Here is a 110,000-nt window from a genome sequence, read left to right on the forward strand (position 1 = left end):
GGGGAGTTAGTCCCAGTGAGGGGACCAGGGAGGGAGGGGGGAGTTAGTCCCAGTGAGGGGACCAGGGAGGGAGGGGGGAGTTAGTCCCAGTGAGGGGACCAGGGAGGGAGGGGGGAGTTAGTCCCGTGTGAGGGGACCAGGGAGGGAGGGGGGAGTTAGTCCGTGTGAGGGGACCAGGGAGGGAGGGGGGAGTTAGTCCGTGTGAGGGGACCAGGGAGAGGGGGGGGGAGTTAGTCCGTGTGAGGGGACCAGGGAGAGGGGGGGGGAGTTAGTCCGTGTGAGGGGACCAGGGAGGGGGGGGGGAGTTAGTCCGTGTGAGGGGACCAGGGAGGGGGGGGGGAGTTAGTCCGTGTGAGGGGACCAGGGAGGGGGGGGGAGTTAGTCCGTGTGAGGGGACCAGGGAGGGGGGGGGGAGTTAGTCCGTGTGAGGGGACCAGGGAGGGGGGGGGGAGTTAGTCCGTGTGAGGGGACCAGGGAGGGGGGGGGGAGTTAGTCCGTGTGAGGGGACCAGGGAGGGGGGGGGGGGAGTTAGTCCGTGTGAGGGGACCAGGGAGGGGGGGGGGGGAGTTAGTCCGTGTGAGGGGACCAGGGAGGGGGGGGGGGAGTTAGTCCGTGTGAGGGGACCAGGGAGGGGGGGGGGGGAGTTAGTCCGTGTGAGGGGACCAGGGAGGGGGGGGGGGAGTTAGTCCGTGTGAGGGGACCAGGGAGGGGGGGGGGAAGTTAGTCCGTGTGAGGGGACCAGGGAGGGGGGGGAAGTTAGTCCGTGTGAGGGGACCAGGGAGGGGGGAGGAGTTAGTCCGTGTGAGGGGACCAGGGAGGGGGGAGGAGTTAGTCCGTGTGAGGGGACCAGGGAGGGGGAGGAGTTAGTCCGTGTGAGGGGACCAGGGAGGGGGGGAGTTAGTCCGTGTGAGGGGACCAGGGAGGGGGGGGAGTTAGTCCGTGTGAGGGGACCAGGGAGGGGGGGGAGTTAGTCCGTGTGAGGGGACCAGGGAGGGGGGGAGTTAGTCCGTGTGAGGGGACCAGGGAGGGGGAGGAGTTAGTCCGTGTGAGGGGACCAGGGAGGGGGGGGAGTTAGTCCGTGTGAGGGGACCAGGGAGGGGGGGGGAGTTAGTCCGTGTGAGGGGACCAGGGAGGGGGGGGGAGTTAGTCCGTGTGAGGGGACCAGGGAGGGGGGGGGAGTTAGTCCGTGTGAGGGGACCAGGGAGGGGGGGGGAGTTAGTCCGTGTGAGGGGACCAGGGAGGGGGGGGGGAGTTAGTCCGTGTGAGGGGACCAGGGAGGGGGGGGGGGGAGTTAGTCCGTGTGAGGGGACCAGGGAGGGGGGGGGGGGAGTTAGTCCGTGTGAGGGGACCAGGGAGGGGGGGGGGGGGGGAGTTAGTCCGTGTGAGGGGACCAGGGAGGGGGGGGGGGGAGTTAGTCCGTGTGAGGGGACCAGGGAGGGGGGGGGGGGAGTTAGTCCGTGTGAGGGGACCAGGGAGGGGGGGGGGGGAGTTAGTCCGTGTGAGGGGACCAGGGAGGGGGGGGGGGGAGTTAGTCCGTGTGAGGGGACCAGGGAGGGGGGGGGGGGAGTTAGTCCGTGTGAGGGGACCAGGGAGGGGGGGGGGGAGTTAGTCCGTGTGAGGGGACCAGGGAGGGGGGGGGGGGAGTTAGTCCGTGTGAGGGGACCAGGGAGGGGGGGGGGGGGAGTTAGTCCGTGTGAGGGGACCAGGGAGGGGGGGGGGGGGAGTTAGTCCGTGTGAGGGGACCAGGGAGGGGGGGGGGGGGAGTTAGTCCGTGTGAGGGGACCAGGGAGGGGGGGGGGGAGTTAGTCCGTGTGAGGGGACCAGGGAGGGGGGGGGGGAGTTAGTCCGTGTGAGGGGACCAGGGAGGGGGGGGGGGAGTTAGTCCGTGTGAGGGGACCAGGGAGGGGGGGGGAGTTAGTCCGTGTGAGGGGACCAGGGAGGGGGGGGAGTTAGTCCGTGTGAGGGGACACTGGGGGGGGGGGTAACATACACAGTCCGGGTTAGTCCGTGTGAGGGGACCAGAGAGGGGGGGAGTCTGTATGAAGGATGATGCGGTGATCAGGTGGGATCTGTGTATGGGGGATCACAGGATGATGATGTGATCAGGTGGGATCTGTGTATGGGGGATCACAGGATGATGCGGTGATCAGGTGGGATCTGTGTATGGGGGATCACAGGATGATGCGGTGATCAGGTGGGATCTGTGTATGGGGGATTACAGGATGATGCGGTGATCAGGTGGGATCTGTGTATGGGGGATCACAGGATGATGCGGTGATCAGGTGGGATCTGTGTATGGGGGATCACAGGATGATGCGGTGATCAGGTGGGATCTGTGTATGGGGGATCACAGGATGATGATGTGATCAGGTGGGATCTGTGTATGGGGGATCACAGGATGATGCGGTGATCAGGTGGGATCTGTGTATGGGGGATTACAGGATGATGCGGTGATCAGGTGGGATCTGTGTATGGGGGATCACAGGATGATGCGGTGATCAGGTGGGATCTGTGTATGGGGGATCACAGGATGATGCGGTGATCAGGTGGGATCTGTGTATGGGGGATTACAGGATGATGTGGTGATCAGGTGGGATCTGTGTATGGGGGATCACAGGATGATGTGGTGATCAGGTGGGATCTGTGTATGGGGGATCACAGGATGATGCGGTGATCAGGTGGGATCTGTGTATGGGGGATCACAGGATGATGCGGTGATCAGGTGGGATCTGTGTATGGGGGATCACAGGATGATGCGGTGATCAGGTGGGATCTGTGTATGGGGGATCACAGGATGATGCGGTGATCAGGTGGGATCTGTGTATGGGGGATTACAGGATGATGCGTGATCAGGTGGGATCTGTGTATGGGGGATCACAGGATGATGCGGTGATCAGGTGGGATCTGTGTATGTTGGGGATCACAGGATGATGCGGTGATCAGGTGGGATCTGTGTATGGGGGATCACAGGATGATGCGGTGATCAGGTGGGATCTGTGTATGGGGGATCACAGGATGATGCGGTGATCAGGTGGGATCTGTGTATGGGGGATCACAGGATGATGCGGTGATCAGGTGGGATCTGTGTATGGGGGATCACAGGATGATGATGTGATCAGGTGGGATCTGTGTATGGGGGATCACAGGATGATGCGGTGATCAGGTGGGATCTGTGTATGGGGGATCACAGGATGATGCGGTGATCAGGTGGGATCTGTGTATGGGGGATCACAGGATGATGCGGTGATCAGGTGGGATCTGTGTATGGGGGATCACAGGATGATGCGGTGATCAGGTGGGATCTGTATGGGGGATCACAGGATGATGATGTGATCAGGTGGGATCTGTGTATGGGGGATCACAGGATGATGCGGTGATCAGGTGGGATCTGTGTATGGGGGATCACAGGATGATGCGGTGATCAGGTGGGATCTGTGTATGGGGGATCACAGGATGATGCGGTGATCAGGTGGGATCTGTGTATGGGGGATCACAGGATGATGATGTGATCAGGTGGGATCTGTGTATGGGGGATCACAGGATGATGCGGTGATCAGGTGGGATCTGTGTATGGGGGATCACAGGATGATGCGGTGATCAGGTGGGATCTGTGTATGGGGATCACAGGATGATGCGGTGATCAGGTGGGATCTGTGTATGGGGGATCACAGGATGATGCGGTGATCAGGTGGGATCTGTGTATGGGGGATCACAGGATGATGCGTGATCAGGTGGGATCTGTGTATGGGGGATCACAGGATGATGCGTTGATCAGGTGGGATCTGTGTATGGGGGATCACAGGATGATGCGGTGATCAGGTGGGATCTGTGTATGGGGGATCACAGGATGATGCGGTGATCAGGTGGGATCTGTGTATGGGGGATCACAGGATGATGATGTGATCAGGTGGGATCTGTGTATGGGGGATCACAGGATGATGATGTGATCAGGTGGGATCTGTGTATGGGGGATCACAGGATGATGCGGTGATCAGGTGGGATCTGTGTATGGGGGATCACAGGATGATGCGGTGATCAGGTGGGATCTGTGTATGGGGGATCACAGGATGATGCGGTGATCAGGTGGGATCTGTGTATGGGGGATTACAGGATGATGCGGTGATCAGGTGGGATCTGTGTATGGGGGATCACAGGATGAGGCGGTGATCAGGTGGGATCTGTGTATGGGGGATCACAGGATGATGCGGTGATCAGGTGGGATCTGTGTATGGGGGATTACAGGATGATGCGGTGATCAGGTGGGATCTGTGTATGGGGGATCACAGGATGATGCGGTGATCAGGTGGGATCTGTGTATGGGGGATCACAGGATGAGGCGTTGTTCCTGCCTAGTGACATTTGTTTTGTCTGGTGGGTGTGAGACCCCCGCCCCCCGCAGTGACTTCCCCATTACTTTGGGTTCCTCCATTGTCTTTGATCAGTCATCTGTAGAGGAGGTTTGTCAGACCCGCTCATTCGTCGGCCGAACCCCCTTTTTTAACCCCTTAAGGACTCGGGGTTTTTTCCATTTTTTGCACTTTAATTTTTTCCTTCTTACTTTTTAAAAATCAGAACCTTTTCAATTTTGCACCTAAAATTCCATATTATGGCTTATTTTTTGCGCCACCAATTCTACTTTGCGGTGACAGTTTTTTTTTTACAAAACAATCCACGGCAAAACAGAAAAAAAAATTCATTGTGCGACAAAATTGAAGAAATATTGCCATTTTGTAAATTTTGGGGGCTTCCGTTGCTATGCAGTAAATTTTTTGGTAAAAATGACCCCTTCTCTTTATTCTGTAGGTCCATTATAATGATCCCCTACTTATATAGGTTGGATTTTTTTGGACTTCTGGGAACAGTCATAACTTCATGCAGGAAAATTAATGTTTAAATTAATACAATTAAAATTGTCCTCTTTTGACCCCTATAACGTTTTTATTTTTTCGCTTACGGTGCAGTATGAAGACTCATTTTTTGTGCCGTGATCTGACGTTTTATTGATCGAACAGACTTTTTGATCGCTTTTTATTCATTTTTTTCATGATATAAAAAGTGACCAAAAATACGCTATTTTGGACTTTGGAATCGACATGGCAATGATCAGTGTTATTGGCGGTCGATTGCTTGGAGAAATCAATCACTGATCAGACATGCCAGAGGCAGGTAACAGACCCTCCGCTCACGTTCTAGCTGATCAGGACATTGCTATTTCATAGCGATGGTCCCGATCAGCCAGACTGAGCTGCCGTGAGTGTATTTTTGTTACTTTTGATGCGGCAATCAACTTTGAATGCGATGTCTAAAGGGTTAATAGCATGTGGCACAACCATTGGCCAGGGTCCCAGCTTTCATTAGCTGCTGGTACCGACCCGCTATAGACCGGGCGCAGGGCGTACAGGTACGCCCTGCGTCCTTAAGAGGTTAATAGTGTCTAATGGGAAAAATCTGCCTCTTTTGTTTGTTTGTTTTTTGGACCATTTTACAGACCAATAAACATGGTGAGAACTGAGTCTTATATACAGAGGGAATAAAGAAGAGCGTGCGAGATGATACCCTCTGAGAGAACACATCTGTTACCGTGACCTTCTATACTGCTGTGTCTATATCTCCCTAAGGCAGGAGTTGGCAACTGGTGAGTACCATTACTCACTTGCTTAAAGGGTACCTCTCATCAAAAAAACTTTTCATATATTTTATAGATTAATGTATGCAGAATAACTTTACAATTGCATGTTATTAAAAAAATATGCTTCTTTCTATTTAATTTTCCAATTTGAAGAAATGACCACTAGGGGTCTCCCTACTAGTCCTGGCAGCAAGCATTTCAGACTCATACTGGAGTCCTAAACGCTACGAGCTGCCAGTCTGCTTTGTTCACAAAGGAGAACACTCAGAGCTGCTGGCCTGCTTTGTTCACAGCATGTTTGGCTGTGAACAAAGCAGGCTGGCAGCTCTGAGTGTTTAGGACTCCAGCATGAGTCAGAAATGCTGACAGGACTGATCGGGAAAAATACAATAGAAAGGAGCATATTTTTCATTAACATGTTATTGGAAAGTTATTCAACATTCATTAATCTAAAATATATCAAAAGTTTATTTGATGAGAGGTCCCCTTTAACCCCTCACCCCGCGGCAGCATTAACACCCCTCTCCCCAGCCCACCCCAGGCCTGGGCCTAAAAAAAAGCCCACCCCAGGCCTGGGCCTAACTAAAAAAGCCCACCCCAGGCCTGGGTCTAACTTAACCCGTCACCAGGCTCACCCCATGGCAGCGTTAACGGTTGGTTAACCCCTCACCCCGCGGCAGCATTAACACCCCTCTCCCCAGCCCACCCCAGGCCTGGGCCTAAAAAAAAGCCCACCCAGGCCTAAAAAAAAAAGCCCACCCCAGGCCTGGGCCTAACTAAAAAAGCCCACCCCAGGCCTGGGCCTAACTAAAAAATCCCACCCTAGGCCTAACTAAAAAAGCCCACCCCAGGCCTGGGCCTAACTAAAAAAGCCCACCCCAGGCCTGGGCCTAACTAAAAAAGCCCACCCCAGGCCTGGGCCTAACTAAAAAAGCCCACCCCAGGCCTGGGCCTAACTAAAAAAGCCCACCCCAGGCCTGGGCCTAGCTAAAAAAGCCCACCCCAGGCCTGGGCCTAACTAAAAAAGCCCACCCCAGGCCTGGGCCTAACTAAAAAAGCCCACCCCAGGCCTGGGCCTAAAGAAAAAAAAGCCCACCCCAGGCCTGGGCCTAAAAAAAAAAGCCCGCCCCAGGCCTGGGCCTAACTAAAAAAGCCCACCCCAGGCCTGGGCCTAACTAAAAAAGCCCACCCCCAGGCCTGGGTCTAACTTAACCCGTCACCAGGCTCACCCCATGGCAGCGTTAACGGTTGGTTAACCCCTCACCCCGCGGCAGCATTAACACCCCTCTCCCCAGCCCACCCCAGGCCTGGGCCTAAAAAAAAGCCCACCCAGGCCTGGGCCTAAAAAAAAAAAAAGCCCACCCCAGGCCTGGGCCTAACTAAAAAAGCCCACCCCAGGCCTGGGCCTAACTAAAAAAGCCCACCCTAGGCCTAACTAAAAAAGCCCACCCCAGGCCTGGGCCTAATTAAAAAAGCCCACCCCAGGCCTGGGCCTAACTAAAAAAGCCCACCCCAGGCCTGGGCCTAACTAAAAAAGCCCACCCCAGGCCTGGGCCTAACTAAAAAAGCCCACCCCAGGCCTGGGCCTAACTAAAAAAGCCCACCCCAGGCCTGGGCCTAACTAAAAAAGCCCACCCCAGGCCTGGGCCTAACTAAAAAAGCCCACCCCAGGCCTGGGCCTAACTAAAAAAGCCCACCCCAGGCCTGGGCCTAACTAAAAAAGCCCACCCTAGGCCTGGGCCTAACTAAAAAAGCCCACCCCAGGCCTGGGCCTAACTAAAAAAGCCCACCCCAGGCCTAGGCCTAACTAAAAAAAGCCCACCCCAGGCCTGGGCCTAACTAAAAAAGCCCACCCCAGGCCTGGGCCTAACTAAAAAAGACCCCCCCCCCCCGGCCTGGGCCTAACTAAAAAAGCCCACCCCAGGCCTGGGCCTAAAAAAAAAAAAAGCCCACCCCAGGCCTGGGCCTAAAAAAAAAATCCCACCCCAGGCCTGGGCCTAAAGAAAAAAAAGCCCACTCCAGGCCTGGGCCTAAAAAAAAAAAAAGCCCACTCCAGGCCTGGGCCTAAAGAAAAAAAAGCCCACTCCAGGCCTGGGCCTAAAAAAAAAAAAGCCCACCCCAGGCCTGGACCTAAAAAAAAAAAAAGCCCACCCCAGGCCTGGGCCTAACTAAAAAAGCCCACCCCAGGCCTGGGCCTAACTAAAAAAGCCCACCCCAGGCCTAGGCCTAACTAAAAAAAGCCCACCCCAGGCCTGGGCCTAACTAAAAAAGCCCACCCCAGGCCTGGGCCTAACTAAAAAAGACCCCCCCCCCCCGGCCTGGGCCTAACTAAAAAAGCCCACCCCAGGCCTGGGCCTAACTAAAAAAGCCCACCCCAGGCCTGGGCCTAATTAAAAAAGCCCACCCCAGGCCTGGGCCTAACTAAAAAAGCCCACCCCAGGCCTGGGCCTAACTAAAAAAGCCCACCCCAGGCCTGGGCCTAACTAAAAAAGCCCACCCCAGGCCTGGGCCTAACTAAAAAAGCCCATCCCAGGCCTGGGCCTAACTAAAAAAGCCCACCCCAGGCCTGGGCCTAACTAAAAAAGCCCACCCCAGGCCTGGGCCTAAAGAAAAAAAAGCCACCCCAGGCCTGGGCCTAAAAAAAAAAAAAAAAGCCCACCCCAGGCCTGGGCCTAAAAAAAAAATCCCACCCCAGGCCTGGGCCTAAAAGAAAAAAAAGCCCACTCCAGGCCTGGGCCTAAAAAAAAAAAAAGCCCACTCCAGGCCTGGGCCTAAAGAAAAAAAAGCCCACTCCAGGCCTGGGCCTAAAAAAAAAAAAAGCCCACCCCAGGCCTGGACCTAAAAAAAAAAAAAGCCCACCCCAGGCCTGGGCCTAAAAAAAAAATAGAAAAAAAAGCCCACCCCAGGCCTTGGCCTAACTAAAAAAGCCCACCCCAGGCCTGGGCCTAAAGAAAAAAAAGCCACCCCAGGCCTGGGCCTAAAAAAAAAAATCCCACCCCAGGCCTGGACCTAAAAAAAAAAAAAAAAGCCCACCCCAGGCCTCGGCCTAAAAAAAAAATAAAAAAAAAAAATCCCACCCCAGGCCTGGACCTAAAAAAAAAAAAAAAAAGCCCACCCCAGGCCTGGGCCTAAAAAAAAAATAAAAAAAAAAAAGCCCACCCCAGGCCTGGGCCTAACTAAAAAAAAGCCCACTCCAGGCCTGGGCCTAACTAAAAAAAAGCCCCAGCCTGGGCCTAACTAAAAAAAAGCCCACCCCAGGCCTGGGCCTACACATTAAATGAATGTCCTTTTTTCCTTCAGATTGACAGCTGACTGCCCGATCCTGTATATATAGCATTAAGGTAAGAAACAATATGTGCAGGGTTAGATTTGTTTTAAATGTCCCAATGGTTTTGCGGCTCCCAGTTTTTTTTTTTCTTCGGAAACGGGTCCAAGTGGCTCTTTTTGTCTTAAAGGTTGCAGACCCCTGCCCTAAGGCATCTGCCCTATGTGGACACCAGGAGGGACATATCTCATCTAGGAAAAGTTGGGTGTGATATGGGAAATCCTGGGAATAGTTATAGTTGTCTATATTAATAATTAGTACTAGTCGTCTTATTGGGCCTGGATTTTAATGGGATTCCATCTCATGGAGAAGACGTAATGTGTCCGGATGTTTTCGTAATATACGTTATACCCTGGCCTGTGGCCCCTGTAGGTCCGTACTGTTCTTCCCCGTCCTTTATGATCCCGCTGTAATCTCCTTACACCGCCTTTAGAAGTCTCTTTGTCTGGATCCCCCGGGCATTCAAGCTGCTGTCATCCTTCCTCCATCTTAATCTGCTGGGCAATAGACTTCCCTGGTGGTCTAGTGGTTAGGATTCGGCGCTCTCACCGCCGCGGCCCGGGTTCGATTCCCGGTCAGGGAAATATGTTTTTTTTTCCCCTTTGTAACATTATTTGTACAATATACACACCACAAGAGAGACCAAACAACTACGGTATTAGTAACAAAGGTTTGAACAAACTTTATTTAACACTGATTACATAAAAAATATATATATATATATATAAAAAGCATGTATTCTGACAGGTACCACAAAGACTCAGGAAGAAGAGATGAGGTAGAGGCTGTATATTCTATAATAAAGCACAAGGTGCATATAGAGATATCAACACTGATATATATCATCTGTTCACTTCGTCAGGGGGGGTGATGAAGCAAACAGATGTGACAACGCGTCCGGTGGTTTGAGGTGGGAGGAGCTCTATAGGTGCCCTGGTCATATGCTGCCACTTTGAATTGTCCTTTGTTTATATTGCATTGTACTTTACTGCAGTTATACTCTATCCCTTGCGGTGCAGGTGCATGTTGGGAGACAATACCCCCATCTCCCACATACACCACACATCAGTCTTTGTATGACCTATCTCCTTCTGCCCTTATACAGTGCTCCCTCAACATACCATGGTAATCCGTTCCAAATGGACCATCGTTTGTTGAAACCATCGTATGTTGAGGGATCCGTGCAATGTAAAGTATAGGACAGTGGTCTACAACTTGCGGACCTCCAGATATTGCAAAACTACAACACCCAGCATGACCGGACAGCCGTTGGCTGTCCGGGCATGCTGGGTGTTGTAGTTTTGCAACATCTGGAGGTCCGCAGGTTGAAGACAACTGATAGAGAAAGTTGTACTCACCTGTCCCCGCCGCTCCGGACCGTCACCGCTGCCCGGGATGTCGCCGTCCATCGCTGTTGCCGCGTCCCCGAGGTGTCCCTGACGCTCCGGCAAGGCCTCTTCTTCCCCGGCATCCATGCTCTCCGTCGCCGCCATCACGTCACTACGCACGCCGCTCCTATTGGATGACGTGACGGCGTGCGCAGCGACATGATGATGACGATGGAGAGCGCAGACGATGCAGGGATCCCGAAGAGGACGCGCCGGAGCCCCGACGACAGGTAAGTGACCATCACCGGAGCGCACTGGGCATCGTAAACTGCTATCCGGTGGTGGCTGAAGCAGTCTGCGCTGCAGGATAGCCATTTATGCGATGGCCCCGACATACAAAAGCATCGTATGTTGATGCTGCCTCTGAGAGGGATCGTATGCTGAAATGATCGTATGTCGGGGCCATCGTAGGTCGGGGGTCACTGTGTGTGTGTGTATATATATATATATATATATATATATATATATATATATATATATATATACATATACATACATATATACATACATATATAGACAAAGAATAAGTCAGCCAGCACTTTAGTTGATACCAAACTATTATATGGACCTGGCCTACAGGTGCACGCTACTAGGCTAGATATACAGCAACAGAAGAATACAGCAGCACACTGCCAGCACAAGGATATAGGTGAAACATGAACATGCAGATAAAACATGAGACTATACAGCTATGGTGGAATAGATGCAAATGTGAAACTATGAGATAGTGAGGCACTTAGCTCGCAAATTTGTCTCCGCCGGTGGTCAAATAGCTTGGACCGTCCCACCGCGATAAGGTGGCCTCCTGGACGGACCCTACACTGTGAATATGCCTCTGTGTGAACAGTTCAGTAAGCATGGCAGGATCTAGAACATCCAAGACACCTTATATACACCTGATAGAGGTGGGTGGGGTGCAAGGCCAACATGGAGGTAGCCACTCCCCCGTATGTGCAATACAGACAAAGAATAAGTCAGCCAGCACTTTAGTTGATACCAAACTATTATATGGACCTGGCCTACCTTATCGCGGTGGGACGGTCCAAGCTATTTGACCGCCGGCGGAGACAAATTTGCGAGCTAAGTGCCTCACTATTTCATAGTTTCACATTTGCATCTATTACACCATAGCTGTATAGTCTCCATGTTTTATCTGCATGTTCATGTTTCGCCTATATCCTTGTGCTGGCAGTGTGCTGCTGTATTCTTCTGTTGCTGTATATCTAGCCTAGTAGCGTGCACCTGTAGGCCAGGTCCATATAATAGTTTGGTATCAACTAAAGTGCTGGCTGACTTATTCTTTGTCTGTATTGCACATACGGGGGAGGGGCTACCTCCATGTTGGCCTTGCACCCCACCCCCCTCTATCAGGTGTGTATATAAGGTGTCTTGGATGTTCCAGATCCTGCCATGCTTACTGAACTGTTCACACAGAGGCATATACACAGTATAGGGTCCGTCCCAGGAGGCTACCTTATCGCGGTGGGACGGTCCAAGCTATTTGACCGCCGGCGGAGACAAATTTGCGAGCTAAGTGCCTCACTATTTCATAGTTTCACATTTGCATCTATTACACCATAGCTGTATAGTCTCCATGTTTTATCTGCATGTTCATGTTTCACCTATATCCTTGTGCTGGCAGTGTGCTCTGTTGCTGTGTGTATATATATATATATATATATATATATATATATATATATATATATGGTATGTCCGGGATATCGTAGGTTGAGGGGTCACTATATATATATATATATATAATATATATATATATATATATATATATATATATATATAAATATGGTATGTCTGGGCCATCGAAGGTCGGGGGGTCACTGTATATATATGGTATGTTGGGGCCATCGTAGGTCAGGGGGTCACTGTATATATATGGTATGTCTGGGCCATCGAAGGTCGGGGGGTCACTGTATATATATGGTATGTGGGGGCCATCGTAGGTCGGGGGGTCACTGTATATATATGGTATGTCGGGGCCATCGTAGGTCGGGGGGGTCACTGTATATATATATGGTATGTCGAGGCCATCGTAGGTCGGGGGGGGGTCACTGTATATATATATGGTATGTCGGGGCCATCGTAGGTCGGGGGGTCACTGTATATATATGGTATGTCGGGGCCATCGTAGGTCAGGGGGTCACTGTATATATATGGTATGTCAGGGCCATCGTAGGTCGGGGGGTCACTGTATATATATATGGTATGTCGGGGCCATCGTAGGTCGGGGGGTCACTGTATATATATGGTATGTCGGGGCCATCGTAGGTCGGGGGGGTCACTGTATATATATGGTATGTCGGGGCCATCGTAGGTCGGGGGGGGGGGTCACTGTATATATATGGTATGTCGAGGCCATCTTAGGTCGGGGGGGGGTCACTGTATATATATATGGTATGTCGGGGCCATCGTAGGTCGGGGGGTCACTGTATATATATGGTATGTCGGGGCCATCGTAGGTCGGGGGGTCACTGTATATATATGGTATGTCGGGGCCATCGTAGGTCGGGGGGGTCACTGTATATATATATGGTATGTCGGGGCCATTGTAGGTCGGGGGGTCACTGTATATATATATGGTATGTCGGGGCCATCGTAGGTCGGGGAGGTCACTGTATATATATGGTAGGTCGGGGGGGTTACTGTATATATATGGTATGTCGGGGCCATCGTAGGTCGGGGGGGTTACTGTATATATATATGGTATGTCGGGGCCATCGTAGGTCGGGGGGTCACTGTATATATATGGTATGTCGGGGCCATCGTAGGTCGGGGAGGTCACTGTATATATATATGGTATGTCGGGGCCATCGTTGGTCGGGGGGTCACTGTATATATATGGTATGTCGGGGCCATCGTAGGTCGGGAGGTCACTGTATATATATGGTATGTCGGGGCCATCGTTGGTCGGGGGGGTCACTGTATATATATATATATATATATATATGGTATGTCGGGGCCATCGTAGGTCAGGGGGTCACTGTATATATATGATATGTCGGGGCCATCGTAGGTCGGGGGGGTCACTGTATATAGATGGTATGTCGGGGCCATCGTAGGTCGGGGGGGGGTCACTGTGTATATATATATATATATATATATATATATATATATATATATATATATATATATAATTATGTCGGGGCCATCGTAGGTCGGGGAGGTCACTGTATATATATGGTATGTCGGGGCCATCGTAGGTCGGGAGGTCACTGTATATATATGGTATGTCGGGGCCATCGTTGATCGGGGGGTCACTGTATATATATGGTATGTCGGGGCCATCGTAGGTCGGGGGGGTCACTGTATATATATGTGTATATATATATATATGGTATGTCCGGGCCATCGTAGGTTGGGGGGGTCACTGTATATATATGGTATGTCGGGGCCATCGTATGTCGGGGGGGTCACTGTATATATATGGTATGTCGGGGCCATCGTAGGTCGGGGGGGGGTCACTGTATATATATGGTATGTCGGGGCCATCGTATGTCGGGGGGTCACTGTATATATATATGGTATGTCGGAGCCATTGTAGGTCGGGGGGGGGGCACTGTATATATATATATATATATATATATATATATATATATATATATATATATATATATAAATATGGTATGTCGGGGCCATCGTAGGTCGGGGGGGTCACTGTATATATATGGTATGTCGGGGCCATCGTATGTCGGGGGTCACTGTATATATATGGTATGTCGGAGCCATCGTAGGTCGGGGGGGGGGGCACTGTATATATATATATATATATATGGTATGTCGGGGCCATCGTTGGTCGAGGGGGGGTCACTGTATATATATATATGGTATGTCGGGGCCATCGTAGGTCGGGGTGGGTCACTGTATAAATATGGTATGTCGGGGCCATCGTAGGTCGGGGGGGGGGGGTCACTGTATATATATATATGGTATGTCGGGGCCATCGTTGGTCGAGGGGGGGTCACTGTATATATATATATGGTATGTCGGGGCCATCGTAGGTCGGGGTGGGTCACTGTATAAATATGGTATGTCGGGGCCATCGTAGGTCGGGGGGGGGGTCACTGTATATATATATATGGTATGTCGGGGCCATCGTAGGTCGAGGGGTCACTGTATATATATATATATATATCCATGATTTAATCAAGAAAAGGAAAAATGAATATAGTGTGCAAGAGAAAAAACAGGAAAATTGGCTTACAAAATTTTTCCCATATGGTAATAAGAAATGTGGCTCATGTACCTTCTGCAAGTATAATGCTAATTCTACTGGAGGTACATTAGGAGGTACTAATTTCTTTGTTAAAGAATTAATTACCTGTCGCAGCTCCTTTGTTGTGTACTTCATGATAAGTGAATGTAGAATGTTTTACATTGGTAAGACGGAACGCCAATTGAGAGTGCGGTTCCGCGAACATCTTTATTCGGTGAGGAAAGGAGGAGGATCCCCTCGTTTTGTTAAACACATACAAGAAGTACACAAGGGAGACTGTGAAAATCTGAAGTTTGGTGGCCTGATGCGCATCAATAGTAGGCAGGGCAATGTAGATAGGAGACGGGCTTTACTGCGAGCTGAGGCTCATTGGATTCTTACTTTGGATGCACAGGGCCCAATGGGGCTGAATGATAGACTTGATCTATCTCCATTTTTATAATTTTAAGGTAGTTCATTAAAAGTAGTGTTCTAATAGTATACATGGTAATAGGATTAGGTTAGTTTTTTCATTATTTCCTTACCTGTTGGTTTGTGGCATACGTCATCTTGATCACATGATCCCAGCAGGTGCACTATTTTAGGTTGCACAGCGCCATGACGTGAATGAGGCCGGATGAAGCGCATAGTGATTGCGTGAAACCGCCGGCAGTCGCCTTCTCTGAGCGCTCCACTTCTGATATGCCCGATCGTGGATTGTAGGCACCGTTTGAGTGAGGCCGGAATTGCGGTACCCTTGCGGTGAGTGCAGGTGTGGTTTTTTTCTATGTTTGCTCTTTTACTGATATCGTTCTGTTTCACCTAGCACCGCCGATGGGACCCCATGTGCAAGTACCTATCTGTTGTATACCTCCAAAGTGTATCCTTTGTTTTTAGACCCTGTGGTTACTAGCAGTGCCACTTGTTCTTCTTCTACATTGGTTTTCATTTCTTTGTATTTCTGAGTTGAGCACGCTAGTTGAAGGGGCATTATATGGACATGGAGGTTGCAGTACAGGATGGGGACTTAGTACCTGATGCGGGCAGGCAAGATGCGGGAGCGTTTTTTTCGTCTTGTAATTTATAAGACGAGCTGCAAATTTTAAGCACTAAAACACTGGAGCACCGGGTGTATTCACTTGCAGATAAAGAAGCACGTCATTTTTGGTCTATCAATTCATTGCAAGCCTATGTAGAAGCAGGCCGAGCCCCAAGAGGGTTGAGAAGTTTTAAGGTTTCTTCTCAGTTCCAGGACAGTGAAATGTTTGTAGATGCATGGAAAAAAGCACATATGCAACATGCTCTTAATTTAGTGGGGATTGTGTTGGAACAGCAGAAACAGGAGCATATTAAAATCACTGAGGAATTGAATAAAGCTAAACTGGAAATTAAAACTAGGATGTCAGATAATCAAGGAAATATATTTTTTAAGAATTTGGAGAAAAAGATGAATCTCTTGCAAATAGAAATTAAAGAAATCAAGAGGGACAAATTTGTTCGCGATAAACGTGACTACGACACGAATAATGTTTTTTCATGGAACAGTCAGAATAAAGGAAGAAAATCAGGGAGATATTATAATTACAATAACAAGAAAAAATTCTATCGTAAACGACGAAGCCAGGATTATTGGACGACGGAGTCTCCAATAAGGAGGTGAACAGGGTTCAGGAGTAAAAAACCCACAGGGTCTCCCTTTAGAAAGAAGGTTAGGAGAGGAGGTAGAAAGAGTAAAACCCAGAGGCAGGTTTTATCAAAAACGCAAGGGTGTATCTTGGAGGGATTAGACTCATTTGAGAATATAGTTGAAAATCTTACTGACGCTATTATTCCAGAGGAAGTATTACAGGTCCTTTCTAAGGGTCTGAATTTTGGGGTCACGGAGGAGTTCAACTATCCAGGTTTTGAAATTGATCTTTACAAAGCAGTGAGGAAAATTAATTTGGATAAATTTTTTGCACAGAAACCTAATAAAATATGTCAGCAGAAATATGAAAGTGATTTACTATGCAGTGTAGGACCGTTAGGTTTTTCCCCTTTTTTTGGCTTTAGTACTGAGGAATTAGAATGCACTAAAGTGTTAGCGGAATTAGCTGCAGATGTAGGTGATTTTGGTAGTAGTATCCCTGAGGCCACTAGTGAGAGTAGTCGGTTTTGTGGAGGGAATCCTTCATTGTTCAATCCACGTTTAACCCCAGGAGGACCGATTGATTTATTTTTCAAGGCTGTTAAAAAGGACATTAAAGCACTCATATATCCCAAAGCACAATGCAATTTGACAGAGAATGAGCAGAAGGGTTTACATTGGTTATCTGAACACCAAGAATTATGTGTGTCTAAGGCTGATAAAGGAGGGAGTGTGGTGATATGGACCTCAGCACAATACGATCTGGAGGCGATGCGTCAGCTGAATGGACATGATACTTATGAGAAACTATCTTGTAATCCTACCAATAGGATCAAAGAGAAACTACGTTCATTTTTGAGAGGTTATGTAGAGAAGGGAGTTCTAGACCAGAAGTTAGCGGAACGCTTAGTGCCAGTAAATCCAGAAATCCCTAGCTGGTACTTGCTCCCCAAGGTTCATAAGTCCCGCACCCACCCCCCTGGGCGACCCATTGTTGCGGGGGTGGGTTTGGTGACTGAGTACCTTTCGAAATTTGTGGACTGGGTACTTAGACCACTGCTGAGTGAGATACCCTCGTATTTGAAAGACATGAGTGATGTCCTGAAATTTGTGGACGAATTCCATTGGACTGATGGTTTCTCTCTGGCTTCTATTGATGTAGAGGCGCTGTATACCCGGATACCTCATAGTGTGGGTATACAGGCCATCCATGATGTATTACTATACACTGATAAATCAGAAGATTTTGTGAAATTTATTTGCGAGGCCCTCAAATTTATCTTGGAGAATAACACCTTCCAATATGATAATCAGTTTTACAGGCAGTGTAAAGGCACGGCCATGGGGAGTCCTACCTCATGTTCATACGCAAATTTATTTCTGTCGATTTTTGAGAAATTGTATATTTATAATTCTAGTAACCCTTATGTAAAACACATTAAAGCCTATTGGAGATATATGGATGATGTCCTAATTGTGTGGGATGATACCAGAGAAAAGTTTGAGGACTTTGGTCAACATCTTAATTCAGTTAACACGATGAATATGATGTTCACAAGTGTCTTTGGAGGTGACAGCCTGGAGTTTTTGGACTTAAAATTACTAGTCAGAGATGGGGTATTGGTCACACAAGGCTTTAGGAAAGAGGTGGCGAAGAATGCGATTTTACACTATGATAGTTTGCACCCATCTCAAGTGAAAGACGGGATTCCATATAGTCAATTCCTGAGGCTTAGAAGAAACAATAGTGACCTTCAGGACTTTGAAAAACAAGCAAGTGAATTAGCCTCGAGGTTGTCAAGGAGGGGTTACCCTGATAAGGTGATCCGAAAAGGGTATGAGAGAGCTTACCCCCTGGATAGGAGGAAACTATTGTATAGGAACAGACAGCAGAAGGATGCTCCTCAGAAGGAGAATAAACGTTATGTGTTTTCCTTCAAAAATGGCCCTATGAATGAAATAATAAGATCTACATTATATAAGAACTGGTATCTCCTGGCCTCGGACCCTGATATTACAGAATGTTCTGAAAATAAACCTATAGTGACCTTTAAAAAGAATCGGACTATCCATGATTTAATCAAGAAAAGGAAAAATGAATATAGTGTGCAAGCGAAAAAACAGGAAAATTGGCTTACAAAATTTTTTCCATATGGTAATAAGAAATGTGGCTCATGTACCTTCTGCAAGTATAATGCTAATTCTACTGGAGGTACATTAGGAGGTACTAATTTCTTTGTTAAAGAATTAATTACCTGTCGCAGCTCCTTTGTTGTGTACTTCATGATAAGTGAATGTAGAATGTTTTACATTGGTAAGACGGAACGCCAATTGAGAGTGCGGTTCCGCGAACATCTTTATTCGGTGAGGAAAGGAGGAGGATCCCCTCGTTTTGTTAAACACATGCAAGAAGTACACAAGGGAGACTGTGAAAATCTGAAGTTTGGTGGCCTGATGCGCATCAATAGTAGGCAGGGCAATGTAGATAGGAGACGGGCTTTACTGCGAGCTGAGGCTCATTGGATTCTTACTTTGGATGCACAGGGCCCAATGGGGCTGAATGATAGACTTGATCTATCTCCATTTTTATAATTTTAAGGTAGTTCATTAAAAGTAGTGTTCTAATAGTATACATGGTAATAGGATTAGGTTAGTTTTTTCATTATTTCCTTACCTGTTGGTTTGTGGCATACGTCATCTTGATCACATGATCCCAGCAGGTGCACTATTTTAGGTTGCACAGCGCCATGACGTGAATGAGGCCGGATGAAGCGCATAGTGATTGCGTGAAACCGCCGGCAGTCGCCTTCTCTGAGCGCTCCACTTCTGATATGCCCGATCGTGGATTGTAGGCACCGTTTGAGTGAGGCCGGAATTGCGGTACCCTTGCGGTGAGTGCAGGAGTGGTTTTTTTCTATGTTAGCTCTTTTATACATATATGGTATGTCGGGGGCCATCGTAGGTCGAGGGGTCACTGTATATATCAGTGTTTATCTCTATATGCACCTTCACCTTTGCATATTTGTGCTTTATTATAGAATATACAGCCTCTACCTCATCTCTTCTCCCTGAGTCTTTGTGGTACCTGTCAGAATACATGCTTTTTATGTTTTTTACGTGTTTTTATGTAATCATTGTTTAATAAAGTTTGTTCAAACCTTTGTTACTAATACCGTAGTTGTTTGGTCTCTCTTTTCGTTTGTATATCTCATGTTAACCATCCAACATTGATTTAGAGATTATTCTTTCGGTAATATAAATATTATTTGTACAATGATATACATATTCTAGACCGTTATTACATAATATATCCATTGCTCTCATTCCTGTTATTTTATATTTATTTTAGTATAATAACATTACCGTCTATGTAATTCGTACCCCCTATGATAACATGAACGTCTATGTAAATTGCCCCCGTATAATAACATTATCGTCTATGTAAATCATCCCCCGTATAATATTACCCTCTATGTAAATCTCCCCTGTATAATATTACCCTCTATGTAAATCATCCCCCTGTATAATAACATTATCGTCTATGTAAATCATCCCCGTATAATATTATCCTCTATGTAAATCTCCCCTGTATAATATTACCCTCTATGTAAATCATCCCCCTGTATAATAACATTATCGTCTATGTAAATCATCCCCCGTATAATAACATTATCGTCTATGTAAATCACCCCCGTATAATATTATCCTCTATGTAAATCTCCCCTGTATAATAATATTACCCTCTATGTAAATCTCCCCTGTATAATAACATTACTCTCTATGTAAATCTCCCCTGTATAATAATATTACCCTCTATGTAAATCTCCCCTGTATAATATTACCCTCTATGTAAATCTCCCCTGTATAATAATATTACCCTCTATGTAAATCTCCCCTGTATAATAACATTACCCTCTATGTAAATCTCCCCTGTATAATAATATTACCCTCTATGTAAATCTCCCCTGTATAATAATATTACCCTCTATGTAAATCGTCCCCTGTATAATAATATTACCCTCTATGTAAATCTCCCCTGTATAATAATATTACCCTCTAGGTAAATCTCCCCTGTATAATAATATTACCCTCTATGTAAATCTCCCCTGTATAATAATATTACCCTCTATGTAAATCTCCCCTGTATAATAACATTACCCTCTATGTAAATCTCCCCAGTATAATAATATTACCCTCTATGTAAATCTCCCCTGTATAATAACATTACCCTCTATGTAAATCTCCCCTGTATAATAATATTACCCTCTATGTAAATCTCCCCTGTATAATAATATTACCCTCTATGTAAATCGTCCCCTGTATAATAATATTACCCTCTATGTAAATCTCCCCTGTATAATAATATTACCCTCTAGGTAAATCTCCCCTGTATAATAATATTACCCTCTATGTAAATCTCCCCAGTATAATAATATTACCCTCTATGTAAATCTCCCCTGTATAATAACATTACCCTCTATGTAAATCTCCCTGTATAATAACATTACCCTCTATGTAAATCTCCCCCTGTATAATAATATTACCCTCTATGTAAATCTCCCCTGTATAATATTACCCTCTATGTAAATCATCCCCCTGTATAATAGTATTACCCTCTATGTAAATCTCCCCTGTATAATAATATTACCCTCTATGTAAATCTCCCCTGTATAATAATATTACCCTTTATGTAAATCTCCCCTGTATAATAACATTACCCTCTATGTAAATCTCCCCTGTATAATAACATTACCCTCTATGTAAATCTCCCCTGTATAATAATATTACCCTCTATGTAAATCATCCCCTGTATAATAACATTACCCTCTATGTAAATCTCCCCTGTATAATAATATTACCCTCTATGTAAATCTCCCCTGTATAATAATATTACCCTCTATGTAAATCTCCCCTGTATAATAATATTACCCTCTAGGTAAATCTCCCCCTGTATAATAATATTACCCTCTATGTAAATCTCCCCTGTATAATAATATTACCCTCTATGTAAATCATCCCCTGTATAATAACATTACCCTCTATGTAAATCTCCCCTGTATAATAATATTACCCTCTAGTTAAATCTCCCCTGTATAATAATATTACCCTCTATGTAAATCTCCCCTGTATAATAATATTACCCTCTATGTAAATCTCCCCTGTATAATAACATTACCCTCTATGTAAATCTCCCCTGTATAATAATATTACCCTCTATGTAAATCATCCCCCTGTATAATAATATTACCCTCTATGTAAATCATCCCCTGTATAATAACATTACCCTCTATGTAAATCATCCCTGTATAATAACATTACCCTCTATGTAAATCATCCCCCGTATAATATTATCCTCTATGTAAATCTCCCCTGTATAATAATATTACCCTCTATGTAAATCATCCCCTGTATAATAATATTACCCTCTATGTAAATCTCCCCTGTATAATAACATTACCCTCTATGTAAATCTCCCCTGTATAATATTACCCTCTATGTAAATCTCCCCCTGTATAATAACATTACCCTCTATGTAAATCTCCCCTGTATAATAACATTACCCTCTATGTAAATCTCCCCTGTATAATAATATTACCCTCTATGTAAATCTCTCCTGTATAATAATATTACCCTCTATGTAAATCATCCCCCTGTATAATATTACCCTCTATGTAAATCTCCCCTGTATAATAACATTACCCTCTATGTAAATCTCTCCTGTATAATAATATTACCCTCTATGTAAATCTCCCCTGTATAATAATATTACCCTCTATGTAAATCTCCCCTGTATAATAATATTACCCTCTATGTAAATCTCCCCTGTATAATAACATTACCCTCTATGTAAATCTCCCCTGTATAATAACATTACCCTCTATGTAAATCATCCCCTGTATAATAATATTACCCTCTATGTAAATCTCCCCTGTATAATATTACCCTCTATGTAAATCATCCCCCTGTATAATAACATTACCCTCTATGTAAATCTCCCCTGTATAATAATATTACCCTCTATGTAAATCATCCCCCGTATAATAACATTACCCTCTATGTAAATCTCCCCCTGTATAATAACATTACCCTCTATGTAAATCATCCCCCTGTATAATAATATTACTCTCTATGTAAATCTCCCCTGTATAATAACATTACCCTCTATGTAAATCTCCCCTGTATAATAACATTACCCTCTATGTAAATCTCCCCTGTATAATAATATTACCCTCTATGTAAATCTCCCCTGTATAATAACATTACCCTCTATGTAAATCTCCCCTGTATAATAACATTACCCTCTATGTAAATCTCCCCTGTATAATAACATTACCCTCTATGTAAATCGTCCCTGTATAATAATATTACCCTCTATGTAAATCTCCCCTGTATAATAACATTACCCTCTATGTAAATCTCCCCTGTATAATAATATTACCCTCTATGTAAATCTCCCCTGTATAATAACATTACCCTCTATGTAAATCATCCCCCTGTATAATAACATTACCCTCTATGTAAATCTCCCCTGTATAATAACATTACCCTCTATGTAAATCTCCCCTGTATAATAATATTACCCTCTATGTAAATCTCCCCTGTATAATATTACCCTCTATGTAAATCATCCCCCTGTATAATAGTATTACCCTCTATGTAAATCATCCCCTGTATAATAATATTACCCTCTATGTAAATCTCCCCTGTATAATAATATTACCCTCTATGTAAATCTCCCCTGTATAATAATATTACCCTCTATGTAAATCTCCCCTGTATAATAATATTACCCTCTATGTAAATCTCCCCTGTATAATAACATTACCCTCTATGTAAATCTCCCCTGTATAATAATATTACCCTCTATGTAAATCTCCCCTGTATAATAATATTACCCTCTATGTAAATCATCCCCTGTATAATAATATTACCCTCTATGTAAATCTCCCCTGTATAATAATATTACCCTCTATGTAAATCTCCCCTGTATAATAATATTACCCTCTATGTAAATCTCCCCTGTATAATAACATTACCCTCTATGTAAATCTCCCCTGTATAATAATATTACCCTCTATGTAAATCTCCCCTGTATAATAATATTACCCTCTATGTAAATCTCCCCTGTATAATAACATTACCCTCTATGTAAATCTCCCCTGTATAATAACATTACCCTCTATGTAAATCTCCCCTGTATAATAATATTACCCTCTATGTAAATCTCCCCTGTATAATAATATTACCCTCTATGTAAATCATCCCTGTATAATAACATTACCCTCTATGTAAATCTCCCCGTATAATAACATTACCCTCTATGTAAATCTCCCCTGTATAATAATATTACCCTCTATGTAAATCTCCCCTGTATAATAATATTACCCTCTATGTAAATCATCCCCCGTATAATATTATCCTCTATGTAAATCTCCCCTGTATAATAATATTACCCTCTATGTAAATCTCCCCTGTATAATAATATTACCCTCTATGTAAATCTCCCCTGTATAATAATATTACCCTCTATGTAAATCTCCCCTGTATAATAATATTACCCTCTATGTAAATCTCCCCTGTATAATAACATTACCCTCTATGTAAATCTCCCCTGTATAATAATATTACCCTCTATGTAAATCTCCCCTGTATAATAACATTACCCTCTATGTAAATCATCCCCCGTATAATATTATCCTCTATGTAAATCTCCCCTGTATAATAACATTACCCTCTATGTAAATCATCCCCCTGTATAATAACATTACCCTCTATGTAAATCTCCCCTGTATAATAACATTACCCTCTATGTAAATCGTCCCCTGTATAATAATATTACCCTCTATGTAAATCTCCCCTGTATAATAATATTACCCTCTATGTAAATCTCCCCTGTATAATAATATTACCCTCTATGTAAATCTCCCCTGTATAATAATATTACCCTCTATGTAAATCATCCCTGTATAATAACATTACCCTCTATGTAACTCTCCCCTGTATAATAATATTACCCTCTATGTAAATCATCCCCTGTATAATAACATTACCCTCTATGTAAATCTCCCCTGTATAATAATATTACCCTCTATGTAAATCTCCCCTGTATAATAATATTACCCTCTATGTAAATCTCCCCTGTATAATAACATTACCCTCTATGTAAATCATCCCCCTGTATAATAATATTACCCTCTATGTAAATCTCCCCTGTATAATAACATTACCCTCTATGTAAATCTCCCCTGTATAATAACATTACCCTCTATGTAAATCTCCCCTGTATAATAATATTACCCTCTATGTAAATCTCCCCTGTATAATAACATTACCCTCTATGTAAATCATCCCTGTATAATAACATTACCCTCTATGTAAATCTCCCCTGTATAATATTACCCTCTATGTAAATCATCCCCTGTATAATAATATTACCCTCTATGTAAATCTCCCCTGTATAATAACATTACCCTCTATGTAAATCTCCCCTGTATAATAACATTACCCTCTATGTAAATCTCCCCCTGTATAATAACATTACCCTCTATGTAAATCTCCCCTGTATAATAATATTACCCTCTATGTAAATCTCCCCTGTATAATAATATTACCCTCTATGTAAATCTCCCCTGTATAATAACATTACCCTCTATGTAAATCTCCCCTGTATAATAACATTACCCTCTATGTAAATCTCCCCCTGTATAATAATATTACCCTCTATGTAAATCTCCCCTGTATAATAATATTACCCTCTATGTAAATCTCCCCTGTATAATAATATTACCCTCTATGTAAATCTCCCCTGTATAATAACATTACCCTCTATGTAAATCTCCCCTGTATAATAATATTATCCTCTATGTAAATCTCCCCTGTATAATAATATTACCCTCTATGTAAATCTCCCCTGTATAATAACATTACCCTCTATGTAATTCGTACCCCCTATGATAACATGAACGTCTATGTAAATTGCCCCCGTATAATAACATTATCGTCTATGTAAATCATCCCCCGTATAATATTACCCTCTATGTAAATCATCCCCTGTATAATAATATTACTCTCTATGTAAATCTCCCCTGTATAATAATATTACCCTCTATGTAAATCTCCCCTGTATAATAACATTACCCTCTATGTAATTCGTACCCCCTATGATAACATGAACGTCTATGTAAATTGCCCCCGTATAATAACATTATCGTCTATGTAAATCATCCCCCGTATAATATTACCCTCTATGTAAATCTCCCCTGTATAATAACATTATCGTCTATGTAAATCATCCCCCGTATAATATTATCCTCTATGTAAATCTCCCCTGTATAATAATATTACCCTCTATGTAAATCTCCCCTGTATAATAACATTACCCTCTATGTAAATCTCCCCTGTATAATAACATTACCCTCTATGTAAATCATCCCCTGTATAATAATATTACCCTCTATGTAAATCTCCCCTGTATAATAACATTACCCTCTATGTAAATCTCCCCTGTATAATAACATTACCCTCTATGTAAATCTCCCCTGTATAATATTACCCTCTATGTAAATCTCCCCTGTATAATAATATTACCCTCTAGGTAAATCTCCCCCGTATAATAACATTATCCTCTATGTAAATCTCCCCTGTATAATAATATTACCCTCTATGTAAATCTCCCCTGTATAATAATATTACCCTCTATGTAAATCTCCCCTGTATAATATTACCCTCTATGTAAATCATCCCCCTGTATAATAGTATTACCCTCTATGTAAATCTCCCCTGTATAATAATATTACCCTCTATGTAAATCTCCCCTGTATAATAACATTACCCTCTATGTAAATCTCCCCTGTATAATAATATTACCCTCTATGTAAATCATCCCCCTGTATAATAACATTACCCTCTATGTAAATCTCCCCTGTATAATAATATTACCCTCTATGTAAATCTCCCCTGTATAATAATATTACCCTCTATGTAAATCATCCCCCGTATAATAACATTACCCTCTATGTAAATCTCCCCTGTATAATAACATTACCCTCTATGTAAATCATCCCCCGTATAATAACATTACCCTCTATGTAAATCTCCCCTGTATAATAACATTACCCTCTATGTAAATCTCCCCTGTATAATAATATTACCCTCTATGTAAATCTCCCCTGTATAATAATATTACCCTCTATGTAAATCTCCCCTGTATAATAATATTACCCTCTATGTAAATCTCCCCTGTATAATAATATTACCCTCTATGTAAATCTCCCCTGTATAATAACATTACCCTCTATGTAAATCTCCCCTGTATAATAATATTACCCTCTATGTAAATCTCCCCTGTATAATAATATTACCCTCTATGTAAATCATCCCCTGTATAATAATATTACCCTCTATGTAAATCTCCCCTGTATAATAATATTACCCTCTATGTAAATCTCCCCTGTATAATAATATTACCCTCTATGTAAATCTCCCCTGTATAATAACATTACCCTCTATGTAAATCTCCCCTGTATAATAATATTACCCTCTATGTAAATCTCCCCTGTATAATAATATTACCCTCTATGTAAATCTCCCCTGTATAATAACATTACCCTCTATGTAAATCTCCCCTGTATAATAACATTACCCTCTATGTAAATCTCCCCTGTATAATAATATTACCCTCTATGTAAATCTCCCCTGTATAATAATATTACCCTCTATGTAAATCATCCCTGTATAATAACATTACCCTCTATGTAAATCTCCCCGTATAATAACATTACCCTCTATGTAAATCTCCCCTGTATAATAATATTACCCTCTATGTAAATCTCCCCTGTATAATAATATTACCCTCTATGTAAATCATCCCCCGTATAATATTATCCTCTATGTAAATCTCCCCTGTATAATAATATTACCCTCTATGTAAATCTCCCCTGTATAATAATATTACCCTCTATGTAAATCTCCCCTGTATAATAATATTACCCTCTATGTAAATCTCCCCTGTATAATAATATTACCCTCTATGTAAATCTCCCCTGTATAATAACATTACCCTCTATGTAAATCTCCCCTGTATAATAATATTACCCTCTATGTAAATCTCCCCTGTATAATAACATTACCCTCTATGTAAATCATCCCCCGTATAATATTATCCTCTATGTAAATCTCCCCTGTATAATAACATTACCCTCTATGTAAATCATCCCCCTGTATAATAACATTACCCTCTATGTAAATCTCCCCTGTATAATAACATTACCCTCTATGTAAATCGTCCCCTGTATAATAATATTACCCTCTATGTAAATCTCCCCTGTATAATAATATTACCCTCTATGTAAATCTCCCCTGTATAATAATATTACCCTCTATGTAAATCTCCCCTGTATAATAATATTACCCTCTATGTAAATCATCCCTGTATAATAACATTACCCTCTATGTAACTCTCCCCTGTATAATAATATTACCCTCTATGTAAATCATCCCCTGTATAATAACATTACCCTCTATGTAAATCTCCCCTGTATAATAATATTACCCTCTATGTAAATCTCCCCTGTATAATAATATTACCCTCTATGTAAATCTCCCCTGTATAATAACATTACCCTCTATGTAAATCATCCCCCTGTATAATAATATTACCCTCTATGTAAATCTCCCCTGTATAATAACATTACCCTCTATGTAAATCTCCCCTGTATAATAACATTACCCTCTATGTAAATCTCCCCTGTATAATAATATTACCCTCTATGTAAATCTCCCCTGTATAATAACATTACCCTCTATGTAAATCATCCCTGTATAATAACATTACCCTCTATGTAAATCTCCCCTGTATAATATTACCCTCTATGTAAATCATCCCCTGTATAATAATATTACCCTCTATGTAAATCTCCCCTGTATAATAACATTACCCTCTATGTAAATCTCCCCTGTATAATAACATTACCCTCTATGTAAATCTCCCCCTGTATAATAACATTACCCTCTATGTAAATCTCCCCTGTATAATAATATTACCCTCTATGTAAATCTCCCCTGTATAATAATATTACCCTCTATGTAAATCTCCCCTGTATAATAACATTACCCTCTATGTAAATCTCCCCTGTATAATAACATTACCCTCTATGTAAATCTCCCCCTGTATAATAATATTACCCTCTATGTAAATCTCCCCTGTATAATAATATTACCCTCTATGTAAATCTCCCCTGTATAATAATATTACCCTCTATGTAAATCTCCCCTGTATAATAACATTACCCTCTATGTAAATCTCCCCTGTATAATAATATTATCCTCTATGTAAATCTCCCCTGTATAATAATATTACCCTCTATGTAAATCTCCCCTGTATAATAACATTACCGTCTATGTAATTCGTACCCCCTATGATAACATGAACGTCTATGTAAATTGCCCCCGTATAATAACATTATCGTCTATGTAAATCATCCCCCGTATAATATTACCCTCTATGTAAATCATCCCCTGTATAATAATATTACTCTCTATGTAAATCTCCCCTGTATAATAATATTACCCTCTATGTAAATCTCCCCTGTATAATAACATTACCCTCTATGTAATTCGTACCCCCTATGATAACATGAACGTCTATGTAAATTGCCCCCGTATAATAACATTATCGTCTATGTAAATCATCCCCCGTATAATATTACCCTCTATGTAAATCTCCCCTGTATAATAACATTATCGTCTATGTAAATCATCCCCCGTATAATATTATCCTCTATGTAAATCTCCCCTGTATAATAATATTACCCTCTATGTAAATCTCCCCTGTATAATAACATTACCCTCTATGTAAATCTCCCCTGTATAATAACATTACCCTCTATGTAAATCATCCCCTGTATAATAATATTACCCTCTATGTAAATCTCCCCTGTATAATAACATTACCCTCTATGTAAATCTCCCCTGTATAATAACATTACCCTCTATGTAAATCTCCCCTGTATAATATTACCCTCTATGTAAATCTCCCCTGTATAATAATATTACCCTCTAGGTAAATCTCCCCCGTATAATAACATTATCCTCTATGTAAATCTCCCCTGTATAATAATATTACCCTCTATGTAAATCTCCCCTGTATAATAATATTACCCTCTATGTAAATCTCCCCTGTATAATATTACCCTCTATGTAAATCATCCCCCTGTATAATAGTATTACCCTCTATGTAAATCTCCCCTGTATAATAATATTACCCTCTATGTAAATCTCCCCTGTATAATAACATTACCCTCTATGTAAATCTCCCCTGTATAATAATATTACCCTCTATGTAAATCATCCCCCTGTATAATAACATTACCCTCTATGTAAATCTCCCCTGTATAATAATATTACCCTCTATGTAAATCTCCCCTGTATAATAATATTACCCTCTATGTAAATCATCCCCCGTATAATAACATTACCCTCTATGTAAATCTCCCCTGTATAATAACATTACCCTCTATGTAAATCATCCCCCGTATAATAACATTACCCTCTATGTAAATCTCCCCTGTATAATAATATTACCCTCTATGTAAATCATCCCCCGTATAATATTATCCTCTATGTAAATCTCCCCTGTATAATAATATTACCCTCTATGTAAATCTCCCCTGTATAATAATATTACCCTCTATGTAAATCATCCCCTGTATAATAATATTACCCTCTATGTAAATCTCCCCCGTATAATAACATTATCCTCTATGTAAATCTCCCCAGTATAATAATATTACCCTCTATGTAAATCTCCCCTGTATAATAATATTACCCTCTATGTAAATCTCCCCTGTATAATAACATTACCCTCTATGTAAATCATCCCCCGTATAATATTACCCTCTATGTAAATCTCCCCTGTATAATAATATTACCCTCTATGTAAATCATCCCCCTGTATAATAACATTACCCTCTATGTAAATCTCCCCTGTATAATAATATTACCCTCTATGTAAATCTACCCTGTATAATAATATTACCCTCTATGTAAATCTCCCCTGTATAATAATATTACCCTCTATGTAACTCTCCCCTGTATAATATTACCCTCTATGTAAATCTCCCCTGTATAATAATATTACCCTCTATGTAAATCATCCCCCGTATAATAATATTACCCTCTATGTAAATCTCCCCTGTATAATAATATTACCCTCTATGTAAATCTCCCCTGTATAATAATATTACCCTCTATGTAAATCTCCCCTGTATAATAATATTACCCTCTATGTAAATCATCCCCCGTATAATAATATTACCCTCTATGTAAATCTCCCCTGTATAATAATATTACCCTCTATGTAAATCATCCCCCTGTATAATAATATTACCCTCTATGTAAATCTCCCCCGTATAATAACATTATCCTCTATGTAAATCTCCCCTGTATAATAATATTACCCTCTATGTAAATCTCCCCTGTATAATAATATTACCCTCTATGTAAATCTCCCCTGTATAATAACATTACCCTCTATGTAAATCATCCCCCGTATAATATTACCCTCTATGTAAATCTCCCCTGTATAATAATATTACCCTCTATGTAAATCATCCCCCTGTATAATAATATTACCCTCTAGGTAAATCTCCCCCGTATAATAACATTATCCTCTATGTAAATCTCCCCTGTATAATAATATTACCCTCTATGTAAATCTCCCCTGTATAATAATATTACCCTCTATGTAAATCTCCCCTGTATAATAATATTACCCTCTATGTAACTCTCCCCTGTATAATAATATTATCCTCTATGTAAATCTCCCCTGTATAATAATATTACCCTCTATGTAAATCATCCCCCGTATAATAATATTACCCTCTATGTAAATCTCCCCTGTATAATAATATTACCCTCTATGTAAATCTCCCCTGTATAATAATATTACCCTCTATGTAAATCTCCCCTGTATAATAATATTACCCTCTATGTAAATCATCCCCCTGTATAATAATATTACCCTCTATGTAAATCATCCCCCGTATAATAATATTACCCTCTATGTAAATCTCCCCTGTATAATAACATTACCCTCTATGTAAATCATCCCCCTGTATAATAATATTACCCTCTATGTAAATCTCCCCTGTATAATAATATTACCCTCTATGTAAATCATCCCCCTGTATAATAATATTACCCTCTATGTAAATCTCCCCTGTATAATAATATTACCCTCTATGTAAATCATCCCCCTGTATAATAATATTACCCTCTATGTAAATCTCCCCTGTATAATAATATTACCCTCTATGTAAATCTCCACTGTATAATAATATTACCCTCTATGTAAATCTCCCCTGTATAATAATATTACCCTCTATGTAAATCGTCCCCTGTATAATAACATTACCCTCTATGTAAATCTCCCCTGTATAATAATATTACCCTCTATGTAAATCTCCCCTGTATAATAATATTACCCTCTATGTAAATCTCCCCTGTATAATAATATTACCCTCTATGTAAATCGTCCCCTGTATAATAACATTACCCTCTATGTAAATCTCCCCTGTATAATATTACCCTCTATGTAAATCTCCCCTGTATAATAATATTACCCTCTATGTAAATCTCCCCTGTATAATAATATTATCCTCTATGTAAATCATCCCCCTGTATAATAATATTACCCTCTATGTAAATCTCCCCTGTATAATAACATTACCCTCTATGTAAATCATCCCCCGTATAATAATATTACCCTCTATGTAAATCTCCCCTGTATAATAATATTACCCTCTATGTAAATCTCCCCTGTATAATAATATTACCCTCTATGTAAATCTCCCCTGTATAATAATATTACCCTCTATGTAAATCATCCCCCGTATAATAACATTACCCTCTATGTAAATCTCCCCTGTATAATAACATTACCCTCTATGTAAATCTCCCCTGTATAATAACATTACCCTCTATGTAAATCTCCCCTGTATAATAATATTACCCTCTATGAAAATCATCCCCCGTATAATAACATTACCCTCTATGTAAATCATCCCCTGTATAATATTACCCTCTATGTAAATCTCCCCTGTATAATAACATTACCCTCTATGTAAATCATCCCCCTGTATAATAACATTACCCTCTATGTAAATCTCCCCTGTATAATAACATTACCCTCTATGTAAATCATCCCTGTATAATAACATTACCCTCTATGTAAATCTCCCCCTGTATAATAACATTACCCTCTATGTAAATCTCCCCGTATAATAATATTACCCTCTATGTAAATCTCCCCTGTATAATATTACCCTCTATGTAAATCTTCCCTGTATAATAACATTACCCTCTATGTAAATCTCCCCTGTATAATAATATTACCCTCTATGTAAATCTCCCCTGTATAATAACATTACCCTCTATGTAAATCTCCCCTGTATAATAATATTACCCTCTATGTAAATCTCCCCTGTATAATAACATTACCCTCTATGTAAATCTCCCCTGTATAATAACATTACCCTCTATGTAAACCTCCCCCTGTATAATAATATTACCCTCTATGTAAATCATCCCCCTGTATAATAATATTACCCTCTATGTAAATCTCCCCTGTATAATAACATTACCCTCTATGTAAATCATCCCCCTGTATAATAACATTACCCTCTATGTAAATCATCCCCTGTATAATAACATTACCCTCTATGTAAATCATCCCTGTATAATAACATTACCCTCTATGTAAATCTCCCCTGTATAATAATATTACCCTCTATGTAAATCTCCCCTGTATAATAATATTACCCTCTATGTAAATCTCCCCTGTATAATAATATTACCCTCTATGTAAATCTCCCCTGTATAATAACATTACCCTCTATGTAAATCTCCCCTGTATAATAATATTACCCTCTATGTAAATCTCCCCTGTATAATAACATTACCCTCTATGTAAATCTTCCCTGTATAATAACATTACCCTCTATGTAAATCTTCCCTGTATAATAATATTACCCTCTATGTAAATCTCCCCTGTATAATAATATTACCCTCTATGTAAATCTCCCCTGTATAATATTACCCTCTATGTAAATCTCCCCTGTATAATAACATTACCCTCTATGTAAATCTCCCCTGTATAATAACATTACCCTCTATGTAAATCTCCCCTGTATAATAATATTACCCTCTATGTAAATCTCCCCTGTATAATAATATTACCCTCTATGTAAATCTCCCCTGTATAATAACATTACCCTCTATGTAAATCTCCCCTGTATAATAATATTACCCTCTATGTAAATCTCCCCTGTATAATAACATTACCCTCTATGTAAATCTCCCCTGTATAATAACATTACCCTCTATGTAAATCTCCCCTGTATAATAACATTACCCTCTATGTAAATCTCCACTGTATAATAATATTACCCTCTATGTAAATCTCCCCTGTATAATAATATTACTCTCTATGTAAATCTCCCCTGTATAATAATATTACCCTCTATGTAAATCTCCCCTGTATAATAATATTACCCTCTATGTAAATCATCCCCCTGTATAATAATATTACCCTCTATGTAAATCATCCCCCTGTATAATAATATTACCCTCTATGTAAATCTCCCCTGTATAATAATATTACCCTCTATGTAAATCTCCCCTGTATAATAATATTACCCTCTATGTAAATCTCCCCTGTATAATAATATTACCCTCTATGTAAATCTCCCCTGTATAATAATATTACCCTCTATGTAAATCTCCACTGTATAATAATATTACCCTCTATGTAAATCTCCCCTGTATAATAATATTACTCTCTATGTAAATCTCCCCTGTATAATAATATTACCCTCTATGTAAATCTCCCCTGTATAATAATATTACCCTCTATGTAAATCATCCCCCTGTATAATAATATTACCCTCTATGTAAATCATCCCCCTGTATAATAATATTACCCTCTATGTAAATCTCCCCTGTATAATAATATTACCCTCTATGTAAATCTCCACTGTATAATAATATTACCCTCTATGTAAATCTCCCCTGTATAATAATATTACTCTCTATGTAAATCTCCCCTGTATAATAATATTACCCTCTATGTAAATCTCCCCTGTATAATAATATTACCCTCTATGTAAATCATCCCCCTGTATAATAATATTACCCTCTATGTAAATCATCCCCCTGTATAATAATATTACCCTCTATGTAAATCTCCCCTGTATAATAACATTACCCTCTATGTAAATCTCCCCTGTATAATAATATTATCCTCTATGTAAATCGTCCCCTGTATAATAACATTACCCTCTATGTAAATCTCCCCTGTATAATAATATTACCCTCTATGTAAATCTCCCCTGTATAATATTACCCTCTATGTAAATCTCCCCTGTATAATAACATTACCCTCTATGTAAATCTCCCCTGTATAATAACATTACCCTCTATGTAAATCTCCCCTGTATAATAACATTACCCTCTATGTAAATCTCCCCTGTATAATAATATTACCCTCTATGTAAATCTCCCCTGTATAATAATATTACCCTCTATGTAAATCTCCCCTGTATAATATTACCCTCTATGTAAATCTCCCCCTGTATAATAATATTACCCTCTATGTAAATCTCCCCTGTATAATAACATTACCCTCTATGTAAATCTCCCCTGTATAATAACATTACCCTCTATGTAAATCTCCCCTGTATAATAACATTACCCTCTATGTAAATCATCCCCGTATAATAACATTACCCTCTATGTAAATCTCCCCTGTATAATATTACCCTCTATGTAAATCTCCCCTGTATAATAATATTACCCTCTATGTAAATCTCCCCTGTATAATAACATTACCCTCTATGTAAATCATCCCTGTATAATAACATTACCCTCTATGTAACTCTCCCCTGTATAATAATATTACCCTCTATGTAAATCTCCCCTGTATAATATTACCCTCTATGTAAATCTCCCCTGTATAATAATATTACCCTCTATGTAAATCTCCCCTGTATAATAATATTACCCTCTATGTAAATCATCCCCCTGTATAATAACATTACCCTCTATGTAAATCATCCCCTGTATAATAATATTACCCTCTATGTAAATCTCCCCCTGTATAACAATATTACCCTCTATGTAAATCATCCCCCTGTATAATAATATTACCCTCTATGTAAATCCCCCCTGTATAATAACATTACCCTCTATGTAAATCTCCCCTGTATAATAATATTACCCTCTATGTAAATCATCCCCCTGTATAATAACATTACCCTCTATGTAAATCATCCCCCTGTATAATAATATTACTCTCTATGTAAATCTCCCCTGTATAATAATATTACTCTCTATGTAAATCTCCCCTGTATAATAATATTACCCTCTATGTAAATCTCCCCTGTATAATAATATTACCCTCTATGTAAATCTCTCCTGTATAATAACATTACCCTCTATGTAAATCTCCCCTGTATAATAACATTACCCTCTATGTAAATCATCCCCTGTATAATAACATTACCCTCTATGTAAATCTCCCCCTGTATAATAATATTACCCTCTATGTAAATCTCCCCTGTATAATAATATTACCCTCTATGTAAATCATCCCCCTGTATAATAACATTACCCTCTATGTAAATCATCCCCCTGTATAATAATATTACTCTCTATGTAAATCTCCCCTGTATAATAATATTACTCTCTATGTAAATCTCCCCTGTATAATAATATTACCCTCTATGTAAATCTCCCCTGTATAATAATATTACCCTCTATGTAAATCTCCCCTGTATAATAACATTACCCTCTATGTAAATCATCCCCTGTATAATAATATTACCCTCTATGTAAATCTCCCCCTGTATAATAATATTACCCTCTATGTAAATCTCCCCTGTATAATAATATTACTCTCTATGTAAATCTCCCCTGTATAATAACATTACCCTCTATGTAAATCTCCCCTGTATAATAATATTACCCTCTATGTAAATCTCCCCCTGTATAATAATATTACCCTCTATGTAAATCTCCCCTGTATAATAACATTACCCTCTATGTAAATCTCCCCTGTATAATAACATTACCCTCTATGTAAATCTCCCCCTGTATAATAATATTACCCTCTATGTAAATCTCCCCTGTATAACATTACCCTCTATGTAAATCTCCCCCTGTATAATAACATTACCCTCTATGTAAATCTCCCCTGTATAATAACATTACCCTCTATGTAAATCTCCCCTGTATAATAATATTACCCTCTATGTAAATCTCCCCTGTATAATAATATTACCCTCTATGTAAATCTCCCCTGTATAATAATATTACCCTCTATGTAAATCATCCCCTGTATAATAATATTACCCTCTATGTAAATCTCCCCTGTATAATAACATTACCCTCTATGTAAATCTCCCCTGTATAATAACATTACCCTCTATGTAAATCTCCCCTGTATAATAATATTACCCTCTATGTAAATCTCCCCTGTATAATAACATTACCCTCTATGTAAATCTCCCCTGTATAATAACATTACCCTCTATGTAAATCTCCCCTGTATAATAATATTACCCTCTATGTAAATCTCCCCTGTATAATAATATTACCCTCTATGTAAATCTCCCCTGTATAATAACATTACCCTCTATGTAAATCTCCCCTGTATAATAATATTACCCTCTATGTAAATCTCCCCTGTATAATAATATTACCCTCTATGTAAATCTCCCCTGTATAATAACATTACCCTCTATGTAAATCTCCCCTGTATAATAACATTACCCTCTATGTATAATAATAATATTTTCCGTAAAAATAAATGTGTATAGTGTAAAATAAAATTGTGTGAATTGTGCCGTGAATCGTGCCGTGGGTTGGGTAGTCACCTGACCGTGTGGCCTAATGGATAAGGCGTCTGACTTCGGATCAGAAGATTGAGGGTTCGAGTCCCTTCATGGTCGATAAATTTTTTTTTTTTTTTTTATTATGTGAAGCTTTTGTAGTTTTTCTTTGTTTTTCTGGATGTTAGACATACAATTTACCCATAAAATCTGTGGTTTGTTCATTTCTTCAGGATGGTTGAGGATTGGGTAGAGACAAACAGGATGTGGCTTTAAGTTCGAGGCCTGGGCAGATGCTGCAGCTATTGTTTCTCAACCTGTGTGACTCCAGCTGTTGCAAAACGACAACTCCCAGCATGTCTGTACAGCCAGTAAGTAAGATTTAGACAGGTTTCTAAGTGTGGTCTCTAGGGTGGTGTTTGGTTACGCAAAAAATGTTGTGACTATTTTAACCCCTTAAGGACATAGGGCGTATCCATACGCCCCCGTTTCCAAGTCCTTAAGGACCGAGGGTGTATGGATACGCCCTGAGCATTTCCGGCCCCCGTCGCTAGCCTAAGGGGAGCCAGGGCCGGATGCCTGCTGAAATCGTTCAGCAGGCATCCCGACATATCGCCCAGGGGGGTCATTATGTCCCCCCATGTCGGCGATCTGCGGCGGATTCCGGGTCAATCGGGTCTCCAGTGACCCGATGACCCGGAATAACTGGCTGACGGCCCCGAACAGCCATAGCCAGCAGGGGTGAGGTGGCACTGGTGCCACCTCACGATCGCCCTGATTCTTCGGCCGGTTTCCCGGCCGACCAATCGGGGTGCCTGCTGCGGGTGTCACTCCCGCAACCCGCTCCGCCCCTCTTCCGGAGGACGTGAGCGGGTGCTGGCAGAAGACCCCGGGTGCTGGGGACCCAGATCCCCGGCGTCCCTGTTGGGATCGGGGCCCCAAGAGCGACGGCGGCGGCGAGGGACTGACCTGTGCGGCGGCATCGTGGAGCAGCAGCAGGAGGTGAGTGACAGCCTCCTGCTGTTGCTTAGCAACAGCTCCCAGCATGCAAAAAGGGCATGCTGGGAGCTGTAGTTATGCAACAGCAGGAGGCAGACCACCACAACTCCCAGCATGCCCTTATGGAGGCACATTCTTTCTATGGAAAAGTGTACCTTCAGCTGTTGTATAACTACAACTCCCAGCTTGCACAATCAGCTAAAGTGCATGCTGGGAGTTGTAGTGGTGCATGCCCGTTGGCTGTCGGTGACTGCTGAGAGTTGTAGTTTTGAGCTGAAGGCACACTGAGTTAAGTAGCAAACCAGTGTGTCTCCAGCTGTTGCATAACTACAATCCCCAGCATCCCCAGCCAATGTAGTATGCCTCCGGCTGTTGCATAACTACAAGACCCAGCATGCCCTTCCGCTGTCCGTACATGCTGGGGGTTGTAACTTTTGCAACAGCTGAAGGCACACTGGTTGCAAAACACTGAGTTTGTTACCAAACTCGGTGTTTCACAACCTGTGTGTCTCCAGCTGTTGCAAAACTACAACTCCCAGCATGCACTGATAGACCGTACATGCTGGGAATTGTAGTTTTGCAACAGCTGGATGTCCCCCCCCCCCCCCCCCCCAATGTGAACGTACAGGGTACACTCACATGGGCGGAGGATTACAGTAAGTATCCGGCTGCAAGTTTGAGCTGCGGCAAATTTTCTGCTGCAGCTCAAGCTGCCAGCGAGAAACTACTGTGAACCCCCGCCCGTGTGACTGTACCCTAAAAACACTACACTACACTAACACACAATAAAATAAAAAGTAGAACACACTACATATACACATACCCCTACACAGCCCCCCTCCCCAATAAAAAGGAAAAACGTCTGGTACGCCACTGTTTCCAGAACAGAGCCTCCAGCTGTTGCAAAACAACTACTCCCAGTATTGCCAGATAGCCGTTGACTGTCCAGGCATGCTGGGAGTTTTACAACAGCTGGAGGCACCCTGTTTGGGAATCACTGGCGTAGAATCCCCCTATGTCCACCCCTATGCAAATCCCTAATTCAGGCCTCAAATGCGCATGGCGCTCTCACTTTGGAGCCCTGTCGTATTTCAAGGCAACAGTTTAGGGTCACATATGGGGTATCGCCGTACTCGGGAGAAATTGGGCTTCAAATTTTGGGGGGGATTTTCTGCTATTACCCTTTTTAAAAATGTAACATTTTTGGGAAATCAAGCATTTTAGGTAAAAAAAATAAACATTTTTTTTACATATACAAAAGTCATGAAACACCTGTAGGGTATTTAAGGTTCACATTACCCCTTGTTACGTTCCCCGAGGGGTCTAGTTTCCAAAATGGTATGCCATGTGTTTTTTTTTTTTTTTGCTGTTCTGGCACCATAGGGGCTTCCTAAATGCGGCATGCCCCCAGAGCAAAATTTGCTTTCAAAAAGCCAAATGTGACTACTCCTCTTCTGAGACCTGTAGTGCACCAGCAGAGCAATTTTCACCCCCATATGGGGTGTTTTCTGAATCGGGAGAAATTGGGTTTCAAATTTTGGGGGGTATTTTCTGCTATTACCCTTTTTAAAAATGTAAAATTTTTGGGGAACCAAGCATTTTAGGTAAAAAAAAAAATTTTTTTACATATGCAAAAGTCGTGAAACACCTGTGGGGTATTAAGGTTCACTTTACCCCTTGTTACGTTCCCTGAGGGGTCTAGTTTCCAAAATGGTATGCCATGTGTGTTTTTTTGCTGTCCTGGCACCATAGGGGCTTCCTAAAGGTGACATGCCCCCCAAAAACCATTTGTCGCTCCTTCCCTTCTGAGCCCTCTACTGCACCCGCCGAACACTTTACATAGACATATGAGGTATGTGCTTACTCGAGAGAAATTGGGTTTCAAATACAAGTAAAAATTTTCTCCTTTTTACCCCTTGCAAAAATTAAAAAATTGGGTCTACAAGAACATGCGAGTGTAAAAAATGGAGATTGTGAATTTTCTCCTTCACTTTGCTGCTATTCCTGTGAAACACCTAAAGGGTTAATACGCTTACTGAATGTCATTTTGAATACTTTGGGGGTGTAGTTTTTATAATGGGGTCTTTTATGGGGTATTTCTAATATGAAGACCCTTCAAATCCACTTGAACCTGAACTGGTCCATGAAAAATTGCGAGTAAAAACTCATAAATTTTATGATGCAAACATAAAGTAGACATATTGTATATGTGAACCCAAAAAAAATTATTTTGAATATCCATTTTCCTTACAAGCAGAGAGCTTCAAAGTTAGAAAAATGCAAAATTTTCATTTTTTTCATCAAATTTGGGGATTTTTCACCAAGAAAGGATGCAAGTTACCACAAAATTTTACCACTAAGTTAAAGTAGAATATGTCACGAAAAAACAATCTCGGAATCAGAATGATAACTAAAAGCATCAGAGTTATTAATGTTTAAAGGGACAGTGGTCAGAATTGAAAAAAAAACGCTCCGGTCCTTAAGGTGAAAAAAAGGGCTCGGTCCTTAAGGGGTTAAAAAGCCGTAGTTTACGTATCACCGACCACTGTGAAAAGCCAATCACGCCGCACTTTACTCAAAGTACTTTCCTAAATGAGCCAAAATGATGTGTGAAAATTGTGCATTGCGCCAAAAGAGGTAACTTTTTTTTTTAACAAGGGTAATACCAATGATAAATTCCGCGCCCTCACTATCTTTTCCATTATCTCAACCCAATAGACGTAAAATGATGGTGCGCGTGCACGAAGAACTTAACAGGAAAAATTTTACATTTTTTGAGCCAGAAAAAGGCTGTGTTTGGGGCAAGATTATGCTCTGAAAAGGACCTAAGAAAATGAAATTGCGCAGTCTCTGCGTACTTGTCGGACTACAAGATGTTGTGACATTTGCTGCATGGAGTCCACTCTCACAGACATTGCGATCAGCCAACTAATGAGTGGACACTGACCGGGCCACACTGATCTTCTGAAGAATTATCAGCACTGCACAGTAAACGAGGTCCCATGACAGTAAACGAGCAGCTTTTGCAGTAAGAGCACTGATCACTGTAAACCAGCACTGATCGCAGTAAATGAGCACCCTTTTACAGTAAACGAGACCCCTTGCAGTAAATGTGCACTGATCGCAGTAAATGAGCGCCGCTTTACAGTAAACGAGCACTGACAGCAGTAAATGAGCGCCCCTCGCTGTAAACGAGCACCGATTGCAGTAAATGAACACCATTGTCAGTAAATGAGCACCAATAGCAGTAAATGAGCACCGATCGCAGTAAACGAGCACCCCTTTACAGTAAATTAACACCAATCACAGTAAATGAGCGCTGGTCACAGTAAACGGGCATTGATCGCAGTAAACGAGCGCAGATTACAGTAAAAGAGCACGCCTTTACAGTAAACAAGCGTTGATCGTAGTTAACTAGCACTGTTCGCAGTAAATGAGCGCCCCTTTACAGTAAACGAGCACCGATCACTGTAATGAGCACTGATGGCAGTAAACGAGCACTGATCACAGTAAATTAGCGCAGCTCACAATAAACAAGCACTGATCGCAGTAAACGAGCACTGATCGCAGTAAATGAATGCCGTTCACAATAAATGAGTTTCCCTTTACAGTAAACGAGCGCCGATCACAGTAAACCCATGCCGATCACAGTAAACGAGCACTGATCACAGAAAATGAGTGCCAATCACAGTAAATGAGTGCCTCTTTACAGTAAATGAGCACTGATCACAGTAAATGAGCACTGATCACAGTAAATGAGCACTGATCACATAAACGAGCGCCGATCACAGTAAATGAGCACTGATCGCAGTAAATGAGCGCCGATCACAGTAAACCCGTGCCGATCACAGTAAACCCGTGCCGATCACAGTAAATGAGCGCCGATCACAGTAAACGAGCACTGATCGCAGAAAATGAGTGCCGATCACAGTAAATGAGTGCCTCTTTACAGTAAAAGAGCACTGATCACAGTAAATGAGCACTGATCACATAAACGAGCGCCGATCACAGTAAATGAGCACTGATCGCAGTAAATGAGCGTCGATCACAGTAAACAAGCACTGATCACAGTAAATTAGTGCCGATCACAGTAAATGAATGCCCCTTTACAGTAAACGAGAGCCGATCACAGTAAATGAACGCCGAACGTAGTAAACGCACGCCGTTCACAGTTAATGCATGCCAATCACAGTAAATGAACGCCTAACGCAGTAAACGCACGCCGATCACAGTAAACAAGCGCTGATCACAGTAAACGAGCGCCGATCACAGTAAATTGGTGCCTCTTTACAGTAAATGTGCGCTGATCACAATAAATGCGCGCCGATCACAGTAAACGAGTGCCGATCACAGTAAATTAATGCCCCTTTACAGTAAACGAGCACCGATCACAGCAAACACGCGCCGATCACAGTAAATGCACGCCGATCGCAGTAAACGCACGCCGATCACAGTAAACAAGTGCTGATCACAGTAAACGAGCGCCGATCACAGTAAATTGGTGCCACTTTACAGTAAATGTGCGCCGATCACAGTAAACGCGCGCCGATCACAGTAAACGACACTGGTCGCAGAAAATGAGCGCCGATCACAGTAAATGAGTACCCCTTTAGGGTGCGTTCACACTATGGAATTCCCACAGAATTCCATGAGCGGAACTCCGCGGTGTGAACTTAACATTTGTGTGAATGGGTCTCCGTGAGACCTGTTCACACTGCGGGATTTCAGCGGCGGACAATTCCACCGCTGAAATTGTTCCATGCATAGAAAGAACATGGAATTCAGCAAGCCGGGATTCCGCAGTGTGAACGCATCCTTACAGTAAATGAGCACCGATCACAGTAAACGAGCGCCTCCTGCAGTAAACACGTGCCCCTTTGCAGTAAACGATTTTTGTTTTTCCGTTAAATAAATTGTGATATCCTTTTTTGGCCTCCAGGTAGGTTGATCCAGTGGTGGATGCAGCAGCATGATGTTTTCCAATACTTTTTTTATTTGTTGTGAATCCTATTATTGTCAGGAACGCCTGGAAAATATTTGTGTAGGTTGACCGCGTGGCCTAATGGATAAGGCGTCTGACTTCGGATCAGAAGATTGGGGGTTCGAGTCCCTTCGTGGTCGAATTTTTTAAGGTCACTTTGAAATAACTTTATTTACCAAATCAAATAAAGATTATGGGAATAATGAATAAAAGTTGTCTAAACTGAATCTGTTGCCCATAGTGACCAATCACAGTGCAACTTACATTTTTAATGATCACTCTATGAAATAAAAGCTGAGCTCTGATTGGCCGTTGTAGAAGGTTTCAGTTTAGACTGTCCCTCCGCAATGTCCCCACATCTAATGTAGTCTGAGAAATTTACTTTTGTAAATATTGAAGGAAGAAATGTAAAATTGCGGATGTAGTTTGGATCATGTTATTGATCAGATTGTGGTATTGCTCGAAGTATGGATTGGGGTATGTGTCAGGGTATAGATTGTGGTATGGGTTGTATCAGGCTTTGAATTGGGGTGTGGTATTGATTGGTGTTTGGATTGGGGTATTTCTTGGCATATGGATCGCAGGACTCTTGTTTATTGTAGATAAATGTTCTGGAGGTTCTCAGATCGTCTTCCATTAGGTTTATGTCATTCGTGAATATTCTGTAATTTCATTTAAAGGGGTTTTCCAAGGATAGAAAAAACCCAGCTAATTTTGTTCAAAAACAGCACCACCCCTGTCCTCAGGTTGTGTACGGTATTGCAGCTCAGTTCCATTGAGGTGAATGGAGCCAAGTTGTAATACCACACAACCTGAGGACAGCTGTGGTTCTGTTTTCAGAAGTAAATAGCTCTGTGTATCTATCCCCCGATTACTCCTTTAAAAAAAAGTAATGTCAGAAGTGGGATTTGAACCCACGCCTCCATTTGGAGACCAGAACACCCACGGCTGGGTAAGAGCTTTTTCTTGAGTCTGGCGCCTTAGACCACTCGGCCATCCTGACATTTATAAAGCTGATAATTTCCCTGATGACCTCTCTGATAATAATCTCAATATAGCACTGACATATTTAGCTACACTGTACAAAGAGACATGGGAGGAGAGTCCTGGAGATGGGAGGAGAGTCCTGGAGATGGGAGAAGAGTCCTGGAGATGGGAGAAGAGTCCTGGAGATGGGAGAAGAGTCCTGGACATGGGAGAAGAGTCCTGGAGATGGGAGAAGAGTCCTGGAGGTGGGAGAAGAGTCCTGGAGGTGGGAGGAGAGAGTCCTAGAGGTGGGAGGAGAGAGTCCTGGAGGTGGGAGGAGAGAGTCCTGGAGGTGGGAGGAGAGAGTCCTGGAGATGGGAGGAGAGTCCTGGAGATGGGAGAAGAGAGTCCTGGAGATGGGAGGAGAGTCCTGGAGATGGGAGGAGAGAGTCCTGGAGATGGGAGGAGAGAGTCCTGGAGATGGGAGGAGAGAGTCCTGGAGATGGGAGGAGAGAGTCCTGGAGATGGGAGGAGAGTCTTGGAGATGGGAGGAGAGTCCTGGAGAATGGGGGAAAGTCCTGCTTGTGACATCATGGCCACGCCCCCTCAATGCAAGTTTATGAGAGGGGCCGTGACGGCAAGTCTATGAGTGGGTGTCGCATCACCAGTCATCCAGCACGGAGTGAAGACATCTTAATCCCTATACTTTGGATAGGGGATAAGATGTCTAGGTGCGGAGTACCCCTTTAATCCTTATAAAATGATATTTAGTAAATATTTTCTTACATATATGACTTTTCTCAGCCGGGTAATTCAGCGTGGAGAGGCCAACAAAATCTTCTCTACTGGGAGATATCAATATTTTCATGTTTTTGCTTTGTAGTATGTATTATGTCTTATGTGGAAAGTAACAAACATGTGGTCCCTCATGTTTGTCTCATCTCTAGGAGACGAGGATTTAACATATCATAAGTGCGAAGAGATGAGAAATACAATAAAATATTCCTGGAAGAATGGAAGGAGATTGTGTGGCCGCCTGCTCTCCCCTCCAGGCTCTCAGCATGTGACACTGGGGTTGTACTTAGAGAAGGAGAACAGAGATAAGAACTCGTAAATAGAGGAGGACAGAGGTAAGAACTCGTAAATAGAGGAGGACAGAGATAAGAACTAGTAAATAGAGGAGGACAGAGGAAGAACACAAGACCTGACCGTGACTGCTGGAATAATTATGTGAAGATCGGAGGAGAAAAAAGTGATGTCAGAAGTGGGATTTGAACCCACGCCTCCATTCGGAGACCAGAACACCCATGTGTTGGGAAGAGCTTCCTCTTGAGTCTGGCGCCTTAGACCACTCGGCCATCCTGACAAGCTATATGTGCTGGAGCTGTATGGTTTGATGAATATAGGTTGTGCAGACAGGGCTGGAACGTGCCATATTATACTTATGAATATGATATGTCAGAAAGGAAACAGCAAGAAGACGGGCCTGCATGTCACTAGGGTAATTGTCGAGAGTATCAGGTTTAGGAGCATTCATGTTCATTAGGCCATGTAGTGGCTTCTGTTTATAATTGACTCCAATATCCCATACCAAATATAGCGTATGACGGACACCACCAGCATTTGGTTGAACTTGTTGACTTATTACTTATGTGGTCGCCCTTGTTTCGGCAGGAACAGCAGCATGTAACGGGGTACTCCACCCCAAGACATCATATCCCCTATCCAAACGATAGGGGATAAGATGTCTGATCACGGGGGTCCCACCGCTGGGAACCCTCGCAATCTCTCCTGCTGCACCCCCTGTTATCTGGTGCACGGAGCGAACTTTGCTCCGTAACTGTTGACTGGCGATGCAGGGGCCAGAGGCTTGTGATGTCACGACCCCGCCCCCTCAATGCAAGTCTATGGTGACGACCACAACGCCCCCTCCCATAGATTTTCATTCAGGGGGTGGGCCGTGATGTCACAAGGGGGCGGAGCAGTGACGTCACGATACTCCAGCCCCTGTGAGTCAACAGACACGGAGCAATCTTCACACAGTGCAGCTGGTGACAAGTGAGTGTTGCAGTAGAGATTGCGGGGGTCCCCGCAATCACACATCTTATCCCCTAAGCTTTGGATAGGGGATAAGATGTCTAGGGGCGAAGTACCCCTTTAAGGCAGCTCAAATCTGCTGAAAATACTGATGGAGATTGCAAACAGAGTGTGAGCACCAGTGATCTCCTGAACAGGGCCCCCGGCAGTCTGCTGGAAATGGGCGTGGATAAGTTATTTTTCACTGCACTACTCCTTTAACATGAAAAACATTCTTGAAAGACTAGTTTTTCCTAAAACTCCTCCAACCCGGATGAAGCAACTGCTTCAGGGCTTACAAAAATGTCTACGTCGTTATGACTAAAAATGCCAAGTTTTAGTGCAGCCAACTGGAGTGCTTGATTTTGATTTATACAATAATTAGTATTTAGAGAGGGGGAAAAAAGTTACTGTCAGAAGTGGGATTTGAACCCACGCCTCCATTCGGAGACCAGAACACCCATGTGTATGGAAGAGAGTCCTCTTGAGTCTGGCGCCTTAGACCGCTCGGCCATCCTGACAAGTGGTATAGAAGTGTATAGTGAGAGGACTCGGCCTCAAACTGTGTGCACTGTGCCTAACATTTGTCTTACTAGGTTTTTCTGATTTTATTTTTCTGATTATTTTTTACATTTTAGATTTTTACTTGTTATACTTTTTTTTTACTGTTTTTGTTTAGCTTTGTGTTTGATTTCACAGTCCCCTTCTACAGAACTACAGAACTTTCTTTTAGAAAGGATTGAAATTTGGTCAGAAACTTATGGATAAAACGGGGTAGAATTTAGCCTTACCAAATAATGTTGTGCTGAGGGCACAACACCCTGAATAGCGAGTAGACTCAGTCAGCTGCAGTGGCGTCCTCTTGAGGTCAGGAGTGTGACACTCGAACCAAAGTGCGCACAAAACGGGATCTGAGAAGTCCACATGAAATCTAAACGCTGTCTGATTAAACTGCTGTAGACTCGCAATGATGCCACGTCATCCTCTCAAGGTCGGAAATGACACTCAAACCGAACTTTGCACAAAATGGTATCTGAGAAGTCCACGTGAAATATAAACACTGTCCACTGAATAGCGTGTAGACTCGCAAAGGTGGTCGGTCAGCTGCCGCAGCGTCCTGACGAGGTCGAGGGCGTGACACTAGAGCCAAAGTGTGCACAAAACGGGATCTGAGAAGTCCACGTGAAATATAAACGCTGTCCACTGAATATCGTGTAGACTCACAAAGGAAGCACAGTTCACTAATATAATATAAATGGAGAAACTACGTGGATGCAACTCAAACAAAAAATGTTTAGGATGGTATAGGTGGTGCACAGATAAAGAGGGTAAGGTAAAATCAAGGGTAGAAAATAAGATATGAAAATCCATCACTAAATCAATGAAGGTACATGGAAAGGAAGAGGGTGGAGGAGGTAGACGGGGGGGGGGGGGGGGCTCAGAGGCAACGACCGGTGGTTTCGTGCTAATTAGCACTTGTTCTGGCCTCTGCTTACGTCATTGCTCCCGACTTTTTTATGTGTCTTGCAATGTGCACGTGACCAACTGATTCATGTGAAAAAAAAGGAAAAAATAAAGTCACAAAAACTTGGAAAAATATATAGTAGCACATCCAAAAAGATAATTACAATAGATACCAAAATTTATGAATCTAAAAAAGGAGAAAAATCTATTTTGTCATTGAGTCCCATAGAGCCTTGCGCTTCCAAATGCAGTATCCATTTAGCTTCACTGCGGAGGAGCGCCAGATCACGATCCCCGCCTCCATTCGTGGTTTTAACCCTTTCCAGACCTCCAAATTTCAGGTTTCCAATATTTCCTTTATGATCATGACGAATATGCACTATAAATCTAGGAGATCCGGAGCCGGTTTTGATTAAATGTAAGTGTTCACGAATTCTAGTACATAATTGTCGCTTGGTTTTACCAATGTAAAAGCGGCCGCATTTACATTGTATATAGTAGACAACATGGGTGGACCTGCAGGTAATAAGGTCATGTACCATGTGTGTATAGTAGAGGAAGCATTATATTTACAGTAGGAGCAGGAACCACATCTCTAATTTCCAGTGGAAACGTTTTTTTTTTAACCAGGTTTCTTGTTTAGAATTCTTTATTTCCGTTTTTTTCTTTTTAATATAATCGTAAAGTTTTTCTATTTGCTATCTGAGCAATGTCTGGAAATATTAATACTGTTAACTGAATAGCGTGTAGACTCAAAAAGGTGGTCGGTCAGCTGCCATGGCGTCCGGTCGAGGGCGTGACACTCAAACCAAAGTGTGCACAAAACGGAATCTGAGAAGTCCATGTGAAATATGAACGCTATATACTGAATATCGTGTAGACTCGCAAAGGTGGATGGTCAGCTGCTGTGGTGTCCTCTCAAGGTCAGCGGTGACACTCAAACCAAAGTTTGCAAAAAACTGGAACAGTCCACATGAAATATTAACACTGTCCACTGAATAGCATGTAGACTCGTAAAGGTGGAGCTGTCCTGTCGTTGGCGTGATACTCGAACCAAAGTGTGCAAAAAACAGGTTCTGAGATGTCCACACTATATATGAATGTGGTCCGCTAAATAGAATGTAGATTCGCAAAGGTGGTCAGTCAGCTGCCGCGTCGTCCTCTCAAGGTCAGACATGACACTCAAAACAAAGTTTGCAAAAAACAAGAACAGTCCACGTGAAATATGAAACTGTCCACTGAACAGCGTGTAGACTCACAAAGATGGTCGGTCAGCTACCACAACGTCCTCTCAAGGTTGGGCATGACACTCGATTCAAATTGTGCACACAACAGGATCTGAGAAGTCCACGTGAATTATGAAACTGTCCACTGAATAGCATGTGGACTCGCAAAGCTGGTCGGTCAGCTACCACGACGTCCTCTCAAGGTTGGGCATGACACTCGATTCAAATTGTGCACACAACAGGATCTGAGAAGTCCACGTGAAATATGAAACTGTCCACTGAATAGCATGTGGACTCGCAAAGCTGGTCAGTCAGCTACCACGACGTCCTCTCAAGGTTGGGCATGACACTTGAATCATATTGTGCACACAACAGGATCTGAGAAGTCCACGTGAAATATGAAACTGTCCACTTAATAGCATGTGGACTCGCAAAGCTGGTCGGTCAGCTACCACGACGTCCTCTCAAGGTTGGGCATGACACTTGAATCATAGTGTGCACACAACTGGATCTGAGAAGTCCACGTGAAATATGAAACTGTCCACTTAATAGCATGTGGACTCGCAAAGCTGGTCGGTCAGCTACCACGACGTCCTCTCAAGGTTGGGCATGACACTTGAATCATAGTGTGCACACAACTGGATCTGAGAAGTCCACGTGAAATATGAAACTGTCCACTGAATAGTGTGTAGACTCACAAAGATGGTTGGTCAGCTACCGCGACGTCCTCTCAAGGTTGGGCATGACACTTGATTCAAATTGTGCACACAACAGGATCTGAGAAGTCCACGTGAAATATGAAACTGTCCACTGAATAGTGTGTAGACTCGCAAAGCTGGTCGTCAGCTGCCGTGGTGTCCTGTCGAGGGTGCGTCACTAGAGCCAAAGTGTGCACAAAACTGGAACAGTCCACACAAAATATTAACACTGTCCTCTGAATAGCGCTCGCTATGCGCCAGCAGACAGCGGTTATAATTCACGTGGACTTCTCAGATCGCCCCTATAAGAAATGTTTCACAAAAATATGTGGAAGGGGAATTAGCTCAAATGGTAGAGCGCTCGCTTAGCATGCGAGAGGTAGCGGGATCGATGCCCGCATTCTCCACATCTTTTTACATTGGCCGTTACAATTTAGAATTTCACACATTGGCCCTCATTTTATTTGTGTTTTTTTTCCCTGACAGGTATTTTTCCACGGTATTTACTCATTTTTCCCTATGTATTTACTTGTTTTTGCACTTTTCCCTACATTTTGCTTTTTATTTTACAACTGTTCTAAACAGTCAGGTTTTGGGGAGCTCAAATTAACCACATTTTATATGGGAACATTTGTAAATATGATTTTCTCTGAACATGTCGGGGGGCCACGCCCTTTTGTGACCACGCCCCCTTTCCAGAGTTGGACGTGTTTTTTTTTTGTTTTTTTTTTTTTTAAGATTTATTTGGTAGCAAATTCTGACAAACGAAACATGACACAATTTGTGTGCAAAACTGATAAAAAATTATGTCGGGATTCATTTAGTAAATAACCCCCAATAACTATCTATATCTATGAACAGTTTAGTCTCCAGAAATCACACGTGACCTTCACCTTTTTTTTTTCTTTTTTACAAAGATAATAAGGAACGAACATTTTACTGTGTGTTATGATTTTTAGCCTTCTTGTTCTTTTTTATGTTGTTTTGCTGCTTTTTTATATTAACTCCTTATGGACGCAGCCAATTCTCAGTTTTGCCTTTTCATAATTTTTTTTCTCTTCGCCTTTTAAGAGTTAGTAATGACACCTTTAATTTTACCATAGCTTGTACGGCGCAGGCAGAAAATATAATTTGTGACGGAAAAATGAAAAAGTAAAATAAAATTTAGCAATTTTTTGGCGGGTTTTGTTTTTGCATATTACAATTTACCGTAAAACTGTCATGTTTTCTTTATTCTGTGGGTCAGTAAGATTATAACAATCACCATGGTTACACACGTTTCTATTATTGTACTGGTATTAAAAAAAAGTTTAAGTTAATTTGTTAAAAAAGTATGTTTGTTTAATATTGTCCCCTTCTGACCCCTATAACTTTATTATTTTTCTGTATACGGGGCTGTGATCTCTAGTTTTAATCGGTACCACTTTTTTGTAAAGGTGACTTTTAATCACTTTTTAAACTTTTCTTTTTTTTTTATGGAATATGATGTTACCAACAATCAGCAATTTTGGGTGTTTTTTTTTTCTTTTACGTTTACATATTTTTTTCTTACGCCGTTCACTATACGGGATCATTAACATTATATTTTAAGGGTACGTTCACAAGTACAGGATCTGCTGCATATTTTGTGCAGCTGATATTGCTACCCATTAACTTTGTTGTGTAGCAAAATCAGCTGCAGAAAGTATGCAGCATTAATATGCAGCAGATGCTGTAAGTGTGAACGTACCCTAATAGTTTGGATGGATATTTCCGCACATGGCAATTATGTTAGTTTATTTATTTTTTATTAGTAAAATGTGAAAAGTGGGCGATAATATTTTTATTGGGGGGAGGGACTTATTCAGGTTTTTATTTTACAAAACTTTTTATTAGTATTTTGTTACATGTGTAAAGTCCCCACAGGGGACTATTTATAGAATGACTGATCAGTGGTATCTGTGATCTACTTATTTAGACTTTTCATAAGGCAGCTCATACAGATGGATCCCAGAGAGCAGCAGGGAAGAGGAAACCTCCAGCCACCATCTTAACTCGTTGGACTACCTCTGTTGTGGTCCGATGAGTCTACCCCAAAGCCCTGCAGATACTTTAGATGCTTTGGTCAGTAATGGTGATTACTGACCAAATTGCGGCCATCTTGTTCTGATCACCATTTTGGGAGACACTATGATCACATATACGTGGAGACTGACGGGGATGTCAGTGTATCACAAAACATTATCCTTAAAAGGGTACTCCCATGGAAAAGTAATTTTTTTTTTTTTTTTTATAAACTGATGCCAGAAAGTTAAACAGATTTGTAAATTATTTCTATTAAAAAATCTTAATCCTTCCAGTACTTTTTAAGGGCTGTATACTACAGAAGAAATGCTTTACTTTTTAGATTTCTCTGATTTCACGACCACAGTGCTCTCTGCTGTCCATTTTAGGAACTGTACAGAGCAGGAGAAAATCCCCAGAGCAAACATATGCTGCTCTGAACAGATCCTAAAATGGACAGCAGAGGTCAGCAGAGAGCACTGTGGGCATGACATCAGAGAAATCTAAAAAGTAAAGCATTTCCTCTGTAGTATACAGCTCCTAAAAAGTAATGGAAGGATTAAGATTTTCTAATAGAAGTAATTTAAAAATCTGTTTAATTTTCTGGCACCAGTTTATTTAAAAATAAAAGTTTTCCACGGAGTACCCCTTTAAGGTCAGAGAATGTACCAATAAAAACATAAACACATCCCTTGGTGGATTTAGGTAGAAAACAGACATGGCCGCACATCTACAATCTTGTATAATGATCTGATTGCTTCTCAGCATAATATCAAAAACTAACAGGTTGTTATTATACATTTTTGATCAAAAAGTACAAGCCCACTCGCCACGTCAAGGCCAACTATTTAGAGTGGGTCCATAACGTCCCTAGCATAAAATGGCGCAGCACCGGGCGTCGACCACCACCGCCGCGACACCAGTGCCCACAGGGGGGAAACGACCCACTGGCAGAGCGGCCCAAATGCCACTCAAACCAGTCTATGGGTCGCACCCCCCCCCCCCCCCCCCCCCGCAGACACGGCGCCACGGCAGCAACGGACACCGCACAGCACCGCACCAGTGTGAACAAGGTGTAATAGCCACTTACCATGGTCTCCCAGTCAGACTGGGAGGCTGCAAGGAAAGAAATGGCCCATGTGTAGCTAACTACTACTTATATAGGGTTGGGCTGAGGGGGTGGGGAAGAGTGCAGACACATCCCTGGGTGGACTTGAACCACCAACCTTACGTGCTAAACAATTGTGCCACAGAGAGTAAACAGAATATAGATTCACGTTGTACAACATCCTGAACCCCATGTAAATGTAACAAAGCCCCAGAAATGTGATCCCACAACCTCCGCACACAACCCGCACGCTCCGCCATCCCTTCCTGCGGTTCTTTATGTGGGAGGATCCATGGGCTCCATATGGCGTCTGAGGCTTCTTTTCTGGGTCATTTATCAGTCTGTGGGCAAAAGGTTCATATTTTATCAGGACAGGAGCGCACGAGCCCGAAATAATGTAACCTAGAGATAAATATAATAATGTAACAGAGGAATAAATGTAATAACAGAAATAAATATAATAACAGAGGAATGAATATAATAGAGGAATAAATATAATAATAACCTAACATAAATGGAATAGAGGAATAAATGTAATAACAGAAATAAATATAATAACAGAGGAATGAATATAATAGAGGAATAAATATAATAATAACCTAACATAAATGTAATAGAGGAATAAATATAATAACGTAACAGATAAATCAATATAATAACAGAGGAATGAATATAATAGAGGAATAAATATAATAATAACCTAACATAAATGTAATAGAGGAATAAATATAATAACGTAACAGATAAATCAATATAATAACAGAGGAATTGTTACGCCGAGCGCTCCGGGTTCCCGCTCCTCCCCGGAGCGCTCGCTTCACCTCCTCCGCTGCAGCGCCCCGGTCACGTCCTCTGACCCGGGGCGCTGCGATCCTGCTGCTAGCCGGGATGCGATTCGCGATGCGGGTAGCGCCCGCTCGCGATGCGCACCCCGGCTCTCCTACCTGACTCGCTCCCCGTCTGTTCTGTCCCGGCGCGCGCGGCCCCGCTCCCTAGGGCGCGCGCGCGCCGGGTCTCTGCGATTTAAAGGGCCACTGCGCCGCTGATTGGCGCAGTGGTTCCAATTAGAGTTATCACCTGTGCACTCCCTATATTACCTCACTTCCCTTGCACTCCCTTGCCGGATCTTGTTGCCTTAGTGCCAGTGAAAGCGTTCCTTGTGTGTCCCTTGCCAGTGTTTCCAGACCTTCTGCCGTTGCCCCTGACTACGATCCTTGCTGCCTGCCCCGACCTTCTGCTACGTCCGACCTTGCTTCTGCCTACTCCCTTGTACCGCGCCTATCTTCAGCAGCCAGAGAGGTGAGCCGTTGCTAGTGGATACGACCTGGTCACTACCGCCGCAGCAAGACCATCCCGCTTTGCGGCGGGCTCTGGTGAAAACCAGTAGTGGCTTAGAACCGGTCCACTAGCACGGTCCACGCCAATCCCTCTCTGGCACAGAGGGTCCACTACCTGCCAGCCGGCATCGTGACAGTAGATCCGGCCATGGATCCCGCTGAAGTTCCTCTGCCAGTTGTCGCTGACCTCACCACGGTGGTCGCCCAGCAGTCACAACAGATTGCGCAACAAGGCCAACAGCTGTCTCAACTGACCGTTATGCTACAACAGTTGCTACCACAGCTTCAGCAGTCATCTCCTCCGCCAGCTCCTGCACCTCCTCCGCAGCGAGTGGCCGCTCCTGGGATACGCTTATCCTTGCCGGATAAGTTTGATGGGGACTCTAAGTTTTGCCGTGGCTTCCTTTCCCAATGTTCCCTGCATCTGGAGATGATGTCGGACCTGTTTCCCACTGAAAGGTCTAAGGTGGCTTTCGTAGTCAGTCTTCTGTCCGGAAAAGCCCTGTCATGGGCCACACCGCTCTGGGACCGCAATGACCCCGTCACTGCCTCAGTACACTCCTTCTTCTCGGAAATCCGAAGTGTCTTTGAGGAACCTGCCCGAGCCTCTTCTGCTGAGACTGCCCTGTTGAACCTGGTCCAGGGTAATTCTTCCGTTGGCGAGTATGCCGTACAATTCCGTACACTTGCTTCAGAATTGTCCTGGAATAATGAGGCCCTCTGCGCGACCTTCAAAAAAGGCCTATCCAGCAACATTAAAGATGTTCTGGCCGCACGAGAAATTCCTGCTAATCTACATGAACTTATTCACCTAGCCACTCGCATTGACATGCGTTTTTCTGAAAGGCGTCAGGAACTCCGCCAAGATATGGACTCTGTTCGCACGAGGCGTTTCGTCTCCTCGGCTCCTCTCTCCTCTGGTCCCCTGCAATCTGTTCCTGTGCCTCCCGCCGTGGAGGCTATGCAGGTCGACCGGTCTCGCCTGACACCTCAAGAGAGGACACGACGCCGTATGGAGAACCTCTGCCTGTACTGTGCTAGTACCGAACACTTCCTGAGGGATTGTCCTATCCGTCCTCCCCGCCTGGAAAGACGTACGCTGACTCCGCACAATGGTGAGACAGTCCTTGATGTCTACTCTGCTTCTCCACGTCTTACTGTGCCTGTGCGGATGTCTGCTTCTGCCTTCTCCTTCTCTACAGTGGCCTTCTTGGACTCTGGTTCTGCAGGAAATTTTGTTTTGGCCTCTCTCGTCAACAGGTTCAACATCCCAGTGACCAGTCTCGCCAGACCCCTCTACATCAATTGTGTAAATAATGAAAGATTGGACTGTACCATACGTTTCCGCACGGAGCCCCTTCTTATGAGCATCGGATCTCATCATGAGAGGATTGAACTTTTGGTCCTCCCCAATTGCACCTCGGAGATTCTCCTTGGACTTCCCTGGCTTCAACTTCATTCCCCAACCCTGGATTGGTCCACTGGGGAGATCAAGAGTTGGGGGTCCTCTTGTTCCAAGAACTGTCTAAAACCGGTTCCCAGTAACCCTTGTCGTAACTCTGTGGTTCCTCCAGTAACCGGTCTCCCCAAGGCCTATATGGACTTCGCGGATGTTTTCTGCAAAAAACAAGCTGAGACTCTACCTCCTCACAGGCCTTATGATTGCCCTATCGACCTCCTCCCGGGTACTACTCCACCCCGGGGCAGAATTTATCCTCTCTCTGCCCCAGAGACTCTTGCCATGTCCGAATACGTCCAGGAGAATCTAAAAAGGGGCTTTATCCGTAAATCCTCCTCTCCTGCCGGAGCCGGATTTTTCTTTGTCTCCAAAAAAGATGGCTCCCTACGTCCTTGCATTGACTACCGCGGTCTTAATAAAATCACGGTTAAGAACCGCTACCCCTTACCCCTCATCTCTGAACTCTTTGATCGCCTCCAAGGTGCCCACATCTTCACTAAATTGGACTTAAGAGGCGCCTATAACCTCATCCGCATCAGAGAGGGGGACGAGTGGAAAACGGCATTTAACACCAGAGATGGACACTTTGAGTATCTGGTCATGCCCTTTGGACTGTGCAATGCCCCTGCCGTCTTCCAAGACTTTGTCAATGAAATTTTTCGTGATCTATTATACTCCTGTGTTGTGGTATATCTGGACGATATCCTAATTTTTTCTGCCAATCTAGAGGAACACCGCCGGCATGTCCGTATGGTTCTTCAGAGACTTCGTGACAACCAACTCTATGCCAAAATTGAGAAATGTCTGTTTGAATGCCAATCTCTTCCTTTTCTAGGATATTTGGTCTCTGGCCAGGGACTACAGATGGATCCAGACAAACTCTCTGCCGTCTTAGATTGGCCACGCCCCTCCGGACTCCGTGCTATCCAACGCTTTTTGGGGTTCGCCAATTATTACAGGCAATTTATTCCACATTTTTCTACCATTGTGGCTCCTATCGTGGCTTTAACCAAGAAAAATGCTGATCCCAAGTCCTGGCCTCCTCAAGCAGAAGACTCCTTTAAACAACTCAAGTCTGCCTTTTCTTCGGCTCCCGTGCTCTCCAGACCTGACCCTTCCAAACCCTTCCCATTGGAGGTTGATGCCTCCTCAGTAGGAGCTGGAGCTGTTCTTCTACAAAAAAATCCTTCCGGGCATGCTGTCACTTGTGGTTTTTTCTCTAGGACCTTCTCTCCAGCGGAGAGGAACTACTCCATCGGGGATCGAGAACTTCTAGCCATTAAATTAGCACTTGAGGAATGGAGGCATCTGCTGGAGGGATCAAGATTTCCTGTTATTATCTACACCGACCACAAGAACCTCTCCTACCTCCAGTCGGCCCAACGGCTGAATCCTCGCCAGGCCCGGTGGTCTCTGTTCTTTGCCCGATTTAATTTTGAGATTCACTTTCGTCCTGCCGATAAGAACATTAGAGCCGATGCTCTCTCTCGTTCCTCGGATGCCTCAGAAGTTGATCTCCCTCCGCAACACATCATTCCACCTGACTGCCTGATCTCCACTTCTCCTGCCTCCATCAGACAGACTCCTCCAGGAAAGACCTTTGTTTCTCCACGCCAACGCCTCGGAATCCTCAAATGGGGTCACTCCTCCCATCTCGCAGGTCATGCGGGCGTCAAGAAATCTGTGCAACTCATCTCCCGCTTCTATTGGTGGCCAACTCTGGAGACGGATGTTGGGGACTTTGTGCGAGCCTGCACTATCTGTGCCCGGGATAAGACTCCTCGCCAGAAGCCCGCTGGTTTTCTTCATCCTCTGCCTGTCCCCGAACAGCCTTGGTCTCTGATTGGTATGGATTTTATTACTGATTTACCCCCTTCCCGTGGCAACACCGTTATTTGGGTGGTCGTTGATCGATTCTCCAAAATGGCACATTTCATTCCTCTTCCTGGTCTTCCTTCTGCGCCTCAGTTGGCTAAACAATTTTTTGTACACATTTTTCGTCTTCACGGGTTGCCTACGCAGATTGTCTCGGATAGAGGGGTCCAATTCGTGTCTAAATTCTGGAGAGCTCTCTGTAAACAACTCAAGATTAAATTAAATTTTTCCTCTGCATATCATCCCCAGTCCAATGGACAAGTAGAAAGAATTAACCAGATCCTGGGTGATTATTTGCGACATTTTGTTTCCTCCCGCCAGGATGACTGGGCAGATCTCCTTCCATGGGCCGAATTCTCGTATAACTTCAGGGTCTCTGAATCTTCCTCCAAATCCCCATTTTTCGTGGTGTACGGCCGTCACCCTCTTCCCCCCCTCCCTACCCCCTTGCCCTCTGGTCTGCCCGCTGTGGATGAAATTTCTCGTGACCTTTCCATTATATGGAGAGAGACCCAAAATTCTCTCTTACAGGCTTCTTCACGCATGAAGAGGTTCGCGGATAAGAAAAGAAGAGCTCCCCCCGTTTTTTCCCCTGGAGACAAGGTATGGCTCTCCGCTAAATATGTCCGCTTCCGTGTCCCTAGCTACAAGTTGGGACCACGCTATCTTGGTCCTTTCAAAATTCTGTGTCAAATTAATCCTGTCTCTTATAAACTTCTTCTTCCTCCTTCTCTTCGTATCCCTAATGCCTTTCACGTCTCTCTTCTCAAACCACTCATCCTCAACCGTTTTTCTCCCAAATCTGTTCCTCTCACTCCTGTTTCCGGCTCCTCGGACGTCTTCTCGGTCAAGGAGATTTTGGCTGCCAAAAAGGTCAGAGGAAAAAATTTTTTTTTAGTAGACTGGGAGGGTTGTGGTCCTGAAGAGAGATCCTGGGAACCTGAGGACAACATCCTTGACAAAAGTCTGCTCCTCAGGTTCTCAGGCTCCAAGAAGAGGGGGAGACCCAAGGGGGGGGGTACTGTTACGCCGAGCGCTCCGGGTTCCCGCTCCTCCCCGGAGCGCTCGCTTCACCTCCTCCGCTGCAGCGCCCCGGTCACGTCCTCTGACCCGGGGCGCTGCGATCCTGCTGCTAGCCGGGATGCGATTCGCGATGCGGGTAGCGCCCGCTCGCGATGCGCACCCCGGCTCTCCTACCTGACTCGCTCCCCGTCTGTTCTGTCCCGGCGCGCGCGGCCCCGCTCCCTAGGGCGCGCGCGCGCCGGGTCTCTGCGATTTAAAGGGCCACTGCGCCGCTGATTGGCGCAGTGGTTCCAATTAGAGTTATCACCTGTGCACTCCCTATATTACCTCACTTCCCTTGCACTCCCTTGCCGGATCTTGTTGCCTTAGTGCCAGTGAAAGCGTTCCTTGTGTGTCCCTTGCCAGTGTTTCCAGACCTTCTGCCGTTGCCCCTGACTACGATCCTTGCTGCCTGCCCCGACCTTCTGCTACGTCCGACCTTGCTTCTGCCTACTCCCTTGTACCGCGCCTATCTTCAGCAGCCAGAGAGGTGAGCCGTTGCTAGTGGATACGACCTGGTCACTACCGCCGCAGCAAGACCATCCCGCTTTGCGGCGGGCTCTGGTGAAAACCAGTAGTGGCTTAGAACCGGTCCACTAGCACGGTCCACGCCAATCCCTCTCTGGCACAGAGGGTCCACTACCTGCCAGCCGGCATCGTGACAGGAATGAATATAATAGAGGAATAAATATAATAATAACCTAACATAAATGTAATAGAGGAATAAATATAATAATAATAACCTAACATAAATGTAATAGAGGAATAAATGTAATAACAGAACGAAATATAATAACAGAGGAATGAATATAATAGAGGAATAAATATAATAATAACCTAACATAAATGTAATAGAGGAATAAATATAATAACGTAACAGATAAATCAATATAATAACAGAGGAATAAATATAATAAAGTAAAAAGGAATAAATATAATAATAACATAAAATGAACAAATATAATAAAGTAATGAATTGATGATTTTTGTGTTGCCTTTTGTTCTCTTAAAGCCGTACTCCACATTTCGCTCGGTATGTTCAGGTTAGAGAGGGGACTTACCGTGTGAGAGGTAGTGGGATTGGTGCCCGCATTCTCCATGTTGTTTTGAACTGTCAGAAATTGTATTTAAAAAGCTGCGACTGAACTGATTAAAGATTTATTTTTTATTTATTTATTATTTTTATTAAAATCGGTTCAGGGTGCCTTCAAAACTAAAGAAATATTATAAAATAGCCCGTCCATGCCCGGCCATTGCTGTTCCAATAGAGACTGCTGTTCAGCTGACACCCAGTTCCTTCTCTTCCCAGCCGGAGAGGTGTTTATAGTAGATATACCCCTCCCCTGTCAGCTCTATCTGTATACTGCCGTTATGTCTATGTGATCAGTATATATATATATATATATATATATATATATATATATATATATATACATAGCAAAAAAGCAAAGAAGCGGCACTCCAAAGTCAAATGAAGGCTGTGTTTATTCACCCATCATGTGACCTTCATTTGACTCTGGAGTGCCGCTTCTTTACTTTTTTGCTGGAGTTTCCTTGGTTTGGGGTCAAGACCTGAGAAGCAGAGCACCGCCTGGGGAGCTATGAGCTCTATATTATACAGGGCTGATTTCTCCACCCTTTGAAGTGTTTGGTGTGTATATATATATATATATATATATATATATATATATATATATATAGTATGTATATACTCCTCCTCTCCAGCTCTATCTGTATACTGCTGCTATCTCTATGTGATCAGGATCTATAGTAGTTATACTCCTCCCCTCCAGCTCTATCAGTATACTGCTGTTGTCGCTATGTAATCAGTATAAATAGTAGTTATACACCTCCCCTCCAGCTCTATCTGTATACTGCTGCTATCTCTATATCATCAGTATATATATAGTAGATATACATCTCCCCTCTCAGCTCCATCTTTATACTGCTGCTATCTCTATTTGATCAGTATATATAGTAGATATACACCCCCTCTCCAGCTTTATCTGTATACTGCTGCTATCTCTATGTAAGCAGTACATAAAGTTATTATACACCTTCCCTCCAGCTCTATATGTATACTGCTGCTGCTACCTGTATAGGATCAGGATATATCGTAGTTATTCACCTCCTCTCCAGCTCTATCTGTATACTACTGTTACCTGTATGGGATCAGGATATATAGAAGTCACACAAAACCAGCTTAAACACAGCCTCGTCATATCTTCATAAAGCAACTCAATTGTGATTATAGGTCAAATCACTTTCTCCTTATTTATCTCAAAAACACATTAGAACTGCACAATGTGAACAACCACCAACCCATCAATGAGTCCAATGAACTGATCTGGATGATCTCCAGCAGCATGATGACATCAGCTGCAATAAGCAAACACCCAACCAGAGCATCATACATTCCCCATCATTGTGACTTAAATCAAAATGGAGCCTATCCTGTGCCTGGCACATAAGCAAAAGCAGGTAAGCATGCACAAGAACCTCTACATTATTGTCTAATAATAGACTTTTCTGCACTATATAAGCAAAAACTATATCTTTTCATTATTAATTATTTTAATATGTTTTGATATTTTGTAACGTTTACATACCTCACATGGTGACATTCTATACTTTATATACTTTCTTATCTATTTAATCATAATAACATTTTCTCTAACATCTTATTCTTTAGGATTTTTAGACCAATTTGGTAAAAATTTACTCATAATGGAGAATGCGGCATCGATCCCTCTACCTCTCACATGCTAAGCGAGCGCTCTACCATCTGAGCTAATTCCCCAATTACTGGATTTTCCCGCCAAGCAGAACAGTGCAGAGAGCGACAGAGGAGAATATGATGGAAATCATTCAGCCGCCGTCACCGAGATGTGAGTGTATGACCGATCCCGTGTATACAGCAGATGTATGACCGATCCTATGTCTACAGCAGATGTATGACCGATCCCGTGTATACAGCAGATGTATGACCGATCCCGTGTCTACTGCAGATGTATGACCGATCCCATGTCTACAGCAGATGTATGACCGATCCTATGTCTACAGCAGATGTATGACCGATCCCGTGTATACAGCAGATGTATGACCGATCCTATGTCTACAGCAGATGTATGACCGATCCCGTGTATACAGCAGATGTATGACCGATCCTATGTCTACAGCAGATGTATGACCGATCCTGTGTATACAGCAGATGTATGACCGATCCTATGTCTACAGCAGATGTATGACCGATCCCGTGTATACAGCAGATGTATGACCGATCCTATGTCTACAGCAGATGTATGACCGATCCCGTGTCTACAGCAGATGTATGACCGATCCCATGTCTACAGCAGATGTATGACCGATCCCGTGTCTACAGCAGATGTATGACCGATCCCGTGTCTACAGCAGATGTATGACCGATCCCGTGTCTACTGCAGATGTATGAACGATCCCATGTCTACAGCAGATGTATGACCGATCCCATCTCTGCAGCAGATGTATGACCGATCCTATGTCTACAGCAGATGTATGACCGATCCCATCTCTGCAGCAGATGTATGACCGATCCCATGTCTACAGCAGATGTATGACCGATCCCTTGTCTACAGCAGATGTATGACCGATCCCATGTCTACAGCAGATGTATGACCGATCCCTTGTCTACAGCAGATTTACGACCGATCCAATGTCTACAGCAGATGTGTGACTGATTCGATGTCTACAGCGGATTTATGACCGATCCCATGTCTACAGCAGATGTATGACCGATCCTATGTCTACAGCAGATGTATGACCGATCCCATGTCTACAGCTGATGTATGACCAATCCCATGTCTACAGCAGATGTATGACCGATCCCGTGTATACAGCAGATGTATGACCGATCCCATGTCTACAGCAGACGTATGGCCGATCCAATGTCTACAGCGGATTTAAGATCGATCCCATGTCTACAGCAGATGTATGACCGATCCCATGTCTACAGCAGATGTATGACCGATCCTATGTCTACAGCAGATGTATGACCGATCCCGTGTCTACAACAGATGTATGACCGATCCCATGTCTACAGCAGATGTATGACCGATCCTATGTCTACAGCAGATGTATGGCCGATCCCATGTCTACAGCAGATGTGTGACCGATCCCGTGTCTACAACAGATGTATGACCGATCCCATGTCTACAGCAGATGTATGACCGATCCCGTGTCTACAGCAGAAGTATGACCGATCCCATGTCTACAGCAGATGTATGACCAATCCCGTGTATACAGCAGATGTATGACCGATCCCGTATCTACAGCAGAAGTATGACCGATCCCATGTCTACAGCAGATGTATGACCAATCCCATGTCTACAGCAGATGTATGACCGATCCCGTGTATACAGCAGATGTATGACCGATCCCATGTCTACAGCAGATGTATGACCAATCCCGTGTATACAGCAGATGTATGACCGATCCCATGTCTACAGCAGATGTATGACCGATCCCATGTCTACAGCAGATGTATGACCAATCCCGTGTATACAGCAGATGTATGACCGATCCTATGTCTACAGCAGATGTATGACCGATCCCGTGTCTACTAGTGTTGCTCGCGAATATTCGCAATTCGAATATTATTCGCGAATATCGCATATTCGCGAATTCGTGAATTTCGCGAATATAGCGCTATATATTCGTAATTACGAATATTCGTTTTTTTTTTTTTTTTTTCCCACAGTACACATCACAGTGATCACTCCTCTCTGCTTCCAGCTTGTGTGGTGTAAAGAAGGCTCTAATACTACTGTGTGAGACTGGCGTGCAAAAATGCGCATATGCGAAAATTCGCATATGCTAATTTTCGCATATGCAAATTTTCATGTATGTTAATTTTGTATATGCTAATTTTCACATATGGTAATTTTCGCATACGCGAATTTTCGCATATGCGCGAAAAAAAAGAATATAACGAATATTCGCGAATATATGACGAATATTCGTCCATATATTCGCAAATATTCGCGAATTCGAACATGGCCTATGCCGCTCAACACTAGTGTCTACAGCAGATGTATGACCGATCCCGTGTCTACAGCAGATGTATGACCGATCCCGTGTCTACAGCAGATGTATGACCGATCCCATGTCTACTGCAGATGTATGACCGATCCCATGTCTACAGCAGATGTATGACCGATCCCATCTCTACAGCAGATGTATGACCGATCCCATGTCTACAGCAGATGTATGACCGATCCCATCTCTGCAGCAGATGTATGACCGATCCCATGTCTACAGCAGATGTATGACCGATCCCGTATCTACAGCAGAAGTATGACCGATCCCGTGTCTACAGCAGATGTATGACCGATCCCGTGTCTACAGCAGATGTATGACCGATCCCATGTCTACAGCAGATGTATGACCGATCCCATCTCTACAGCAGATGTATGACCGATCCCATCTCTACAGCAGATGTATGACCGATCCCATGTCTACAGCAGATGTATGACCGATCCCATGTCTACAGCAGATGTATGACCGATCCCGTATCTACAGCAGAAGTATGACCGATCCCATGTCTACAGCAGATGTATGACCGATCCCGTGTCTACAGCAGATGTATGACCGATCCCGTGTCTACAGCAGATGTATGACCGATCCCATGTCTACAGCAGATATATGACCGATCCCATCTCTACAGCAGATGTATGACCGATCCCATCTCTACAGCAGATGTATGACCGATCCCATGTCTACAGCAGATGTATGACCGATCCCATGTCTACAGCAGATGTATGACCGATCCTATGTCTACAGCAGATGTATGGCCGATCCCATGTCTACAGCAGATGTGTGACCGATCCCGTGTCTACAACAGATGTATGACTGATCCCATGTCTACAGCAGATGTATGGCCGATCCCATGTCTACAGCACATGTATGGCCGATCCAATGTCTACAGCAGATGTATGACCGATCCCATGTCTACAGCAGATGTGTGACCGATCCCATGTCTACAGCAGATGTGTGACCGTTCCCATGTCTACAGCAGATGTATGACCGATCCCGTGTCTACAGCAGATGTATGACCGATCCCATGTCTACAGCAGATGTATGACCGATCCCGTATCTACAGCAGAAGTATGACCGATCCCATGTCTACAGCAGATGTATGACCGATCCCATGTCTACAGCAGATGTATGACCGATCCCGTGTCTACAGCAGATGTATGACCGATCCCATGTCTACAGCAGATGTATGACCGATCCCATGTCTACAGCAGATGTATGACCGATCCCATGTCTACAGCAGATGTATGACCGATCCCGTGTCTACAGCAGATGTATGACCGATCCCGTGTCTACAGCAGATGTATGACCGATCCCTTGTCTACAGCAGATTTACGACCGATCCCTTGTCTACAGCAGATTTACGACCGATCCAATGTCTACAGCGCATTTATGACCGATCCCGTGTCTACAACAGATGTATGACCGATCCTATGTCTACAGCAGATGTATGACCGATCCCATGTCTACAGCAGATGTATGACCGATCCCGTGTATACAGCAGATGTATGACCGATCCCGTGTATACAGCAGATGTATGACCGATCCTGTGTCTACAGCAGATGTATGACCGATCCCATGTCTACAGCAGATGTATGACCGATCCCATGTCTACAGCAGATGTATGACCGATCCCATGTCTACAGCAGATGTATGACCGATCCAATGTCTACAGCAGATGTATGACCGATCCCATGTCTACAGCAGATGTATGACCGATCCCATGTCTACAGCAGATGTATGACCGATCCCATGTCTACAGCAGATGTATGACCGATCCCATGTCTACAGCTGATGTATGAACGATCCGATGTCTACAGCAGATGTATGACCGATCCGATGTCTACAGCAGATGTATGACCGATCCCATGTCTACAGCAGATGTATGACCGATCCCATGTCTACAGCGGATTTATGACTGATCCCATGTCTACAGCAGATGTATGACCGATCCCATGTCTACAGCAGATGTATGACCGATCCCGTGTATACAGCAGATGTATGACCGATCCCGTGTATACAGCAGATGTATGACCGATCCTGTGTCTACAGCAGATGTATGACCGATCCCATGTCTACAGCAGATGTATGACCGATCCCATGTCTACAGCAGATGTATGACCGATCCCATGTCTACAGCAGATGTATGACCGATCCAATGTCTACAGCAGATGTATGACCGATCCCATGTCTACAGCAGATGTATGACCGATCCCATGTCTACAGCAGATGTATGACCGATCCCATGTCTACAGCAGATGTATGACCGATCCCATGTCTACAGCTGATGTATGAACGATCCGATGTCTACAGCAGATGTATGACCGATCCGATGTCTACAGCAGATGTATGACCGATCCCATGTCTACAGCAGATGTATGACCGATCCCATGTCTACAGCGGATTTATGACTGATCCCATGTCTACAGCAGATGTATGACCGATCCCATGTCTACAGCAGATGTATGACCGATCCCATGTCTACAGCAGATGTATGGCCAATCCAATGTCTACAGCGGATTTATGACCGATCCCATGTCTACAGCAGATGTAAGACCGATCCCATGTCTACAGCAGATGTAAGACCGATCCCATGTCTACAGCAGATGTATGACCAATCCCATGTCTACAGCAGATGTATGACCGATCCAATGTCTACAGCAGATGGAGCTGAAAGGGTTACATGTTTCACATATTAAACAGAACAGGACAGACGTCTCACCGTCCAGTGTTTGAAGAGTTATTCCCGTCTGGACATTTATCCATCTAATCCCTTAGGTGTCCAGCATCCTGACCACGCCCAATGGCTGTAACCAGGCAGGAGGGGCCCTCGCTCCCACGGATCCCAGAGGTAGAACCTGCACCTAGCAGACATTTATGGTGTAACCTGTGAATAAAAAGGAATAACCCTGTAGGGATAGAAGTAAAAATGGTGCAGAAATATAAAAATATTCACCAAATGTTCTGGTCAATAAGAAGGGTCAGAAGGCAAGTCTGGTCCAAAGTGATAAGAAGAAGAGCAGATAAGCACATGTCCTATCAGTGGTGTATAGCGAATAAAGAAGAGCTCCGGCACCAAAAGACCTCATGTGTCTCCACTAAATGATAGCTGATCGCCCTTGGTCTAATAATGCATTCCAATCGAAGGAAAATCATCTTATTCTTACTAAACTGGAGTCTTCTCCAGAAGAAAGAAAAAAACTAATTCTAACCAAACCAAAGTCTACTCCAGAAGAAGGAAAAAAAACTAATTCTGACCAAACCAAAGTCTACTCCAGAAGAAGGAAAAAAACTAATTCTGACCAAACCAAAGTCTACTCCAGAAGAAGGAAAAAAAATAATTCTAACCAAACCAGAGTCTACTCCAGAAGAAGGAAAAAAGCTAATTCTAACCAAACCAAAGTCTACTCCAGAAGAAAGAAAAAAACAAATTCTGACCAAACCAGAGTCTACTGCAGAAGAAGGAAAAAAACTCATTCTAACCAAACCAGTGTCTACTCCAGAAGGAAGGAACAAACTCATTCTAACTGAACCAGAGTCTACTCCAGAAGAAAGAAAACATCTCATTCTAATCAAACTGGAGTTTACTCCAGAAGGGAGAAAATATCTCATTCTAATCGAGAGTCTACTCCAGAAGAAAGAAAAAAAAACTAATTCTAACCAATCCAGAGTCTACTCCAGTAGAAGGAAAAAACTCATTCTAACAAAACCAGAGTCTACTCCAGAAGAAAGAAAAGATTTAATTCTAACCAAACTAGAGTCTACTCCAGAACAAAGAAAGCATCTCATTCTAACCAAACCAGAGTCTACTCCAGAAGAAAGAAAAGATTTCATTCTAACCAAACTAGAGTCTACTCCAGAAGGAAGAAAATATCTCATTCTAATCTAGAGTCTACTCCAGAAGAAAGAAAAAAAAACTAATTCTAACCAATCCAGAGTCTACTCCAGTAGAAGGAAAAAACTCATTCTAACAAAACCAGAGTCTACTCCAGAAGAAAGAAAAGATTTAATTCTAACCAAAATAGAGTCTACTCCAGAACAAAGAAAGCATCTCATTCTAACCAAACCAGTCTACTCCAGAAGGAAGAAAATAATCTCATTCTAACCAAACCGGAGTCTACTCCAGAAGAAAGAAAAAAACTCATTCTAATCAAACTGGAGTTTACTCCAGAAGGAAGAAAAGACCTCATTCTAAACAAACCAGAGTCTACTCCAGAAGAAGGAAAAAAACTCATTCTAACCAAACCAGAGTCTACTCCAGAAGAAAGAAAAAACCTCATTCTAACCAATCCAGAGTCTACTCCAGAAGAAAGAAAACATCTCATTCTAACCAAACCAGAGTCTACTCCAGAAGAAAGAAAACATCTTAGTCTAACCAAACCAGAGTCTACTCCAGAAGGAAGAAAACATCTTAGTCTAACCAAACCAGAGTCTACTCCAGAAGGAAGAAAACATCTTAGTCTAACCAAACCAGAGTCTACTCCAGAAGGAAGAAAACCCATCTCATTCTAACCAAACTGGAGTCTACTCTGAAAGGAAGGTTTCTCACACACACACACACACATATATATATATATATATATATATATATATATATATATATATAAAACTCAACGTGTGTGTGTGTGTGTGTGTGTGTGTGTATGTATGTATGTATGTATGTATGTATGTTCCACAAAAACTTTCAAATGGCTGAAGATATTACCATTACACTTGGTCACATGTTACTTATATGTCAGCAACAAATATAGGATAGGTGATTTAACCCTTACTCACCCCCATTTGCCAGGGGCGGGGCTTATGTTTAAAGTCCCATGCAAGTCAATGGGAAATATGTGTTACCGCATAACTTCCAAACGGCTGGAGATATTTCCATAATATTTGGTCACATGTTACTTACATGTCCACTTAAAATATAGGATAGTAAATTTAACCCTTAACTACCCCCATTTGTGAGGGTCAGGGTTTTTGTTTAAAGTCCCATGCAAATCAATGGGAAATGTATGTTCTCATATAACTTCCGTACGGCTGGAGATATTTCAATACCTGGTAGACATATTACGGGTCGGGATGGGAGGTCGGGATAGGAGGTAGGGATAGGAGGTCGGGACAGGAGGTCTCTGGATAGGAGGTCGAGATAGGAGGACGTGAAAGGAGGTTGGGAAAGGAGGACAGGATAGGAGGACGGGATAGGAGGTTGAGATAGGAGGTTGAGATAGGAGGTCGAGATTGGAGGACAGGATAGGAGGTGGGGATAAGAAGACTGGATAGGAGCTCGAGATAGGAGGACGGGATAGGAGGACGGGAAAGGAGGACGGGATAGGAGGTCGGGATAGGAGGTAGGGATAGGAGGATGGGAAAGGAGGACGGGAAAGGAGGACGGGATAGGAGGTCAGGTAGGAGGACGGGATAGGAAGACAGGATATGAGGACGGGATAGGAGGTCTGGATAGGAGGTCAAGATATGAGGACGGGAAAGGAGGTTGGGAAAGGAGGACGGGATAGGAGGTCGGGATAGGAGGTCGAGAAAGGAGTACGGGATAGGAGGTCGGGATAGGAGCTCGAGATTGGAGGACAGGATAGGAGGACGGGATAGGAGGTCGAGATAGGAGGTCGAGATAGGAGGACGGGATAGGAGGTTGAGATAGGAGGTCGGGACAGGAGGATGGTATAGGAGGTCGAGATAGGAGAACGGGATAGGAGGTCAGGATGTGGGGTTGGGATATGACAACAATATATGAGGACGGGATATGAAGTCAAAAGCTTCCTTCTTTGTTTATTTTCCTCCCCAACAAGGATTAGGAAGGAAAACCGGGCAACGCCGGGTACTAAGCTAGTATATATATATATGTAAAAAGCAAAATCATCGGTAGTTGCAGTATCTTGTAATACCTTTTTTATTGGACTAACAAGATTATATAGAGAAGCTTTCGGGATACCTCCCTTTATCAAGTCATAAGCATTTCTTAGCTCACAAGGAGAAAACACACGTTCTATCTCACAAAATATGCAGGGGTTAAAACAACATATGTGGAGAATGGACACTAAGGTGAGCCATAAATTGTATAGCTATAGGAGGATAGAAACAGATAAGGATGAGGAGGGGGGGAGCAGAGGTGAGAATGGTGACAATAGATACAGATAAGGATGAGTGGGGGGGGGGGGGGAGAGGTGAGAATGGTGATTACGCTGGACAGAGGAGAAAGGACAATTTTACTGCAGACCCATAGACTGAACATAAGACTTACAGATCGTCCATCAGCAACCATAGAGAAAAGGACTATTGCACCCCAGTTGGACACCATTTCACCCAAACAGGTCACTCCCTACAGGACCTCAAAATCAAGATCATGAAAGGAAACTTCAAGAACACCCAGGAAAGAAAGACATTTGAAGCCAAAATGATAGTTCTTTATGAATCAGAGAACAGAGGACTTAATGTGGATTTAAGCTTCTTATCCCATTATCAAAATTTCCTATAACCTTTGCTAACCTGTCTTCCCTCTCCCTGCTCTAACACCATTACACCACTGCTCCCCCTCCCCTGTCTAAGTCTTATCTTCAGTCTATGGTCCTGTAGTAAAATTCAAGATTTTCTTAGCTATAGTGACGGAAAATATGGATTTTATAACGACAGGAGGCGAATAATATGCTGTTCCAAATTCTTTACTACCCAAATAGCAGCTGAAATAACAGTAAACAGGTACAGAGAAAAAACTTTTGAGAATACAACCAAACATGCTGTACAGGTGTATGTCCCGGATGACCAATCAGGTGACGTGACAGGTGATATAAGTCCGTGAGTCCTAGTATCTTCTCCTTTCTTTGATGAGAGTAAGTAATAAGTCAATAAAACGAGAAATAATCAAAAGAAAAACAATGAATATTCAGCCTTTTCCTGTGTAGAAGGTAGCAAATTCCATTTCCAGAAGAAGGGTGTTCCTAGAAGACAACGAAGACGTGTAGAAGTATCTTCTCATAAGGAAAACGGGAGGCTTGGAGATTCTTCTTGTCAGTTTTAGTAAGCTATGATGAAAAACAAGATAACATTAGGGTTGGGTTATGGGGGGATATTATTCGGCTCCTGTCGTTATAAAATCCATATTTTCCATCACTATAGCTAGGAAAATCTTGAATTTTGTTGCAGACTAGGAGGCTCATAATATGCTAGTTTAAAGCTATTTCATGTGTCTATTATAAAGAAAAACAAATAAAATATATAATAAAATACATTTGATATTAAAAGACAGACCTGGAAACATGAGGTTCAGGGCGGAAATAAAAAGTTCTAAAAGGTAGTCTCAGAGGACCAATCTGCATTTTTCAAGATATCTGATAGAGAACCACCTGATATAGCAGTTTTAGTAGATATAGCACTTCGAACTGAATGGGCACCAAAAAGGGACGTATCGATACCTGCAAGTGCCATCATGGTTCTAACCCATCTTGCCAGGGTGGAAGAGGAAACAGGAAGGTGGGGTTTGCAGTATGAGATGAGAAGTTGAGGAAAAGAAGATCGAAGAGTAGAAGTTCTGCGTTCGTAGGATTGAAGGAAAGAAACTACACATAAATCAGGCCGATTAGGAAAATAAGGATAAAAAACAGATTGAAGAGAGGTTTTTGTTCGTCTACATATTTCAAAGTGAACTCCATGAGGAGAAAAAGATCTTCTGGAAATGTCGAGAGCGTGAACATCAGAGATGCGTTTGATAGATATTAGACATAAAAGCATAGTTAGTTTAGATGAGAGAAATTTTAAAGAGATAGAGTCGTTATCCGGCCAGGATGAGAGTAGGGAAATAACGAGAGATACGTCCCATGTAGATTGATATTTGGGACGAGGAGGTCTCTTAAAACGAATGCCTTTAAGCAATTTACAGATGAGTGGATGTTTACCGATGGGAATGTCCAGGAATAAAGAACGATGTGCAGAAATGGCTGAGCGATATAGATTGATCGTGCGATAGGCCTTGCCTGAGTCGAAAAGTTCCGAAAGGAAATTTACAACGTGGGTAATAGGTGCTTGAACGGGATCCAGGTGTCTTCTAAAGCACCAATTATCCCAAACTTTCCAAGCTCATCTGTAAGATTTTCTGGTACCTGGAGCCCAGGCTTCAGCCAGAATGTCCTTAGATGATTGTGAAAGTCCAATGTCATTTGAGGATTGCCCGAAATGAACCAAGCCACGAGGGACATGGAGTTCGATAGGATCAGAGGATGAGGATTGGAATTGGGGTCTAGAAGAATGTGAGGAAAAGAAGGGAGTAGTCTGGGAAAATCTATGGTCAGGCTCAAGAGTTGAGGGAACCAGGGCTGAGCTGGCCATCAAGGAGTGATCAGGACTAGAGTAGCTTGGAGAGACATCGTTTGAAGGAGAACTCTGGGGATCATTGCGAAAGGAGGAAAAGCGTAGAGAGTGCCAGGAGGCCAGGTTTGAAGGAACGCATCTTGAGCTATGGCTTCCAGATCTGGACGCCAGCTGTAAAACATCGGTCCAAAGATATCGGACCCCAAAGATTGTTGATAGACTGGAAAATTGAACGGTCTAGCATCCAGTCGCTGGAATCCGTGAGATATCGGGAGTTCCAATCTTCTATAGAATTGTCGAGACCTGGAAGATATTCTGACTTTAAAATTATGTTCCTGGCTAAGCAGAAATTCCATAACTGAGTGGCTATATCTGAAAGGATTCTGGAACCTGTGCCACCTAAGCGATTGATATATTGAACCGCTGGTATGTTGTCCATGCGGATCAATATGCAACAATGCGACCTGAATTTCGCAAAGCTCTTTAGGGCGAAAAAACCTGCCAATAGTTCTAGGCAATTGATATGCAGATTGGATTCCGACTCGGACCAATTGCCTCCTGTTGAGACCGATCCGCATCGAGCTCCCCAGCCTTGAAGACTGGCGTCGGACTGTAAACAAATCCGGTCTGCAATTGAATATTGCTTTCCTGTTCCAGAGTTGGATGTGCTTGAACCACCATTGTAACTCTTCTTCTGCTTCTAATGATAGAGTGACCTCGTCTGAGTAAGAGAGGCCTTTCTGAAGATAATGTTTTTTCAACCTCTGTAGAGCTCTGTAATGCAGAGGTGCAGGAAAAATTGCTTGAATGGAAGCTGACAAAAGTCCGACTATCCTCGCAATTGTTCTGAGCGAGACAAATCGTCTGCGAAGAACGGAAAGGATCTCTTTCTTGATGGTAAATAGTTTCTTGGGGGGGAAGGCTGAGTGTAGATGAAACGGCATCTATCATAAAGCCAAGGAATTCTATCTTCCTGGAAGTTAGAAGAATGGATTTCTTCATATTGATAGAGAAGCCCAGGTTGGAAAGGAGAGAAATTGTCCAATTTAGGTGGCGGGTAAGAATAGTGGGGGATTGAGCCATGATGAGAACGTCATCTAGATATATTGTAAGACGCACCCCACGACTTCTTAATAAGGCAACCACCGGTTTCATCAGCTTGGTGAAGCACCAAGGAGCTGATGATAGGCCGAATGGAAGGCAAGTGAATTGCCATTTGATCTCCTCCCAAAAGAATTGGAGGAAAATTTGATGAGAAGGGTGGATAGGGACGGTCAAATAAGCGTCCTTTAGGTCTACTTTCACTAAATAATCTTGAGCTAAAAGAACGTCTCTTAGAAGATGGATACCTTCCATCTTGAAGTGTTGATAAGAGACAAATTCGTTCAAATGACGAAGGTTGATGACAGGACGATGACCTCTATCTTTTTTCTTCACTAGGAAGATGTTGCTTATGAAGCCTAAGGAGTATGGACTGGATTTTTTGATGGCTCTTTTTTGAAGCAAATCTTTGATCTCTTTTGAAATGAGCTGATAATCTTGGGCAGGGAAATTAATTTGATGAGAAAAGGAAAGTTGAATTGGGGGAGATAGGAAATCTATCAGATATCCCGAAACTGTCTGCAGAACCCAAGCATCTGACGTGATGGAAGCCCAAGTGGGGAAAAAATGTTGGAGTCGACCTCCCAGAGGAGGAAGGGAAGAAATTTCTGGAGGGAGACTTACCTGATGTCGGCCTGGATCTGGGGAATCCACGTTGTCCTCGGGCATGTCCTCTTGAAGGGAAGAAAGAGATCGGATTTGGTTGGAAGGAGGTATTGGGGTAAGTATATTGTTGGGGTTGAGGTTGATAGGAGCCTCTGTTGGACTGTCTATTGGCGAAGGGGCGGCCGGGAAAACGGCCCCTATTTTTCCTTGCCAAAAACTCTTTGAGAGAACACTTTCTTCAAAGAATTCTGGGCCTTGTCCAGAGATGTGAAAATGCCAACATATTTGCCTATCTCTTTGATGGCATTGTCTCCAAAAAGAAGTCCCTCATTAGAGGGTTCGGTCTCAGAATTAGCTAGATATGCCAGTTGAGGATCCAATCTCATTAATATAGTTTTCTTTCTTTCAGAACATAAAGCCGAATTGGCATTACCAAAAAGACAGATGGATCTTTGGATCCTGCCTCTCATAACCTCTGTATCTAAGGTAGTGCCTGAGGCTGAGGCGTGCTCAACAATATCCATCATTTGTGTCAAAGGACCAATTGCATCCAATAGTTTATCCTGACAGATGCGGAGAGATCTATCAAGATCTTTCTTAGGGTGTTTACCCGTTTTCAACATGTATTTGACTAATACAGGATCAACGTCTGGTGTGATTGCAGCTTTACCAGGTAGAGAGGGTCTGGGACATTCTGCCTTAAGTTTATTCCTGGCAGCTCTGTCTAAAGGCTTTTTTATCCAGGTAGATACTGTAAGGATTCCTCCTTGGGGATTAGCTCCGGGATCGTCCTGGATACGGCCACGGGACACGTTTCCACTCAATAAACCCGCAGACAAAGGTTATTCATGCACGCCTGGCACCTTGCCAGCTTTATTTAGACAGGTTGCAGGTAAAGCAAAACATAATGCAGGAACAAACCAAAGTCCTAGACCGTCTGGTCACTGACTACACAGACCAGCATGCCCTGACTACTATCTGGTGAGCTACCCTCAGCCAGCATAAAACATGTGCCCCTGCAACCTGTTACTCACAGTTCACACCACGTCTTCACTTCTTGGACCGCTCACAGTTCGCTGTGTGTTTCCTCAACAGGGTCCGTGTGTCTCCCCCTACAGCGATGTGCTGTTACCCAGGAAGAGCCCCAACTATTCTGTTTCTTTTCCTTTTAAACACACACTTTCCCTTCCTGATACCTCATTAATCAGGCCACAGGTGGAGCATTCTGCAGAGATAGCAAGGGAAATACACCCTTTCCTTGCCACACTGCCACATATCCCCCCCCTCTGCTCAGACCACCGGGAAGGAGCACTTGTATTCAAAAGGCAGAGTCCAACTGCCTTTCCTTTTCCTTGAACAACTACGTCCAACAGATTTTGAGGCACTTGGCTTCCTTCATCAGTAGATTTTATCTGCATCACTTCAATGGTGCACCCTTCTTTCATTCGCACTTTCATCAGCCACCGAGCACAAGACTTTTGGTCACCTTTGACAAATTCCTTGTAAAAAGCTCCATTCATGTCACACCTTTCCAACACCAGGTTCTTCATCTTGGTCTGTGCAGTGCTCTGGACACTAGGTGCGGACAAGGCAGATGCTCTAGGCCATTGTCTTCTTCTGTCACTGGTATGACCATTGCACGAACTTTGCTGGTGGCCAACCGAGCCTGTATCACCCATTTGCAGGTCTTCTAAGTCATCCTCCACAATTTCAGGAGGCTTCCCTTTAATGCACCTGTCCATCTTCTCCTTGAGACGGACTCTTCTCCAAATTCTACTTCTGCGGACTTTCTTCCAGTGTTTTCTAATCCAGTGCCTCTCAGGGTTTCCACCACGACCCAGTCTTCTATCACAGTGACTTCTTTTTAAGGACTCTGCTTTCTTATTAGCCCTTTCTTTAGGGACACCGACTTTCACAGGCTCATTTTTAGGCTGAGAACTCTTGGTTCCTTTAGCCAGTTTTTCACCTGCACCTTCAGATGTGTCACTGACTTTACTTGCAGCTTCTGCAGTTATCTCTGGTTTAACTTTTACCTCAGAGAACTTCTCTGCCTCAGAATTTTCACCATGCAATGTCAATATCTCTGCAGCTTCAGAGGACTTCCCATATGGTTTCACCTCAGTCTCAGCTTCAGAGGACCTTTCATATGGCTTCTTCTCATGGTCTTCAGACTCTACTGTTTCTTGCGTCCATTGTTCAGACTCCGCCTTTTTTAGAGAAAGCATCCCTGTCTCCAGTAGCTTTTGCCCCACAAGCAGTTTTTCTTCTTTTACACGGACGGCTGTGGCCTCAGTTTCCATCTGAGACACTTTTAACCTCTCGTTAGCCAGTTCTGCTATAACTTGGTCACGGCTTTCTTTTAGGACCTTCATGTCCCCTTCCAGCTTTAAATATTTCTGCTGCTCACTCTTGAGCTTAGCAGAGTTCTTCTTCTCACTTTCCAGCAATTCTGTCAAGTTTTTGCCCGTATCCTCCAGGGACAGCAGTTGTTCTCTCATCTGCTCATTATCTTTATTCAGTTGCGCCATCTTGGACACTTTCTGCTCATAGACTTTTAGCTGAGCCTCTTGTTCAGAGAGCTGAGTACCCAGTGAATCCAAGGCAGCTGCGCGAGACTTAATATGCGTTTCGTTCTGCGCCTCCAGGCTCTGCACCTTATGAGCCATTACCACTTTCTCCTTCTCCAGCTCTTCCATGGCTACCAACCTAGCCTTGTGATCACTTTGTAGAGCCAGATATGCCCCACACAGGACATTTACTTCTTCATCCTTGAATGAGATCTGCTTGGCCAGAATCTCCAATTCTCTCTCCTTGCTGGTCATAAGACCCTGGGAGCGGGACAGTTCCTCCTGCAGAGCCGCACACTCACTTTTGTGAAGCTCCATATCTTTCTGCAGCTGAAGCGTCGCTTCCTGCTCTTTATTCAAGTCTGCAAGCGTTTTTTCTTTCTCGTCTGTCAGGTGATGAACTACTTCTTCCTTTTGAGACAATTTAGCAGAAACCATCTGTAAGGTTTCTTCAAGGTTCTGGATCTGCTCCCTTTTTTTACCAAGACCAGCGCGTTTTTTCCGAGATCTCTTACTTTCAGCGGTCTCCTTACTCTCGCTGCTGGACCTTGTGACATTCTCTTGTCCTCTGACAGTCACCTGTGCTTGGCCTGTCTCTTCCTTCAAGCCAACTCGTTCAGACTCTTCTCCACCTTTAGGAGTAGTCTCCCCCTTTTCAAGGGTCTTGGCCACTTGGGCTTCAGGGTAGTTCCTGGACAGTCTCTCTGGACTGTCTCTCTGCTCACTGGCAGACTTCTCTTTCACTTCAACACTGTCTCTCTGCTGCCCAGCAGAAAGGTCTAGGGCTCCTGGGTCTGCAACAACATCTGGTCCAGTGGTTCGACCTTCCTGGTCACGATCCATCTCTGGTCCAGACATCACATCGCCTTCACTCAGGACTCTGTCTGTGACAGTAAGCGCAGCACCCAGCTCCACATGTACTCTCTTCAGTACTTCTGCATTATCCACAGACATCTCTGTAGCTTCTTTTCCAGTCACCTCTTCCAGATGACCGCGCAACTCTAGCCCCACCTTGGGCTCATCTTCAGATGGCGGATGGAACCCATGTTCCTGTACCTGATCCGTTTCTGGTTTCACTGAAGATTCTGTTTCAGTCAGAGGCGCACTTGTCACTTGAGTCACTGGATCCTCTTGGACTTGACTCACGGTCTGGTCTTCAGCTCCCCCAGCAGTCTGGCAGACCCCTATCTGACCTACATCTAGTGACTGCTGACACTCCCCGTCCTCAGCCTCTGCTGAGTAACTCTCCACTAGTGTGTGATGCAAGTCAGGTGTTGTGGGCCTATCAGGTGTTCCTGCTCTAGTTACCCGACAGTCTTCCCATAATTGCTGACAAAATTGAAAATCCGTCCCCAGTACTACATCATACTCCAAGGAGGGCGCTATTGCAACCTTGTGACCTATAGTACTATAGGGAGTAGAAATACAGACATTAACCGTTTTATAACCCCAAATACCAGCCTGCATAGACACTATAGCGGGGTCCGGCCTGCATAGACATTATAGCGGGGTCCGGCTTTCTCCTGCTGGACTTTACCAGACTTATTACACATCTAGGGTCTAACAAAACCGTTATCTTTTTCCCTTCTATTTCCAGCTCACACAGCTTTTCTTTTGTCCTGTCAGGTGGGATCAGTTCTCTTTACATCTGAACACATTAACATAAGTTTTTCAACAAAAACATTATCAGATTGCACATGTTCAAAATTTACAGGACAGTTCATAGCACTAGGACCTAACTCAGGCAAAGTGTGTTTTGTTACATTTTCTCCCAGTCCTGCATTTAACATTTTCTGTTCACCAGATTTTTTCAATCCGATCTGCACAGTGTGAACAGTCCCATCAGTCTTCATGAGGGGTTCCCCACCCTCACATGATTTTGCAACTGGACATAGGTTGGTACCACCTTGAACACTGTTCACACAGTCAACTAGGGAAACACCACCCTCCGATTCAGCATTTTTATGCACAGTCCCATCATTTTTATGCACAGTCTCATAGTCACTAAACATGGCCCCCATAACCCCTGGAACAGTCTTACCAGAATCTCTTGCCGTCCAGTCAGTTAAGGGCTGGTGCTGGACACCTCTCACCAGCTTCTCTGCTGCAGAACATCGCTCCACTTTAAGTAGCTCTGCAACCTTAAACCCAGCATCACTGTTGGGCTGCAGTGCACACTGTAGTCTTGCAGCTTGGCTTACTCCCACTTTAGTCAGGATCTCTGTCTTGACTTTCTCATAGTCCCGTAAGATCTTTGGATCCAGTTCACAATGAACTTTTTGGGCATCTCCTCCAATGAATCCAAACACCAAGTTTCCCCAGTGTGTCTTGGGCCATGCCTCAAGCGTAGCAATCCTTTCAAACTCTGCAAAGCTTGCTTCCTCCTGCGCTGCAGCCGTCTGCAACAAAGCACTTATCAGGACATCCATCTTGCAACACTTCAAACCTTGCAAACACAGTACAGTCCTCTGCCGAAATGTCAGCCGCTTGCCAACAAAATTTTTCCGTTGCCCCTAGCAACGCCTTTATACACAGTCTCAAAACGTAATCTGCACTCTGCAGGTGGCCCGTCCACCTGTCTCCTTACTTGAGAAAGAGCGCCCACTAGCTTGATGCGATCTGTTGCCCCTAGCAACAACTTCACCACAGGAGCAGTCCTGCTCTTGTACTCCACAGCTGGGCTCGTCCCACTGTCTCCTCTCTGAGAAAGAGTACACCCTTACACCATGCACGGTAGTTTTCTCTTGGCAACATCATCACTGCAACTCGACCACTGGTTGCTCCTAGCAACGTGTTTGCCCGCATCCTCCACCAATTGTAAGGATTCCTCCTTGGGGGATTAGCTCCGGGATCGTCCTGGACACTGCCACGGGACACGTTTCCACTCAATAAACCCGCAGACAAAGGTTATTCATGCACGCCTGGCACCTTGCCAGCTTTATTTAGACAGGTTGCAGGTAAAACAAAACATAATGCAGGAACAAACCAAAGTCCTAGACCGTCTGGTCACTGACTACACAGACCAGCATGCCCTGACTACTATCTGGTGAGCTACCCTCAGCCAGCATAAAACATGTGCCCCTGCAACCTGTTACTCACAGTTCACACCACGTCTTCACTTCTTGGACCGCTCACAGTTCGCTGTGTGTTTCCTCAACAGGGTCCGTGTGTCTCCCCCTACAGCGACATAACAGGGTCCGTGTGTCTCCCCCTACAGTGACATAACAGGGTCCATGTGTCTCCCCCTACAGCGATGTGCTGTTACCCAGGAAGAGCCCCAACTATTCTGTTTCTTTTCCTTTTAAACACACACTTTCCCTTCCTGATACCTCATTAATCAGGCCACAGGTGGAGCATTCTGCAGAGATAGCAAGGGAAATGCACCCTTTCCTTGCCACACTGCCACAATACATATTTGGCCACTATAGGTTGAGGAACCCATTCGCCGGACCTAGGATGGGATATGAGATCTGGATCGAATAAAGGGTTTCCTTTGTTGTCATAAATAATGGAATGTGATTTAGAGGGTTCATTAGATCCATGAGGGTCAGAAACCTCATCTACAATATCAGAATTCTGAGAGTGATCCTCATAAACGTCATCATCATTATCATCCTCATCGTCAGAAGAACTAGAGGAATGAGTATTAAATGAGTCCGGTTTTGCTCTGGACTGAGCTTTTCGTGCCCTTTTTATTTTATTCACCTCCAGGGCTGATGGTCTGTGGTGAGATACAACATCACCTATCACTTTTCCACTGGGATCAGCAGTGGGATCATTAATCTCTTGATCAGTTCTTTCATTTACTGTCAAGGAAAGTTTAGGATCTGCAGAGCAGAAACGTCTTTTATAGGTTCTTTTGCCCTTTTTTTTAATGACCTCTAGCCATTTTGGCTACTGAATCGTCTGCTGACCAGAAAATGTCAGAGGGGGTATTAGGGAGATTGGTAGTTGGAATAGGATTATTCATGGACAAAGTTTTAACAATAGTGTCTTGGAATTCTCCCATATCGGATTTTAGGGTATTTTGGATTGACTGGTCCACTAATTTCTGGATGTGAGAGGGGTCATTATTTATCTGTTCATTGGATGGGGTAGAAGACATATTGAACAAATAATGGTCAGCTCAATAAAAGTCAATTTTTAAACCAGCAGAAGGATTGTATATCTATAAGGTGAATATATATATATATATATATATATATATATATATATATATATATATATTTATATAACTGAATAGTTTTGAATAGGCTGAGGAAAAATACTTCGGGTGTATCTAAAGTCCGTCCCTCACACTCAGGTCCTGAGGAGAAATGAGGAGAGCGCGCACTGTGAGAGGAATCCAGTCAGATACAAGATCTCGCGAGAGGCGAGAGTACGCACGTACTGCTGAGAGAACGCGCAGAGAAGCAATGGCGCTGATGGGGAGTAATAGAAAGGCTACAGTGCGTGTCAGCGGGAGTTACCGAAAGTAAATATATTCCTGAGGAAGCGGAGGTGACAACATAAAAGGAAAAAAGAGAAATAAGTATATTATATGAGAAGGAGGGGGGGGGGGGAGGGAGGGGAAATACTGAGGAATAACGGTACGTAAAAACTGGGAAAGGAAATTCTATGAAGACAAAATGTATAAAGGGCAATATAAAATAGGAGTGATAAGGGGGGCGAAATATAATACATTTATTAGTAGAAATGTCTGTGAGGAGAAATACACAGCTGCATAGGGTACTTATCTTTCTGACGAGCAGCAAAGAAAGAAGATACTAGGACTCACGGACTTATATCACCTGTCACGTCACCTGATTGGTCATCCGGAACATACACCTGTACAGCATGTTTGGTTGTATTCTGTAAAGTTTTTTCTCTGTAGCTGTTTACTGTTATTTCAGCTGCTATTTGAGTAGTAAAGAATTTGGAACAGCATATTATGAGCCTCCTAGTCGGCAATAAAATTGTCCTTTCTCCTCTGTCCAGCGTAACCACCATTCTCACCTCTGCTTTCCAGCCCCCCCCCTCATCCTTATCTGTATCTATCGTCACCATTCTCACCTCTGCTCCCCTCATCCTTATCTGTATCTATCGTCACCATTCTCACCTCTCCTCCCCCTCATCCTTATCTGTATCTATCGTCACCATTCTCACCTCTCCTCCCCTCATCCTTATCTGTATCTATCGTCACCATTCTCACCTCTCCTCCCCCTCATCCTTATCTGTATCTATCGTCACCATTCTCACCTCTCCTCCCCTCATCCTTATCTCTATCTATCGTCACCATTCTCACCTCTGCTCCCCCCTCATCCTTATCTGTATCTATCGTCACCATTCTCACCTCTCCTCCCCCTCATCCTTATCTGTATCTATCGTCACCATTCTCACCTCTGCTCTCCAGCCCCCCCCTCATCCTTATCTGTATCGTCACCATTCTCACCTCTCCCCCCCCCCTCATCCTTATCTGTATCTATCGTCACCATTCTCACCTCTCCCCCCCCTCATCCTTATCTGTATCTATCGTCACCATTCTCACCTCTGCTCCCCCCATCCTTATCTGTATCTATCGTCACCATTCTCACCTCTCCCCCCCCTCATCCTTATCTGTATCTATCGTCACCATTCTCACCTCTCCCCCCCCCATCCTTATCTCTATCTATCGTCACCATTCTCACCTCTCCTCCCCCTCATCCTTATCTGTATCTATCGTCACCATTCTCACCTCTGCTCCCCTCATCCTTATCTGTATCTATCGTCACCATTCTCACCTCTCCCCCCCTCATCCTTATCTGTATCTATCGTCACCATTCTCACCTCTCCTCCCCCTCATCCTTATCTGTATCTATCGTCACCATTCTCACCTCTCCTCCTCTCCTCCTCCTTATCTGTATATATCGTCACCATTCTCACCTCTCCTCCTCCTCATCCTTATCTGTATCTATCGTCACCATTCTCACCTCTCCCCCCCCTCATCCTTATCTGTATCTATCGTCACCATTCTCACCTCTCCTCCCCCTCATCCTCACCTGTATCTATCGTCACCATTCTCACCTCTCCTCCCCCCCTCATCCTTATCTGTATCTATCGTCACCATTCTCACCTCTCCTCCCCCTCATCCTTATCTGTATCTATCGTCACCATTCTCACCTCTCCTCCCCCTCATCCTTATCTGTATCTATCGTCACCATTCTCACCTCTCCCCCCTCATCCTTATCTGTATCTATCGTCACCATTCTCACCTCTCCTCTCCTCATCCTTATCTGTATCTATAGTCACCATTCTCACCTCTCCTCCCCCTCATCCTTATCTGTATCTATCGTCACCATTCTCACCTCTCCTCCCCCCTCATCCTTATCTGTATATATCGTCACCATTCTCACCTCTGCTCCCCTCATCCTTATCTGTATCTATCGTCACCATTCTCACCTCTCCTCCCCCTCATCCTTATCTGTATCTATCGTCACCATTCTCACCTCTGCTTTCCAGCCCCCCCCCTCATCCTTATCTGTATCTATCGTCACCATTCTCACCTCTGCTTTCCAGCCCCCCCCTCATCCTTATCTGTATCTATCGTCACCATTCTCACCTCTCCTCCTCCCCTCATCCTTATCTGTATCTATCGTCACCATTCTCACCTCTCCTCCCCTCATCCTTATCTGTATCTATCGTCACCATTCTCACCTCTCCCCCCCCCTCATCCTTATCTGTATCTATCGTCACCATTCTCACCTCTCCCCCCCTCATCCTTATCTGTATCTATCGTCACCATTCTCACCTCTGCTCCCCCTCATCCTTATCTGTATCTATCGTCACCATTCTCACCTCTCCCCCCCTCATCCTTATCTGTATCTATCGTCACCATTCTCACCTCTCCTCCTCCTCCTCATCCTTATCTGTATCTATCGTCACCATTCTCACCTCTCCTCCCCCCTCATCCTTATCTGTATCTATCGTCACCATTCTCACCTCTCCTCCTCCCCCTCATCCTTATCTGTATCTATCGTCACCATTCTCACCTCTGCTCCCCCCTCATCCTTATCTGTATCTATCGTCACTATTCTCACCTCTCCTCCCCCTCATCCTTATCTGTATCTATCGTCACCATTCTCACCTCTCCTCCTCCCCCTCATCCTTATCTGTATCTATCGTCACCATTCTCACCTCTCCTCCCCCTCATCCTTATCTGTATCTATCGTCACCATTCTCACCTCTCCTCCTCCCCCTCATCCTTATCTGTATCTATCGTCACCATTCTCACCTCTGCTCTCCCCCCCTCATCCTTATCTGTATCTATCGTCACCATTCTCACCTCTCCTCCCCCTCATCCTTATCTGTATCTATCGTCACCATTCTCACCTCTCCTCCTCCTCATCCTTATCTGTATCTATCGTCACCATTCTCACCTCTCCTCCCCCTCATCCTTATCTGTATCTATCGTCACCATTCTCACCTCTGCTCTCCCCCCCTCATCCTTATCTGTATCTATCGTCACCATTCTCACCTCTCCTCCCCCTCATCCTTATCTGTATCTATCGTCACCATTCTCACCTCTCCTCCCCCTCATCCTTATCTGTATCTATCGTCACCATTCTCACCTCTCCCCCCCTCATCCTTATCTGTATCTATCGTCACCATTCTCACCTCTCCCCCTCCTCATCCTTATCTGTATCTATCGTCACCATTCTCACCTCTCCCCCTCCTCATCCTTATCTGTATCTATCGTCACCATTCTCACCTCTCCTCCTCCCCCTCATCCTTATCTGTATCTATCGTCACCATTCTCACCTCTCCTCCCCTCATCCTTATCTGTATCTATCGTCACCATTCTCACCTCTCCCCCCCCCTCATCCTTATCTGTATCTATCGTCACCATTCTCACCTCTCCTCCTCCCCTCATCCTTATCTGTATCTATTGTCACCATTCTCACCTCTCCTCCTCCCCTCATCCTTATCTGTATCTATCGTCACCATTCTCACCTCTCCCCCCCCCTCATCCTTATCTGTATCTATCGTCACCATTCTCACCTCTCCCCCCCCCTCATCCTTATCTGTATCTATCGTCACCATTCTCACCTCTCCTCCCCTCATCCTTATCTGTATCTATCGTCACCATTCTCACCTCTCCCCCCCTCATCCTTATCTGTATCTATCGTCACCATTCTCACCTCTCCCCCCTCATCCTTATCTGTATCTATCGTCACCATTGTCACCTCTCCTCTCCTCATCCTTATCTGTATCTATCGTCACCATTCTCACCTCTCCCCCCCTCATCCTTATCTGTATCTATCGTCACCATTCTCACCTCTCCTCCCCCTCATCCTTATCTGTATCTATCGTCACCATTGTCACCTCTCCCCCCCTCATCCTTATCTGTATCTATCGTCACCATTCTCACCTCTCCTCCCCCTCATCCTTATCTGTATCTATCGTCACCATTGTCACCTCTCCTCTCCTCATCCTTATCTGTATCTATCGTCACCATTCTCACCTCTCCTCCCCCTCATCCTTATCTGTATCTATCGTCACCATTCTCACCTCTGCTCTCCCCCCCTCATCCTTATCTGTATCTATCGTCACCATTCTCACCTCTCCTCCCCCTCATCCTTATCTGTATCTATCGTCACCATTCTCACCTCTCCTCCCCCTCATCCTTATCTGTATCTATCGTCACCATTCTCACCTCTCCCCCCCTCATCCTTATCTGTATCTATCGTCACCATTCTCACCTCTCCCCCTCCTCATCCTTATCTGTATCTATCGTCACCATTCTCACCTCTCCCCCCTCCTCATCCTTATCTGTATCTATCGTCACCATTCTCACCTCTCCTCCTCCCCCTCATCCTTATCTGTATCTATCGTCACCATTCTCACCTCTCCTCCCCTCATCCTTATCTGTATCTATCGTCACCATTCTCACCTCTCCCCCCCCCTCATCCTTATCTGTATCTATCGTCACCATTCTCACCTCTCCTCCTCCCCTCATCCTTATCTGTATCTATTGTCACCATTCTCACCTCTCCTCCTCCCCTCATCCTTATCTGTATCTATCGTCACCATTCTCACCTCTCCCCCCCCCTCATCCTTATCTGTATCTATCGTCACCATTCTCACCTCTCCCCCCCCCTCATCCTTATCTGTATCTATCGTCACCATTCTCACCTCTCCTCCCCTCATCCTTATCTGTATCTATCGTCACCATTCTCACCTCTCCCCCCTCATCCTTATCTGTATCTATCGTCACCATTCTCACCTCTCCCCCCTCATCCTTATCTGTATCTATCGTCACCATTGTCACCTCTCCTCTCCTCATCCTTATCTGTATCTATCGTCACCATTCTCACCTCTCCCCCCCTCATCCTTATCTGTATCTATCGTCACCATTCTCACCTCTCCTCCCCCTCATCCTTATCTGTATCTATCGTCACCATTCTCACCTCTCCTCCTCCCCTCATCCTTATCTGTATCTATCGTCACCATTCTCACCTCTCCTCCCCCTCATCCTTATCTGTATCTATCGTCACCATTCTCACCTCTCCTCCTCCCCTCATCCTTATCTGTATCTATCGTCACCATTCTCACCTCTCCCCCCCCATCCTTATCTCTATCTATCGTCACCATTCTCACCTCTCCCCCCCCTCATCCTTATCTGTATCTATCGTCACCATTCTCACCTCTCCCCCCCTCATCCTTATCTGTATCTATCGTCACCATTCTCACCTCTCCCCCCCCCCCTCATCCTTATCTGTATCGTCACCATTCTCACCTCTCCCCTCCCTCATCCTTATCTGTATCTATCGTCACCATTCTCACCTCTCCCCTCCCCCATCCTTATCTGTATCTATCGTCACCATTCTCACCTCTGCTTTCCAGCCCCCCCTCATCCTTATCTGTATCTATCGTCACCATTCTCACCTCTGCTTTCCAGCCCCCCCCTCATCCTTATCTTTATCTATCATCACCATTCTCACCTCTGCTCTCCCCCCCTTCATCCTTATCTGTATCTATCGTCACCATTCTCACCTCTCCTCCTCCCCTCATCCTTATCTGTATCTATCGTCACCATTCTCACCTCTCCCCCCCCTCATCCTTATCTGTATCTATCGTCACCATTCTCACCTCTCCCCCCCTCATCCTTATCTGTATCTATCGTCACCATTCTCACCTCTCCTCCCCTCATCCTTATCTGTATCTATCGTCACCGTTCTCACCTCTCCCCCCTCATCCTTATCTGTATCTATCGTCACCATTCTCACCTCTCCCCCCCTCATCCTTATCTGTATCTATCGTCACCATTCTCACCTCTCCTCCTCCCCTCATCCTTATCTGTATCTATCGTCACCATTCTCACCTCTCCCCCCCTCATCCTTATCTGTATCTATCGTCACCATTCTCACCTCTGCTCCCCTCATCCTTATCTGTATCTATCGTCACCATTCTCACCTCTCCTCCTCATCCTTATCTGTATCTATCGTCACCATTCTCACCTCTCCTCCCCCTCATCCTTATCTGTATCTATCGTCACCATTCTCACCTCTCCTCCCCCTCATCCTTATCTGTATCTATCGTCACCATTCTCACCTCTCCTCCTCCCCTCATCCTTATCTGTATCTATCGTCACCATTCTCACCTCTCCCCCCCCCATCCTTATCTGTATCTATCGTCACCGTTCTCACCTCTCCTCCCCCTCATCCTTATCTGTATCTATCGTCACCGTTCTCACCTCTCCCCCCCTCATCCTTATCTGTATCTATCGTCACCATTCTCACCTCTCCTCTCCTCATCCTTATCTGTATCTATCGTCACCATTCTCACCTCTCCCCCCCCCTCATCCTTATCTGTATCTATCGTCACCATTCTCACCTCTCCTCCTCCCCTCATCCTTATCTGTATCTATCGTCACCATTCTCACCTCTCCCCCTCCTCATCCTTATCTGTATCTATCGTCACCATTCTCACCTCTCCCCCTCCTCATCCTTATCTGTATCTATCGTCACCATTCTCACCTCTCCTCCTCCCCCTCATCCTTATCTGTATCTATCGTCACCATTCTCACCTCTCCTCCCCTCATCCTTATCTGTATCTATCGTCACCATTCTCACCTCTCCCCCCCCCCTCATCCTTATCTGTATCTATCGTCACCATTCTCACCTCTCCTCCCCCTCATCCTTATCTGTATCTATCGTCACCATTCTCACCTCTGCTCCCCCTCATCCTTATCTGTATCTATCGTCACTATTCTCACCTCTCCTCCCCCTCATCCTTATCTGTATCTATCGTCACCATTCTCACCTCTCCTCCTCCCCCTCATCCTTATCTGTATCTATCGTCACCATTCTCACCTCTCCTCCCCTCATCCTTATCTGTATCTATCGTCACCATTCTCACCTCTCCTCCCCCTCATCCTTATCTGTATCTATCGTCACCATTCTCACCTCTCCTCCCCCTCATCCTTATCTGTATCTATCGTCACCATTCTCACCTCTGCTTTCCAGCCCCCCCCTCATCCTTATCTGTATCTATCGTCACCATTCTCACCTCTGCTCCTCATCCTTATCTGTATCTATCGTCACCATTCTCACCTCTCCTCCTCATCCTTATCTGTATCTATCGTCACCATTCTCACCTCTCCTCCCCCTCATCCTTATCTGTATCTATCGTCACCATTCTCACCTCTCCTCCCCCTCATCCTTATCTGTATCTATCGTCACCATTCTCACCTCTCCTCCTCCCCTCATCCTTATCTGTATCTATCGTCACCATTCTCACCTCTCCCCCCCCCCATCCTTATCTGTATCTATCGTCACCGTTCTCACCTCTCCTCCCCCTCATCCTTATCTGTATCTATCGTCACCGTTCTCACCTCTCCCCCCCTCATCCTTATCTGTATCTATCGTCACCATTCTCACCTCTCCTCTCCTCATCCTTATCTGTATCTATAGTCACCATTCTCACCTCTCCTCCTCCCCTCATCCTTATCTGTATCTATCGTCACCATTCTCACCTCTCCTCCCCTCATCCTTATCTGTATCTATCGTCACCATTCTCACCTCTCCTCCCCCTCATCCTTATCTGTATCTATCGTCACCATTCTCACCTCTCCTCCCCTCATCCTTATCTGTATCTATCGTCACCATTCTCACCTCTCCTCCTCCTCATCCTTATCTGTATCTATCGTCACCATTCTCACCTCTCCTCCCCTCATCCTTATCTGTATCTATCGTCACCATTCTCACCTCTCCCCCCCCCTCATCCTTATCTGTATCTATCGTCACCATTCTCACCTCTCCTCCTCCCCCTCATCCTTATCTGTATCTATCGTCACCATTCTCACCTCTCCTCCCCCTCATCCTTATCTGTATCTATCGTCACCATTCTCACCTCTGCTCCCCCTCATCCTTATCTGTATCTATCGTCACCATTCTCACCTCTCCCTCCCCTCATCCTTATCTGTATCTATCGTCACCATTCTCACCTCTCCCCCCCTCATCCTTATCTGTATCTATCGTCACCATTCTCACCTCTCCTCCCCCCCTCATCCTTATCTGTATCTATCGTCACCATTCTCACCTCTCCTCCCCCTCATCCTTATCTGTATCTATCGTCACCATTCTCACCTCTCCTCCTCCCCCTCATCCTTATCTGTATCTATCGTCACCATTCTCACCTCTCCTCCTCCCCCTCATCCTTATCTGTATCTATCGTCACCATTCTCACCTCTCCTCCCCCTCATCCTTATCTGTATCTATCGTCACCATTCTCACCTCTCCTCCTCCCCTCATCCTTATCTGTATCTATCGTCACCATTCTCACCTCTCCTCCTCCTCATCCTTATCTGTATCGTCACCATTCTCACCTCTCCTCCTCCCCTCATCCTTATCTGTATCTATCGTCACCATTCTCACCTCTCCTCCCCCTCATCCTTATCTGTATCGTCACCATTCTCACCTCTCCTCCTCCCCTCATCCTTATCTGTATCTATCGTCACCATTCTCACCTCTCCTCCCCCCTCATCCTTATCTGTATCTATCGTCACCATTCTCACCTCTCCTCCTCCCCCTCATCCTTATCTGTATCTATCGTCACCATTCTCACCTCTCCTCCCCTCATCCTTATCTGTATCTATCGTCACCATTCTCACCTCTCCCCCCTCATCCTTATCTGTATCTATCGTCACCATTCTCACCTCTCCTCCCCTCATCCTTATCTGTGTCTATCGTCACCATTCTCACCTCTCCTCCCCTCATCCTTATCTGTATCTATCGTCACCATTCTCACCTCTCCCCCCCTCATCCTTATCTGTATCTATCGTCACCATTCTCACCTCTCCTCCCCTCATCCTTATCTGTATCTATCGTCACCATTCTCACCTCTCCCCCCCCCCTCATCCTTATCTGTATCTATCGTCACCATTCTCACCTCTGCTTTCCAGCCCCCCCCTCATCCTTATCTGTATCTATCGTCACCATTCTCACCTCTGCTCCCCCCATCCTTATCTGTATCTATCGTCACCATTCTCACCTCTCCTCCCCTCATCCTTATCTGTATCTATCGTCACCATTCTCACCTCTCCTCCCCTCATCCTTATCTGTATCTATCGTCACCATTCTCACCTCTCCCCCCCCCCTCATCCTTATCTGTATCTATCGTCACCATTCTCACCTCTCCTCCTCCCCCTCATCCTTATCTGTATCTATCGTCACCATTCTCACCTCTGCTCCCCCTCATCCTTATCTGTATCTATCGTCACCATTCTCACCTCTCCCTCCCCTCATCCTTATCTGTATCTATCGTCACCATTCTCACCTCTCCCCCCCTCATCCTTATCTGTATCTATCGTCACCATTCTCACCTCTCCTCCTCCCCTCATCCTTATCTGTATCTATCGTCACCATTCTCACCTCTCCTCCCCCTCATCCTTATCTGTATCTATCGTCACCATTCTCACCTCTCCTCCTCCCCCTCATCCTTATCTGTATCTATCGTCACCATTCTCACCTCTCCTCCTCCCCCTCATCCTTATCTGTATCTATCGTCACCATTCTCACCTCTCCTCCCCCTCATCCTTATCTGTATCTATCGTCACCATTCTCACCTCTCCTCCTCCCCCTCATCCTTATCTGTATCTATCGTCACCATTCTCACCTCTGCTCTCCCCCCCTCATCCTTATCTGTATCTATCGTCACCATTCTCACCTCTCCTCCCCCTCATCCTTATCTGTATCTATCGTCACCATTCTCACCTCTCCTCCTCCCCTCATCCTTATCTGTATATATCGTCACCATTCTCACCTCTCCTCCCCTCATCCTTATCTGTATCTATCGTCACCATTCTCACCTCTCCCCCTCATCCTTATCTGTATCTATCGTCACCATTCTCACCTCTCCTCCTCCCCCTCATCCTTATCTGTATCTATCGTCACCATTCTCACCTCTGCTCCCCTCATCCTTATCTGTATCTATCGTCACCATTCTCACCTCTCCCCCCCCCTCATCCTTATCTGTATCTATCGTCACCATTCTCACCTCTCCCCCCCCCTCATCCTTATCTGTATGTATCGTCACCATTCTCACCTCTCCTCCTCCCCTCATCCTTATCTGTATCTATCGTCACCATTCTCACCTCTCCCCCCCTCATCCTTATCTGTATCTATCGTCACCATTCTCACCTCTCCCCCCCCTCATCCTTATCTGTATCTATCGTCACCATTCTCACCTCTCCTCCTCCCCCTCATCCTTATCTGTATCTATCGTCACCATTCTCACCTCTCCTCCCCCTCATCCTTATCTGTATCTATCGTCACCATTCTCACCTCTCCTCCTCCCCCTCATCCTTATCTGTATCTATCGTCACCATTCTCACCTCTCCTCCCCTCATCCTTATCTGTATCTATCGTCACCATTCTCACCTCTGCTCCCCTCATCCTTATCTGTATCTATCGTCACCATTCTCACCTCTCCCCCCCCCTCATCCTTATCTGTATCTATCGTCACCATTCTCACCTCTCCCCCCCCCTCATCCTTATCTGTATCTATCGTCACCATTCTCACCTCTCCTCCTCCCCTCATCCTTATCTGTATCTATCGTCACCATTCTCACCTCTCCCCCCCTCATCCTTATCTGTATCTATCGTCACCATTCTCACCTCTCCTCCCCCTCATCCTTATCTCTATCTATCGTCACCATTCTCACCTCTCCCCCCCCCATCCTTATCTGTATCTATCGTCACCATTCTCACCTCTCCCCCCCCTCATCCTTATCTGTATCTATCGTCACCATTCTCACCTCTCCCCCCCTCATCCTTATCTGTATCTATCGTCACCATTCTCACCTCTCCCCCCCCCCCCTCATCCTTATCTGTATCGTCACCATTCTCACCTCTCCCCTCCCTCATCCTTATCTGTATCTATCGTCACCATTCTCACCTCTCCCCTCCCCCATCCTTATCTGTATCTATCGTCACCATTCTCACCTCTCCTCCCCCTCATCCTTATCTGTATCTATCGTCACCATTCTCACCTCTGCTTTCCAGCCCCCCCCTCATCCTTATCTGTATCTATCGTCACCATTCTCACCTCTGCTCTCCCCATCCTTATCTGTATCTATCGTCACCATTCTCACCTCTCCTCCTCCCCTTCATCCTTATCTGTATCTATCGTCACCATTCTCACCTCTGCTCTCCCCCCCTCATCCTTATCTGTATCTATCGTCACCATTCTCACCTCTCCCCCCCTCATCCTTATCTATATCTATCGTCACCGTTCTCACCTCTCCCCCCTCATCCTTATCTGTATCTATCGTCACCATTCTCACCTCTCCCCCCCTCATCCTTATCTGTATCTATCATCACCATTCTCACCTCTGCTCTCCCCCCCTCATCCTTATCTGTATCTATCGTCACCATTCTCACCTCTCCTCCCCCTCATCCTTATCTGTATCTATCGTCACCATTCTCACCTCTCCTCCTCCCCTCATCCTTATCTGTATCTATCGTCACCATTCTCACCTCTCCTCCTCCTCATCCTTATCTGTATCTATCGTCACCATTCTCACCTCTCCTCCTCCCCTCATCCTTATCTGTATCTATCGTCACCATTCTCACCTCTCCTCCCCCCCTCATCCTTATCTGTATCTATCGTCACCATTCTCACCTCTCCTCCCCTCATCCTTATCTGTATCTATCGTCACCATTCTCACCTCTCCTCCCCCCTCATCCTTATCTGTATCTATCGTCACCATTCTCACCTCTCCCCCCCTCATCCTTATCTGTATCTATCGTCACCGTTCTCACCTCTCCCCCTCCTCATCCTTATCTGTATCTATCGTCACCATTCTCACCTCTCCTCCCCCCATCCTTATCTGTATCTATCGTCACCATTCTCACCTCTCCTCCTCCCCTCATCCTTATCTGTATCTATCGTCACCATTCTCACCTCTCCTCCTCCCCTCATCCTTATCTGTATCTATCGTCACCATTCTCACCTCTCACCCCTTCATCCTTATCTGTATCTATCGTCACCATTCTCACCTCTCCCCCTCCCCCTCATCCTTATCTGTATCTATCGTCACCATTCTCACCTCTCCCCCCCTCATCCTTATCTGTATCTATCGTCACCGTTCTCACCTCTCCCCCCTCATCCTTATCTGTATCTATCGTCACCATTCTCACCTCTCCTCCCCTCATCCTTATCTGTATCTATCGTCACCATTCTCACCTCTCCTCCCCTCATCCTTATCTGTATCTATCGTCACCATTCTCACCTCTCCTCCCCCTCATCCTTATCTGTATCTATCGTCACCATTCTCACCTCTCCTCCCCCCTCATCCTTATCTGTATCTATCGTCACCATTCTCACCTCTCCTCCCCCCTCATCCTTATCTGTATCTATCGTCACCATTCTCACCTCTCCTCCCCCCTCATCCTTATCTGTATCTATCGTCACCATTCTCACCTCTCCTCCCCTCATCCTTATCTGTATCTATCGTCACCATTCTCACCTCTCCTCCCCTCATCCTTATCTGTATCTATCGTCACCATTCTCACCTCTCCTCCTCCCCTTCATCCTTATCTGTATCTATCGTCACCATTCTCACCTCTCCCTCCCCTCATCCTTATCTGTATCTATCGTCACCATTGTCACCTCTCCTCCCCCTCATCCTTATCTGTATCTATCGTCACCATTCTCACCTCTGCTCCCCCCTCATCCTTATCTGTATCTATCGTCACCATTCTCACCTCTCCCCCCCCCTCATCCTTATCTGTATCTATCGTCACCATTCTCACCTCTCCCCCCCCCCTCATCCTTATCTGTATCTATCGTCACCATTCTCACCTCTCCTCCCCCTCATCCTTATCTGTATCTATCGTCACCATTGTCACCTCTCCTCCCCCTCATCCTTATCTGTATCTATCGTCACCATTCTCACCTCTCACCCCCTTCATCCTTATCTGTATCTATCGTCACCATTCTCACCTCTCCCCCTTCATCCTTATCTGTATCTATCGTCACCATTCTCACCTCTCCCCCCCCCCCTCATCCTTATCTGTATCTATCGTCACCATTCTCACCTCTCCTCCTCCCCTCATCCTTATCTGTATCTATCGTCACCATTCTCACCTCTCCTCCTCCCCTCATCCTTATCTGTATCTATCGTCACCATTCTCACCTCTCACCCCCTTCATCCTTATCTGTATCTATCCTCACCATTCTGACCTCTCCCCCCCCTCATCCTTATCTGTATCTATCGTCCTATTGCTATACAATTTATGGCCCAACTTAATGTCCATTCTCCACATATGTTGTTTTAACCCCTGCATATTTTGTGAGATAGAACGTGTGTTTTCTCCTCGTGAGCTCAGAAATGCTTATGACTTGATAAAGGGAGGAATCCCGAAAGCTTCTCTACATAATCTTGTTAGTCCAATAAAAAAGGTTGTTACGCCGAGCGCTCCGGGTCCCCGCTCCTCCCCGGAGCGCTCGCTACACCCTCGCTACTGCAGCGCCCCGGTCAGATCCACTGACCGGGTGCGCTGCGATACCGCCACCAGCCGGGATGCGATTCGCGATGCGGGTGGCGCCCGCTCGCGATGCGCACCCCGGCTCCCGTACCTGACTCGCTCTCCGTCGGTCCTGTCCCGGCGCGCGCGGCCCCGCTCCCTAGGGCGCGCGCGCGCCGGGTCTCTGCGATTTAAAGGGCCACTGCGCCGCTGATTGGCGCAGTGGTTCTAATTAGTGTGTTCACCTGTGCACTCCCTATGTATACCTCACTTCCCCTGCACTCCCTCGCCGGATCTTGTTGCCTTAGTGCCAGTGAAAGCGTTCCCTTGTGTGTTCCTAGCCTGTGTTCCAGACCTCCTGCCGTTGCCCCTGACTACGATCCTTGCTGCCTGCCCCGACCTTCTGCTACGTCCGACCTTGCTTCTGTCTACTCCCTTGTACCGCGCCTATCTTCAGCAGTCAGAGAGGTTGAGCCGTTGCTAGTGGATACGACCTGGTCACTACCGCCGCAGCAAGACCATCCCGCTTTGCGGCAGGCTCTGGTGAACACCAGTAGTGACTTAGAACCGGTCCACTAGCACGGTCCACGCCAATCCCTCTCTGGCACAGAGGATCCACCTCCTGCCAGCCGGCATCGTAACAAAGGTTATTACAGGATACTGCAACTACACATGATTGTGCATCACTGGACTAATACGGCTACTCCTAACTACTCTCTCTCTCTCTCTCTCTCGGTTAGCTGAAACAGTTAACCTAATTTGTGGGAGGAGTCTGGTCTTTATATACCCACCTGATCCACACAGGTGCTGTCGCCAGCATGCAAGATGTCTTTGCACCGGATGCTGTGGCTTTGGCGGGAGGGTTGATTGCATATGTTGCAGAGGCACTATTTGCTAGCCTAACTATGATGCAAGGAATCGCTTCTCGGCCTTTTGGCTAAGATCAAGTGTAGTATCTGTTCTTATCAGTTTTTCATGCCGGTGTATGGAAACGCCGGTATGGGGCTGGTGGGGATGGGTGCTGCATGGAGGATGCAGGTGTACCTGGGCTTTCCGGGGCTGGTTCTGAGGAATCAGCTCGACGGCTGCCCCGATGTGACCTGTTCCCTCCAGGTCCTCGCCATGAGGCTGAGAGGGTCTAGAGCCGAGGTACTTTTGTGCCTCGGGGAGTGGTGACCCCGAGGTGCCGAAACTCACTGGGAGAATCGGCTCACTGAGTGGAAGCACGGGCACCATAATCTCTTCACCTTGTGGCACTCACCTCTTGATTCCCGGCCTTCTGGCTAGGATCAGAGAAATTTTTATAGATCCGGCCGGATGTCCGGGCAGTATATCTGCACACATTCACTTATTTATTTCTTTTTTGTCTCACTGTGTCACTTTTTGCGTGTTGTGTGTTCACAGGATTTGTCAGGATGCGGTAGCCCTTCTGGGTGTCCCTCCTGGCGGTCTAGGGGAGGTGTGTGTGGCCATTAGGTTCCTCACCTCCCTGCAAACACCCAGGGTACTCCTGCTTAGGCAGGGTACCTACCGTTATCGGCTCTGCGGGCAGATACCTTGGCTAACGCCAAGAGGGATGCCGGGAGCATTTGTGGTCCCCTAGTAGCTTCGGCGAAAAGGGACATCGAACCTGGAACCTCGCAGGTACCTTTTGGTCCGGAGGCGAAGGGTAAGGTTTGTTGGGGGGCCTCTCTCCTATCGGAGAAGGGCTTGCGATAGACCGCATCCTTTGTGCACGTTTTTTTTAGTGTAACACGTTTGCACTTTTTCTTGCACTTTGGGTGAATCGAGAGCACGTTCCTCGGCTTTAAAAAAAAAAAAAAATGATGCAAGGAATACGGTAATGTGTTAAGGTACCTTTCACGCTGCAGGCTGTGAAATAGCTACATCTTGCTCCTACAATATGCAGTAAACATGCAGTAAGCACATGTACTGTGCAGGCTCCAGCCCTGGCCTGCTGGCCGTGAGGTAATTTGCATATTTCAGCTTCAGGTTAACTCTTTCCTGCCTCAGTCTTTTAGTCTGCAAAGATCACTCATAGGAGATCACAGCTGTGGCTTATACATAATTGACTGCAGCAGGAGGATGTGTTTGACCTGACAGAGCAGCACAGGCTGCTGAATCTCCAGGTGTTGGGGGGCCTCCATATTTTGGTGTTGTTTTGACTGTTCTTACATTTACGAGATTACTTTTCCTTCATATGTGACCTGGTGTAAACCAGTTTCATGCTCACAACCGCTCTCCATTCTGTCCCCTCGCTGGAGTCTCTCCTGCTGCGTCTCCGCATCTGTACGCTCTTTTATGCTGCAGCCCACGACCAAGCTCTATCTCAGACATGTCATTGATTATAGGCCATGTATAAATTGTCATTATACATTGTACTGTTATATATCACCAGTGCATTTATTTACTGTGTTTGTCAGTTATATGTACACCACGTATACATCCCTTAGTATATACCATGTAAGTTGCCATCAGTATACTGTTATATGTCACCGTGGTTATGTCACTTATCGTAGATACATCATATGTCTCTATTATACTGTTTTATGTTACCATTCTTATAACTTCTATAGTTATAATTACATACACGTAGTCATGTATGGGTTATGTCCCCATAGAATATACTGTGCGCCCACCTGCTACGTCAGCAGATGTTTCATAGCTTTATTGTCACATTTGTCTTGGTTTTTAGTTATGTCACGTTAGGCTTTCATTAATGTATGCTGGTCAGGTATTTCACGCTGTCACAGCATTACACTCATGGTTCTCAGGTGTAGTATATTAGGCTGTTATCATGGCATGGCTTTTACATTTACTCATGTGGGAGGTCAGGTGTGATAGGATGTCCTTGCTGACATTACCACATGGTTCTCCACACTTTCCTTACAGCGTTCTGTGTTTCGTTACCATACACGCCATGTTTTCCTGCATTTATCACGCATACGGTTCACACAAGATAACACGTATTCATTTAAACCAGGTACTGACATCACTTGGCTTCCTGTGTCACGGCTACATTCTACACAACTACACCGCCATGATTGCGTTTCCACACTGTTGCAACAGCAGCTAACAAGCAAAACCGCGTACTGCCATACGTTCCCACACAGTATATCACGCCTACCTTCCACATAGTGTTCCATGCTGATATCCCACACAGTATACCACGCCTACCTTCCACATAGTGTTCCTTACTGATATCCCACACAGTATACCACGCCTACCTTCCACATAGTGTTCCATGCTGATATCCCACACAGTATACCACGCCTACCTTCCACATAGTGTTCCTTACTGATATCCCACACAGTATACCACGCCTACCTTCCACATAGTGTTCCATGCTTATATCCCACATAGTATACCACGCCTACCTTCCACATAGTGTTCCATGCTGATATCCCACACAGTATACCACGCCTGCGTTCAACATAGTGTTCCTTACTGATATCCCACACAGTATACCACGCCTACCTTCCACATAGTGTTCCATGCTGATATCCCACACAGTATACCACGCCTACCTTCCACATAGTGTTCCTTACTGATATCCCACACAGTATACCACGCCTACCTTCCACATAGTGTTCCTTACTGATATCCCACACAGTATACCACGCCTACCTTCCACATAGTGTTCCATGCTGATATCCCACACAGTATACCACGCTTACCTTCCACATAGTGTTCCATGCTGATATCCCACACAGTATATCACGCCTACCTTCCACATAGTGTTCCTTACTGATATCCCACACAGTATACCACGCCTACCTTCCACATAGTGTTCCATGCTGATATCCCACACAGTATACCACGCTTACCTTCTACATAGTGTTCCATGCTGATATCCCACACAGTATACCACGCCTACCTTCCACATAGTGTTCCATGCTGATATCCCACACAGTATACCACGCTTACCTTCTACATAGTGTTCCTTACTGATATCCCACACAGTATACCACGCCTACCTTCCACATAGTGTTCCATGCTGATATCCCACACAGTATATCACGCCTACCTTCCACATAGTGTTCCATGCTGATATCCCACACAGTATACCACGCCTACCTTCCACATAGTGTTCCATGCTGATATCCCACACAGTATACCACGCCTACCTTCCACATAGTGTTCCATGCTTATATCCCACACAGTATACCACGCCTGCCTTCCACATAGTGTTCCATGCTGATATCCCACACAGTATACCACGCCTACCTTCCACATAGTGTTCCATGCTGATATCCCACACAGTATACCACGCTTACCTTCTACATAGTGTTCCATGCTGATATCCCACACAGTATACCACGCCTACCTTCCACATAGTGTTCCATGCTGATATCCCACACAGTATACCACGCCTACCTTCCACATAGTGTTCCTTACTGATATCCCACACAGTATACCACGCCTACCTTCCACATAGTGTTCCATGCTGATATCCCACACAGTATACCACGCCTACCTTCCACATAGTGTTCCTTGCTGATATCCCACACAGTATACCACGCCTACCTTCCACATAGTGTTCCATGCTGATATCCCACACAGTATATCACGCCTACCTTCCACATAGTGTTCCTTACTGATATCCCACACAGTATACCACGCCTACCTTCCACATAGTGTTCCATGCTGATATCCCACACAGTATATCACGCCTACCTTCCACATAGTGTTCCTTACTGATATCCCACACAGTATACCACGCCTACCTTCCACATAGTGTTCCATGCTGATATCCCACACAGTATACCACGCCTACCTTCCACATAGTGTTCCATGCTTATGTCCCACACAGTATACCACGCCTACCTTCCACATAGTGTTCCTTACTGATATCCCACACAGTATACCACGCCTACCTTCCACATAGTGTTCCTTACTGATATCCCACACAGTATACCACGCCTACCTTCCACATAGTGTTCCTTACTGATATCCCACACAGTATACCACGCCTACCTTCCACATAGTGTTCCATGCTGATATCCCACACAGTATATCACGCCTACCTTCCACATAGTGTTCCATGCTGATATCCCACACAGTATACCACACTTACCTTCCACATAGTGTTCCATGCTGATATCCCACACAGTATACCACGCCTACCTTCCACATAGTGTTCCATGCTGATATCCCACACAGTATACCACGCCTACCTTCCACATAGTGTTCCTTGCTGATATCCCACACAGTATACCACGCCTACCTTCCACATAGTGTTCCATGCTGATATCCCACACAGTATACCACACCTACCTTCCACATAGTGTTCCTTACTGATATCCCACACAGTATACCACGCCTACCTTCCACATAGTGTTCCATGCTGATATCCCACACAGTATACCACGCCTACCTTCCACATAGTGTTCCATGCTGATATCCCACACAGTATACCACGCCTACCTTCCACATAGTGTTCCATGCTGATATCCCACACAGTATACCACACCTACCTTCCACATAGTGTTCCTTACTGATATCCCACACAGTATACCACGCCTACCTTCCACATAGTGTTCCATGCTGATATCCCACACAGTATATCACGCCTACCTTCCACATAGTGTTCCTTACTGATATCCCACACAGTATACCACGCCTACCTTCCACATAGTGTTCCATGCTGATATCCCACACAGTATACCACGCCTACCTTCCACATAGTGTTCCATGCTGATATCCCACACAGTATACCACACCTACCTTCCACATAGTGTTCCTTACTGATATCCCACACAGTATACCACGCCTACCTTCCACATAGTGTTCCATGCTGATATCCCACACAGTATACCACGCCTACCTTCCACATAGTGTTCCATGCTGATATCCCACACAGTATACCACACCTACCTTCCACATAGTGTTCCTTACTGATATCCCACACAGTATACCACGCCTACCTTCCACATAGTGTTCCATGCTGATATCCCACACAGTATATCACGCCTACCTTCCACATAGTGTTCCTTACTGATATCCCACACAGTATACCACGCCTACCTTCCACATAGTGTTCCATGCTGATATCCCACACAGTATACCACGCCTACCTTCCACATAGTGTTCCATGCTGATATCCCACACAGTATACCACGCCTACCTTCCACATAGTGTTCCATGCTGATATCCCACACAGTATACCACGCTTACCTTCTACATAGTGTTCCTTACTGATATCCCACACAGTATACCACGCCTACCTTCCACATAGTGTTCCATGCTGATATCCCACACAGTATATCACGCCTACCTTCCACATAGTGTTCCATGCTGATATCCCACACAGTATACCACGCCTACCTTCCACATAGTGTTCCATGCTGATATCCCACACAGTATACCACACTTACCTTCCACATAGTGTTCCATGCTGATATCCCACACAGTATACCACACCTGCCTTCCACATAGTGTTCCATGCTGATATCCCACACAGTATACCACGCCTACCTTCCACATAGTGTTCCATGCTGATATCCCACACAGTATACCACGCCTACCTTCCACATAGTGTTCCATGCTGATATCCCACACAGTATACCACGCCTACCTTCCACATAGTGTTCCTTACTGATATCCCACACAGTATACCACGCCTACCTTCCACATAGTGTTCCATGCTGATATCCCACACAGTATACCACGCCTACCTTCCACATAGTGTTCCATGCTGATATCCCACACAGTATACCACACCTACCTTCCACATAGTGTTCCTTACTGATATCCCACACAGTATACCACGCCTACCTTCCACATAGTGTTCCATGCTGATATCCCACACAGTATACCACGCCTACCTTCCACATAGTGTTCCATGCTGATATCCCACACAGTATACCACGCTTACCTTCCACATAGTGTTCCTTGCTGATATCCCACACAGTATACCACGCCTACCTTCCACATAGTGTTCCTTGCTGATATCCCACACAGTATACCACGCCTACCTTCCACATAGTGTTCCATGCTGATATCCCACACAGTATACCACGCCTACCTTCCACATAGTGTTCCTTACTGATATCCCACACAGTATACCACGCCTACCTTCCACATAGTGTTCCATGCTGATATCCCACACAGTATACCACGCTTACCTTCCACATAGTGTTCCTTGCTGATATCCCACACAGTATACCACGCCTACCTTCCACATAGTGTTCCTTGCTGATATCCCACACAGTATACCACGCCTACCTTCCACATAGTGTTCCATGCTGATATCCCACACAGTATACCACGCCTACCTTCCACATAGTGTTCCATGCTGATATCCCACACAGTATACCACGCCTACCTTCCACATAGTGTTCCATGCTGATATCCCACACAGTATACCACGCCTACCTTCCACATAGTGTTCCTTGCTGATATCCCACACAGTATACCACGCCTGTGTATCAATAGTATATTACTCAGGTTCCTACTCGGTGTACGCGCTTATGTTTCCCTAGCGGTGTAACATGTACATCTTCCATTAATGTGACCTGCATATGTTTCTTACAGTATTGTTTTCATGGCTTGTGGTTACGTTTTTCATGTTCAGCGCTGTCATGCTACTCTTATGTTTCTCATTGAACATGATTCATTCTACCCCATAAGGTTCACACTACGCAAATATTCCTATAGCAGGCACATTACGCATAAAATTATATATACCTTTCTGGAGCGGTCACATTGTACATACATGACTGTGACATTTATTCTACAATACTTCCGGTGGCATGTGTTATCTGAGCTGATACCATGCTTCACGTTATATTGGTTCGCCGTACCAGACGTTGATACCATAGCGTATGTACTGTGCTCGTTTGGTATAGTTGATTTACTGGGCTTTGTGTTAATATAGCCGATGCTGTGTTACGTTTCCATAGCTGTCATGTGGTGCATTAATGTCCCTATTGTGGTCATACGGTGCTTTTATTACTATAGCTGATAATTTGCATTACATAACAAGTGTCTATATGCTTTGCGTTAGTGTTAATTAACTTATATACGGTACATTAATGTTACTTGGGGCTTATGTTACTGTAGCAGATATACTGGGCATTTTACATTATTTTAGCTGACATATGGGCCTATGTTCTATTGCTGGTAATTGCGTTTTACTGTGGCTTATATATACTGTGTATTAGTGGTTAATTTAGTTGTTCTGTTGAACATTAATGTTGTTCAGGGTTTACACTACTGTAAGCTTATATACAGGGCTTTGTTGTTTTCGGAGATGTTATACGGTGCTTACATTACTCAAAGTGATATACCATGCTTCAACGTTAACAGTTCCCTTCAGTGTCACATACATACGGTTCTCTTCAGTGTCACATACATACGGTTCTCTTCAGTGTCACATACATACGGTTACCTTCAGTGTCACATACATACGGTTACCTTCAGTGTCACATACATACGGTTCCCTTCAGTGTCACATACATACGGTTCTCTTCAGTGTCACATACATACGGTTCTCTTCAGTGTCACATACATACGGTTACCTTCAGTGTCACATACATACGGTTACCTTCAGTGTCACATACATACGGTTCTCTTCAGTGTCACATACATACGGTTCTCTTCAGTGTCACATACATACGGTTACCTTCAGTGTCACATACATACGGTTACCTTCAGTGTCACATACATACGGTTCCCTTCAGTGTCACATACATACGGTTCTCTTCAGTGTCACATACATACGGTTCTCTTCAGTGTCACATACATACGGTTACCTTCAGTGTCACATACATACGGTTACCTTCAGTGTCACATACATACGGTTACCTTCAGTGTCACATACATACGGTTCTCTTCAGTGTCACATACATACGGTTACCTTCAGTGTCACATACATACGGTTACCTTCAGTGTCACATACATACGGTTACCTTCAGTGTCACATACATACGGTTCTCTTCAGTGTCACATACATACGGTTCTCTTCAGTGTCACATACATACGGTTACCTTCAGTGTCACATACATACGGTTCTCTTCAGTGTCACATACATACGGTTCTCTTCAGTGTCACATACATACGGTTACCTTCAGTGTCACATACATACGGTTCTCTTCAGTGTCACATACATACGGTTCTCTTCAGTGTCACATACATACGGTTCTCTTCAGTGTCACATACATACGGTTCTCTTCAGTGTCACATACATACGGTTCTCTTCAGTGTCACATACATACGGTTCTCTTCAGTGTCACATACATACGGTTCTCTTCAGTGTCACATACATACGGTTACCTTCAGTGTCACATACATACGGTTACCTTCAGTGTCACATACATACGGTTACCTTCAGTGTCACATACATACGGTTACCTTCAGTGTCACATACATACGGTTCTCTTCAGTGTCACATACATACGGTTCTCTTCAGTGTCACATACATACGGTTCTCTTCAGTGTCACATACATACGGTTCTCTTCAGTGTCACATACATACGGTTCTCTTCAGTGTCACATACATACGGTTACCTTCAGTGTCACATACATACGGTTACCTTCAGTGTCACATACATACGGTTCTCTTCAGTGTCACATACATACGGTTCTCTTCAGTGTCACAAACATACGGTTACCTTCAGTGTCACATACATACGGTTACCTTCAGTGTCACATACATACGGTTACCTTCAGTGTCACATACATACGGTTACCTTCAGTGTCCCATACATACGGTTACCTTCAGTGTCACATACATACGGTTCTCTTCAGTGTCACATACATACGGTTCCCTTCAGTGTCACATACATACGGTTCCCTTCAGTGTCACATACATACGGTTCTCTTCAGTGTCACATACATACGGTTCTCTTCAGTGTCACATACATACGGTTACCTTCAGTGTCACATACATACGGTTCTCTTCAGTGTCACATACATACGGTTACCTTCAGTGTCACATACATACGGTTCTCTTCAGTGTCACATACATACGGTTACCTTCAGTGTCACATACATACGGTTACCTTCAGTGTCACATACATACGGTTACCTTCAGTGTCACATACATACGGTTACCTTCAGTGTCACATACATACGGTTACCTTCAGTGTCACATACATACGGTTCTCTTCAGTGTCACATACATACGGTTACCTTCAGTGTCACATACATACGGTTCTCTTCAGTGTCACATACATACGGTTCTCTTCAGTGTCACATACATACGGTTACCTTCAGTGTCACATACATACGGTTCTCTTCAGTGTCACATACATACGGTTACCTTCAGTGTCACATACATACGGTTACCTTCAGTGTCACATACATACGGTTACCTTCAGTGTCACATACATACGGTTCTCTTCAGTGTCACATACATACGGTTCTCTTCAGTGTCACATACATACGGTTACCTTCAGTGTCACATACATACGGTTACCTGCAGTGTCACATACATACGGTTACCTGCAGTGTCACATGCATACATTTCCCTACAGGGTAATACGCATACAGTTCTTTACAGTATACATTTCATAGTTATTCTCCCATTCTTTTGTTTCAGCTGTCACGTTATATACGCTTGGTTGTTTTACCTCTTAGTGCCATACGTTCAGTGTGGTTGAAGGCTGATTGCTATAGTCAATCCGTAAAGCTTCATCTTTATAGTTTCCTTTTTGGTCATTACATACGCCTTGTTACAGTCAGTTCGACCTTGCCATTCCAGGTAAGTGTTAAGCTGTCTCTTTGCATGCCTTTCGTACGTCACATGTCCCTGGGAGAGAGAGACTGCCCGACAATCCTCGAGCCTTCGTATCGTTGTCATTCCTTTGTACATTACAAACGTTCTTGTTTGGGGCAGATTGTATCATCAATCCACGAGCCTCTTGTCATTTGTTTTTGTACGTTACTTACTCCCCTGTTAGAGGCAGATTGCTTGACAATCAACGAGCCTCATGTTGTTTCCGTTTCTATGTTTCATGCGATTTTGTCCGAGGCAGATTGCACTGTCAGTCCACGAGCCTCATGTTGTTTCCGTTTCTATGTTTCATACGATTTTGTCCGAGGCAGATTGCACTGTCAGTCCACGAGCCTCATGTTGTTTCCGTATCTGCGTTTCATATGATTCTGTCTGAGGCAGTTTCAGTCCACGAGCCTCATGTTGTTTCCGTATCTGCGTTTCATACGATTCTGTCTGAGGCAGTTTCAGTCCACGAGCCTCATGTTGTTTCCGTTTCTGCGTTTCATACGATTCTGTCCGAGGCAGATTGCACTGTCAGTCCACGAGCCTCATGTTGTTTCCGTATCTGCGTTTCATACGATTCTGTCTGAGGCAGTTTCAGTCCACGAGCCTCATGTTGTTTCCGTATCTGCGTTTCATACGATTCTGTCTGAGGCAGTTTCAGTCCACGAGCCTCATGTTGTTTCCGTATCTGCGTCTCATACGATTCTGTCTGAGGCAGTTTCAGTCCACGAGCCTCCTGTTGTTTCCGTATCTGCGTTTCATACGATTCTGTCTGAGGCAGTTTCAGTCCACGAGCCTCATGTTGTTTCCGTATCTGCGTCTCATACGATTCTGTCTGAGGCAGTTTCAGTCCACGAGCCTCATGTTGTTTCCGTTTCTGCGTTTCATACGATTCTGTCCGAGGCAGATTGCACTGTCAGTCCACGAGCCTGATGTTGTTTCCGTTTCTGCGTTTCATACGATTCTGTCTGAGGCAGTTTCAGTCCACGAGCCTCCTGTTGTTGCCATCTCTATCTTGCTCTTATGTTTGTTACTATGTGTCTGATTGTGGTCTTAGTTGTACATGTCTTAGTGTTAAGTTCTTTGATGTGGGTTCAGCTTGTTCATGTCTTGTCGTTTGTACCTGTTGGGAAATTTGCCCTTATCGGTCTTTGTAAACTGCTGGTCATGTATATTTTCTTTTGCAATAAGCCTCAGGGCGTAGCAGTAATAATCTTCTTTACACCTGCAAGTATGTGGAGACTACCTTACTGGTACACGAAACCTCAGGTTAAGTATGTTATATACTTTTATGTTTTTTCTATATCTGTCTGTAGTTGTCACTTTACGTATGGCATGGTTCAATAGGATTACTTATATGTGTAGCTCGGGACACTTTTCAAATCTTCCTCTTCTGGCACTACCTATCTAAATACCTACTGACGTTTGTGTTTTGGCCACTTTTCTAACCGACTCATTGTACCTTCTGTCTATCTAGGACTTTGACATTTTCTATATTTGACACTTGGGTTACCTCTATCCATGCGCACCCTGGTAGTACCATCCTGGTAGGTGCTATGGGTCTAGTAGTGCCAAGTGGCATATCTAGAAATGTATCTTTGCTTCGGCTTCATAACAGCTGCGCCAGCTTCTGAGTAGGGGCTTCTTTATCAGTTATCACTTAGATGTTAAGTAAGTTAAGGGCACTGTTATCGCTCTGTTCCATTGACACGTTCCAACCTCCGGCTGTTAACTGGAGTATTTTGTCTGTTAACTTGGGTTCATATGACGTAGGTTATGCTTAACCATTAATTCATGTATTACCTAACTAAGGTATTTTTGCCCCCTTCTCTAGGATACCTTTCACGGCCACTCAGGCACACCCCAGGCCTAATTATTCATGCAAGTGGTACCCTACTTACGGTACATATAAGAATCCGACCACAAGTGGAGGTTAGCTGAAACAGTTAACCTAATTTGTGGGAGGAGTCTGGTCTTTATATACCCACCTGATCCACACAGGTGCTGTCGCCAGCATGCAAGATGTCCCCACCCTCCCTTCTCCTTTTTTTCTACAGTCACTCTCAGGGTATCCCCCTTCTCTAGGATACCCTTCACGGCCACCCAGGCACACCCCAGGCCTAATTATTCATGCAAGTGGTACCCTACTTATGGTACATATAAGAATCCGACCACAAATATATATATATATATATATATATATATATACGGCTACTCCTAACTACTCTATATATATATATATATTAGAATTTTGTTTAATTTATACAATGTAGGTTTTTTGGATAACACTCAGTGTCCCTTTAAGAGCTCTATAGTCTGCTCCGTGTTTTCATCAATGAAATGTTATATGACTGTGGCGGCGTGGCTGCTGTTTGGCAGGAGGACATCTTTCGTTCCCTCCTCCCTCAGACTTTTCCTCTCCTCCGCTATAACTCTATAGATCCAGATGACGCCCGGCAGGATTCAGACGTCTGCACATCTGGGCTGTGGGATCCCATAAGTTGGAGCCTCCAGAAGAAGAGAAGGGTCTTGACTCCAGAGTGACCTGGAAGTAGGAATCATAAAAAGTGAGTATCAGGGAATTCTGTTTGGAAACAAATTGTAATGGGCTGTAGACTTTGGTAACATATGAAGTTAAGAGAAGGGGGGGGGGGTATTCTGTACAAGGATGGAATCTGGGGGGGGGGGGGTATTCTGTACAAGGATGGAGTCTGGGGGGGTATTCTTTACAAGGATGGAATTTGGGGGGGTATTCTTTACAAGGATGGAATTTGGGGGGGGGGGTATTCTGTACAAGGATGGAATCTGGGGGGGGGGGTATTCTGTACAAGGAAGGAATCTGGGGGGGGGTATTCTGTACAAGGATGGAATCTGGGGGGGGGGGTATTCTGTACAAGGATGGAATCTGGGGGGGGTGTATTCTTTACAAGGATGGAATCTGGGGGGGGGGGGGGGTGTCAGGCCCAAGGCCTGATTATGGAAACATGCATGTGTTTTATAATAGCATCTATGTATAAACTAAGACCTGGGGCGTGAGGGGTCATTCAGACGGTGTATCCTTTGTTTTTGTGTATTGCAGTCAATTGGGGCCTCTCTGCTGTTTTCCTCTTTTGAAGTCAAAGGCCCTTTGAAGCAGCAGGATGTAAGGGGTCTCAGGTCCCATATATGAGATAAGAGATGCCCCCACCTGGTGGGATCAGAGGGGAGGGGGGAATGGAGTCCCTCCAAAAAGGAGATCGATATATTTAAAACAATGCTAGACTCAGGGTGTTCAATGCTGTGGAACAAGCTGACAAGACCATCCTAAGAACAGCTGGAACCTCACTCTCTCTCATGGATTGCTAATATAATCATGCTGTAAGAACTTCATTTTTGCTTTCTGAACTTTTCTTGCTAAACTCTTATATATATTTTTGTAACTGTATGTCATTTGTTTATTTTTATATAGTCAGCACTGTGATAACTTTTATCAGATTAAATGTTTAATTAATCAGCTCTGGTCTTTGATCTCTAAATATATGAGCTCACCTTTTAGAAGGCAGCTCTGGTGAAACACGTTTATCTAAGGGTTAATTTGGTGACTTGCTGGGACTAGTAGTGAATACCCAGAGGCTTTAACCCTTGCACCATCACGCTCTCTCTAGCGTCTTGGCTGGACCGATAGGGTGTGATCGTGACAGGGGGTATTCTGTACAAGGATGGAATCTGGAGGGGGGGGATATTCTGTACAAGGATTGAATCTGGGGGGGGGTATTCTGTACAAGGATGGAATCTGGAGGGGGTATTCTGTACAAGGATTGAATCTGGGGGGGGGATTCTGTACAAGGATGGAATCTGGGGGGGGTATTCTGTACAAGGATGGAATCTGGGGGGGGGGTATTCTGTACAAGGATTGAATCTGGGGGGGGGGGTTCCTGTAAAAGGATGGATCTTGGGGTGTATTCTGCACAAGGATGGAATCTGGGGGGTATTCTGTACAAGGATGGAATCTGGGGGGGGGGGGGTATTCTTAACAAGGATGGAATCTGGGGGGGTATTCTGTACAAGGATGGAATCTGGGGGGTTATTCTGTAAAAGGATGGAATCTGGGGGGGTATTCTGTACAAGGATGGAATCTGGGGGGGGGTATTCTGTACAAGGATGGAATCTGGGGGGGGAGTATTCTGTACAAGGATGGAATCTGGGGGGGGGGTATTCTGTACAAGGATGGAATCTGGGGGGGGGGTATTCTGTACAAGGATGGAATCTGGGGGGGAATTCTGTAAAAGGATGGAATCTGGGGGGGAATTCTGTAAAAGGATGGAATCTGGGGGGGGGGGGGGTATTCTGTACAAGGATGGAGTCTGGGGGGTATTCTGTACAAGAATGGAATCTGGGGGGTATTCTTTACATGGTTGGAATCTGGGGGGGTATGGAAACATGCATGTGTTTTATAATCGCATCTATGTATAAACTAAGACCTGGGGGCTGAGAGGTCATTCAGACGGTGTATCCTTTGTTTTTGTGTATTGCAGTCAATTGGGGCCTCTCTGCTGTTTTCCTCTTTAGAAGTCAAAGGCCCTTTGAAGCAGCAGGATGTAAGGGGTCTCTAGTCCCATATATGACATGAGATGCCCCCACCTGGTGGGATCAGACGGGGGGAGGGATGGAGTCCCTCCAAAAAGGAGATAGATATATTTTTAAAACAATGCTAGACTCAGGTTGTTCAATGCTGTGGAACAAGCTGACAAGACCATCCTAAGAACAGCTGGAACCTCACTCTCTCTCACGGATTGCTAATATCATCATGCTGTAAGAACTTCATTTTTGTTTTCTGAACTTGTCTTGCTAAACTCTTTTATATATTGTTATACCTGTATGTCATTTGTTTCTGTATTTTTATATAGTCAGCACTGTGATACCTTTATCAGATTAAATGTTTAATTAATCAGCTCTGGTCTTTGATCTCTAAATATATGAGCTCACCTTTCTGAAGGCAGCTTGGGTGAAACACGTTTATCTAAGGGTTAATTTGGTGACTTGCTGGGACTAGTAGTGGATACCCAGAGGTCTGGCGGCTTTAACCCTTGCACCATCACACTCTCTCTAGCGTCTTGGCTGGACCGATAGGGTGTGATCCTGGGGGGGTATTCTGTACAAGGATGGAATCAAGGGGGGGTATTCTGTACAAGGATGGAATCAAGGGGGGGGGGGTATTCTGTACAAGGATGGAATCCGGGGGGGTATTCTGTACAAGGATGGAATCTGGGGGGGTATTCTGTACAAGGATGGAATCTGGGGGGGG

At 44.3% G+C, this 110,000-nt stretch overlaps 1 protein-coding gene, 1 long non-coding RNA gene and 8 other non-coding genes across 12 annotated transcripts; 6 read left to right on the forward strand and 4 right to left on the reverse strand.

Moving 5' to 3' along the window:
- Nucleotides 1-9,465: 9,465 nt before the first annotated feature.
- Nucleotides 9,466-9,537, forward strand: TRNAE-CUC (transfer RNA glutamic acid (anticodon CUC)). The gene has a single exon. It is a non-coding gene; the product is annotated as a tRNA-Glu (tRNA).
- A 9,341-nt stretch (nucleotides 9,538-18,878) lies between these two features.
- On the forward strand, nucleotides 18,879-45,658 carry LOC130343445 (uncharacterized). Its single transcript, XR_008882768.1, has 3 exons — nucleotides 18,879-19,067; nucleotides 37,295-37,432; nucleotides 44,955-45,658. It is a non-coding gene; the product is annotated as an uncharacterized LOC130343445 (long non-coding RNA).
- TRNAR-UCG (transfer RNA arginine (anticodon UCG)) lies at nucleotides 37,109-37,181 on the forward strand. The gene has a single exon. It is a non-coding gene; the product is annotated as a tRNA-Arg (tRNA).
- On the forward strand, nucleotides 43,109-43,181 carry TRNAR-UCG (transfer RNA arginine (anticodon UCG)). Its single transcript has one exon. It is a non-coding gene; the product is annotated as a tRNA-Arg (tRNA).
- Nucleotides 43,935-44,044, reverse strand: TRNAL-CAA (transfer RNA leucine (anticodon CAA)). The gene is made up of 2 exons: nucleotides 44,007-44,044; nucleotides 43,935-43,980 (listed from the first exon to the last, which is right to left on the reverse strand). It is a non-coding gene; the product is annotated as a tRNA-Leu (tRNA).
- Nucleotides 45,264-45,373, reverse strand: TRNAL-CAA (transfer RNA leucine (anticodon CAA)). The gene is made up of 2 exons: nucleotides 45,336-45,373; nucleotides 45,264-45,309 (listed from the first exon to the last, which is right to left on the reverse strand). It is a non-coding gene; the product is annotated as a tRNA-Leu (tRNA).
- Nucleotides 45,659-46,494: 836 nt separating the features above from the next.
- On the reverse strand, nucleotides 46,495-46,604 carry TRNAL-CAA (transfer RNA leucine (anticodon CAA)). Its single transcript has 2 exons — nucleotides 46,567-46,604; nucleotides 46,495-46,540 (listed from the first exon to the last, which is right to left on the reverse strand). It is a non-coding gene; the product is annotated as a tRNA-Leu (tRNA).
- A 3,201-nt stretch (nucleotides 46,605-49,805) lies between these two features.
- Nucleotides 49,806-49,878, forward strand: TRNAA-AGC (transfer RNA alanine (anticodon AGC)). The gene has a single exon. It is a non-coding gene; the product is annotated as a tRNA-Ala (tRNA).
- Nucleotides 49,879-52,087: 2,209 nt separating this feature from the next.
- On the reverse strand, nucleotides 52,088-104,676 carry LOC130343444 (restin homolog). Of its 3 annotated transcripts, none has more exons than XR_008882767.1 (3): nucleotides 104,568-104,676; nucleotides 66,148-66,312; nucleotides 52,088-53,024 (listed from the first exon to the last, which is right to left on the reverse strand). XR_008882767.1 is itself a non-coding variant. In XM_056554355.1 (3 exons), exon 1 carries the CDS (start codon nucleotides 77,471-77,473, stop codon nucleotides 74,588-74,590), a length of 2,886 nt encoding a protein of 961 aa, XP_056410330.1. In that variant the 5' UTR covers nucleotides 77,474-77,477; the 3' UTR covers nucleotides 52,088-52,963; nucleotides 66,148-66,312; nucleotides 69,317-74,587. The 3 variants fall into 3 exon arrangements, 2 of the variants coding, with proteins under 2 accessions (XP_056410330.1, XP_056410329.1); XM_056554355.1 differs by lacking the exon at nucleotides 104,568-104,676 and adding an exon at nucleotides 69,317-77,477 and having other exon boundaries at nucleotides 52,088-52,963; XM_056554354.1 differs by lacking the exon at nucleotides 104,568-104,676 and adding an exon at nucleotides 69,317-77,477.
- Nucleotides 94,911-95,098, forward strand: LOC130343446 (U2 spliceosomal RNA). The gene has a single exon (XR_008882769.1). It is a non-coding gene; the product is annotated as a U2 spliceosomal RNA (small nuclear RNA).
- Nucleotides 104,677-110,000: the final 5,324 nt, after the last annotated feature.

This window comes from Hyla sarda, unplaced genomic scaffold, assembly GCF_029499605.1.
Source record: "Hyla sarda isolate aHylSar1 unplaced genomic scaffold, aHylSar1.hap1 scaffold_682, whole genome shotgun sequence".
Taxonomy (NCBI): Eukaryota; Metazoa; Chordata; class Amphibia; order Anura; family Hylidae; genus Hyla; species Hyla sarda.

Coding starts and splice junctions, on each gene's coding strand:
- LOC130343444 (XM_056554355.1), bottom strand. CDS start 77,473: ATGCAGGCTGGTATTTGGGGTTATAAAACGGTTAATGTCTGTATTTCT.